Consider the following 105058-nt stretch of genomic DNA (forward strand, 5'->3'; position numbering starts at 1 on the left):
TGTAAAACCTGCTCCCAGCCCCTCTTATCCTCACTCGTTTGAGTGAACGCAGCTGTCTGTCTTGTCTAATTCAGGGGTACAAAGCTGTGGCTGGAAGTGCTAGACGTGGCCATGGCAGTCTTATTAAAAACAACATGTAATAAATTGCCAAATGCCATTTACCCTGGATAACCTCCTCAGCTGAAACTCTCCGTATCTACTGGGGCTGCTTTGATGTGTCCTCCCGCTCTTTCAGCCCAGATGTTGCCATAGATTTGCTGACGATGACTGCAAACTGGCTTTGAAACGCGCTCTGGCAAGAAATCCCTTCCCATCCTGTCCCAGATGGGGTCTGCTTTTTTTCCCGCTTCACATTTTTCTTATGGAGGCCATTGGGATGAACAAAGGCTCTTTGTTCATTTAGCCGTTTCTCTGCTTGCCGATGCTTTTTTTTTTTTTTAATTTTTTAATAACTAAGTTGAAATGACAGCAGTTCAATAGATGAAATAGTTCTTAAATTCCACAGTGACGGGCAGCGCTTGGGCACCACTTCCAGCCGTACACACTGACCGTGGAAGGCCGCGGGAGCCTTAACTGCCCCAGCAATACTTTCTCCCTGTCCCTCAAGCCCCAGGAAAAAAGAAAATTCGACTGAGTGATGACATTGTCAGATTTTCTTTTGAATTTTATGGTGAGCCAGCACCTGCTATAGGGTCAGGCCCCTTGCCCTAGGGATGAGGGCAAACGGCCTCAAGCTGCGCCAAGGGAAGGTTGGGAAAAACCTCATGGAAAAGGTGGTCGAGCTGGAGGCCAGGCTGGAGGTGTGTACGAGACGTGTGGATGTGGCACCTGGGGACACCGGGCTGGCGGCGGGCAGGGCAGCGCAGGGTTAGCGGCTGGCCTCCATGATCTTCAAGGCCTGTTCCGACCTGAACGAGCCGATAGGGCCCACGAGCCCCTCAGGGCACTTCTTCTGGGCCTGGAAGCAACCCGCCCGCCGGATGGCGGGGGCCAGACGTGATCTGTGTTCTCGTTGTGCCAGGGGTGGGCGGGCAGAGCAGCGAGCCCCCGTCCCACAGCCCCTCCGCCGCGCCCGCCCGCCCGCGGCCCCTTTAGCGCGCCTGCGCACGGCCCTGCAGGGGGCGCCCCTCCCCGCCGCACCGCGCACGCGCGCAGCCCTTCCCGCCTCCCAGCCTTGGCAGCCGCCGCGGGGGGGCGCCCGAGCGGGGCGGCGGGGGAGCGCGCGGCCGTGACGCGGTACGGCGGCCGGGCGGGGCGGCGGCGATGGAGCGGCTGGAGCGGTGCGGCCGCTGGCTGCGGGCCGGGCTGGCCGCCGGGCAGGTGCGCCGCCGGCTGCCCTGGGTGCTGCTCGCCATCGTCCTCCTCGGGTCCGCCCTCAAGGACGGTGACCTGGTCCCCGAGACGCCCATGCGGAACAAGCGCAACCCGCTCAACGTGTGAGGAGAGCCGGGGGGGCGGCGGGCGGGGGGAACGCGGGCCCTGCGGGGCGGGCGGCCCTGGCGGGGTGCGGGCTGCCGTGGGCCTGCGCCCCTCCTGGGGCGGGGGGCGGCCTCGGGGGGCGCAGCAGCCCGGTTTGAGCCGGGGGATGGGGGCTGCCGTGGGCCTGCGCCCCTCCTGGGGCGGGGGGCGGCCTCTGCCGGGCGGGGGGGGGCGCACCCGGCTGTGGGGCCCGGTGTGAGCCGAGGGGCTGTGAGGCTGCAGGGCGGGGGGGCGTCACAGCACCTGCAGCTTCTCCGACAGCTTTTACTGGAAGAGGGAAAGAAGGAATTTTTTTCCTTCTTTAGCTCCCAGAGACTTCCTAATACTCGTACCTGATAGTTACTGAGCTGACCTAAAAGCAAGCTGAGGAAAATAAGTCGTCCAGCGTCGTTTGTGAAAGCGGGGTTACTGCCACCCTAGTCTGCTGCTTGGGCAGTGATTTCACCGCCTTAGTCATTCCTTCAGCCTGCCTTCGGACATTTGGAAGGGCGTGAGGAGGTCCGGCGGTGGGCCGGCCGCCTGCTCTGCCTGCTGCAGGTCAGCAAGTGAAGCAGAAATTGCCGGTTTCCCCCGTGCCTCGGGAGTTTTGTACTTCATTGATTCAGGTTTGTCGTTTGGTGACGTGGGAGCTGCTTTTAGCGTGATTGAAAAGAAGGATTGGCAGGAGCAGTCAGAGAGTGGAATTGAAGTTACAGTAAAAACATACTATGGTTCCATTCCCCCTTTTGAAATAGAGGAAGGTTATCTGTGCTGACAGTTCCTGAGGCAGGTTTTTTCCCTGCAAATTACTTGCCGGCAGCAGTTATGTTAGCAGCCTTCTTCGCTTCTAACTGTCTCGATAAAATGAGGATTTTATTTTCAATTACTATTCCACGTGTAGTTGCCACACAGATGCCACTGTAAAATTAAGAGAAAAGGAGGTGCTCCTCAAAATCCTGGGCAAGGCCCTGACTAGTTTTGTTACGTTCTTAATGAAGGTGCAGAACTTCCTTCTTACTTGTTTCTGTCTTCAGTACCGAGGCGTCGATTAAATGGTGACTGCGTGTGTCTGACTGTAGCTCAGCCACAGACCAGAATTCTGCTGTCCCCGTTTTTCACACCAGGATGTGGGTAACGAAGGGGGCTGCACAGTGCCCCTCTCCCACCAGCTGATAGGAAGCTGCATTGGAAGGTGCTGATGGGAGAAAGGAGGTTGTAGTCTGTCATCTCCTTAACTTGTTAGTTAATTCACCTGCATGTGCTCCATTTTAAGATCTCAGAAGAGGACTAGCTACACAACACTGTCTTCTGCTAAACAAGTTATCAGCCCATCATCAGCTTGTTTTCAAGATTTTGTAGGCATCACAGCAAAAGTTTTCAACGCAGAGAGCAAACTTTGATATGGAGCCATTTGTGTATGCTAAAGGAAAGCTTTCATCAGCTGGAGGGACACCAAAGGAACAAACACATTGTGCATCTTCATTTATTTTATAAGGTGATGATGGAGGAAAAGCTCCATGGGCTGATTAGGAAAAAGTCAACTCTTCTGGCTGTCTTACTGAATATCGCGAGGTTGAGGTTGTGAAGGTCTTTGAAAGCAAAGGTAATTGAGATGAAGAAAGAGAGTCTAAAGGGTTACTGTGAGCAGGGTGGCAAGCTAAAAATACATTCTTGCAGCTGCATTTTGAGTAGGGCAGAGTTGAGCAGGCTTGTAGGGTAAAAGGAATTGCAAAACTGAACTGCAAGTCTGAACAAAGGCTCTAGGTCCAAGGAAATGCAACTGGGAACAACAGTTTAAGTACCTGGTTGAGGAAGTATTCAGGTGTTGGGCCTGAAAGGAATAGTGGGGAGAGGGTTAAGATTTTATTTTAGCCAAGCTTTACTTTAAGGGGAGGGCACAGGTGTCTAGATGGTTCTGAACACTGACTTTGAACACCTGCTTCTTCAAGCACCACCCCTTACCCCAGCTCCTGTGAAGTTTAACACATGCATGTTTTTCTTTTGGCTTTTCTCTGGCAGATATTTTGTGAAGGTGGCTTGGGCATGGACACTCTGGCTTCTGCTGCCCTTCATCACAGTCACCACCTACCAGTTTGCCAAGAACAAGTTCCTCTATGGTCCCACGAAGAGCATTTTGATTGTGTTGCGGCGTCTCAGTGCACTGCTGGTGGGCAGTGCCGTCTGGTATGTCTGCACTGGACTCTTCATCTATATTGAGAATCTCACTGGCACGTGCTCTACCCCGGGTAAACTCAGCGAGCCTCACCGCCTCTATGCCACCAAGCAGGAATGCCACCAGGACAACGGGATATGGAATGGTTTTGATATCTCAGGGCACTGCTTTCTGCTCTCGTACTGTGCTCTGATGATTGTGGAGGAAGTGGCTGTGCTGGAAGGCTTGTCCATAGACCATAACTCTAAGCTGCGTGTTGTGATCAACATTCTGTTTGTTTCCTTGTGTTTCCTCACCATGATTTGGGTGTTCATGTTTCTCTGTACTGCCGTGTATTTCCATGACTTCAGTCAAAAGCTTCTCGGTGTGCTGATAGGTCTGTCAGCTTGGTACGGGACATACAGATTTTGGTACTTGAAACCCTTTTCTCCTGGACTACCTCTTCCAAATATACCTTTGAGTTCAAAGAAATACAGTTATAGCAGATAAAATAAGTTTTAAGATGTTTGGATTTTGCTTTCAGTGCTGGAGTAGTTGAATGTAGGAACGGTTACTGTATTTCCACTGTAAGGAACAAGGTGATGGCTTGAAGGAAACCAAATCTGTACTAGCCAGTGGCTGGCAGGTGGTAATGAGCTTCTTCCTCAGGAGAAAAAAAAAAAAAACGGTATTGGAAGAGGTCTGCTCTTGTTTAGGAGCTGCTGACTGACATTCTCAGCAAAGAAATTGAAGTTGGATCTGTTTCTGTTACTAATAAATGGAGAAGCAGATCCAAGGCTGACAGAGGCCTTTGCTCTTCAAGAGCTTGACTGATCACAGTTAATTCTCCCTCTTCCTTTTTGATTTGTTTATGTCAAAACTTTTTACACTCCTATGTGTATTGCCTTACAGGAAAGCTCTAATAATGACAGTGCTGCTAAGTGCTGCAAAAATACCAGTACTCATTAAAGCAGTATATAGCTCTGTTGTGAAACCAGAACATCTCATGTTATCAAGGGTTAAATATGTTAGCGCCACAAATGCTGCTTCTTAGCTGTCTGCACCTTCTGCAACAAAGAGAGTAACTTTGAGATGTAATGTCTTAAGCAGGCTGTGACTTTAAATTCGTACCTGCCTTTGAAAAGAAAACTCTTGAAAAACAGGCCTTAACTTAGGTGAAGAATAATATTTTATTGTTTTATTCTTGACAGAAAAAATGAACTCCGTAATGTTGCTAAAAAGTCTGAGAATTGGAGTTTTAATTATTTTTTTAAATCTTATGACTAGCACACTTTGCAATGAGTACTTTGTGGTATGTTTCTTCTAGAAGAACAAATTCTGTTGTTACAAGTTAGCTTAACCTGCTGTTTCTCAAATAGTCTGCTTGGTAATGAATGAAATGTTTATCCTAAGAGCTGCAAAGCAGTATGCTTGGAGCAATGTTTATTCTTGCTTATCCAGCCATGTCAATAAGCTACTTAATTTTGATTGCACATAAAGCTGTGGCCACTTTTGATGTGGCTGGAAACCCACTACTGAATAAAACACTACTGTTATGTAATGAATAGGTATGAGGTAGGATGGGCTTACTTATCATATCAATCAGACATTTAGCATAGTCTTTTATCTTGAAAAGTTTTTCATTATTTCGTAAAGGCTCATTTGTAGCACAGTTGCACAAAATTTGTTTGACAGTTGTAGTGATGAGGAAGACTTCCAAAAAGGTCTCTGGGCAAGACTGTGGATAATGCCTGCTAATCCGAGAGTGGGCTTGATCTGGCTGTAGCATTTGACTTCAAAGTGATTATTTTACTGAATATAGGTTATGATGCACTCACTGTAGTCTAATCTTGGCACATTTCTTTTTGCCATATCAACAACTGTCTTCCAGCAAGTGAGCTGCGTTTGCAATAACTACCACAGTGTTAATTCCACGCTTATGGTCTGCCTTTGAGGAGAGCTGAATTCACCTGAATTTCCACTGAATTCAGTGGCGGTTGTTGTCTACCCTTATAAAGTACAAATAGCCTCTCAGAAAGAAGCTGTTTCAGGAGGTTATGTATTTTCTGTCAAGCTCTTCCTTTTGTTTTTGTACTAAATTGCCTTTTAAGCTGTCTGTTTGGAAAATTTGCACTGATTAACTCATATTGGGTTTAACTAAATTTGTTTAAACAATGCAGATTCATTTGCAGACATTCTTTTGATGTAATGTAAGTTTGCTCCCAATAGATTTAAGCTAGACCGCAAGCCACTTTCACCATGAAAAAGGATTATGTACCCAGAAGGTTTTCTGATTAATTTCATTAAATTTAAGTTTCTATTTTAGGTTATCTTTATGTAACTTTGCTATATAGATGAGGCCTCGGAACAGGAAATGCTGTTTATGTAAACCAACTGACTTGCTGAAATTATGTTCAGTTTCACAAATGTTTTATGCAGTCACTACAGGGATATTCTGGTCCCCTTCTAACCAGTGTCAATCAAACTTTTTATTATGGATATACTGTGGGATACAGTAAATAATATTTTTATTTAAACAATGAAAGAAAAACACTTGAAAACTTTGTCAGTGTTTATGTCTGAGAATCTGTTTCTGGTGTCTGTAAAGATACTGCTGCTGCTCTTCACTTCCCTGAATGATCCAGACTCTTGGTATTTTTGTGACTACCGAGATGCATGGTCAAACTGACATTGATAATTCTGCTGTATTTGAGTGGGTTAATATAGCACAGGTTCTCAAAAGTACAGGGTATAAAAAGAAGCAAGACAAAAAAATAAAGCCATGCTTGATGCAAGCAGGTTTCCTGATGTGGGCCTGTTAACACCAGGCGGTTCATTTTGTAGACCTGGACAGTTGCTTATTGTAGCAATATGAAAGCCTAATCCAGTGAAATATATGGGAAAATTCCCATGGGCTGTAGTACTGCTTACGAGTTTGGAAATCTTGGCGTATGTGTCTGTCTCAGTACCTGGAGACCATGTGCCAACTGTTGGCTTAGAAAGTTCCCTTGTGCTCCAGACCTTTATTTTGTGCTTTTTTACTCAATTTCAGGATAAGCCTTTGCTTCCTTGCACTTTAACTGGAAAGTAAATGTTGCAAATTTTCTGTTCGTGTGTGTGCCATCACCTTTATCTGACTTCCTTCCCTCTCCCAAATACACTTCTATCATTAAAATAAAAATATAGTTTCTCTATGACATATTTGCAGCCAAAGGGAAGCATTGCTGTGAGTAGCTGGGTTTCAGGTCCTGTGCCAAAGGCACAAATCAGCCATCAACAGGTATTACTGTTTCAAGATTTTTAAAGTGTTACCTTTTAAAGGAAAATTTTCATATTTTGTAGTGAATTCAAAAAGACAGCAACTTGAATCACAAGAAACACGAGTTTTCTTTTTTCTTTTTTTTTTTTTTTCTTTTCTGCGTTAAAGTATTCCTCTTGTTCCTGCAGAACTGTCTTTGTGTCTGTAAAATTATCTAGGGAATTGTCTCCAATATCTTACTAGCATATTACTTTTTTCAGCATATGTTTGCTAATTTTTCATTGCCTGTGTCTGTCTAGCCAATTTGGTGGGCTCTGTTTCACGGTACTTTCACAGATGCAGCATTTGGCCTCACTGATGTGGCTGAGGCAGTTCTTGGTCTCGGTGCTTTAAACATTTTCCTCTGCTGGGGTCAGCAAGGAAGAGAGTCTCAGCTAAAACACAGTGGGAAGATTAACTGGATTAGGATTCATTTCAGTCTTCACTTACCTGGTACTCTTTCAAATGTTTGCGTCACTGGAGGCAAGATCAGGCAAACGGGAAAGGTTAGATCTTTTGCAAGAGCCACCTGAACAGTTCAGACTAAATATATCTGAAGCTGGGGTTTGATTCTTCCTCAGAGTCTTTGTTCAAAACAGATTTCTTCCATGAATGCTTCACTGGTGCTAAATGGTGTTCTTGGTTTGCCAGAATATTTGTGTGTACTGAAACTCAGGTTGTGGAGCGGCTGCAAAAGGAGAATCCTGTGTTCTGGTTTGATGCATGGCAATTCATGACAAAGTGAGAAACACCTAGTTATGCCCTGTGGTGCACTTTAATGGAAAAAACTGTAGGGGCTGCTGTGATATATTAAATGTTTTGGAAGAATGCAGGTTTAGTTGTGAACACAAGTCTATGGTCACTTTTCTTAGTGAAATAATACTTGGGTTTTTCCACTGTAGCTTAAAGTAGCTCCCTGCAGCTTCTCCGCAATCAGCCTTTTCCAGCCCTTTGCCTTTGATCAGCCTGTGTTTATCTCTGTTCGCTCAGAAACCTGTTTCTTGGGATTATTTCTTTTCATAGCTTCGTCTCGCCTCCTGGAGTGCAGATTAGTAATAAATGCTCTTCACCTCTGCTAGATGTGTGCTTTCTCTCTATATATTTTGTGTTCCCTGCCTTTAAGTATTTTGCCAAAGCTTAAGATGAAAGTAATTCATGCTAGCAAAAAAGGCTGTTGTGGTTATGAACTCATAATTAGCCATTATTAAAAGGAGCGGGTCTGTCACTGTAATGGTGTTTACCTGGAAAAAAAGTACCTGTTTAATTTATTGAAGCAGAACTACACCTGAGGTGCTTGAACTCAGGGAAGGAAGAAGCTAATGTGACAGTGGTGCTTGCTGTGTTAGTAGAGTCAGCTTTGTCCTTTTCTTGGGGAGCAAGCACTGCATTTCTGTAAATGTTTCACCCAGATGTTTAGTAGGAGATCAACTATTTGAAACGCGGGAAGGGTACCTTAGTGCTTAAACAAAGAATACATTGAGAACATAAAGGTTACAGGCTGGAAAAGCAGAAATGGAAATGCCTGTCGGGATTGAGTGCAGTCCCTGGAATTTCAGGTGATTATGTAGTAATATTTAGACTGAAAGATGATTTAAATGACCCTCTGTCCATCACAAAACACAGGCAATGCCATGTGCCTTGTACCAAGCTGAGTAATTTCTCTGTAAAGTTTTGGAGCTATAATATGGTATAGAAAATACACAGTAGGTGAAGAGCTTTACCAGCCTTTCTGCGGAGTTGAACTTCAAGGGAAAGCAGTACTCGGACAAATGCCCTTTCTGTCACGCTTTTCCTGACAATGTGTCTGACGGTAGGAGACCTGCAGTTGTACTGTGTGTCTCCCCACTGGTGTATGGCTGAAGAAAGGTAAGTGTGGAACAGAAGTAAATACAAATGATGACTATTTTTTTCTCTCGCATTTCTGAAGCCTTTTTCCACGTCCAGTCTGGGTTCATTTTGCAGTTTTAGGTCACGTATTCCCTCATGATGTAATGTAATGCGTTTAATCAGTGGGAAAGGCAGTTGATGGGAGAGCAATAAATAGGTGTATCCTTCAATGTAAATGTCAGCTCCCTTCCAAAATGCATTCCCTGAATCCTGTGCTGCCTGTGTTCTGCAGAGCATTCCCTGTCTCGTGGGGGCTTGGGAGAAGAGCAGTGCAGAGGGGTTACACACATGGTGACTGTCAGCGACAGGCTTCATCATGGCTCGTTGCTGGAGACAATTCAGCTAAATAAGTCGTGGCTCAAAATAGCAGACTGTGATGGAGAAAGCTGTGCAAAATTGATTGAAAATAAAGATGCTAAGCCCACAAAGCCTGTTAGTCTTATATCCAACTGTGTGAATTGTCGCACCCAAACCCAGCAGGATTGTGCTGATTCGGAATGGCACTCAGGGTCTGCCTTCTGTGTTTTGCAGGTGATGGAAGCGAGCGTGGATTTAATATGGCCTTGGTATGGTATCATTCCAGACCACAGCTCTTCCCAGCACGGTGCACTGTTGCTCCAGCTTTGCCATAGCCTGACCTGACTGATCTGGTTTTTAGAAAAATAGGAATGATAGAGGTTTGTGCTTTTTAAGAATTTTTTTTTCCCCTGTTGATTGCCATGATTTGGAAGTTAAGAGAAAAAATTATGCCAGGGTGGGGTTTTTTTTGCTTTATTTTGTTTTCTGAGGATTTTTGTTTGTTTGTTTTGGGGCTGAGGTTTTTTGCTTGTGGTCAAGAATCCTCCATGTTGCTGTTCTGTAGTGGCTGGCTCCAAGGGCATGGAATGGAAAGAAACTGCTTTTGGTAAGCAAAAATAGAAGAGTGTTCCAGGAGGCTTGCAGTGCAGTGCCATGACCTTGTGATGTAAAGAGCCTGTGCAAAACAGCACTTAACTATGCAGAATACTTACTTCTATGTCAAGAAGTGCCTGCAGCATTATAAAGCACCCTGAAACCTGGTTACGCTCTGTTCTGATTGCAAAGTAGCTTTATTTGGATAACTCTCCTGCAGCTAAAAAGGATTTAGGTCATAGGAGGGATGAGGTACTGGTAGGAAAGGGCTGAGACAGGAGGCAGTGAAGGTAGGGGAATGGATGGTGTTATTTTTTGCTCTGAAGAGCTTTTTAGCTAGAGTGTACCTCCTTCATCTCTTAGCAGTTCTTTCCCAGAAGGTGGAAGTGGGAGGTGCTGTGTCCACTGATGCAGAGCTTCCCGACCTGTGGGCTCCTAACCACAGAAATGTCTCTGAGAATGGTCATGCACCCTGGCTGTCTGCAGCAGGGGAGTGAAATCTGGGATGTCCAGGAGAGAGGAAAGGGGTAGGATGGCAGAGAGGGGTAAGGAAAGAAGGAGCTGAAAGTAGATCATTGTGCAGAGGAGAAAGACAAAAGGAAGACAAAGGGTACTGTGAGCTCCCGGGGTGGGAGTGGGTGGAGGTTGACACTTGGCTCATGGATGCTCCTCAGCATCAAAGTGGCATGGAAATAGAAATGATCTGCTCTGGCAAGGGCAACTGCTGCCCGCAGCCTCTGCTCGCCTTCGCTGCAGCTGCAGTGATGGACATCTGTGTTCTGACAAAGCAATTTTCATCTAAATTATTGATGGCTTATGTGGTACTCTTTCTTCCACTGGGAGGTGTTTAAAGCAGATTGTTTTCTCTCTGTTTCATCCTTCAGAGGGAAGTGTGTAAAATGGAGAATGAAACACGGTGACAGTAAATGCGTCATTTGGGCACATTTGGAAATCAGCATGAGGTGGAAAAAATAGGAAATTTGTTTGTCACGAATGTGCTTCATCTAGGAATACGAGTTCCTGGGTGTTTGCACTACTGCTTAAAACCTTAGATTCAGTGCTAGAAACAGCTTGGTCTGGAAACCTCTACAATGCGATCATGAGGCCATGCTTTAGGAGCTCCTTCAGGGGTATGAAACCTGTGCCAGTTCACAACATGCTTCAGCAGATGGTTTCATTCCCCTTCATACCTGTGGGTTTGAACTTTTCTCTGGGTGCGGGCTGCTGAACACGGATTGGGGGCTTCATTCTGCCCCGCCAAGGCAACAAGAGCTTTTCTACAGACTTGTGTAAGAAGAGTAGCTTTGGTGATGGCCTGAACCCTCTGCTATGCCACAAATAACTGCAGGTGTGGAGTTACAGTAGCTGGCTCTAGGGTTGTGTGTTATTTTTTGGTTCTTTGATTGTGTAGTTTTTAATCCCATATTGTTGTATTTTATATTATCCCTGGCCATCTCAATATTCTATTATCATATTATCCTGTATTATTTTAATCCCACATATCTCTCCAGAAACTGAGAGATTTAGCTGCTGTCATTGCCTGCATTGTGGATCTAGTCTGGGGGGCGGTTTGGCTTTGATCTTAGTGATGGCACTGAATGCCATCAAACGCAACCTGATGATAAATATTTTTACAAGCTTTAATGTTTGCTGTTCTCATGTGGAGAAGTCTGCATGTATTTTCCTAGCAGGAAGAAAGTTTCCCTTTGCTTGAAGTAGCAGCTCTTACACCATCCCTCCGTCCTCCTTAGCCAGGATACTGAGATGGCAGTTGGCTAGTAAGGATGTTTTTTCATTCAGAAAAGGAGGAAGACTTGGCAATTAATTTCTGAGAGATGGTCACTGGGTATTCTTAGGCAGCCCTTGATCTTGATTTCTTTGACAACTTGTGACAGGCTTTGTCGTGTGTTCTCTGTGCTCTGGCAAGCTTGGTTTTGAAACCCTTTATTCTGCATGGAGGGGTTGCATGACAAGCAAAGGAGAAGGCTGCCAGCCTGCTGCAACGCTGACACGTAATTTTTCAGTTTTCGTAACAGTCTCTTGAGCAAAACCCATAGGAGTAAAAAGATTTCAGCAGATGTATTTCTATAAGTCTGACCATTGGGAGTCTTGGGAGGGAGGAGGAGGAGTGACCGCTCCTTGTGAGCCTGCTCAGCATCGGGGGTGCTTAGAAGGGCTTTCACTTCACAAGTAGCCCCTGATTTTCTTCCCTCTGGTAACTAAAATTTCCACATTTGAGCACAGATACAGATTTTGAGGACCTGAGGTGCCTAAAAGCATATTTGCCTCTAAAACACAGGAACTTTGAAGGATAAAAATGCGCTCGGGTAAATAAGTACGTGGAGGGTGTAAAGCCTAAGAAGGACCCTAAGTGGGGCCGGCTCAGGTACACGGAGGTATTTGGTGCGAGATACAGCCCGAGTCATTCCCTCTGCTGTCTGGTGCAGCCGAGCCAGTGCTCCAGTGACAGCGGTGGCTATGGAATTAACTGCTCAGTTGCAAATGTGAAGGTGTCCAGATGTTTGCTCCAAATAGTATCTCTGAGGTGCCTCACTTTCCAGCCTTACCCCCTGGGCCCTGCGGTTCCTCCACACCTTGCTGAGAGCAAAGCATGGAGTCCTCAAGCGAGAAGACAGAATTTTGCCATCATTTTCATATTTCTGTGTACAGAAAATGCCTTGGGCAGAAAACATCGGGCCAGTGCCTGGCTTATGGCCACATAGGGCAGTGGTCTCCCCTTTTAGGTGGAAATAGAGCAGAAAAAGTCTGATTAGGCTCTGATCAGCGAGAGTGAAAGCAACTTTTAATGGTGACAGCCTGTAATCGCCACAGGGCTGCTAACAGTAACTCGCTAATCTGGATCGATCGGGGTGGTGACATTCATCTCCGGGTTCGTTTCAGCATGGTCTCAAACATCCGTCCAGCCTCTGCCTGTCACAGTAATTGTCTTCTATCGCTATCCCAGATTGCTTTTCCCTGGAGCAAAGTCCTGGTGTTTTTTCATTACCGCGGCAGGGAAACGAGGCTCAGCAATGGGGAGTGGCACTTTTTTTCAATTTGGTTCAAAACAAAAGCTTGTTAGTGAATATTCCTAGCCGAGAACCTGTACAGAGCTCATCACTACAACATCTGTGGCATCCCAGCAGCCCAAGCAGCGACATTGTGATAGCTTCCACGTGCTGGCCCGAGCCGACCTGTGCCTTGTTCCAGCTGCTGGCTCAGACTGGTTTCCATATAATAGTTGCATTTTAACAGTGTGCTCCAAAACAGAACAAACACCTATTTTTTTCCAGCGTTTAGAGTTCTGATTTGCTCCATGATTTAAAAATTATTCTTAGGTGTGTTTTTTTAAAAAAAGAAACACAACAAAACAAGGAGCCAAGTAACCACCAGCAGTCTTGCTAAGCAGCTTCCTTCTGCCCCATTCTTGGGCTGAAATCCTGGGAACTGAGCAAGTATTTGCTCTTGTTCCCCTCTGGGTTTCTTGGCCTTGTACCCCCATTAACACTCCTTTCTTCACCTGACATGTGCATTTCATCAGCTTCTGGAGATCACCAGGGAGTGTGTATAGGACAGTGGGCAAAGGTAAAAGGGTGAAATCTTGGTAAGGGTCTCATGTCAGTGTATCTCTATAAATTATTGTGAGGAGGTTAGTATCAGCTAGTGGACCAGATGAGCTGTGGGTGATCATGTACAATCTTACATCTTTCAGATCAAGCAAAAGGGATGTCAGAGGTGACCTCAGGGGACCCTCTTGGCTCCCTCTTCAAAAAGACGCAAAGTAACTTATTTCTTCCAAAGTCATTGATACCACGAAGCAAACATATATGGAACTATACTTAGGAGAACGTGCATCTGTAATGTTTTAATCGGCAGCCTTGGCTGCAGGTGCCCAGGCTGTGTGGGCAGGTGATGGGTTTGGGTTCTGACACACCGATTTTAAGTGCGACCCTAATCACTGGGTGGTATCAGGGATAACACAGCACCTTTGCAGTTACACAGGTCATCGTATTCCAGAAGTATGTCAGGCCAGCTTACACGATCATGACAAGCACAGTATAAATTTGTGCATTTTGCACCATCTGATTGCTGCGTGCTCATCCCTTGTAATTCCTGCTAAATATTCACAATTCTGTGGCTGCCAGGTTGTATCAAGAACCAAAGCTCCCGGGAAATCCTGCTACTTTCAAATACATAAAGATAATTTTTGGGTTGGAGGCAAATGCGATTTGTATTACTCCAGCCACGTTTGGCATACGTTCCCAAGCCTAGAGATGCAGCATGACTCACTAGGGATCATCGGAGCACTTGGAAAACCAGCCAGAAGAGATCCTAACAGGCTGAGTGCTTACAGAAATGACTGCCTTGAAATAGGAATACATATTGTTTCCGTGCGAGTTTTATACCAATGCAGTACATGAGAAGGCACAAACCACATGCCCATCCCTCTGCCCATGGGCATGCTTTGCAATAAGACTAGAAGGATGTTGAACACAATTTAGAAATGTGAAGCCGTTACTCCTCCCATATGGTTTATTGAGGATCTCAGTTTTCAAAGCATGAGTAGCAGTGAGGCCCGTTATTCTTTCCAGCATGCAAAAGGCACAAGAAAGTCATCAATGTGATTCTGTGCAAAGTGTCCCTAAGAAAACACATAGCGAGGAAATGACAGAAAAGAGCCCCCGATGGAACAGAAAGACAAAGCGCCTTCAGGAAAGTGCTGCAAAGTTCTGAAAATGGTTGTACTTTTTCAGAGTCCAGATATGCTCAGTTGGTGAAAGATGTTTTGCAAATCCGTGAAGGAAAACTCAAAAGACAGAGCCAAAAGGCTTAAAACAATAATCTCCTTCGTGTGCCAAAATTCAGGATGGAAGTCAAAATGATTTATCTCAGGAAAAAAGTGTGGCAGTTAAAGACAGACTTTAAATTCTTTTAAAAAAAAGCCCACCAAAACCAGACGTAGAAAGTGGATACATTCTAAGAGCAGCTCAATAAAAAATATTCTTTTTAATGAAAATAATTTAAAAAATGGATACTTGAAGAACGCAAATCCACCTTGACTGTGACCTGCTACCGCACCTTGCTCCCAGGAAAGCCTCTGAGCACAACACAACACCTTCTAGAAGAAGAAAGTCCCCACTACCTGCATGTGTGAAATGTGGCCGGTGAATAATTGGAAACACAAACGTACAAGTCCCATTAGTTAACTTGGGTGTTGGGAAACTTCCCGGGATTCCTGTCTTTCCCAGTGGAGCCGGCTGGTGCTGGAGGTGGTGGTGCTTCCCGGTGGGCACGGCTGAGCCCATGAACCCCTGAGCCTCTCACTGGAGTTCAATACTTAAACCTAAAAAAAGGCATTTACAAGTTGACGCTTTTTTTGTTGTTGTTGTCTTATTTCCTTGCAGTATACATTTCTACTTCTAGATTATGGAATGTTACATTAAACAATATAATTATTCATTACCTTGCTTCAAATTTCATTACAGTTACTGAGGCTTCATCATAATTTCACACAGCACAGAGACACCAAACTAAACACCAAGCAGCCAGCACTAGATGTATTTTTTCTTTAAGTACCAATAAGCAAAATATCCCATTCCTCCCAGAGATCCCATCAGGAAGGAGGCTCCAAAGAAGGAGGGAGGTTTCCGCTTGACCAGCCTGAAGGCGTTGGGTACCACTGCGGAGAGGAGCGTGGTATGTATATCTCCCAAAACTTTCCGGAAGGCGAAGCGTTTTTGTATCCTGTCGAAGAAGGACTGTAGGTTGGGTCTGCTGCCATCTTCCCAGTATTTCTTAGAGAGTCCCAGAAACTTGAGGCGGTGCAGGGTGGCTCCTAACAAGACATCGGCCAAAGTAAAGACGCATCCACAGAGCCAAAGTTCACACTTCTGCCCTGGAGAGAGAAGCGACAGAGCAGGTAGGGTGAGAAACCCTTGCGTGGGCACCTAAAGGGTTGCTCAAAAGATACACAGAGGCAGGAGCATTTGTGTTAGACCTGGGGTGTTTTTTCTCAGCTCTCTGATGTCCCAAGAGATCAGATCCCATCTACCAAGCTATGTGATGGAGGATTTGCGGGTCCAAAAAGCTGGGAATATGAGATAATAATTTATAGCCTGTGTGAGGATACAGGTCACTGTCTGCAAAACGGTCCTGCTGCCTCTCTCCCAAGTCAAGACCAGTAGGAGATGGCATCCTCCTGTACCCAGGAGGTCCCTGGAAAAGGGCCCTTGGCCCCCCTTGGAGGCAGATGCGGTGCAGTCACCCCTTCTGCTGTGTTAGCGCCCGGGGAGGGCAGCAGCGTTTGTCCTTCGCTGCACCGGGAGCTGTTTCAGGAGTGTCATGTTAACTTGTCCTATTTTAGGGATGTGAGAAATCCTCAGGAATCAAAACCATTTGCTGGCCCGGCCTGGCTTCTCTCCCTGTGCACTGTCAGGGAGGTCCTGCCTCTGTCCCCTCTCCTGCACCAGGGACCCTGCCCCAAGTCCCCAGCACTGGCAGCACGTCTGTGCCGAGCGCCAGGTTTGCAGGGGAGGCAGAGCTCAGCGCGGATGCTGGGCATGAAGAAAGACACCAAAGTGGTGATGGCCCCTGATAATGGGTGACAGTGGAAATAGCCCCACCAGAGAGACATCCAGAAATAAACCAAGCTGTTGCTAGTCTGGAAGAAGCAGACTCAGGCCAGGATAGTGTTAAGCACTCACCTGATGCCTTTTCAATTCTGAGGAGCAAGCAGGGCTCGGATGGAGCTGAGAGAAGGGATGGGAGGTGCAGGTAAGGAAGAACAGCAGAAGGGGCACAAAACCTGGCCCCATCCAGCCTCAGCCCCTGGCTTTGCACCAAATCCTTAATTCTGGGGTTCTTCCACTGTCCTGTAGCTCTCAGGGAAGGAGAGAGGCACCTTTATTGCACCCCTGTGCAGGCACTGCTGCTGCAGGGCTGTCTGCAGGGCCAGGCTGGGGAGTTACTGGTAATTAGCAGCCCTCATTTGTAGCTGCTTGGCAGCCTGCCTAATCCTGCTAGAGGCACAGCCCAAATGGACAGATTGCCTGTGCCTAATTAGTCAATAAATGTTTTCAGTGACTAATGAATTGTGGGGGTGCTTCAGCCAGAGCCTCCTGGGTGCTGTGGGGACCCTGAGGATGCTTTGGCTGAGAGCAGGGGAAGTGGGGCTGAGGTGGCTGCTTTGCTCCCAGGCACTGCTGCAGGCAAAGGAGAAAAAGCACACGGGAGGATGGCAACTTCGGGAGAGAGCCAGGATCCAGCCCTGTCCCTCCTGACTCTGGGCTTGCACCCGCTGCTGAGCTCTGGACCCTACTGTGGGGTGCCCCAGCCCCTTGCAGCCCTTCCCATCACCAAGGTGGGGCAGAAGTGTGGGCGAAGGCAACTTGTCCCCTTTGCATCCACAGCGGCCCCAGCTCAGACCAGCTGTCCCAGCTGAGCCGGGTGCCTGTGGCAGCGGGTCGCCCTATGCTCCTGCAGCATCTCCCACCCTGCTCCTGCCTGCCCTGCCCTGCCTGCATCGCTGCGCCTCGGCCGGCAGCCTGGGCTGCGTGGGAGGAGAGCTGCTGCACTGCGGCTCCTGGGAAGTTGCCAAAGGGCTGGTGCTTGTGGCCACTGCTGAGATCCTGACCTGGCTGTAGGCACAGCAGTGGGAGCTGGGGGACCCGGAGCAGAGGGCAGAAGTGGCACGCAAGGACCGAAGGCAGTGGGATGCCCAGGTGCCAGCAGCAGCAGCAGCAGCCACCCCTCTGCTCCAGGCACCCAGGACATCTGCCGAGGGCACCTCATTAGGCTGAATTCTGCAGTGCTATCCCAGCTCTCTGATCAGTTAATGAGGGTGTTCATTGGAGGCAATTAGGGCGATGCAGGGTGCCGCTGTGAATGCATTAGGGCCTTGCAGAACCTGACCTTGGCACCTCTGAGGGCCCTTCCGGGCAGCCCCGTGTGACGCACAGCTCCCTGCAGCCGGGGCTGGTGCGGAGGGCGGGGGGGCTGTGGGGCTGTCCCCTGATTAACTGCATCCGTGCTCTGCTCCGGACCTGGCACCATGGCGCTGGCAGCTGCCAGCCCTCCTGGGGCTGGGGTTTCAAGCCCTGCCAGCAGCGGGGACAGGAGGATGATGGCATCATCCTGAGGCGATGGCAGGACAAGTGATGCCCAGCTGTGCCCTGCATCCCTGTCTGCCAGGACGCCAGGGCGGCTCTCGGCAGGCACCCAGCAGCATGTGTTTGATGTCAGGGATGGCTGGTGTTGCTCCCTCCCACCCGCTGGCGTTTGACGCAGGTCCTGTAAAGGCTCTCACCTCTCCAGGGCCCCTCAGATTCCCATTGGGCTTCTGCTCCACTGGGATGTGTCACAGCCTCGTGGCCGGAGGGGGCTCGGGCTGTGCTCCTCCTGGTGCAGGAGCCTGGGGCCAGCCTGCCTCTCCCTGAACCAGCCAGAGCACCAGTCCGTGGCAGCCCCTTGCTGGGTCGGAGGAGACCTGCCACCACCTTTCAACGACTTTGGAGCTTCCACGGAGCAGCTGCGAGGACAGAGATCCTGCTGTCCCCTGTGGCAAGGGGTGGTTTGCTGGAGGTGAGACCATGGCTGTAACTATATCAGTGCACCCAGAAACCAGAGAGCCCAGCAACAGCCTCAGCCCCACCAGTGGTGGCCCCGTGGGGAAAGCTCAGCAGGTGCAAAGCCATCAGCTGTTCCTGGTGTTGCACCTCAGCCTTGCGTGGAAAAGCATCCCATAAATGCAGCCCGGCGCTTACCTTGGTACTCCAGTTTCCGCTTCTCCAGCTCAGCCTCAATCTGGTCTAACACCATCCCCAGTTCACCAAGGATCTTCTTCAAGTAGTTCACGTTGTCATGCTCCAGAATCTTGGCCTGGGTGGAGAGCAAGGTGAGGATGGGGGATGGATGGATGGACAGACACGTGTCCCTGCAACTGTGCGGGGACACAAGAAACCAGGTGTCCGTCGCAGGTCCATGGGTCATGTCCCCCCACCACCAGAGGTTTGTGTGGCTTTCACCCATTTACCATGAGCTTCTTCTGCTTGGAGAGGTAGGGCTCCGACAGCTGTGGCTCCTCTTCGTGGTCCAGCTTCATCAGCTCCGTGCTGGCGTTAGCTAAATGTCCTGGGGGCAGAAAGACAGTGGCACTGGGGGGCTGTGTTTGGCAGGGGTTGGGATGATACGTAAGTCTGGTAGCAAAGCACCTTGTCCTGCCTGTGAAATAGTGTAGTAGCAACAAGAAAAACACCCCAGAGAGCTAAAATTGACCAAACTCATGGCTCGCTACTGCTGTGCTGCCATACAAGCAGGTGGCTGGCTGGGGCATTGCACACTCTCCCAAGGACACGTGGCTTCTTCAGCCCCTCATCCACTCATGGCAGGGCAGCACCGGCTGTGGGGTACAGCAGATCCCCCTCCCTGGCTGTGGTGAGTCCCACTCTGTGGGTTTCAGCTCTTCCTTTCCTCTGCTGGATTCATATTAGAGCTGCTAGCAGGATCTCTATCTCTTTCTGTTTTAAGAACGTTCCTGAGCCTCCCCATAACCTGGTTCCTGCAGCTACATCCCAGCAGGTTGTTCCTTTGGGATGTCCGAGCCGGCTGCCCATGTGTGGGTGTGCGTGCAGAGCAGCACGGCAGGGAGCAGCGGGATGCTCCCTCCCAGATGAAGCTGTCCCACCCTGGCTCGGTGTACAGGGATGCAATTCAGTAGCATGGAGCCCATCATGAGCACGGGAGAGATGCCCACTACCCTCCTCCCTCGCAGGGCACGGGGAGGATGCAAAGGCCTTTGTGCAAGGGAGCTAACGGAGGGAAATGAGCAGAGTAAATAGAAGAAGAGAATACGAGATGCAGAGTAACACCTTAGGGACAACAAAAATTACCCAAAGCTGGGCTAATCCCTTCCTGCCAGGGACCATCTGTCTCTCCTTCCTTGTTGCCTCCAGCAAGAGCTTGGCTCTGCCGATGGGTGGGTGCAGGAGGTGCCAGGGCTGGCCAGGGCAGCAGCCAGCAGCGGGCTGTATGCTGCCACAAAATGGTGAAACTCCCTGTTTCCCATCACAAGCCTTGAAGCCTGCGCTCGCTAAGGCTTCCAGCTGGTTCTCCTGGGGCTGCAGCTCAGAGGGAAACCTCGATATCACCCTGGGTTCATTCCCCTGTTTCCGTTGGGACAGCCTGGACCTTGGTTCACCCTCTTCTTAGGACACAACTACATGGATTTGCCTCAGCGCCCACTGCAACAGGGCAGCTGAGACATTGCTGGGGCACAGGGGATGTGCTGGGGGGGAAGGGTGCCACCAGCACTGGGGCATCCCACGGGCCTGCTCACAGCCCCTCCGTTGCAGTGGCTTGGGAAAAATGCCACCAGAAAAGAGGTTTGGGTGGGGAGATGTTTTTAAGGACCTCGGTGGGGTGCTGGGGAGGTGATGCGAGGCAGGCGGTGGCTGATGCCATCACAGCAGTGCTCTTTGGGGAGGGGCTGGGCTCAGCACCCTGCATCTGCCTGAGGTCTGAGGGTGGAGGTGACTCCTGGTGACATGGGGAAAGCCGCCTGCGCAGGGTGCCCACAGAGGCAGGGCAGATCACAAGATACACCTCAGGGACAGCCTTTTTCTCTTTGGGCATGAGTGCAACCCATCTCAGAGGGACCATCCATGACCCAGGCAGCTGAAGGGACTGTGAAGGGGGGTTGCTACAGGCGCTGCTTGGGGCAGGAGCCTAAAGGAGGGAAGAAAAGTTTGGCATAATGGTGCCCTCCCAACAAGGTCACTTTTCTGGCAAGGGAACTCTTTCCAGGAGAAATCCTTGCTGTTGAGTTATATTAAGCATCGTCAATGTTTCATGAGCGCTTGAAGGTCAGGTACATAGTCTTATGCCGATTCATCCACTATCTGCAACTCAATCTGGCTGTACTCTCCCACCTTTTTCCTTAGAGCTCTTGGAAGGAAAGGGGACGTGTGGGAGAAGGAGCAAATTCATGTGCCCCAGAAAGAGCTGAGCAAGAACTGTGCATGGCCATGGGAGTCCAGTCACCTCCAGGGCTGGGAAGCCTCTACAGAGTGCCTGCAGCTCCCAGATCAGCTGTGCTTTGCTATTTTGCAGCTCGGTCCCTGCCTGCATTGGTGGAAAAGGGAGACGAGCAGGGTGGCCGGCCGGGCTGCGGAGCCAAACCAAGCCTAGAGGAAGGGCTGGAGGAGCTGGCCCACTGGCACTGGCCGCAGGCAGCCCTGCCGGAGAGGCAACTTACTGCGGATCTCAGCGGTCGCGTACTTTGGGATCATGGAATCGGTGGTGAGCTCGGGGTGCAGGATGCAGCCGTGCGTGTAGGCGTCCATGGGCAGCGAGTCCAGCAGCTCCCGGTACTGCAGCACCCGCGAGTGCAGCAGGCTGCCCGGCTCGGGGATCAGCTGGGTGACGTTTTCTGTGAGGGCAAAGGGAAAGCTGTTAGCAGGACCCAGGGGGGCTCAGGCACTCATTAGTGGCTCATTAGCCTGCACTGGACTCCAGTGTGTTATCCTGCTTGAGCTACCTCCGAGCAGGCTGGCTGTGGCAGTGCTTTAACCCAAAACTGTACCCCGTGCCTCTCCCCACAGCCCATGCCGGCCAGGCACACATCCAGACCGTGCCCAGCGATGGGAAAACCCACAGGACCACAGGGATGTGTACGTGTGTTGTTACCCAGCCCCGCAGCCCCTGCATCTCCAGGAGCTCAGTGCAGCAAGCCCTTCATCTCTGCAGCCCCCAAATTGTGTGCTGTGGTTTTACATCTCTTAGAAGAACAAAATCTTCTTGCTCTGCAGAAAACAGCTAAAACAAAACACAGCGATTTCAGTCTGGGATCTTCTGAGTTATGCACTTGTTACGGCAGTGGCAATGAGGTACCTAATTGCCTTGTGCTTTCTTGAAAATGCCATTCAGAATGGGTAATCGGGGCGTAGATGATCAAGGAAGGAGCCCAGCACACCTCCCCACCGTGCTCAGCTGGTGCCTCAGCGGCAGGAGCATCCCTCGTCCTGGACGGCTCCGCTTCTCTGCACCTTGGGGTTTATTCATCTGCGGATGGCAGTTTGCATCATGCTCTTTTTATCACACTTTCTGTTCAAAATACATGGCAGACGACACCACAAGGAGCGAAATGTTGCTCTTTTCTCCCCCAGGAATATCAGGTCCTTTATTTTATGGGATCATAAATGTGTACGGTGTTTGCAGATAGCAGGTTGTGAGTAAACTTACCACTGGGACTTGGCGAAGCCAGTTGCCCACATGCTGCCCGCAGTGTGGGGCTCACTGGGCGCCTGCGCCTTGGGCTGCCCATCGGCAGAAGAACTTTGCCAGACATGGGCAACGCGGCCCCTTAATTAAGAGCCTGAAATGACGGCCCTGCCCAGCTCCATTGCCAGTGGCAGGAGCAAGGCTGCGTGGCGATGCCCACCTGGCAGAGATGCACAGCTCCCCCTGCCCCGGGCCAGGCAGCATCACACCTGCCCGCGCCTCTGGCTGGACAGGGGCCAGGGAAATTTCGGTGGCTCCTGTATTGCAAACATCCCAGCAGCTCTGATGTGGGACTGTCTCTGCTGGTAGGCTCCCCAGAGTTCTTCTGACCGATGGGCATCAGTATTACTGTCCCCTGCGGGAGGGGAGCCCTGCCCATGGGCTGCTTGCTGCCTGGGCTCCAGCTCTCCAAGCGAGGATTTTCCATCGGAGAAAAGTGACCAGCTGAATGAAATAATCATTGACCTACAGCCTGCGTGCGCCTTCCACAGGGCTCCCGGCCAGCACTCGATGGGCTAGGGCTGAGGCTGGAAACCAGCACATCCAGAGTGACCACCCCATTCGGCAGCCAGACGGAGTGACCACAATGAAATAGCGGTGTTCTGGCTGCCGGCCCGTGTCCTTCAACACGTCCCAGGGAGGTTTTTTGGTGGGATGGTGCTTGCCCTGTCTTTGCACGCCATGGCAGACCTGTATGTATGGGCTGTTGTTGCACATAGTCAGCAGACGATGGGCTGTGCAGGGGTGGGGGGATGCTCTGAAGGACAGGGCTGGCAATGCAGAACTTGGAGGAGCCCCTCACCCATGCTCTGAGCTGTGCTGCCACCAGCCAACTCATCAGTGGTTTCTTGGCACTGCTGGGCAGTGCCCTCATGAGAAGCGCCCTCAAAGGTGACTTATCAGCACTATTCACTGCTTTTCTGGGGAAAGAAAAGCATTGCTCATCACACCCCCCTTTACTGATGGCTGACCCTCAATGTGTGTGTACGCAGCTGAAACAGACCATGCTCCCAGCCAGGGGAAAACTCAATGATTACACCTTCTTATAAAGGCATTTTCAAGCTCTGCATGTTCCTGCACGGTGGGTGATTCCCCCTCAGACCAACACCGTGTCATCCTGACAATGCTTTTGCCAGCTAGCATTGGTGGGTGAGGGCTCGGAGCAGAGCACACACCAGGGACTGATGCCCTGGACCCTATTCCCTGGAGCTTCCCCTCTCCATTTCTCAGCAAAGAGGTAAGAAATTGCACCTGGCTGGAAAATCTCAGTGACAGGAGTTTTCCAGTGCACGGGCAGCACTGTGTCCCCCTCCTGCTGGGGACAGCCTGTTGTCACATATGCTGGTACACCTGCCCTTTGCAGAGACAAGGCGAAGCGGTGCAGGAACCACAGCCCCATGGACTGACGCTCCCTGCTGCTCCTTGGCCCTGGGGCTGCCTCTGGGCCCATTCCCTGGGAGCTGCTGCCAGCACGGGCTGCTCCTGGCTGTTCCCATCCCTGCTGCCCTGCCAGTGAGCGAGCATCGAGCATCGTGCCTCCACTGAGCAGCACCACCGTGGCGGGGCTGGGAGAGGACAGCAGCTGAGCTGGCAAGATGCCCTTGCTTTGGGAGCTATTTTGAGATGGTTTTGATGTCTCTGTTGCAAGAGGGATGGATGCTGGGGTGATGGCACAGCCCAAGCTCCCTGCTCAGCTTTGAAGCCTCCCTGGCAGGGCGTCCCAGCCCGACAGCCGCAGGTTTGGGGAAATGAGGGCAAAGGGATGTGAGATGCCGACAAGAGGCTGCTTGCCGCAGTGCCCGTGCAAACAGCCGCCTTCCAGCGCTGTTTCAGCATCCTGGTGTGCCGGGCTGAGCCGGCCACTGACTGCAGCCCTGCTCCAGGGGGAATACAAGCTTCCCTCTCCTGGCTGTCCCTGCCTCTGGGTTTGTGTCACATCATCCTCCCATGGTCCCCAGCACTTCTGGCTTTGACTTTAAAGAGGCAGTTGTCTCTGAGGTGCAGAGGCACCAGGGATGGCAGGGTCCCCTGCCCACGGCTGGTGGCACAGGGCTCCTCATGGAAGAGGAGAGGGACAGCAGCACCCGGCTCAAAGCCACCTTCTCTCAGTGGGGCTAATTATGGCAGGTTTTACACCCTTACCCGATGCCAAAGTACAAAGGTGGCTGAACCCAGGAACATTCCCATGGGCCGTGCCAGCTGTGGCTCTGGTGAGATGCCACCACACACCACAGGGACGGGGAGAAATGGTCCAGTTTGGGACCATGGCCTCCAAGGCAGACAAAGGGGACACCCAGCTACGCCTCCTCCCAGAGCCCTCCAGCAGCACTTCCAAGGGATTATTTGGGGATTTCTGCTGGAGATCCTTAATTTTCATGAGAAAAAAGAAGTTTGAGGAGGGTTGGTGGCTTGCTGCTCTTCTAGGATAAAGACGAAACTTCAAAGGAAAAAGTGGTTGCATTTGGCAAACATCTGGATTAGACCTGAGATTCCCCCAAGATGCAGTCTACCTCCCTCACTTACCTCCTGTGAAGTTCTTCTCCATGTAGTCAATGATCTGGTTGTAGTCGCTGATGATGTTGTCCCTGTGGATGATGACAGGCACCTCCTCCCCCAGGTTGAGCCGCATGAACCAGGGCTCCTTGTGCTCCATCAGGGGCATGCTGACGTCCCGCTCCTCGCAGGGCAGCCCCTTCTCTGCAATGACCAGCCGCACCTGGGGCAAGAGGCCAGGGAGAAAGGGCTCAGCGCTGTGCACCAAGCTGGTCCCCAGAGCCCTCAAAGCAAACCAACCCCACCGCCACCCCATCGCACCTCCCTGGCCCTCCCCTCCCACTCAAGCACAGCAATGTGCCAGGACACGTGCTCATCCTGCAAGAAGCCAAGCAGCTCTTGGCATGGGGCAGCTGCAAAATCCAGGCAGCCAAGCAAGGATTTGCTTTTCCAGTAAAGAAGGGAGACCCAAACCCATCCTAAAATTGGGGGATCATGGACCGTCCTCTCGCTGGTTGCTCGTGGCCTATGCAACAGGTGGAGGGGCTGGTGGGCTGAGACCCCACCCCTCGGCACTGGGCAGAGGCAGGTGGCAGCTCCCCAGCTGGGGGCAATCAGTGATGCTGCTGTGGGTCCCAGCATAACCCAGCACACACCCAGGGAGGATGAGGAGGAAGCAGAGGCTGCAGCAGTGCTATGCCTTGCACTTGTACCCAGTGGGTCCTACCACCCAGCTGAAGGAGACCTGGAGGCTAAGTCAGGTATGTCCCACTCCCAGGGGTGGGCCCTGGCTTCCCCAGGCACGTTTTGAGTAGGGAGGAGGCTCCGTTTTGTGGAGGGTTTCAAGCAGCCCCTGTGACCCTGCACAGCACCCCTCCTCCTCTGCGCTGCTGCTGGCCTGAGGACATCACCCATCAGCTTTGCACCCCTTGTGCCAAACCCACTGCTGTCCCCTGCCCTCCTCCATCCCCGGGCCAGCGAGTGGCACCGTGGGGGTGGCACCCACCGGTCTCATGGGTGGGAAAGCCGGATCCCGTGGTGCGGAGGGGCAGGAGGAGGCAGGAGTGGGGCTGGATGTGGGGCACCTACAGCTGGCTCTCAGGGCTGATCCTGCTGCTTTGAGATGGTGTTGGATATGTGCTTAGGAGTGGCATTTTAGGCTTCTGGGTTATAAAAACCTGACCATTATGAACTAAGTATGTGAAACATGCAAAAAAAACAACCTTGGAGGATGTGAGACAGCCACAATATGCAGAACCACTGAATGAGGGAAAAGTGCTGTTTTTCTCCAACTAGCAGCAGCTAAAAATACAACTTAACAAATATAAGCATTTCTATGAGTACTTCAGTGTTCCTGGGGAGTTAGTCATTAATTATTTACGGGGCTGGCAAATTCATTTTTTCTTTTAAAGTCAAACAAGAAAACGCCCGGGTCCCTCAGCTGCAACTTGCCCTTGGCCTTTTCCTCCTGGCTGATGGCTAAACCCTGGCCAGGACCACCCGGGTCACCCCGCCCCGAGCTCCCTGTGCCCCCCTGTTCTGCTCTCAGGAGCCGAGGCTGAAGGCCTGGCTGGGGCAGCTGCCAGGCAGGAGGCAGTGCAGGCAGCAGGGCTCAGCTCCGGGGGTAACCCCAGTGCCTGCGGGCGAGAGGACCCCCTGCCAGCGCCCCAAGGAGGGGTCCCAGGCCAAGGGTGATGACACCTGCCCAGACCCCCCAGATGGCCCCCACAGTGCCAGCACGGCTGCAATGAGGCATCTTGTATAAAAATCCAAAGCTGGCTGTAAACTCAAAAAGCCCTTAGCAGGCAAGGCCAGATCCTGGTGGTGCTCAGGATCCCTCCCACAAACAGCCCGGTGCCCATGGGGGGTGGTTCCGAGCAGCTCCTGGGGCAGAGCAGGAAAAGCTGCACCTGCAGCCGGCTCCGAGCAAAACTCCTCTACTGGGGGGTCCCATGCAGCCCCTGCCACTCCTTGTCCTGCAATGTTCATCACACTGGCTTGTGCTCGACTGCCTTCCAGCAAACACCCTTTCCTTGCAAGTGACCTCAAAAGCAAAGCTTGGAGCCAACGTGCCAGCCGGTGCCATGGCTCTAGGTGTGCTCTGCCCTGTTCCCAGCCCCACAGAGCTGAAGCCGGTTGTAGGAACCCCCGGACAAGAAGCGCCTTCACCGCTGCCTCCCTGTCGCTGGCAGCCAAACGAGCAAGACAAAAAACAACAGCAAGCCCAGCACGAGGTGGGGGAGCAGGGCACGAGCATCCCTCACCGGTGCGGCTCAGAGGCCCATTAGTCACCCGCTGCCAGCCGCGGTGAAGCCGACCATGTGCAGCCACCCTGCTGCATCGGGCATCCTCCCCTTCCTTTGTGCCTGCAACAGCAACGGGCGTCTCTGCCCCCGGCCCCCCGGCCTCCCCGCCAGGCTGCGGGGCTCCAGGGGCCCTGGCACTGGGGGAACTTTGTGTTCCCCCCCTCTGAACAGCCGGTTCCCCTTATAATAATAACGGCGCGGGAATGACGGGGGGCTTGGGGCCAGGGGAGGAGGTCGGCTTTGCTACACAGCTGGCGTGCTGCAAAATGAGCATTTACTATTGCCTAGAAAATGTGATTTCTCGCTGGGGCGCCTCGGGAATAGGATTTCCAGGGCGCTGCTGCAATGTCAGGGGTAAATATTGTCGCTGCGTGCTGGGATCCGCTCCCGGGAAGGAGCCCGGCTCGGGGGCTGCCTCCCCCTCTCCCAGCAGCAGGGTGGTCCCAGGGCCTGGCTCAGCCTTTGTCTGTGCTCCTGGCCATGCCACAGCGGGGCTGTGAGCGAGCACAAAGCTGAGGCAGCTCCGGTGCGAGCCTGCAAGCCGCGATCCCAAAGCAAAAGCAGGATTTGGGAGGGCCCCCCCCGCGCCATCCCCTCCCCAGGCAGCCGCTGTTCAAACACAGCACCGCAGGTACAAAAGAGCTGCCTGGCCACACTCTGTTGCCCTCGCCAGCCCTGGGGGTGAGCCCCTCGCTCTCCCCTTGAGTGCATCCATCCTTCCAAGGCAAGGGGATGCCCTGGGGGCTGGAGGCGATTCTTCCCCAGGAACCTGGCCGAGCGATTATATTTTTACCTTTTGCGAGCTGAAGGACTGGGTCCAGTGGTACAAAACCAGTCTGTCCTGGGATTTGAGAGCGGGGTCTGTCGGGTCCTGATTTTCCTCCCCCTCCGTGGATTTCCCTGCGTCGTTCTCCAGCGCCGAGATGGGCCACCAGCTGCAGTTGGTGGGAGTAACATTATTGGGAGTCGCCATGACAGCCTGCGAGCGAGCGGGAGAGGGACGAGGGGGCGAGCGGCGCTAGCCCAGCATCACATGGGCTCCTGCCAGCAGCATCACTCCTGGGGCAGCTCCATCTCCCCGGCTGGGGTGGGCAGCGCAGGGCAGTGGGCACTGGGGGTCACAGGAGAGGATGGCGGCGGTGGCGGCGGTGGCGCGGGAGCGATCGCAGCCCATCCCCACTCGTGGCGGGGCTCCCACGGAAACGTGCAGGCATCGCTTCAATAGACGAGTCAGCAGCGGAGGCTCCTGCTGCCTGCCTGCCTGCCAGCTCGGCAATCCGGGGCAGCTCCAGCCCCTGCGGCTCCTTAGGAATATTTTGCGGCAGAGATTAGGATTTTTTTGACTGTTTTAGATATGGCAGATATGTAATAAATAGCTACGTTGATGGATACTGGCTTTAAAATGTCTAGCAAGTGTCTTCCCTGCCTTGCAACCTTCATGGAAAGAAGCAGCAATGGCTTTTTAAAGGTACTGGATGATTTTTGGAGAGCGGAGATTAATTACTGCCTAATGGGTGTTATGTAGCCTGTACTGGGGTAGAGCCCAAGAGCCCTCGCGATGTACCTGAGCCCCAGGGTGGCCAGCCAAACCAGCTGGCACCCTGCACCAAAGCAGGCACTGTTAGGGGTCATTTCCAGAATTAGCAAGGTGCGTCGCAATTGCAAACCAGCCGGGTTCCCTCTGCCCAGAGAGCACAGGGGCTCCTGGGGCTGCTGCTCTCCGGGCACTATGAGCATCCCCCAGAGGTTTGCAGGCAAATGTGTGTAGGCAGCTGACACCTTTCTGGACACGGTGACCTGGACATCTAGGCCTGTGCCTTATGCCACGTGGCTTTGTCACGCTCCATCTTCAGCAACCTGGCAGCCTGGAGATAATTTCCCAGACATGGGACTAGCTGCTGGTGCTGGGCAGCAAAACCAGCCCAGTTATGGGGGCTGTAGGGGCAGGTTCTGGGGAGGATGGAGGAGACGGCCATGCAGGTGCAGGGAGCCAGCCCGTATCTCGGGGCTGCAAGGGGGGCAAATGAACCTCCTCAGTGTCTTGCTCCCATCTCCACCCATGCTGGACTGGTGAGGTTTGCCACAGAGGAGGGTTTGGGAGAGCTGGTTCGAACGCAGAAACTTAGGCACACTTTGCCCAAGAGCACTGGGAGGGAGTGGGGCCAAATTGGTACTCAGCTGCATGAACATAGTGAAAGGAGCAATAATCTGGGGACTCTGAGGTGAGAATGAATCCTTCGGTGTCGTGATGTCTGTTCTCAAGGGGATGCAGGAGGGTGATGGTGGAGGGGTGAGACTGGCAAGTGCTATGCCCTGCCCTGCCTTCTGCCCCACAGGCAGCAGCCCCCAAAACCATCCTCCCTCCCCAGCCCAGGGCTTCCCAAGTGCTGCCAGAGATCCTGCACTGGCCTCGGGGACACCCACAGGGAAAAGTCCTTGCTTGGCCTCTGCTTTGGGGCTGCCAGGTCGGGGCAGTGACGTGCCTGCTGCAAACCTGGAGAAAAATGAGCTTTAAAGAGCTGGCCCCAAGGCACAGTGCCATCCTGCCTTCTGGTCCGCAGCTTCCCCTCCCCTGCAGGAGACCCCTCGCTGCCCACGAAGCATCTTTTGGGGCACCTTTTACTGGAAGGGGACACTTTTGGGTTCAGGAAAGGAAAGGAGCCGCTTGACCAAGCAGAAGCGGTTCTCTCCTGCGGATGGCTGTCCAGAAAGCCCCATCTAGTGGCATTTTTTTGTGATGAATTATGGTCGCGCCGTTGGGAATAAAAAATGACAAGTCACTTCATCCCTGTGGGTGCTGCAAGTAGACGGTGCCTCTGGAGGTGCTTCTTTATTTAGCTGGGATTGGGCTTGCTAAACTGAGCAAGGTTTGAGGGGGCAGGATGGGTGCAAGTGCCCTTTAGAGGTGCCCTGTCCTTGCGTGACCTTGAGATCATCCCCAGCTCTTGTCCACAGCCTTCCTGCCTGCAGAAGGGGTTGATGCTGGGCTGCCCTGCGGGATGCTGTCCAGCCGGACCTGGTGGCACTGGCAGAGCCCGGGAAGAAGGTGCCATGGGGCAGGACTGTGGGTGCTGCCAGCTTGGGAATGTACAATCCGGGGGGGTGTCTCATCTCAGAGCTGATGCCCTGAGAAAGCAGCTGGCCAGAGTCCATCACAGGACTTTGCCAGCACAGAAGCACCTTCCCTGGTTTAGAAGGAGAGGGTGGAAATCAGGATGTAGAATCAGCTCCATTGATTTATTTTTTTTTTTCTTTTCCCAGTGGCCTGATTCAGCATCTGCCAGTGTAAAGCTTAGCGAGGATTCGGTTTGGCTTCTGTAAGGTGAGAAATACATTTCATCTATGCAAGGTGCCTTTCTGCATCCTGCTTTGGCTGAACTAGTCCTGAAAATAGACAGGCAAGTAACTTGTACAGTGCTGGAGGTGGGGAGAAGCCACTGAAAAAAAACCCAGCCTGCACGTGCCAAGAAAGGATGTGGGATCAGAGGAAAGTCCTGGGAGCCCTGCAAGCCCACCAATGCTTTCTCAGAATATTTTAGACATATTCTTCCATAGATTGACTGAGGACACATCCTAGAGCATCTGTGGGCAGAAAAAATTCCCCAGGCTTGTTGGGCAGGTGCAGCAGCGAGCTGGGAGCAGTAAGGCTGGCAAGGCTGCACTCAGTGCTGCTTGTACCAGGCAGCCTCGGAGGCCAAGTGCTGACGCTCATCAATCAAGGTAATTGCACTGTGCAGGCATTCCCAGAGAAGATGCTCTTTGCTGGTACAGCTTGAGCTTTCAGGCAGGCAGCAAGCAGGAGTGACTGAGTTATCAGAGGAGTGAAGTGCATGAGCTGAACTGGGAGGGCTTTGAAGGAAACAGAAAGTTTGTGTTTGGGACCTCTCTTAGAGCTCGTTGTGTCACCCAGAGATGGTTTGAGCAATGGAAATGTCAGCAGTGATGTTTCCGTGTGTTTGCTACAAGCCTGACGGTTGCAGGCAAGAACCTGAAGTATCTGCCCTTCCTCTGCCGCAGGCAGCACTAGACCTGCTTAAACACCAGCACAAACAGTAATTCAGGCAGAATACAAAACCACTGTGTTCTTTCTTTTCTCCTTTCCCTCCCTGCTCACTACTCGTTACTTCTGTCCTGCGTAGGGCACTATGGAAATGTGCCCGAAGAAAGTGCCCTCAGACTTCCCTCCCATCCAACCTTCTGGAGTGAATCTGAACTCACTTCTCAGCCCCAAACTTCAGGCTTCAGGCTGTACCTCGGACTGCTTTAACCTCCATGATTTCCTCGCTTCCCTCACTCTGCTGCACGTTGTCCTGCTCCACAGCTGAAACCAGCCTCGTGCCCTCCCCACATCGCCGATCACTGCTGGGTTTCTGTAACACCTGCTTGAAGGTCTAGACACCTCCAGGGGTTTGTGCGTGCTTTATTCAAGAGAAGCAGGACTGTGCTCCGCTGCAGAAACAACTGCATGAGGCGACCTTGATCCAGGCTGCCACTCCACGTTTCTGGGGAAAAGAGCCTTGCTGTGCCCCTTCATAGGGCTCCAGCTGCAGAGGGGAGTGAGCACAACCAGTACCTGCTATAAACCACTGCATTTGTGCATGGTGAAGATCTGTGCCCCGGCTTCACATGTGTGGGCACCAGCTCGATGCTCGCCAAGAGTACGGGTAATTGTTAAGAGTGTCTAAAAGGGAGAAATACTGCACCTAGCAACAATACCTTCAAACGACTTCAAAGAGGGCACAAAACCAACACATGAACACAAACACAAGCTGACACCCTCTGCTGAAGCAGAAATAGCCTTTAGAAAACAGCAGCAGCAAAGAGAACTAGTACTAAATATTTAATTTTAAAAGCAAAGTACATACTATATCGGATTTGCTGTAGGGAGAAAGAAGGGGAAGTGAAGAAACCCAAAGTTCTGTGTGTGGATAGGCAGGACAGTGCTGGAAAAGGAAGGTAAAGGGGACAGTAAAATCCCCCAAGAAAATTTATAAATCATTTAAATTTGAGAGTACAAGCCAATATTGCATACTAAATAACTGCATGACACTTAAGAACAAAATAATAGTTTTAGTTGTATACTTACGTTAATTTATTTGGATTTATTTAAACTCTAAATCTGAACTTCCTGGATTCATAGTGTAAGTTTTAGGGATGATTAGAATAAAATCTACAGGCAGCAATTATAATCTAGAATGTCTGAGTCTTCTCTAGCACAGAGTACAGAGCCAACTCTCTACATCTGCTGTCATCTATTTTTATACAACTGCTTGTGACTCCTTGGCTTGCTGACCACTAATTTTTAAGCACGTAAATGAAAATTGCAGTATTTTACCTCAAACATGGTTGTTTAGCATGTGTGTACAGCTGCCACTGAAAGTACTTTTGGGGTTTTATTTAAAAAAAAAATATGTTGAGGGGAGATGAGCATAAGTCAAATTATTCAGTCTTTAATTTGCTGGATTTTGACAAACATTTATTAATCCAGGTCTCAGCAACAAACTTTATTTCAGTATTTTCAACCAGAAGGAACGTTATAGCTCTACACCACACAGCCTGTATGATACACACTTCTTGTTTACTCTATTTCCACACCACTTTGTGTATCAAACATACTCAGACACAACCTGTATAGATGGCTCCACCACCTCCACTTCTAAGACAGCACGGCCCAAAAAAACTGTTAGCCTGCTTCACTTCCCCCTAAATTATTCCATCTGTAAAGCACAAATAACAAAATATATTTTTTCTTCTAAGAGCTTCACTTATCTGCAAAAAAATAGAACTGCTTAAGAGTGAGCTAGTTAGATTACAAAAAAGGTCCAAGCACATACCCGCACATTCTGGGCCTCCCAACAAACTTGTGAGGAGGAAGCACTCATAATTTGATCCAACTAAAAAAGGAGCCAGATAGTGTTCAATGAAAGGAGACTCATCCTATCCAAAATAGCAAATGCCTTCTCATTCTCCTCTCTAGAGCAGGATGAGGAAGATAAGAGCTATAGCTATGAAACATTTTTCTAAGTACTGGGACATACTAAGACTGAACCTTCTGAATACTGCAAAACTTCAGAAAAAAAAAACCTAAAAGGCTCCCCCCTGCCCCCAAAACATAGTGAAAACAGCATACAGAGCTTGAATATCCACAGCACAAACCGAAAAACAAAGGGAGTTCATTTGATCTACAGTGCTTTTGTTAAGGTATTCAGACTTTAGTGCATTCTTTTTAGAACTAGCTTGGAAACTACATTCCATTTTTCATTTTATTAGAAAACTAAACTGTATGAGGCAAAGAAACATTTGATCAAACACACAACAGTGAAAACATGGCACTGACAAGGCATTTAATCCAACCATTATCACAAACTCTGATGCAGGATGCTCTATTGCTTTCAGTCAAGTATACATCATTTCTGCCATGTGAGACATTTTCTTGGGAATATATAAGTAGTATTCCATGTATCCCGAAAGATCTTCAATGGTCACGTCATCCACAAAGGCTCGAGCTTGCTCGGAACAGGACCTAGGAGAACTTGACGAGGCTGTCCCACAAGGGGACCTATTTTGAAGAGACTGGGCATGGACACCCAGCACTGCCTTTTCGCATTCCGACAGGACGCTCCGTAAGCCAGAGAAAGAGTACACTTCCATGGTTCGCCACTGCTTGCACTGGCATTTCTTGTCCGTACAAGGGCACTGCTTGCCATTGCTAAGCATGGATAAGGACTGGAAATCTGAGGTTTGGCTAGAATGCAAGCTAGTTTCAAAGGATGAGGAGAGAGTAGAGCAATTCCCTCCCAGCTTCTCCAAAGGCTCTTCGGTGGTCAAAGCTTCCAAAGGTTCAGTTCTGTCATCACTGGCCTCAAAGTGAGAATCGTGCCTGTCCTTCGTACCGTATTCTGCTGTAACAAAAATGTCTGAACTGATACTACCCTTGGACGTGTCGGCCTGGGTTTTGTGTTTCAGCTGGTTACTGGCTTTCGTATTGCAGTATGTAAACTTGGGAGGATGCAGGACAGGGGACTTGGAGCGTCTGCGACGTGGTACTCTTGCCGATCCTCTAGAAGGCTTTCTCACACACCTGCAGGGTTGTAACGGGTGAGCAGGTAGGTAACTCCAAAATCCACACCATAGCTCAATAAGCTCTAAAATGTGGCTAAAAACCTTGTAGAAATTGGGGGTTTTTTCTGCTTAGAAAAATCAGGTGACTGTCACTTACAGTCTCTGACAGGTAAACTGGAGGAGTCTGAAGAAACCAGGCCCCCCCCCAAAGTAAAGACACATACAAACCACCCTTATTTAAAGGTACTTCCACCCAAATCTCCTGTGTTAAGCAAATGATACTTTGTCATCCTAAATTGAACTGTAGTGCAGAACCTGGACACCCGTTGGAGCTGCTGACAGAACTGCACTAAATATCCCGGTATATCAACACAGAAATAAAATAACCCAAGAAAGAGGTGAGAGGGGGTTGCAAAGGTGTAAGACTTGAAAAAAATGGATTTCTGAGGAAATCAGTGGAAAAGGAAGTTTTGGGTACCCTCTCTATGAGACATTTTTTTTTTAAAAGACTTCGATGAAATCCCCTTTAAAAACATCATTATCAAACAGTTATGGTAAAGTTTTTTAATAGAAAGACAAGAAAAGATATGTTGAAGCAACTAATTAACAGCAACCTGCATTGGAAAGTGGCAGTGTTAAATGCACGTGTTAAATGTCTCAAACCAGAAACACGTTCATGGTGCTGTGAATGGTATGCTTTACCCATGCCACGCTTCCTTTGAGCAGACCGTCTGTTGCTTGCCTCCATCCATGGCTGCTCTTGTTGGTGTTCTAAGAATCATCCCATCGCCCACAGACAGAGCTGCAATACATCTGAGCAAAAAAGGGAAATGCCACATTACGGTAATGCCTGAGCATACTGCTTCATTTGTACATTGAACATCCAGCCTATCTACTTTAGATGCTTAGCTAAGACATTTTAAGTTCACAGCCTTGACTTCCTCTACAGTCAGTGGTTAGAAACAGGATTATTACAGAGATTTATCTAACCACTCTTACTATATTGACCTCAGTCAAGTGTCTAAAGATAGGTGAGATGAAATGAAAGGAGGCCAAAATGCCCAGAGGCTGATGTCATACCCTGTTTGTACCAAAATGACACATTAAAGAATGTAAATTCAGGTTCCAAATGTTCTTGTCAGACAATAGTTGTTAAAGATAGGCTCTTACTCATCTGAACTGCAAAGTCAGGAACGTATAGCAGCAGCCTGAGGAGGAGTCAGTGGAGAAGTGGATGCACAATGCACAATGACGGATTACTAATTTATTTCTCATTAAATTTCCCAGATAAACAGGGAATGAAAAAAAACATCTGGCCCTGGAGGTCCAGACAACAAACAGAAACGCCTTAGCACGCAGATCTGTATTTATGATGGCTCTATGTGTGATTTGGAACACGGGATAGGAAATTGCAAGAAACAAGGCTGAAATTCTAGCAGAAGAGCCCAAGTACACTGCCCAAAATTGATCTTAATGCATTAGTCACAAGACTTGAGCTGTTCAAAACATGTGCCAGCAAAACAGGATCTTTGTATGCCTAAGAAGATATCATCAGGAATCAACCAGAATTCCACACATCAAAAGCACAATGCTTAATAGGCACAGTTCCTTGTTAGAGAACAGCTATATTTTTCCACATTTAACAGAAGACCTCCTGAAGTAGAGGGAACGAGTATCAAAGCAAAATATAATTTAACATGCAGAGGAAGTCATGATAGCAGTATTGATGGCTATGGAGGTGAATTCATAATGTAACATTAATTATCAATACAAAGTTGCCTCTTGACAATTCCTTGTGAATTCCTAAAAGATTAAAAGTGAACTACCTCACAAAGCGTTAAGACTGCATAATTTTCTTAACTCCTGCTTTTAAGGAAGATGCTTATACTACATATTATCAGTATACCCATGTGTTATGGAATAAGTTTTTAGTATAAAAATGTCTGTGGACATTTTACTCTACAAAATCGCCTAAAATCAGAAACGATCAGTGCTCTTATTTAGCCTGATGACTTCCAGCAAGGCTGGGCTCTCCAGCACGCTATGGATTGTTGGTGCTGTCTATCAGATGCTCTCCAAGCAAATTTTTGTGCACCACAGTAAAGGCCGATAATGTGGCTGAAGACACCAGCATTTACATGAATGGACAAACAAGTTCTGTATCACACACGGTGACTACAGCTCAGTTAAGAGTGGGTTCACTGCTTTGGGCGAGTCATTTCATGTTTTTGTACAGTCACCATCTAATTTCAGTTGGATACTGTGTCAAAATTAGTCAGTAATAAAGTACTGCTTTGCCCGTTAGTTATAACAACTGCATTTCATGTTAAGTGATGTAGTTTTCTCCCCTTGGAGAGAAAGGAACCTTTCACCAACTGACATTTGTTTTGAGATGCAAAATAATAGAAAGCAAATATAAGTATGTATCGAAAAACCTGAGAAGTGCCATGGTCCTTTTCGTTGTTCACTCACCCTGCTGCATCCACTCTCAGCTTCTTGAAAGCTGTTTGCAGACTCTCCTCCTCTTCATCTTTAGCTTCCAAGTCCATTGATGGCTCTCAGCGTGTAACCGACTGTGCCATACAGAATAAACTGAAATACAAAAATTCGACACTGAGCTCTAAACACGCACGGTCTCTACAAAACCGAGATGACATGTGCGACGGATGCCCGTTCTTCTGCGGGCAATCACGCTGCCGTCTGACCAGACTCGTCCAGTATTTTTTACCGTGAACTCTAAACTCTGGGTTTCTCAGAACAGGCGCAGCCGATGTTAAAAATAACCCAGTGTCTTTTTCTTACTGGGTAAGCAGGTATGCGTGCTGGCAGCAGGCACGAGTGCAGCCCTGCGACGCGCCGGACGCCGCCACAAGAGCCGGAGCCAGGGAGAGCTGGCGCTGGCGCTGCCGCCGCGGCGGGACAGCCCCTGCCGACGGCCGGCCCGCGGGCAGACCGGGGCAGAGCCCCGCCGCCCCGCACCCCCCGGCCGCTCCCCAGCCCCGGCAGCGCAGCGCTGGGTCCTCCCGGGCCGCGGCCTGACCCGCCCGCGCCCCGTCACCGCGCCGCCCGCGCCCCCGGGGCCTCCCCTTACCGCCCAGCCCCCTCTCCCCCGCGCCCCCCGCTCCCTGGGGCCGCGGCCGTCCCGGCACGGCGGACGCCACTCACCGCCGCCCCCAGCCCCGCGCCCGCCGGGCCCCGAGCACAACAGGAAGTGAGGTCACCGCCCCCGGGGGCGCGCATGCGCGGGCGCGCTGCCCGCCGCGCCCCGGCTCCCCCGCTCTGCCGCCGGCCCGCCCCCGCCCGGCCGCCATCGCTTCCGGCGGAAGGGGCGGGGCAGCCCCGCGCAGCCCGGCGGGAGGCGGCGGAGACGGCGGGGCCGGGCCGGGCCCTCGGGCGAGCGCGGTAAGTGCGGGCGGCGGGGCGCTGCTGCCGGCGGGTTCCTGCTCCCCCGCGGCGGGCAGAGCCGGCCGGGCCCCCGCGGCGGGGCCCCCTGTCCCTCGCGGGTTGCCAGAGGCGCAGCCGGTCCCTTGGCGGGGCTGGAGGGCGCGGGGCGAGCCCCGGCGGGGCGCGGGGGCCGTGCTGAGTCACCGCGGTGGAGTCGGGCCTCGCCTCAGCTCCGGGGGTAACGAGCAGGTGCCGTCGGGGCTGGGGGCGGCAGCGGCCGGAGGGCGGCCAGGGAACGGCCGCGACCGGCTGTACCGGGGGGGCTGCTGGGGGCCTCGGCCGCGGGTGCCTTCGAGCTTTCGGTCCCTCTACGTGCCCGTCTTGAATCCAGCTGGACGCGCTTGTGCGTTGTGCCCTGGTGGGGGGCGGGCGGTGGGTCAGCAGGCCTGTGTTGCTGGGAAATGGCTGAAAATTAACGGGGAGAGGATGGGTGTGTGTTTAGGAGATAAAGAACACAACTGTCAATGTGGGGCTTTGACACAGCATTAAGCTCTGATTGATTTTCACAGTAATTTGCTTTTTCTTGATATCTATGTTAGTTGGCTGGTGCGTCTGAAATGCTTAAGTTTATGCGTAGTTACCACTGAGTGGGGTTTTATCTGAGTAAATTCTGTATCTCTGAGGATTTACCGAGTCAGTGAGGAAGGGCAGAGTGATAAAATATGTGGTCTAATTCTGGTAGTATGTTTTGAATAACACGCCGTGATTTAAAAACTTTTTACTCTCATCTTCTTGCTGCAGTTATATAATACAGGGTGGTGGTATTAAAAAAAAAAAAAAAACAACAATAAATTTTGCAGGCTGACCTTTTTCTTTTAAGGAATCTTCTTTTTAAGCCGGGGAAAAAGCTTACTGAAGCAAGGACCAGATATTTCACTGGAACAGTAGTATTTAGCTAAAAAGGTATATAGAATAATAACTTGCTGAGACGAGCCTCGTGTTGTCAATCTCTGTGTTAGTTTTCTTTTCTCCTGTTTACTTGCTCTCTGACGCACTGGACAATGTGCACCTTGAAGTTGTTATGATACATTATCCCTCTGCGTGTGTCATAACAGCTGTCTGCAACGCAGGGCGTCCAGGTGAAATCATAGCAGAGCCAGCAGCTGGAACAACAGTGGGGAGAGCTGCCACCTCCGACTGGAATGAGGTTGTGAGGGAACAGAAATTACTACTCTGTATCTGAATAAGCAACCGAGCAGCAGAGGTTCAGATTACTCCTCTCGCTTCACTGAGACCTTTTCCATGCTACAAAAAAGCCGGTGCTTAGTTGGTAAAAGTTGTACTAACTTAGGCGTTATTAGTATATTATTAGGCAGGGTTAGTGCTCTGTCTAAGTGTGTTCTCCTTACAGGAGCTGTTATCGTGTGCTGGGTTTGGGTAGTTGCCTTTGTAATGGATTCTTAGGGTTTGGGGAAGATAAAGAATTACAGAACTGTTGAGGTTGGCAGGGACGCCTGCAGGGCCACCCCAAGCCGGTGTCCCAGGGCCATGTCCAGGTAGCTTTCAAGTATCTCCAAGGAGAGAGGCCCCACAGCCTCCCTGGGCAGCGGCTCAATCGCCCTCGTGGCAGAGGAGCGTTTCCTTATGCTCAGACAGCACCTCCTGCATTTCAGTGTGTGCCCACAGCCTCTGGTCCTGTCACTGCGCACCACTGAGAAGAGCCTGGCTCTGTCGTCTTTGTACCCACCCTTCAGGTATTTACATACATTGGTGAGATCCCTTCTGAGCCTTTTCTTCTGTTGACTGAATGGTCCTAGCTCTCCGAGCCTCGTAGGAGAGATGTTCCAGTCCCTTCATCGTCTTCGTGGCCCTTCACAGGATTCTCTCTAGCATGTCGGTGTCTCTCTGTAGTGGGGAGGCCAGCGCTGGACACAGCACTTCAGCTGTGGTCTCACCAGTGCTGAATAGAAGGAAGGATCAGCTCCCTCAACTTGCAGCCCAGGACACGGTTAGTCCCTTTGCACATTGCTGGCTCCTCTCCATCCCGGTGTCCACCTGGACCCCTAGAGCCTTTTCTACAAGACTGTGCTGCACGTGGGCTTGTTCCTCCCCAGGGGCAGGGCTTTGTGCCTCCCCTTGTTGAAGTTCATGAGGTTTGTGTCGGACCCTTTCTCCAGCCTGTTGAGGTGCCTCAGGTGTACCAGCCACTCACCCCAGTTTGGTGTCAACGGCAAACCTGCTGAAGGTACGCTGTCCCGCATGATCCACGTCACTAATTAAGATGTTAAACAGGACTGGACACAGTATTGACCCCTGGCATACAGTGCTGGTTGCTGCCCTCCAACTAGACTTTGTGCCACTGATCACCATCCTCTGGGCTCAGCTGTTCAGCTGCTTTTTAGTCCACCTCGCTGACTGATGGCCCAGCCTAGAGGGTCTTGGGGGAGACAGTGTCAAAAGCCTTTCTGAAATCCAGGTAGAAAATAGCTGCTGCTCTCCCCTTGCCTACCAAACCAGTCTCATTGTAGAATGTTGTCAAGTGTGACAACCTTGTAATTTAAAAAAAGTCTGAGAAGATGATCTCCTCATACCCCATACAGTGTGGCCAAAGACTCTCCTGGTGATGGCACCCACACCAAGCAGCCCTGCTTTTCCAGAAGTAGTCAAGTCCAAAGCATTAAATGAAGCAGGCTAATCAGCCAAGTAAACTTCAACAAATGCTGGGCTTGAGGTAGTCTGGTGTAGAACTGGGACTGGCTGCTGGCAGTGGTTTCTGCCCAGCAAAAGCAAAGGCAGTGCTAAGAAACATTTATTGATTATTTCTTTAGCAGAAGCGTGGCTGGTGTAGGACGTGCACGTGACTGAAGGAATGTAAGGCACTGAAGAGCATCAAATTTAGAAAGATTTGAGATTCCTTTGAAGCTGGATTAAGTGATGGCCAGGGTAGATTTAAAAAAAACACACCACATATCAGCCAGTTTTTATCAATTCTTTTTTTAATTAAAACAAGGCTTATTTTTGCTCTTTGTACTTGTATTTGCATTTGTACTTGTTCAAGACCTGATATGAGAACATTTTAATGTCTATTTGCAATCAAAACAGCATGTTCTGATAAGATTGTGTAATTATTGCTGGGATCTAGACATAAGATCAAAAAAATTGTTTAGCTTAACATTTTATACTGTTCTAAGAAAAATCTGTTGGTTTCGTTTTTTTTAATTATATATGCAACATCAAATCCCAAAGTTGGAAACAGCAGTTGTGGGAAGTTCACTGTTTCTAATGGTGGTGTTTCTTGTCACCTTTCACCTCTTCCGAAATTACTCTGGTAACACTGCAGGACAGTCATCTGTCTAGACTGCAACGGATGTGCAGGATGCTCTTGACACTAAATTTTACTTTAAGTTGTTCATTCACTTATGTGGTTGTACAAGAGACTGTTCCATTCTTGGGTATCGTAAAGCTTGTTCTGAATTTCTGAATCAACTTTCAAAAATGTTCTACTAGAATTACCTCAGCTTTGTGTGTTCAGTGTGCTATTTTGAGTTTATTTTCATGTATTATGATGCTGCTGGGCAACTAATGTTTTTAGCAAGGCATTGGGCCTTATTTTCTTATGTCTTTTTTTCTGATTGTAGCTGTACATGGTAACTGTCACTTTCTGGCCATTCCAATAATGAAAACAGAAGCTAAGGATGGAGAAGAGGAAAGCCTGCAGACAGCATTCAAAAAGCTAAGAGTTGACACAGCTGGGTGAGTAACACCACAGGGAGGTACAGAGTTAGCATATTACAAATGGACTTGAAGGGAACACCCTTGCTGTTAAATTTGAGGGAATGAGGTAATTGTAAAAGGTTAGACACTGAAAGCCTTCATTTTAGTTAAACTGAAATAAATTTGCTAGCTGTAGGGGGCACTTCTCAAGGAATTGTAATTTGTTTGATCGCTGTTAGCTCCCAACAGGCTTGAAACAAACCTAACAACAGTCAGCAGTTGACAACATGCTTGGCATAAATTTTGGTATGAATCTGGCTGCCAGGGATTGTCCATAGCGCTAGAACTCTACTAGTAGTTAGCGTATTGTCATGGCTCTGAAGCCCTGTCGTGAGAATAAACTCCCATCTTTTCCCAGGAGAGAAATGTTGTTTCCATGTCAGTAAAGGAGGGCATTAGATTCAGTGCATGATTCCCACACAGACTGTTTTCCTTGCTGTCACTTACAAATTTCCTATTTATAACCAAAATCAGTAAATGGGAAAGAATGTTTTTTGTGTTGTCTGGTTTTGTGGGAGATCTGACACATGGCACTTAGCCTGCCTGTCCCAGGTAGCAGAACACAAGCAGCATGTCTTCTGTTGGCGATGACAATTTCTATCTAAAATGGAGAAGGGGGGGGAAAGGCTTTTATGTAATGTTTTCTGCTGACAAAGATGCCCCATTATGTGTTATTTGTATAGTACTGTGTTTCAGTAAGCTATTGTCAGTGATGCAATTATGCCAGTAACTGAAATGAAGATGTAAGTAAGGCGGGATGTAAATACCAAGGTGGTAACTAGAATTGCCATAGAGTTTAGATCGTGAGTAGATGGACTTCTAAAGTTATCTTTCCCTTAAGTAACTAAACTCATTAGAAATGAATCACCACACAAATGCCTCTTCTTCAGTATCTCTAGTCCCACCCCCTAGTCAGGCATACTTAGTTACTTTGGAGTTTTTACTGTTGGCCTTCAATTTTCTGCATTGTATTCATTTTCCTTTAAATGGAAAATAGATGTTTGATAGTTTGGACTCTATTAGATATCAGTTAAGTCCCCACACACTGATCTAGGATAAGGTTATTTTCACTTTTCAGGGAATCCGCCCTGCTTACAAACTAATTTAATAAGGGATTTGGAAAATAATTTCCTTGTAAATTCCAGTGTAATATGTGAAGTCACAACTTGGAAAAATTGTTCTTGGGATTAGTACAGCTCCTTGAAGATGGGAGTTTGGGATGAAATTATAGCATCAGAAAAATTAGTAAATCTTTGAAGGTCCCTGGCTTGAATAGAAGTTGAAGATGTGATACAACTCCGTTGCTCAAGTGATTGAACTTGCAATAGTATCAAGAGTTGTAGCTTATGTTGTCCTAGACAGAGGCTTAAGTGTTCTTCAGTTAAACAAAGTCTATTTATGTACAAAGAACATTTATTTTTAGGAAAGAATGACTTACTTGTCTCTGGAAAAAGAGACGTGTTTCTTCAGTGATGGTGTTTTTCCCCTCCCCTCTCCCGGGAAACTGAAATTTAGTCGTTGTGTGTGCTTCGTCATTGACATGTGGAGCTTGGATTTGCAGTCTAGTTGCTGAATGGCATCACGTTTGGTGAAAGAGTCTGTTATACAAACTTTTGAGATAGGAATATGTAAACACTGTCTTTCTGATTTGGGTCTTTGTGGGCACGTCTTTTAAGGCATATTGTAAAAAAAAAAATTTGAAGCAATCTTTTCTGGGAAAGAAGATTCACAAGTTTTTTCATATTTGTAGTGCTAACCAGTCCAGGCTGTTAATTTTTCATTCTGTCTGTCACAGGTCTACTGCTTCTCTCTCTGTGGGTGAAGGGACAAGTCCAAGAGCACTAGTTAGAGCAGTGGCAGATGAAAGCAAACCGAAGAATGCGTGTACTTCTAAGGAAACCTGGCATGGGTAAGAGAAGCTTAGGATTATCAGGCTACTTCAGATGACACTGCACTGAAAGGGAATTTTAAAGGGACAAGGTTTCTAGTACCTACACCCTTGAACAAGGAACCCAAGTTTTCTTTATTAAAGAACTACTTTAAATATTCTGCACCACCTTTTTCTGTTCATATGTGACTACTATTCTTATTTACAGTTATGTGAAGGGAAAGGAAATACTGTTCAACTATAGGTTGCTAAACATTATAGATATTTCTTAATATAAATCTGAACTGCAGTTTCTGAGACAGTCAGTCATGAATGCATCTCTTTCAGTCATTGTTTGACATTGCAGAAGCTGTCGCTATGCCTTGGGAACTAGATTAAAAGAAAGAATTGGTGGCTGTAGTATCTGCACAGAACTTCACGCTCATTTCCTACTGAAACAAACCCACCTTTCGCCCTTGCTTCATTACTTTTGTGCTGTTGTCTTGTGCTTTGTCCTTCCCTTAGAGGTTATTTTGTCATGTCTCGCATGCTTTACTCATTTTCTAACCTTAAAAGCACGCACTTTTGGTTTCATTTCTCAGGTGTTCCTTTTGTATTTTGTACAGCTGCTTGACTAGAACAAAGTCAAATTCCAAGATAGCAGAATACCCTGAGCAAACATTCTGAGTTTAAAGCTCTTCCATGCAATATCAGTGCAGAAGAGATTTTGCCCAATAGTATTTATAATGCAGCAATAAGTCTTTTGGTGATTTTTCACTCCCTTTTTGTATCTTTTCCTGGTAGGTCTATGAAAAAGCCTTCAAGAGGAGTTGTGAGAACCCAGCGTCGCAGGCGTTCCAAGTCTCCAATTCTTCATCCTCCAAGGTTTATCCATTGCAGCACAAAATCACATTCCACGTGCAACCAGCTAGTCCACAAGAGCCAGGCTGATGCCCAGGATGAGAGCAGTGGGTTTGGGATGCCAGTCCCAAAGGAAGCTTGTGCACACGAACGATGCAGTATTGCTCCTGATATTGGCCAGAAGGGAGCTGATGCTGAGTCTTTGGGAGCTTCTGTTACACAGTTGGTGTCAGAGAACAGACAGGAGAACTCTCCAGCTGCTGTTTCCCTAGCATCCAAAGCAAGCCTAAAGACCACGGAGCTTTCTGACTTTCAGTCTGTGTCCAAGCTGAACATGAATAAGCCGTGTGCGTGTGCGGATAAAGCCTGTCAGTGTAAACGGTGGCAAGATATGGAAGTGTACAAATTCTCTGGCTTGCAGAACACTCTCCCATTGGCACCTGATAGAAGAACAGTTTCTGAGGATCACTCCCAGGTGTTGCCATCAAGAACTCCCTCAAGTTCTCCACGCTCTTGCTCTGAGCAAGCCAGGGCCTTTGTGGATGATGTGACTATTGAAGATCTTTCAGGATACGTGGAATATTACTTGTATATTCCAAAGAAGATGTCTCACATGGCAGAAATGATGTACACCTGACACCGATGAGCACTAAAAACAGAAGGGTGGGTGATTTAAGTCTGCCTTCAGTCACACTCATGTGAGATGCAACCCAACCTCTGCTCACTGTGCTTGCAATAAAAACACTTCTTTGCATCTTAGCTAATGTTCATTATTTAAGCTGGATAAATGGTTTAGCTTAAGCATTATAATTTGAGCTTGGAGTAGATAATGAAGTAAACACAGTGAACGTGTTTAGAGTGTACCTGCCTATAGTTAAGAGACCTGATACTTGGGGAAATTCTACTTTGTTTTCAAAAATCCTCTTGTTTTGGTTTGTTGGAGAAGAGTGCCTAGATTGCTTGGTGCTTAGAGCTCTTGCTGTGAGAAACCCGGTGTAATTAACCTTCTTTGAAATCACTTTGACCTCAGGTTGTAACACTTATTGCCTACATTTTTGGATGCTTGTGCCTCTGATTTTATTTCATAAAGGAGTGTGACCATCTCCTATGCTCCCTTTGGTACTGTTACCAATCTAGGAGAATTCAGGGGAGACAGTCATCTTTTCATGATGGAAACATTGTTATTTCTTTGTGCCTAAAGAGGCTTTATCTCGGATCAGCTGAACAGGCATCCTCCTTCCCTGTCTTTGGTAATGTTAATGTAGTCAGATGTTACTAGATTGACACAACATTTGCTTGGTAGGCTACTACCTGATGGCAAAAAGAAATGTGAACGATCAAAGCAAGATTGTTTCAAGAGGTTATTCTGGTCTCTGTAGTGTTGCTTAGAGGAAAATGTAAAGCAAGCATAACTTTTTATCCCATGTCTGATAGGCTTTAGAGACTTGTCTGCAGCAGGAGAAATACCCTGCTTTCTTCAGGGAGATTTTCTTCAGTTAACCAAAGGAAAAATGAGATGATGGACTGCGTTCAGTGTGTTTTTTATGAAGGCAGAAACAGCATTTGCTCACTTCAGTTGTCTTAATTCACGCACTCCGGTGTGTTGGGGTGTTGTGTTTTAGCTTTGTTCAGCCTGCTCTGTAACATCAAGTATAAGCCTTCAAGTATTAATACTCATAGACTTGAGTGAACAGCTGTCAGCTGCACAGTTGGGGAATCTTCAGCACTGTGTTTTTTCTCCTCCACTCCAGTCTTTTTACTAAACCATTGTCACTGTAGATGCCTTTTCCAGCTTTGCATTCTTCCTGAAATTTACTACTTCAGAAACAACCAGCTTGCCATCCTTTGTGTGCATCAGCACAATTTGTCTTTTATAAATATGCATGTAGCAAAGGAGTACCCCACCAAATAATAAGATTTCTTGAGGGAGAGGTGAGTTGTGTTAAGATTGTCTTTACTATTTGCAGTACTCGAACTTTTCTGGCTGTAAGATCTGGAGAAGAAATGGAGACAAACGTTTCCCAAAATCCTTTCATGTTACTGTCAGGGGTTTTTTTTTGTCATTTCTATGGCAGTACCTAGTATCTTTGAACAAGTGGCCATGCAAATGTACCTGTTTTGCCAATTCTGAAGTCTCATCTAATCCTTGCAGAGTGTACTTGGATCCCGTGTCTCCCTTCCATTTCCCTGCTCTTAAATAGCCATATTTCTGCCACCTGTGTTCTGAATTCAAGGCAATTGTTTGGTAACTATTTTCTGCAATACTGGATTTCAAAGTGCAAAATGACCTTACTTCTGAAATAAACACTCTTTACTGTTCCCAAACGCTTGCAGGCAGCAACCACAGCACAGTTGTGGGGCTGAGAATGCCTTCCAAGACCATGCTGCTTTTTAGCATTTCTTTCATTAGTCACCACAGACCTGTACCTGCAGGGTTTAGGATTGCAATGTCAAGCGCTTGGGACTGCTATATATAGAAAGTGGATCAAAATCCAGGAGGTAATATTAAAAAAATGGAGTAGAACGCATGAGCTGGTGCAGACTGGGAAGGGAGGCAAGCGGTGCTGGGCCACTAGAGGTCAGGCCCAGGCTGGGTGCCGGCTGGGTGCAGCGGGCTCCTTCCCGCTCAGCTTTCGGAGGAGAATGTGAATTTTTCTGCCAAGATGAAGAAATAAGACCAGCTCTGGGTGGTGCCTTAATGCGCACACGATGTTAGTGCTTTCTGAAGTTTGTGTAAGTTAGCAGTCAACAAAAGCTCTTTAAATGCTAACATCTGCATAAGTTACTAACATTTAAACAAAGTGTGCTATCAGTTCACAACTGTGCTATGTAATTAGGAAAAGTTGCTAAGTAAATAATTATGTGGTCCTGACCTTGGCATCATTTCAGGGCAGTTACAGTATCTTTGGGCTGGTAAGTGCTGGAACACCATGAAATAGAAGACCATGATTAGCTACAACTGTTGCCTTAATGCTTTCCCTTCTGTTACTACAAAGTGTTTTAAGATGCTTTGGTCTCCCCAGAAACCACAAAACAAAACCTTCCAGTTTTGCTTTGAGAAAATTTGAATTTCCAGCCCTTAATCATGCAGCAAGAACCTTGAAAGCGTGCCTGAGTAGTCTAAAAGCTTAGCTTAAAAAAAAAATCCAACTTGAGCCAATTTCACAATTTGACTTATTTTTTAAAGAAAGCTTTAGAGGGCCAGTTCTGCCAAGCAGCACTTTTGAGTTGTGTTGGAGTCCCTTCCCAAAGTGCACATTCCTTCTTGTGGCTAAGTAAAAGTGAAGCCTTTTATAATTAGCTTTATAGTGGGCAGCTGGCCGTCACCTGTGCCTGCAGGTATTTGTAGTTCGTGTGCTGTATATACATCCTTAGCTTTTTGTGCAGTTATATAGCGTATGTTTTTTTCTATACCTCTTCTTTCCTAGAAACACCGATGAGGAGGTTGGGCAAGTTGTAAACCTGTGTTATGCGAGTGTGAAACTCGCTGTTGCCTATGGCAGCTTTGTCCCCGTGCTCAGCCCACGTCTCGGAGCTGGCCTGGAAGGGCAGAGCTCTCCCCACAGCTCTTGCAGCTTCTCAGCATGTGGTGGTCAGTAAGGGGGGGATCAGCTCCATGCTCCTGCTGTGGCAGTGTCTGTAGGAGATGGGGCAGGTGCGGCTGGAAGAAGACAGGGCTTGGATTAGCCTGTTCCCTGGTGTTCCGTGCCTTGTGCTCTCTATCACCTGCGTCTGATGATGTGAATTGTTACAGGCATGGTGGGCTGCCACTACTCTTAATGCATCTGCAACTGTCCCAGGGGTATGGTCTCACCTTTCTTTTCCAAACGTTTCGAGACTAGACTGTGCTGTCAGCTGTTGGACAGGGGCATATTTGGGGGGTGGTTGTGTGGGGGAGAGAGGGGGATGACCGCTAGTGGTTTGGTTTTGGGGTTTTTTTGCACTACCTTAAGAGCAGCCCTGGAAATTCACTGTAGAAGTGGCGTGTACGCTGCAGCCCGGGCGGCGGCAGTGCTTTTACTCCTTGTTGTAAGGCTGCCCACCGGGGCCGGGCCGCCGCGGGCATCCCCGGGAGGGGGCCCGGCCCGGCCCGGCCGCGCTGCGGGGCGGGCGGCGGGGGAGCGACGCGCCCCTTCCCAGGCGCTATTTTAAGCAGACATTCACTTTCCCAGCCTCTTCTCCGCCTGGATCCCTGCCCGGGGCGGGGAGGAGTGGGGATGCGGCTCTTCCCTCCTTCATAAAAGGGCCCCGAGGCGGGGGCCGGGCTCCGGGGGGTTATTTTTGGGAGCAGCTCCCGGGATCCGATGGCCTTGTTAGGGCAGCGCTGACCTTTCCCGGCGGGGAGGAGAGCGGGCCGGGCAGCGGCGGGGCCGGGGGAGCGCGTTCGGCTCGGGACCCCCTTCCTCCTCCTCCTCCTCCTCCTCCTCCTCCTCCTGCTCCTCTTCCCCCGCCGCCGCGGGGCTCGGCTGCCCGGCGCGGCCCCATGCCCGCGGCGGGGGCGCGGCGGCGGGGCAGGTAGCGGGGGGGGCTCGGCTGCCCCTCCCGGGGGGCTCGGGCCCGGCCCGGCCCTCTCCCCTCCCTCCAATTCCTCCTTCCTCCCGTGCCCCGGCCCCTCCGGGCCAGGCGAGGCAGGAGCGGCCGCTCCCGGCGCCCGTCCCGGCTCCTCCGGGGATGCGGCAGCCGCCCCCGGCCCCTGGGATCGCTGCCGGGCACCGGGGGCACCATGAGCGGCGGCAGGTTTGATTTCGATGATGGAGGGGCCTATTGCGGGGGCTGGGAAGGGGGCAAAGCCCACGGGCATGGCATCTGCACCGGCCCCAAGGGCCAGGGCGAGTACTCGGGCTCCTGGAACTACGGCTTCGAAGTGGTGGGCATATACACGTGGCCCAGTGGCAACACCTATGAAGGCTACTGGTCCCAAGGCAAGAGGCATGGCCTCGGAATCGAGACCAAAGGACGCTGGGTTTACAGAGGCGAGTGGACCCATGGCTTTAAGGGACGGTATGGCGCCAGGCAGAGCATGAGCAGCGGAGCCAAGTACGAAGGTACCTGGAATAACGGCCTGCAGGACGGCTATGGCACCGAGACCTACGCTGACGGAGGTAAGGGTGACTCCAGGGTGGCTGGGAGGGCAATGAACAGCCTGGTACCCAGCCTGTGATGGCAGAGGCTGCGTGTCGTCCCCGCTGAAGGGGTGACCTGATCCTGCCCACAATAGTGGGATCCAGACAGGCACAGCGGTCTGCAGTGAGCCATTGGGGTGCTTCAGGCAAGAAGTGGGGCTCAGGGTGCAACCGCCCGCCTCGTAGCTCTGTGTGTGTGTGTGTGTACCTCGCTTCTCCCAGCCAGGTGCAGTGTGCACGGCTTGCAGTCTGCAGGCATGAGGGAGGAGCAGCAGGAGCATTGCCCCCACCATCCCTCCCTTGGGAACTGCTCTGGCGTGTCCATATTGATAGTTAACACCAGGCAGCTCAATTTGTGTAGTCTGTGACTCCTGGTTCCCCAGGGACTGATTATTGCAGTGCATTGCCAAACTAAACCAGAAACTCCTTGCCGGTGCGCGATGCAGCGAGCTGTTCGCTCGCTCGCTGGGCAGCAAGTTGTGAATGTTTTCAGGTCGGATATAAGCTGCCTATGGCATCACGGCACACTTTGCCTATGCATTAAACACCATTTGCATGCCTCTGACAGGCTGCCTGGACATCTGCTTTGCTCAACTGTTTTGGTTGAGTACATCTAAGCTGTTTCGAATACATAGTCACACGCCTTTCCCTAAAATAAATGCCTTCGATTACTTGGAAGCTCTCAACCTCTGCTAGTACAGAAATGTACTGCATAGTCAGATATTTGTTGTGCTCCGTAAATGTTCAGTCTAATTGTGTTCTTGCATTAGTGGCGATTTTGGGGTTAGAAACATTGCAAGAATCTCTGTGCCAGTAATTCTGTAGCTCTTCGCTGCTTTAATGTTCCAGGCTGCCATATTTAGGATAGCTAAATAGAGGGGGTGATTTGAAAGAAATACTCTTCAAAATATGGATCAGAATTGCATCTATATTTATCTAGGACAGGCAGTGGAGTTAGTTTGTAAAGAAAAATAACAGTAATGGTATAAAGCTTCAGAATGAAAAGCATCAGATTTATAGATGTTAGGAAAATGGACCAGCTCTCAGGGTTACGCTTTTACATACCTGCTTCTCAATAACTTGCCTAGGCACATGGCTAGTTGAGCCTGGGGATGTAGTCTTGAAGTTGACTCATTTTTCTTTGTGCCCCCTTAGAGGCTGTAGGTACTGCTACAAACCGATGTGTCCCTCCAGCTCCTTGAACTTTCTCCCTCCTCTGCCCCGTGGCCGTGGAACACAGCGCTGAGCTGTGCAGCTTGCACGGTGGCAGGGAGTGTTCAGGCTAACACACAGGGATGCACCTGTGCATTGCAGAACCTCAGTGTGTGGCCGTAAGACGTGTAGGTTACGTGTAAGGAGGGTTCTGACAGGTTACGAGCAGTGGCCAAGTAACTCTCAGCGGCGGCTGCTGTTGGGAATTTCATTCTGGCGATGGCAAGGTCTCCTCTGAATTTGCATGGCCGGTTCCTTGCTTCTTCCTAAAATACATCGTCTTCTAAGAGTGCAGCTACTGAACTTCAAGTTAATGTTGCGGAGGAGAGTTTTGAGAAGCAAAACTTGATGTAGGAGTCTAAATTTTATTAGATCTTGAACTAAAAGCTTGGGACAGAAGTGGGAGAAAGATGAGACAAGATTTTCTCCTGTAAGGATATGTAATATATTGCTTCTGTTAGCATAGTGCTCGCTGGGCTGTTGTCCCACACCCAAGAACATGCCATCTGCGTGGTCCCTGGTGCCCTGGTAGTTTAGCACTGATCTGTGAAGATGTGCCCTGCCAGAGCCACCCCGGGCAGCGCTGAGCTGAGCCCCCAGGGCCTGGATAGACCTGGCGCACGAGGGCTGTGCCGTGGTGCCCGGCGGCTGCTCCTTGCATTGTGCCATCATGGCCTGGCTGGTCCGAGCCATTCATTCAACATGTGAGCTTCTCTGATGGTACAGGAATGTGTAGAAAGCTGCATCTGAAGCCGAGGTGGGCATCACCAACCAGCATTACATTTGTAGGACAGGGGTGGAATGACTTACTGACTCGCAGGACCCGCTCCTGTTTTGCCTCCTCACCTGTGCGCTGTAACCATCTGCAAGATCCAGACGTGGCCAGGCTGCTAATTGGACCTGTTAATATTAGAATTTGAGATTGCCAAGTTACACATCTGGAAAGGCTTTGGAAATCTGCCATCCCTCAAGTAGGGGACGTGGTTCCCAAGCCCCCTGGAAGCCAGCCACATGAGGAAGAGGGCTCTGGGAACGTGCGGCTCTTGCCAGGTCATTAGAAGCTTTAGGTCATGGTTGGCCTGCCTGCAGATTTCAGGGAGATGTAGCTGATTCTAATGTTATAAAATAGACTTTAAATTAACTTTTTATATATACATATATGGAGACATGCACATAAAAACTTTATACTTCAAAATACACATAAAATATATTTACGGGATTGTCTGTGATTTGTATCTTGGCTGGCTGAGGCTGGTGGGTAATTAAGGCCCAAATCTGGAGTGAAGCTTTTTGAAATCTGATATAGATTTTTGGTGTCTAATAAGAAGTGGACTCATGGTATGGTTTAGCCCAGGCACTGCATGGGTCACTTGCTTTTTCTCTCCACTACCAAATACCCATTTCTGTTAAAGCTACGGGAGACCAGTGGCTTAAAGAGCTCGCCTTCTGTAATGTTGTTTGAAACCAGCCAAAGGGTTCAGAGCTCCTGGTGTGGCTGGACAGAGAGTAACATCACGATATATTGCCGTGGGTGTCCAAGCTGAATATACGTGTGTGCCTGCTGCTGTCACCAGGAAAGAGCTTAGAGCCCTTTACAGGGGCGGGATGTGGCAGCTACGGTGGGAAGTGACTGGGGTCGTGGAAGGCACCACATGAGGAAACTCAACATTTTGCAACATAAGCCATGAGTAAACACCTAGTTATTCGGTCTCCACCTGTAAGTTTTGTCTCTGCTATAAAGAAGGCCTCATTTGGGGGACACTTCCGTGCTTCTGACTCCAAGTGCTTGACCCAGTCAAGTCTTACTGTAGAAAAACACCATGCTTTTAACAGCGAATCATGCTGCATACCCAGGATCCGACCCAAAGCTAGCTTTGCTATACAAATAACTGTTTATGTATATCAGGGGGGTGGCAGGGGTACAGCACCACCTCACTTGCAGTCAAAGCAGCTGAAAACCAACTTATTTTTGATGCTGCAACTCCGTCTCTAGGGTGCTAAAAGAATTAACTGCATGTGGAAACAATTAGACCATTCGGTGATCACAAGACCACAAGAAAGGGGAAAGAAATGTGAAAGTGTGCTTTACTGGGAGAGAAGAAACGGGGTGATATGAAGCAGCACCAGCTCCTTGGGTGCCTGGGGCAGGGAAGGCGCAGTGGGAAGGGGCTGGGGCAGAAGCAGCAGCATGTTCCTGCTGTCAGGGAAGCAGGAACAGGCTCTGGATGAGCAGAGGTGGTGCTGGTTTGTGTCTGCTGCCTCTGTAGCAAAGCTGCTGCGTGGCTAAATTTGACCCGTGAATTAATGCTGTGACTTTCTTTACCCTTCTCTGTTTTGTTTTTTTCCCCTGCCTTTCTTTTCTAACAGAACCCACCAGATAGAACTTTTGGCATCAAAAAGAAACACCAGGTTTTCACTGGTCTGTCTCACATGTGGTACTGTGCATGGATTTAATGTCCCTGCCCTTTTACACTGAGTTCTTCGAACACATCTGTCATCACAGTATCTGGGTAACAGCAGGGGATCATAGAGCAATGATATGATTTGAGTTGTTTGCATTATTTACCTGGTTGTTTGTATTATTTACATTCATCACTAATTATACTAGAGCTTCGAGGCGTGTTGGGAAGGGGAGATGTAATGCTGCTGACAGCAGGCTGGGTGTGCACCAGGAGCTGAAGCTTTTGCCTTTGATGCATCCGGGCACCATCCCATGCTGCTGCCAGGGTGAAACGGAGTGCTACCACCCTGCTGGCGCGTTTGGAGGTGGAGGCTGCAGGGATACCACTTTCATTGATCCCACAATTTTATCCTTCCCATCCTATGACGATAGCCCAGCAGGGCCACCCCCCGGCTTTGGTCGGGGGACAGGCAAAGGTGATCAACCGCATGTCTGGGAGTTGCAGAGAAAGCAGTGCTTTTTGTCATTATGATAAGAAAAAACGCAGGATAAAGGATTGTTGGGGTCCTGTCCCCTGGTAATCACCCCGCGATGGGGTTAGGTGGCTCTGTCCCACCACCTTATTGAATCAGGCAGGCCTGGGGAGACAGGGAAGGGGGGTTCTGTCCCATTTTCATCCTAAATAGGGATTTTTAGTTTTGCTGTTTTTTCACATCCATTGCTTTTTTTAATTCTTTCTTACAGAATCTCAGACACGTGTGAGTGCCTGGCTGGCAGCTTTGTGTCCTGCCTGTTCCCCCTTGCCCAGGCTGCTCAGGGGGTAGCGGTGGCTCAGGGACGTGCAGCCCTGCTCAGTGACCGCCCATGGTACGGAGGGGGTTTGCACAGCCCTGTTCTCTCTTGAACTGGCTGCGCTGGGACGTGGTGGTGAGCTGGGGCTTGGCTCAACTCAAACCTTGCGTGCCCCAGTGCACGGCCGCCGGCGCCTCCAGCTGCTCTCAGCAGCTTCCGGCTCCGCTCCAGGGGTGGTTTATGGCTCTGCCCTGGCACGACGCCTCAGCCAGGCACTGAATCACAGCAGGACGGGCACGGCAGTGCCTGCTGACCCCCCCAGTGCTTGGGCAGCTGTGGCAGTGTGCTGTGTCGGTGCCCCCCGTCAAGCCAGGCAGAGCTGGCCGGTTTGGTCACACCACGTGCCGTAGGGACGATGTTGCCTGTGCTGTACAGGCTGAAATCAGGCGGCTGAGACCAGCCTGGAGAGCTCGTGTTGAGGGCAGCCATGGGTGTCGCCGGGAAGTGGCACCTCAGTCTTTGCTCCCAGAAGACCTGCTGTGCCACGTGGCTTCTCCCACCCAGGTGCCCCCAGTGCTCCTCAGGGGAGTGGAGGGGACGGGCACTTGCTGAGGGCAGCAGCTTCTTCAGCCTGGCCCCCGAGAAGCGGCCAAGTCCCCTAAACCTGCGAAGGTTTTCCAGAGTTCCTTTTCCAGGGTGTTAACGTGGCAGCACTACCAATGTCACCCCGATCGTGTGTCACCCCTGTTGTCTGGCTGGGGGCGGGGATGGAGCACTGACTTCAACAGCTCTCGCTGGGGAGGGATGTGGGGGCAGTATAGGGGTCTCCGTAACGTCACTTTGTGCTGGGAAGCCTCATCACCATTGTACAGAGAGGGATTTTGGGAGCGCAGTGAGGAACACAGCCAGATGCCTGGGCATCTTCAGCGACAGTCCTTGGCTCCCAGCTTACACCCAGCCCCCTGTGCTGCCCACCTTATTTTTCCTAATGGAGCTTCAAGCTCTGTCGAGAAACTGGGCAATGGCCCCTTGCTCTGGCAGACTGCTCCCCGTGGCTAGCCACAGCCTGCGGATGCTCCGCACTACCTGAACCCTTACTTTTTTTGGTAGAGGAGACCAACTGTTTGCAGGAGCCCAAAATCCCATGTGCCGCAGGGTGGGCAGGGGCTGGCGGGGGGCGGCTCACCCTGGGGCAGCAGCTGCTGCCTGCTCGGGCACTTCTTGTCTTTCCTGGCCCCCAGTGCTGTAAGTTAACACCCCACAGGCAGGTCCAAAGAGGATTTCAACGAAACCTGAAGCTTGGGAGGAGAGATTATGCTGCAGAAGTGGCCTGGGAGACCGTAAAATATGCACTCCCACAATTGCCAAAGAAGGAACTGGATTTGCTCCCTGGGGAGCAGGGTCATCCCTGGTCTCAGTGACGGTGTCTGAGGGGGCAGATGAATGCCTTGAAGATAGGTCACCCCTTCGGCCTCAGCCCAGCCCTGCTGAGCCTCCCCAGGACCCTGGGAGTGCTTGTTCTCCCCAAAATTTGTGCCTACTTGTAGGTCACTGCTTAGTGAAAACCAGGTTTAGGACAGATGCCCATGAAAATGCCCCCAGCATGGCTGGCCCTTCACTTCCATGAAGCAGCACGTGTCAGAGTAAAGGAGTGGGGTGGCCTTTCCAAGGGCGTTTGTGCTCCCACAGCACCCTCTGCCCATACTCCGGGATGGGGGGCTATTGTGGCATCTGCCCTGCAGGGTGCTGGTCTGGGGCAAGCTGGCCCGTTCCAAGTCCTGTAGTGCCAGGGGCAGAGCTGAATGTAGCTTTTGTTTTGGGTGGTTTTCTGGTTTCTGAGGCAACCGCATCTGCAGACTGAGGGGAGCCAGGCTGGGGAGATGGCTCATCTCATCCCATGCCATCCTGTCCTGTCCTGTCCTGTCCCATCCCACAGGGCTCAGCAGGGATGCTCTGACCCTTGCAGCCCACTGTGCTGGTGTGAGAGTGCAGGTGCTGTAGGCAAAGGCTGCCCTGCCAGCCCTCCTGCTCCTCCTAGGAGCACTTCTTGCAGGGGGCTTTGATGCTACTAATTTAAGTCTCTTGACATCCTGGTGAGAAAAATCAGAGCGGTGGTTTCCAGTTCCCTCTTCTGGAACCTGCAAATGTGCAGACCTGGAAAGGGCCTGAAGAGGAGTGGTGTGCTTTTCCCAGTTGCCCAAGGTGTCGCTGCCAAGGTCCTGCTGGCTATTAGCAGAGCCCCGTACCTGGGGTGCAGCCCTGGCCATGGTGAACATGATCCTCTCTATGTCCCCCATCATATGACGCTGTGATCATATGACACTGGAGCTGGGTCTGGAGGAGTATGGTAGGGCAGCATCTTTTGGGGCAGAGCTGGAGGAACCCTACACAGAGCTTCTCAGTTCTTCTCCTCTCTTCTTTTTTTGTCCCGCTCTTGCTTGGTGTAGTGTGGCACAAGCCTTGGTCTTGGGACCACAGAGAGCCTGTATGTCAGGGCCAAGCAGATATGTGGCTGCAGGCACCGGGACAACCTGTGATATGGCCAGGCACCCGACTTGGGGGTCTAGAGCCGGCTCTGGCAGCCTGTGAGTGACGAACTGCAGAATGGGCTGAAAGAGACTGTCACCAAGCCAAGGGGAGCTGTGCCACCACAGCTCACGTGTCCACCGGGGCTGCTGGCGCCATCGGCACAGCACAAACTCCACCCCTGCAGGGCTGCCTCCCTGCTCTGGATGCAAATCCAGACTCTGTCCCGTAAGCGGCTTTGGGTTTGCACCAGTGTCCCCTGGGTCCCCAGCCCCTTTCCAAGGAGCTATCACCTGCCAGCGGCAGCTCTCAGGCTTGTGTCCTCTGCTCCCTAGGGACTGCTGGTTTTGCATGGGGGTGAGCACTAGTGGAGCTGAGGCTCCTGCCTTGGAGGGAAGGCACGTGCGTCTGCTCTAGGGCAGCACTACCCTGCAGCCTACCTTCCTTTACTGGCTCACCCAGCAGCAAGCTGCCTTTTCACCCCGTCCCTCTTCTCTCCCGCAGGCACATACCAGGGCCAGTTCACCAACGGCATGCGGCATGGCTATGGCGTGCGGCAGAGCGTGCCCTACGGCATGGCCTCCGTGGTCCGCTCCCCACTGCGCACCTCCCTCTCCTCCCTGCGGAGCGAGCACAGCAATGGCACCCTGCCCCAGCAGGACTCCCCCGCCGGCAACCCCGAGAGCCTGCCTCTCTCACCCACCATCACCCGCGGGGGCTTCGCCCTCAGCCTCTACGCGGAGGCGGAGGCTGGCAAGCCCAAGAAGGGGGGGCTCTTCCGCAGGGGCTCCTTGCTGGGGAAGCTGAAGAAGTCCGAGTCCAAGTCATCCCTGGCCAGCCAGAAGAGCCGCGTCAGCTTCCTCAAGAGCGAGAGCGGGATCAGCTCGGCCGCCAGCGATGCCACCTCCACCGTCAGCCTGGGCGAAGGTGCCGAGGGTGAGGAGTACTCCCCCTTCGAGTCCGACATCGATGCCACCACCACTGAGACCTACATGGGTGAGTGGAAGAACGACAAGCGTGCTGGCTTTGGCGTCAGCGAGCGCTCCAGCGGGCTGAAGTACGAAGGTGAGTGGCTGGACAACCTGCGGCATGGCTACGGCTGCACCACGCTGCCCGACGGCAAGAAGGAGGAGGGCAAGTACCGCCACAACGTCCTTGTCAAGGGCATGAAGAAGCGCGTGATACCCCTCAAGAGCGCCAAGATCCGGCAGAAGGTGGACAGGAGTGTGGAGGGGGCTCAGAGGGCTGCGGCCATCGCCCGGCAGAAGTCAGAGATTGCAGCATCCAGGTGGGTGCTTGGGGCTCCAATGCGCAGGTCCCATGGTGGTGGTGGTTCTCCCCATCCCACGTGTCCCTCTGGAGCCATGCTGCATGCCTCCTCGCTGTGCAGTGGCGGTGGCATCTGGTGCCACTCTCCGCAATTTCTATTTACTTCTTTGTACTAAATGCTGGCAGAATGGGGCCCTCGTGGCAGGTCAGGAGCATTCAGGACCTGTCTTCTTTCTCACCCTCTCCCCTGCAGCCCTGGTCCAGGGGGGAGCTGCTGGGACTGGCCCTAGCAGGATGGGGAGCGTGAGCGTGAGCTGGTGGGATGGTGCTGTGCCAGGCTGCTGGAGTCACTGGGTCCTAGATGGGGCAGGATGAGAAACAGTGGGGTTTGACTGTGGTAAATCCAGCAGGCTTATGAGCAGCAAGCGAGATGAGTCCCAGATAAACTGGGTCTGCAGCAGAGCATAGCTTTAGCCCCAGAGCCCCTGGTGTGGCTCTGTGGGGAGTTTATGGGATGCATTAGGGTTGTTGCTTATTTTTAGTGGCTTGGTATAATGAGCTTTCTGGGACAAGCGCTGCTGTGCTGAGATGCTGTGAACTTGGAGGCAGGACCTGCAGTGGGTACCAAACAGTGGAGGAGGCTGCCCTGGGGAGCCCCATCTTCCCCCCACAACCCAGCTGCCCTCGGACAGGCTCTGACTGAGTGTTTCTGCCACGAAGGAGGCAGTAGCCAGAGCCAGGGTGGGTGGCTGAGCCCACACGGGAGCACCAAGCCCAAACCTGTGGCACACAGCCTGATTCTGTAGCCTGTGATGCTTTAGGATGTCAGGGAAGGAGGAAGCACGGGGGCCTCAGCTGGGTTTGCCCCCTTTTGTCCCCCGGCCAGACCTCAGCAGTGGGAAGGGGGCTGACAGCGTGCCTGGGGATGTGTGCCACAGGGGCATGTGAGGGAGGAGTGTGCAAGGGGCTGCTGCAAGCACGTGGCAGCCTCGTACTGCACTGGTGTCCCTTGCACCCACAGATCTGTGGGCACTGCCAGGCACCACATTGCCGCTGCACTGCCCGGTGCGTTGGGATCAGACAAGTAGGCTCTGCTCAGAATCAGCCATGTTAGAAATTTGTGGGAAAGGAAAGTGCTAATTGCTCCATCTTCCCGCCTGGGATAGAAGAGGGAAGAGATAAAGAGTGGCTCTAGGGTCTGCTGGGAAGGGCAGGGAATAAACTCCTTCTCGTGCTCGCATCCCTGCCTGTGTCCAAGCTGCGCAGGCAGCACGCTTCTCGTCCCACAGCATTTCTGCCAGTCTTGGACCCAGCCCAGCAGAGACCAGGATCGTCAGGCAGGGTCAGAGCCTTTGCTCCTCTCCTCTTCCTGGGGGAAGTGTGGTTGTGACACACCTCGAGGTTTCACCTTGCCTCTCTATCAAAACCTTGCCTTGTTCAGGCTATGCCCAGCTGCTGGGCAGTGGCTGCAACTCCATGGCTGTCCTGCCGTGTTCTATTCAAATGCTTTTTAATTATCAGTTACTTCATTAAGGCAGAGATGGGTGATAATGGCAGCAGGGAGGGTGCCTGCTCCCGAACCCCATCTTTCTGCTCTGAGAAACACTGTCTCTACTCTCTCAGCATCCATTTATGCTCTAAAGTTTTCTGGGAAGTGTGATTGTTATTTTAGCAAAACCCAGTTGCCTCAGAGACCAGCAGAGGAAAAATGGCAGAACTGCAAGTGGAACAGTGTGCAGGGCCAGCTAGGATATAAATAATAGGCTGGGGCAGCATGGGGTCTGCTGGATCCTCCCGGTAGGGCAGGCTTAGCCCGTCACCAGCTTTATTGTGTCCAGGAAAAGTGTACAGCCCTGGCACTGGGCACCTGTAGATAAGGAGGCTGGAGCTGCAAAAGCTGCTCCCCAAGAGCTCGGCCGGTTTACACAAACCTCTTTTTATTATACACTATTTACACTTTGGATCAAAGGCGGCTCTGCAGTGTTTTCCGTCAGGGGCTGGAATGCGCCTGCTGCCCTGGCAGGAGACTGCATCCCTCCCCAGCGCAGCTGGGGAATAATTTCCTATTAAGGAATCTTTGGAGCTGGAGGAAATAAGACGTTAAAGCTGGTTTCCTCCAGGGAGTCCTCCGCTAGCAGACCCTGCGAGTGCGGCTGTGGTGGTGGGGGGACAGAATGCTGCTTTCCACTGCGGTGCGGTGCCCCGGTCCTGTCCCTGCGGTGCTGCCTGCGCTGAGCTGGCCCCGCTGCAAAAGGAGCATTCGGGCTCCTCCGTCCCGTAAACTACAACTCACCATTTCCATCTGTGTTTATTCCTGGTGTATGTTGCTCTGGGCAGAGCCACTCTCTCTATGTGCTGCCTTGTGAAAATCGTTCTCATGCTTTCCTTCCTCCTCCTTTCAGCTCAGATTTGGGGCTGAGAGTACATATAGATAATTTTGCATTGAGAGGGTCCTTAAGTTAAACCCTATCTCTGCCACAGACTTTCTTTTCAGCCTTGAACCTTGCCTCAGTTTCCACACTCAGAACAGAGAGTAATTGCAGACAGATTGTGAAAATCAATTATTACGGTTTATAAAAAGGCTGTACTATCATTAGCACAGCCCTAGCACATAACTACAGGGTGGAGTTTTCTAGACAGAGCGTTTATATTTCTCCTTGGATGGCAGTGTGTACCTTACCCAAAGAAATGTCTTTGAGGCTACACAAATCCTTTTTTGGGGGAAGATGTGATGGATCTGTGTGTAATATTATTGCTAGGAGCTGAGTAGCAGGACACAGCAGCCGGGCCGTGCAGACGCCCGACTGCCTCCGCGTACCTGTGCTGTTGTATCTGGATGTTTGGGTTCCGTTTGCTCCTGGCACTCAGGGTAGCCCCTTGCAGAGCTAAACTAACCGTAACATACAGCCTTCCGCTCTCTGGGGGGAAATGTCAGGAGAAGACCAGATTTCACTCTTTTGCACCATAAAAGGCACTTTAGAGATAGAAATCCTGAGGAAAACAAGCCCAAGTGCTGGAAGCTGCCTCGGCCTGTTGCACCGTAGGAATGCCAGGCGCGTGCCCGGGCAGGCGGCTACCGGCAGCGCTGCTGGGTGCCCTGCTGTGAGCTGCCGGGCAGAGACGGGCGGGAGAGCCGCGATGGCCGAGGGTGATGGTCAGCCACGGTCAGCAAACCTCCCTCATCCCACGCTCTGCTCCGCGGGCGTCTGAGGCACCGGGCTGCTTTGCAGCTCCTGTCCTGCCTGCCTGCTTGGTTTGGGCATTCCAGCCGGTGCCGTGGGCACTGCCAGCTATTGCCTGCCCTGCGGCACTGCCTGGCCTCCTCAGCTCCATCCCGAATCCCCCCGGGTCAGCAATCCAGCCGCTTTCCCCATTGTGCAAGAAGCTGAGGACAGAGCTGGCATCGCCTTGCTGCTGGCAGAGTGAACAGTGATTTTTTTTTTTTTTCATTATTTTTTCATTGTTTTAGTAAAAATCATTTGGCATGGGGGCATTCTGTCCAGAACAGAGTCAGCCGGCTGCCCCCTCACCCCAGGCAAAGCTCCTTGGCGCTGCTCCGATGTCAGGCAGAAACACCGGGGGCATGTCTGTTGGCAACGCTGGGATCAGCTGGTGGGATGGAGCTAATGGAAGTCAAAGCGCGATGAATCCTCACCCCGGCTGCTGTCACTCGGGAGAAAAGTCATCTTGGAGCATCTCTGTGGCAGCCAGTGAACATGGCTTTACTCCTGCCCAGGGGTAACTACAGTTGGGGGGGGTGGGTTAACACAGCCCGTACGGTGGTGGCTAGCTGTGCCCTGTGCTGCTGGGGCCCTGGGACTTGTCTTGCTGTGATCCCGAGGGATTCCCATAAGAGCAGGAATGCGGCTGTTCCCACAGTGCCAGGTGAAGGCGCTCGCCCCAGCCCTCCCCCTTTCCCTCCCTCTGCCCTGTCTGGGGGCTCCTTTGAAAAAATGTTAGGCTGGGTGGGAAAGACAGTGAGGTCCTGGGATTGCAGCTGGGACACCATCTCCCCAGTGCTTAAGTAGACGAGCTGGCTGGAGGACAAGCCAGCAGGTCTGTCCCCTGCCAGCCCCCGCAAGGAGGGGACAGCCACCTCCAAGCCATCAGCAAGCCGGTTAAAAGCCACCCTGAGGTGTGCAATGGCTGCCCTGGAGTTTTTGGGGCATATGGGTTGGTGCCAAACGGGGTGCTCTGCACCCCTGGGTGCTTGGGGAGCGGCAGCACCTTCCTGCACAGTATGTGTTTGCCTGTCACGTGGGGAGGATTGTCCCACTGAAAGCAGGCAGCAGGAGCATGGAAATGGTCAGCTTTCATGTCTTCAGAACAGATTAAAATAAAATAAATGAGAGGAAGGGCAGGACCAGCTCCAGGGGGAACCTTTGATTTTATTGAAAGCTGTACTGAGCCAGGCAGCTCATACAGGGGGTTTCCTCCACACTGTCGCTTTTGGGGGACAAAATGAGTGTAAATACTGCAAATCCCGCCTCCGTCCCACTGCAGTAGTGTCTGCCACCATCTGCCTCTGCAGGCAGTTGTGCTTCCCAGTGACTTGGATCAAAATCAACAGAGGGACTTGGCCACGCATCCTGCAGGGCATGGGTCTGGCCATGCTCTGAGATTGTTTGATGGGTGTATGTCCTGGTAATAACACCTCAGATATAGCTGCCAGGTGTCGTGGGATTGATAGGAAAGCAAGATAATAGAAGTAATAATGGCTGCTGTCCTTCACCTGTTTGTCTTCAGACACTGGCCCTGAAGCCCCTGTGCAGCTGGGTGTTTCATGCCTGGAGAGTACAACTAAAAGTGAATGCATTTTGGATTTATCTTTGGGTTTAATGTAGTATCTATAGAGGTCCTGCAATACTCCTGCTTGCATAGATAACTGCAATAATTTCTGAACTGCATTCTGAAATGTGAGGCATTAATTCCTGTTAAAGTAGGGTTTAGTCACCGTGCTGAGCCTGGGCTGTGTTAAAGTGATGCCGAGCTACGGTGGGTGCTTGGTGTCAGAACTCACATCGGTGCAGCTTCCCTGGCAGCAACACGTGGGCATCACTCATAGTGTGAGCTGTCCATGCCCACGTCTTTGGGGCACATCTTAGCTCTCCCTTCAAATAACAAGAGTGCTTAACGGCTCCCGTATCGCTTTCCAAACCTCCCCTGCCCAGCCACATTCCCGGCAGTGCTGCCGCTGTCTCCCTGTGCTCAGCATTTCCAGCCTGCGTGGCCAGGCGACAGCGAGCATCTCCTCAGGGAATGCGGGTGTGTGGTGCAAATGACGTCCCAAAATTGCTGGAGTCAGCAGAGCCTCCTGACTAAATAAGGGCAGGCAGAGCAGGGTTTTATCAGCGCTGCCCAGCACGACAGCTGAGAGCCAAGGCCCGTGGCAGCCCACGCCGCTGGAGCTGGGTTGTGCACTTCTACCGATAAGGTGCTTTATTTGGCACGGCTCTGCCCTGGCAAGCTCCTGCCCTCCTCCTGGGTGCTCCTGGGGGTTTATCGTGCTGGTGGGGAAGGTGGGCAGCAAAAGTGATGGCTTCCTGATGCACCTGGCTGGGGAGGCACAGTGTGTGGCCAGGGCTGGGTTGGTGGCTGCAGTGGCCACAACCATCCTGGGGCTAATGGTGCAGCTCAGCTTTCCCAGGGCCAGAGAGTTTGGAGCTGGGGTTTTCAGGTCTGGTTGAATCAGACTCAGGGTTTGCTTTGAAAGATTTTTAGGATTATTTTTTTTTTTTTTTTTTTTTTAGCATTTTTTGATTTCTGCATTCCTCAGGCTTTTAGCCAGAGGCATGGATGGGAGTCCCGTGCATTCCCAGAGCTTTTGGTGTGAGGCTGTAGGGCAGGATGCTCATGGCCACCCTGCAAGAGTGGACAGCAGTGGTGGTTCAAGGCAGTCCCTGCCGGGTGGACTCCCTGCTTAGGAGAGCAGCTGCTCCTCCTCTGCTGTCCCAGCTTCACAATCTCTCTGCTCCAGGACTGCACACCCCCATGTAATGGGGTGTGAATGGGGTGTGTAACAAGGAGGTACCAGCAGGCGGGAGATGGGAGAGTTTGTCCTGGCCCCGGGTGGGGTGTTGTGATTTGCTTCCAAGCAGGAGCTGCCAGGGAGAGACACAGGACTTGGGAGCAGCATTTCTGCAGCTGTATGATCAGACACCAAAGATGCTGCAGCCTGACCTCTCAGGGGACTTAAAAGGTAGGTGAGTGCAGAAGGGGGCGACAGGACTACCCCAGCTTCATTAAAATCCCCCCACCCTGCAACTCCCTGTGGGGGCAGGGGGGGCTCAGACCGAGCAAGGTGCAGCCACACCTGGAGGCGGTCGAGTGGCAGGAGCCGAGGGCAGGTCCTGGACAGCTGGGTGTTCTGGCTGCCCCACAGCCCCCGTAGTGGGAACGAGCATCTCTGCTTCCACAGGCAGGGCTCGGAGAGAGCCAGCGCACGCGTGGCAGGGAGAAATGAGGGCAGCTGTGCGGCTCCTGCCATAGCTGGGGCCAACACAGAGCGGTGAGGGGACGTTCCTTGGTCCTGTTCTCCCAGCAAAGACATTTCTTACAGAGCTCAGTGTGTTTATAAAGAGAATAATCTTGTTTCATTCACTTTTGGTTAATAGAAATCCAGTTGCTGGCATCTTTTTCCACACCAACCAAAGCTCAGGGCTGGGACTCTCCTGCTTCCCACGAGGTTCTGGTGCCAGCAGTGCTCCCTCCTTCCCATGAAACCGGGTGAATAAAGACCTTTTCCCTTTGCAGCTCCTGAGCAGGCGTGACCTCCTCTGTGTGGCTTATCAGCACAAACCGAGGTCAGTGTCCAGGGACAGTGAGGGGAAACCTGCCTGGTCCATGCCACTGCAGCCAGGACCACTTCAGCTTGGGATTCCCTCAAAGCTCTTGAAGCAAGAACGCCCCTGGCTGCCTTCTGCCGTGGCGTCACGTTGTCACCGCGCATGGTTTGGTTAGGAGTAATGCTTCCACCCAAGCCTCCCTGCACCCTGGATCAGGAGCTCAGGGACTTTGTGTCACTTGCATCCTGGAGATGGGGATGCTTAGCTCCTGTCCCAGAGCCAGGGCTTGGTCTTTACAGCCTTGTGATCAAGACTGAGCAGGGCTGGTTTGGGCTTGGGTGAGCTGGGATTTTGTGGTTTTGCTGCCCCAGAGCACCATTCTCCAGCTCTGCAGAAGTATTGCCTGTTTCCCACTGCTGCCTGACCCTCGTCCCACCCCAAATGGCCCCTGGGCTCACCCCTCCTTCTACCTCACCCTTGCAGTCCTGGCTGCTGGAGCCGGGCAGGGAGCAGGCTGCAGGGGCTGGCTGAGTCCCTCTCCATTCCTGCTCCTGTGAGGCCATGGGGACAGTGAGCCCCAGGGTTAGGGCCCAGTACCAGGATCAGACACCTGCCCCAGCTGCAGGACTGCCCCTGATATGTGGGCCCTTGTGGGCTGGAGGGGTTCAGTGCCGTGGAACGAGTGATGGCGTGATGCCTTCACCCCTTTCTTGTAGCCCTTCCCCAGGATGGCCTCGTCCCCAGCCCAGGCTGGCTGCGGCTCCAGCACTGACACATTTTTGGCCCACCGTGCTCATTACGCTGAGATGTGTTTTGACTCCAGAGGAGGGTGCACACAGCTTTATCTATTTTCCATCCGCCTCACATTAATTTCCTTAGGCGCTTCATGCCCTATAAGGGCAAGAGGGAGCATGTGCTTTCAGTAACTCCATGGAGAAAGCATCTGTTGGGCAGCAAACTGCCTTCTCCAGGGCTTTCTGGGTCTTTGGGGCTGAAGCAAGTGGGGCTGTGGCTTGCAGGGATCCCCTCAAGAGGAGTAGAGTTTGAATAGCAGGATGTCAGCCCCAGGCATGGGTATGACTCAGAGCCAGCCATGCAGGGAAAGTGGAATTAATGGGCTGTTCATTCTGACCTTGTGGGAAACCCTTATCTCAACAGCTTACAAACACAGAAAGGGAAAAACGAAGTGTGACTTTAATCTGCAAAAACAACTGTGGAAAATGGTAGCTTCTCGTTCAATTGATCTGCTGCTGCATGGAGCAGGAAGACTTTGACTCCCATCCGAACGCTTGAAATCAGCCAGCAGGGAGCTGAGCTTTCAAATCATCAGATTCAATCAGGCTTTGGTTGGAGGTTATCATCATTTCAGTGGAATGTGAAATAAGCATATCTTGAAAAATAAAATGCATTTAAGTAAAAAGTCCAATTTAAACATAAAGCCTGAGATACAGAAAACCTCCCTCCTCCTGGAGGAGGTGCATTTTTTTCAGCTTATCCTGGTGCTGAGTCAGAGCCCTTTGGCTTTCTGAGTCTTAGTTTTAGTCGTTTTGCTCCTGCAAGGCCTTCTGAGCCTTCGGTGAGTGCCAGGAGGGACCTGGTGTCCCATCTGGCTGGGTTGGGTGCAGATGCACAGGGGATGCGGGTGCTGCTGCCTGGGCAGTGGGCTGGCAGCCCTCACAGCTCCCTGCTCCCTTTTATTTCTCCTGGACCTTGGATCTGTGAATGTCAACTTGAGAGACCTAGAGGACTGGGACAAAAAGACTTCTGTCTTAAATTTTGATGAATAATTTGGCTTCTGACCAAATACAATATTTTAAGGAATCTGCCTGTTTAATTTCCTTTTTTTTTAAAAAAAAAATCCTTCTTTTCCTTTTTAACTGGGAAAAAGATCATAAACAGATACTGCAGTTCCTCACTTTTGGTTTGGATTGCTGAAATCTTGAAAAGTGAAGTTAGAAGTTGCTAAAACTTTTCACTGAAAAAGCCAACAATCTTAGAGGGAAGACACACATTTCGACCCGTTTTAGACTGATGGAGGTGGCAGTTGGGTAAAACACACTCGATCTGTGGATGCTATCCATTTGACAGAGCTTGGGACTGGGCAGGAGCTCCTGGATCAGGCAGGGCTCCTTCACAACAAAAGAATGCTGCAGCCCTGGTGTCTTCTTGGAAGTGGGAATTCCTTCCCCTGGGCAGGGTGGGAAGCAGTCCCTGCCTGCTCAGTGCAGCTACAGGCAGGGAGGCAGGAGCACGTGGGGGAAGAAAAGCTGGAAGACCCCGATTGCTTATGTGCTGTAAAGATGTTTTGATGCCCTTATCGGTGGGATAACCCAGCTGCTTTGATCTCGCAGTGGTAGCTAATTAAACAAGGGTCCCCAGAGTATTAGTTGAACCTCTTTGGTAATGGTGTGGTGGAAGCTGGAAGGTGGAAGGTGGTGTTTGTGCGTAGTCCCAAGGCTGTGCTGCTCTGGGAGACTGGCTCCGCTTCATCCGCACGCAGGGCAGCATGGAGGACAGCGGACCTGAAAACCAGGGGAAGGAGGAAGGAGTCCAGTTGGCAGCTGCAAATCCCCTTTTTTTTCTCCCCAAGATATCTCTGTGGATGCTCTTACAAGCTGCTCCCAGCCCGACTGTGCAGGCAGAGCAGGCTCCGGCAGGGAGAGGAGCTGCCTGTCCTGCCCATCTGGGGCCAGGGCAGTGGTCTCAGGGCCATGCTACTGGACCAGTGGGTCTGGGGCCAGTGCAGTGGCCTCAGGGCCATGCTACCAGACGAGTGGCCAGCAGCTCTGGGAGCCAGGAGGCTCTGGCTTGTGCTGCTCCATTTAGAGCCGGCTCCAGGCAGCTGCCGGTTGGCATCCAAGGGCTGCGGGGGAAACAGAGAGCAGCTGCGGTCTCTGCTAGCCCAGCCAGCTCATCGCAGCCCATGGGCTGCTGTGCGGGCTGGCACAGTCCAGCCCTGGCGGCGAGCTGCCCACCCAGTCCCACTCAGCTCACAGGGCCATCAGGCCGGTGGAGTTTAATTGAGCAAATCTCCCATACACAGAGCCGGGGTGCGTAGGTTGTCGTCTTATTGAAGACAGCTGCAGATCTGTCTGCTGTAAGATTAATATCACTTTAACTGTTCCAAGGGGAAGTATCCCTTGGTGAAAGATGCAAGTGGCTCTGAGCTATTTAGGGCTGAGGATAACATTTCGGTATTTAAAAAATTCACCAAGTAATCATAAAGGCTAATGCTTGCTGAGCTCGTTAGGTGGCAGGGAGCTCTGCCAGGCCTGTGCTCCTGAAGTACTGCACAGAAAAGGATGCTTTTCTCCTGGCTGAATGGCCTGTTCATGCCTTTTTTATGGAAGGATAGAGAAAAGGTCTGATTGATCCAGCTAAGTAGCCTGGGCATGTACAGAGTGCTACCACTTCTGTGTAAGTGCTGGTACCATGAGTGAAAAGCCTGGGGCATCTCATAAGCCATCTGCCACAGAAAGGAGGCTGAAGGGCAGAGCTGCCCTGCAAGGTCAGGATTGCTTCTCATTTTGGATTTCTTTTATGGTGGTGTGGAAGTGTTTCCTTTAGGAGGCAGTTTGTGTTGGTTTATGCTTAATTCACAATTTAGATCACACCTGGCAGGTACAGAGTCCATAAGATAAACCAGGAGCCTCATGCACCCCAACAATGTCAGAGTCTAAATTGCGTGGGTACATGCACATGAGTGATGGAGCAAGAGGAGGATGAATGGTACAGCTGGCTCTTGGGGCAGGATGCCTGTGGGGCAGGACACACAGATGGGTTTGGCTGTGGGCAGGAAAAGTGGCACGAAAGATGGACTGAAAAAGGATATTCAGTCCGATGGGCTGGTCACCAGCTAATGAGGGTAGCAGAGCTTTGCTGTTATCTGCATGCACATGGAAGCAGAGGGAGAGGCACAAAGGAGATGGATTGGGACTGAGCCGGAAGAAAAGGATGCTTCTGCTGTAGAAGTGACACAAGTCCAAAGGCAGCATGGAAAACAGAGAAGTCAGAAAGTGTCTGTCCTGATCAGGTCATAGAATCATAGAATGGTTTGGGTTGGCAGGGACCTTTAAAGGTCATCTAGTCCAGCCACCAACACAGACTTGTGTTGGTCAGGTCTGTGTGTCCTTGCCCTTTGCAATGTGAATGCAGAAAGGACCATGTTGCCATCAACAAAAGGACTTCTGCAGCTTTCTCTCTATCCCGTCTGAGTGCTGCAGACAAACTGTTATCTTATGCTTCTTCAGAAGGACGAAATTATTCCTGCTGGATGCTGGAACAGGGACTTGGCTGGGGCTGGAAAAGCCAGTTTCCAGGAGAGGGGAGTTTAGCAGAAGTCTCCATTCCTAGAGCTGACTGATGAATTACATTTGCTTAATTGGCCTTTTAGGCAGCTGATGATATCAAGAATGGCAAGAAAAAAGTGTTCAGCTGGTCTTTGCTCAGGGTTTGCTGAATCAATGGGAGGAAGGAGATCCTGGAGAAGGAAGGACAGCACTGGACAAGTCTGTCTTTCCCTTAATAAACAAATGTGCAATAGCTTGGGCTGAGAGCTAAGTTCTTCCCCTATTTCTAGCCGCAAGGTCATTGCTGCACCTGCAGGCACCCCAGCCCCATCTGGAATTTGCAGTATTCTCTGCTAATTCCAATCTCATTTACAGTCTAATCCAACATAGATGTGCAAAACCACATAAACTGTCCAAAGAGACAGGCATGTTGGCTTGGCTTTGGGTCTCACCTGTTATCATGGTGTTCAGCTGCGGCTTGTGTGTCTGCAGGGGATTTTAGTAGCAGTCAGAGGAATGATTTGGGCAGCATTTCTGGGAGATGGCCAGGACTGGTGCTCTGTCCTGCACTAGTAAAAAAGCAATTAGAGCATTAGAGCCGTGGCAGAGAAGCAAACAAAACAGCAGATGCATTTAACTGTCCCTCTCCCACCCATTCAGCCGGGGTGTGAAGCTTCCCTGCCCGGCATGGCCCTGGAGGAGCCACCGTGACCCAGCCGGTGCTGCTGGGAGGCAGCGGCAGCAAGGCTGGGATGGGGCTGCAGGCATTGCCTACATGACTCCCCTCGGCTCGGGCACAGGGCTGCTGCTCCTCCTTGCAAAGAATTCACTGGAGCTATTTTTAACGGTGCTGCCTGGGGAGATGGCTCAGGGTGAAACTAGGAAGCGCTGTCCCGGGCGGTACTGCCTCTCCTGGGATGGAGAGCACCAGCGTCGGTTTGTAAAGGCCCCTCTTTCTGTTTATTGCCCCTGGTTAGATGTGTTTAACATTTGTGGCTCGTTGTCCAGCACTGCCCTTGAAAAGGGGATTTTGAGTTCTGCTGCTGAGTGCTGTAAAATCCATGGGCCTCTGTTTCAGTTTCACCCTGACCTCTTCTATCTCCAGACATTCTCCTCTGCTGTTTTTTGCACAGGCTGCTTTCTGCAGGGGCACTGGGAGCTGACAGCACAACCAGTAGTAAATAAAAAAGTGTGGCCCTGATTCAAGTGCTGCCTGGAAAGTGTTGACTTTATATGCATATAAGAAAAGACCAGCATTTTCCTTTTGCAAAAGGATTCTCTTTTTTGAACAGATCTTAGCCTTGGAAGAAATTTTTCCTCTCATATGTTTCATGTCTAAAGTGCAGAGATCACCTTCCTGCCTCCCTCAAACCTGCCTGACCTTTTTTTTTTTTTTTAACTGCTGAGCTTGGCAGACCCCAGGCTGTGGGCTGGGAGAGACTTTGGTGTTGTGGGTTGCATGCGCTGGCTCTCCCAAGGCGGCTGGTATTTGTCTCCTGCTTTGCAGCCAGGGCCAACTTTTCCTCTGTGTTGAGCTCCCAGCACATGCCAGCCATGTGGATAAATGATAAATTCAGAAATACTCTAGGCAAAGTTAGATGTTATTGTTGTGGCTGGGCCCTTTCCTCCAGGCTGTGCTTTGTCATGGTGTTACTAAACCCTCAGCGTGACTTTGTGGAGGGCTGCGAGCAGCAGTGCCTTCCCTTCGTGTCCTGGGGACGTGCGTGTGCTGGGGGAGATGTATTTAAAACACCTGCCGTGTCTGTAAGCCACATGTTCATCACCTGGCTGCTGCTGTAATAAGTGATCTCAGTGATGGAGGGACCCAGCGCAGGGCATCAGCATCCCTGCTGCAGCCAGGCTGCTGGCCAGGCAGAGCAGCCCTCTGTCTTGCACCACAGCCGCCCCGGGATGCCAACAAGGCCAACACGTGGTGTGCTGGAGGTGCCAGATTTGAAACTGCAGCTGTGTTGATCATAGTCTCCCCAAATGAAACACTTCTGGACAACTTTGCAAGCAGGGGGACAGGAGCAGAGGTCAGGCATGTCCTGCAGAGCGAGGGAGCTGGGCAAAGCTGCCATGCAGCTTGCATCCCCAGGGCAGTCGGGGGTCCCTGAGTTGTGCTGCTCAGCCTGCTGTCACAGCTCCATGTGTGGAGCTCGGGGGCTGCCCCATGGCCTCCCTGGCCTCACTCCTCTCTGTGCCCAGGAGGGCTGGTGGTAGAGCCCTGCTAGCCTTGGGGCTGCAGTGGCTGGCAGCGGTGGCCCAGCCTAGCTGGCTCAGCTCCCCACCACCCACAGCATCCTCAGCCCAGCCTCTGCAACCCAGATGAGGGTCTTCCTGGCCTCACCATCCCTTTACCTGCAGGAATCGCAGTACTCAAGCCCTACACAGTAACCATATAGCAGCCAGCAGCTTCTCTGGAGGGCAGGAGAAGAGCAAAACTGGGAGATGCCTTGTCACCTCTAACGCCCCCAGGCTGTTCCCTTGTGTCGGCCCCAGGTGCTGGGGGAGAGCTGAGCATGCAGGAGCCATCCGTACCTGTTTGGTAACACATTGGTGTGCATCCAGCTCTGTTCTTCCTTACTAGTGGAGGGAGCAGACCCCCACATTCAGTCCACTTCCAGATTACTTTTTTACCTTTAAGAAAGCATCCACCCATTGCCAGGAGCTGCCTGCTGCTCCCCCAGCTGATTACCTGGCTGGGAAGTGGCCAGGATAGCCTCTGCCTGGCTCAGCGAGCAGCCGAAAAGGAGGATTTTATCTCTGTATGGTGAATCCTGTCCTCCGAGAGCAGCAAGACAAAGTCAGGGGTCAGAGCACGTCCTGCCGGCGTGAAGAGCTGGATCCTCACTTTGCAAGCTTCTTCCCAGGGCCGGCGCCAGGCAGGCTGTGTGCCCCACACGCAGCGCGCCCAGCCCGCTCTGATCCCCCAGGCATGGAAAGCACAGAAACATCCCCCTTGGCCCCTGACAGATTATAGTGGAATTTATCACGTTGATTATATGCTACCAAAAAAGGAGGTGCTTTCTCTAGTCAGAGCTGCCTCAGACCTCCTGCTTGTGAGCAACAGCTTAAAATTGCTGTTTTCTGCCTCATCGTGTCTTGTTTCTGGGTTTTCCAGGAGCTATAATAATTTTGGATAAGAAGACCAAGAATGACAGCAATCCCAGGCAGCTCAGCCTGCAGAGAAAGTGGGGAGATAACATGTGAGTGTGGGCAGGGGGTGAATCATGGCTCCAGTGGAGCAGGGTGTCATCCCAGGGAGAGACAGGCTGAGCTGCAGCAGCTCCACACCCTCTTCTCTATCGCAGGGCCCTGAACAGCGTTTTCCACTCCCCATCAAGCCACACTGCTGCCTGTATCAGTTGGGATTAATGCCCTGCATTTAGTTCTTTCCCTGCAGCTACTCAAAAGAGTGTCTGTGTGTGTGTGTGTATGTGTATGTATGTATGTGTATATATAGATCTTCTACTTTCCAAGTGTCTCAGAACAGCATTTCTATCACCTTTTCGTTGCACCTGTCAAGTATTCAGACTAAAGCTAGTCTCGTCTGTCTACTGCATCTCGGCTTAATGCTAAAGAATTAATCCTGATTTCACAACTGACAGTCCAAAAATTCCTCTGGAGCATTTTCACTGCAAGGATGAGAACTGCATCTTTCCTCATTTTTTGTCCTAAAACATGACCAGATACCAACCTGAGTCTGAAAAGGGCTCATCAGGCATGGGAAGACCATATTAGAGGTTATAATTCATAGTGAATTGGTGTTTGAGGACTGCTAACTGCTTATCTAATTGTCCACAGAAAAATACGTGGGTTTGCATGTACAGCTGATGTATGCTCCATTATGTGCAGCAAGGGAAATACGGGAAGCCTCAGCAAACATGATAGTAAGAGCGTGGGGAAAGCAGCTCTCTGTAAGCCCCGGGGGGAACAAAGCAGCTGAATATATGGTGCTTCACTCTCCCTTATTTTTAAGGTGTGATTTTGCTGTTTGAAGTCAGCTCCTTCCCAGACCATGAGCAGCTGGGCTGTAAAGCCAACCCTGCTTTTAGCATGAAGATCACAGGGCCCCGAGTGCAAGGCACGTGAGGAATACGACAGCTGGCCAGCAAAATAACTCTAATAGCCCTATAGCCCGATGGAACAAGGAAATACTCTGGGAAGGAGCGGAGAGAACTTGGGCAGCCAAGCTGAGGAGGTGGCAATAGCTCTGCCTTGCCTAGCACAGGGGAGAGCAGCCCCCCAAGCTGCAGTGAGTAAAGGAGCCCCTTGGACAATGTGTGTTGTTTGCTGGCAAGTTACGGGAGAGACATTTGGGGTAAAACATGTCTGGTGTGCTGGGCAGGGGCACGCTGCCTCTGGCAAGGTGCAGCAACTCAAGGCTGGTCACAGCACAGCGGTGTCCAGCCATCATGTTATTGTTGCCTTATGCTCCAAAGATGCCCACAGCGATGCTTCAGGCATTCCTCTGAGCTAGGTTTTCAGTGCTTCACAGCACAGCAGCAAGTCTGTTTTGCAGCAGCAGCTGCCTCGCTGCAACACATGAGCATGCTTGTGTTTGCAAATATCCCTGCCTGGTTCGCTTGCGTGGCTACGTGCAGCCTTCCCACCTGAACCTGAAGCATCTGTGACCCTTGTTGAAAATCTGGTCTTTCCTCCTCGAGTGCGGGGGTTTGGGGTCAAGTGGGCGAGCGCTGAGTGCTGTTATGCCAGATGGGCTGATTTGGTTTTGTTGCTGGACGGGGTCTGCTGCTCGAGCTGGGGCAATCTTGGTTCAGATGTTGCTCACTGTTGTCCTCTCTTCTCTCCACAGGACGGCTCATGCCAAAGCCAAGGCTGAAGGGTCTGAGCAGGCAGCTCAAGCAGCTAACAGTGAATCGGGCATAGCCAGAATGATGGCCAGGGAGCTCTCCCCGGACTTCTACCAGCCAGGTAGGACCAGAGGCATCTTCTAAGAGGCATTTTGCAGTTTCCTTGCAGCATCTGTTCAAATACTTCACCTGCTTTATAACAAGTTGCCCTTCTGTCTATCCTAAATCCTCTTTTGTACAAGTTCAGCTAGCGCCCTGCCCTGGATGATTTGCTGTCCTCCTTACACCACTGTTTAACCTGCTGGAAAAACCCAGAGTCCCTCAGCTTCCCCTCGTGTTTCTCCACATGCTGAAGCCCTCCCAGCACCAGGCAGGGCAGGCAGTGAGCTCGGGTCTATTTGCAATGCTCCTGTAGATATATCCCTCCTGGCTTTTTCTTGGAACAGCTTTGCACATTGACTCACAAGCCCGTACTCTGCGGGGCCCCACACCGCACCAGGGTATGATCAGACTCAGCTAATTAGAGGCTGTAATATCCTACAAGAAAGTTGCTAATGCAAAATACTACTTCCCTGGTTACCTATTTATTTGTTAGCATCACTGCTGATTATTTGGCTGGAAAAACACTTGGGAGGTTCCTTCTGTGAGACCAAGCACTGAGGATTAGTAGATAGGAGGTATAATGTTATAGACAGCATTGTGAATGCCATTACCTTTTCCTAGACCAAGTTAGCTAGGGTTATGTTCTTCCTGGAAAGCTTTCCTTTCTGGAGAGGGAACATAATAACAAAGCAGAAAAGGATTCAAGTGCCTATTTTTACCTTCTCTTTCTTATTATGTGGCTTTGTTACCTGGAACAAGTGCCCTGTGGCTGCTGAGGCAGGATCACAGCAGCAAAACTGGGGCTAAAAGCCAGAGGTTTACTCCTGCTGAGCAAAACCTGCTGCCTGCTCCTGCTCTGATTTCGGTGCCCCCAGGTCTCTGGTACTGCACCCCGGTCCAGGGTGTGCAGTGGGAAAGGGGAACACCTCACACCTGATGCTTGGCCAGGGGGAGTCATGCTGACAAATTTGCCTAAATTCCCTGTACTCCCATCTTGACGTGCACCTACTAGGTGGGGAGACACTGTGCTGGAGGGCTGCCTGTTCCTCCCCACCGCCCAGCAAGGCCCATTGGAGCTGGCTTTGAGTGGGGAAACACCACAGTGCCCAGGCATGGGCATGAGCCAGCATGTGGCACTTCATTTAACAATAGCTAAACGTTGCTTGATCCTGACATAAGCCCCTCAGCTGCCACTCACAGCTCCACATTCACCCTTTGCACACTGGGGTATTTATAGCACAGAGGCAAAGGAAACTGGAATTCCTGATGGAAGGTTTTTGATGTCTAGCTAGATTATTTTTTCCACCCATGGCAATTGAATGAGACAATTGAAATGGTCTCTACAAAATGCTTGAAGCATCCTGGCCTCTGTTGCTGGCTCTTCCAGTGCTGAGTCCTCTCACTGCTTTTATGTAGGGCTTCACTTGGGTCCTGGCCCCTCTCAGTGGCCTTGTAAGCTGCTGATGTGTGTTTGTGTTTTTCTTTTAAATCGTCTTATTTCTTTAAAACCTCTGAATTCCCCAAGTGCACAACAAGGGGAAACATCTCTTGTATGTCTGCACCATCCAGGAGCAAACAAAGTCCACCCTTGGATTTTGCTGGGACTCGAAGCTGCTCGTCACACAGCCAGGAGAGCCTGGTAGTGTTCGGCCGCTGAGTTTCCTCCCCCCCCCCCGCTGTCCTGGCAGATAGACCTGCTATGTCTGGCACGGGCCAATCCTGCTCAGCAAGCCTCATATCTCTAATAAATATCCAGCCCTGGATATCAACCCTAATAGCTTAGAGCAGAGGGATGTATGCCAAAGCCCTTGCTGCAATGTCATGCCGGGAGGTGAGGGTGGGGAGGTGAGGAGGATCAGAGCTGTGCAGTGCCCTCCAGGCAGCTGGGGGCTTTTTGGTATGAATTATTCAGGAGGAGAAGAAAGCAGCAGGAGAGCGTAAGGAGTCTGGAGCTGCAGGCAGCCTTTTTTGAGGAGTCTGAACAACTGTTGAAACGGCTTCCAAATAATCCACTTGCAGCCAGAAATAAATGGCCCTGAATGGGTTGCCAGCTGATTGACAGGAGTGTGCAGGCAGGGCACAGCAGCTAAAATCAGTGCTCTCTTTCTCCCCACTGCCCCTTCCAAGCGGAGGCATTGCCTGCATGGGCAGAAGGTAGCAGCATGCAAATCACACCCCTGATTTATTAGAGGGAAAGGAGCACCAATCCCAGTCTCCTGACTGGGCTCGAGTCTGCGTCTGCTTGGGGTGGAGGAGACAAGGGGAGGAACTTCAAGGCAGCTGGGGCCAGAGCGGCTCCAGGATCTGTGCTGTTCAGGAGCACAGAGTAAGCCCTGTATGTCTGCACCCCTCAGCATCACTTGGATTCAGCTGAATGAGGCCACAGCCACTTTCAAAAGCAGGTGCTTTGCTTCCAAACAAGCTGTTTTGTGATGTCACGCTGCCCATAAGTAGCATGCTCTTCACGTTCGCACTTGCTATGAGCATCCCAGTGACATGTGGGGACCCCTGTCCCAGCATGGGTCCCAGCATGTAGAGCACCGTGCAGGGTGGTTATTTCAAAAGATATTCCCAGTTGTTCAGTGGTGGATTTTGCTTAGCCAGCCACCCAGCACAACAGATACCTTTGGTGTCAGGCTCTGGCTGACTTCCCCAGACTCCAGCTGGTCTGCAGTTTGCTTTGCAGACACAGCCTAGGGTTAACAAGAAGTAAAGATTTAATGATAGATGTACAATTGAACTGAGGGCAATGTGGCTAAGAGCTGACAAATCAGTGTTGGAGTTGAGGCCAGAGCAAAGCCAAAGCTCTGCATCACCTGGTGTGATGGTGCCAGGTAATTATGCTGCTGTTGCAGGGCTCAGTGCAGAGAGGAGGGCTGTGAAATTGCCAGCCCTGCTCCATGCATGAGAAATGGGGTTTTTTCCCCATCGTGAGGGATGACAGGTGGATCATCTGGGCATACCTGCCTTTCCCGAGGAGGCTGGACATCCCCTGTATCACTTGTGAAGTTGCCATGGTATTAAACATCAAAGAAGCCACATGGAAGAGTTTCCCAGCCATTAAAAAAAAATAAAAAAAAAACAAAAAAACCCCAAAACCAAACCAAAACTTTGATGGGAGCTGGATCCTCTTTAGCCCCAGGATAGCCCATCTGTGTGGCTGCAAAAAGCTGGGCTGCAGATTTTCACTGTTTCTTTACCCTTACCTGGAGCTCCACACCTGCTCTGTTGGCTCTTTCCAGCTGGACTTCACGTGGTGGGGCTCAGAGCCTCCAGCTGCTCCTGGAGGAAATCTCTCCAGGAAGCAGCTTCTGCTTTGGGAGCAGCTTCTGTGTTGGGAGCAGGCTCTGGTTTGGGAGCAGCTTGGTTTGGGAGCAGCTTGGTTTGGGAGCAGGCTCTGGTTTGGGAGCAGCTTGGTTTGGGAGCAGCTTGGTTTGGGAGCAGGCTCTGGTTTGGGAGCACCTCCTCTCCCAGCCTCCAGCCTGGACCCTCTCGCAGTCGTCCTCAAACCCACGAGGGCGTAATGGTGGCACAGAGCCCGAGCGGCCCGCTGTCCCTCGGGCCCCCTGGGCGGTGCCTCACACCATCCCCTCTCTTCGCAGGCCCCGAGTACCAGAAGCGGAAGCTGCTGCAGGAGATCATGGAGAACGCGGAGCACGCCGTCAACATGGAGGAGGAGGCGCCACGGCCCGAAGGCGCCCCGCCGCCCCCCACGCCCCCCGAGAGCCCCCAGCTCCACGAGCAGGACGAGGCCCGCCGCCGCGCCAGCCCGGCCCCCAGCCCTGCCGCCACCCCTCCCGAGGCCAAGCGGGCCAAAGCGGCCCCCCGCCAGGACGGTGCCCTCCGTCCGGGCAGCTGGGCCGGGGCGGGCAGCCCGGCGGGCGGCGGGAGCCCCGTGCCCCTCGAGGGTGAGGGCCGTCCGGCCTCGCGGGGCTGGGGGCACCCCACCGAGCAGATGGAGATCGGGCCGCTGCAGAGGATGGCGCACGAGCCCGACGTCGAGCTCGTCAAGGGCTACCACAGCTACGCTGTGCGCACCTCCCCGGTCTCCCCCGCCGCGGACTATGAGGAGGAGCTGCCCCCCGAGCCCGAGCCGCAGCCCCCGCCGCCACGGGGGGACCCCCAGCGCCGGGGGGGCACCTCCACCCCACCGCAGGAGCCGGAGGAGAAGGCAGCGGCCAGCGCGGAGGCCAGGCCGGAGCCGCCGCAGCCCAAGGAGCCAAAGCAGCGCCCCAGCCCCGAGCGCAGGGCTGCGGGCCGGGCCGAGCCCACCGCTGGCAGCAAGACTGAGGGCAGGGCACCGGGGCGGACGGAGCCCAAGGCGGGGGCCAAGCGGGGCCCGGCCCCGCCAGCGGCGGTGGTGGCAGCGCAGGAGGAGGAGGAGTGTGAAGAGGTGACGTGGAGGCAGCCCAGGAGGCACCCCTGGGAGCCATCTCTGCCTTTTTATTTTTTGTTTATTTTTCCCAGGAGGTCCAAAAGGGCCCAGAGGGATGCAGAGCCCAGGGCCGGGGGGCTGCAGCGGGCCCCCAGCAGCATCCAGAGGCTCTTTTCGGCATCCCAACGCCCGCTGACCTCCCCGTCCTGCCGCCTTCCCAGCCTGCCCTGCCCCGGCGCTGGCGCTGGTGCTCACAACCCTCTTATTTTAACTGCCTCTCTGCACCAGGGCAGTTCGGCTTCCCGACACATCCCTATTTCAAAATTTGAGGAAAACAGGCATCTTCGGATTCATTTTTTACATTTGTCTCCCCCTCTTTTCGCACCCTTTTTACCAGCTAACATGGATGTGGAAAACTGAGGGGAAAATGTAGCACGGGAATGAAAAAGCAAAGCGGGGTTGTTTTTTTTACCTGTTTTTACTTTTTTGCAGTAGGGGCACCTCATGAGCTGGCATGTGGTTTCGAATCACCAGCTGATTTCCCAGGTTTAAAATATAGTCACTGAAATTAGTTTTGCTGGGAGCAAATACAGCTGTAAATCCAGACATTTTATTAGCCCGCTGCTTCTCATCTTGCAACCCTTTAGACGTGAATGGTTCTGATGCGACTTTAGAAAAGCACAGCTTGGAAATATTTTGGTCTGAAATTAGAGCAGTGTCATGTGGGTGCATTTATTTATCTTAAAAATGGCAACTTTGCAAACACGGCAATGTAGGTGGAGAAAGGAGTTGGGAGGAGCAGCCTGACATGGACTTAGCACTTCATGTGCCTGTGGTCAGGGTCTCCCTTCATCTGACTTGGCCTCAGAAGAAGCGTGATTTAGCCTCCTTAGAAGGAGTTTGCAAGGGAGACATAGGAATAGGGATTGACAGATATATTGAACTAGTTCAAAATTCAGGCTGGCTGTTAAGAGCCAGATATCTGTGCATCGGGAGTGGGTAATTCTGGTATTTTTGAATAGCAGAATCAAGCTGCATCTGTCTCCTCACCTGGAGCTCTGGTGTATAATTCTCTGTTTTGGGTTTTTCCTTCAGGGACCTAACACAATCGTGATCTGCATGGTCATCTTACTGAACATTGGTCTGGCCATCCTATTTGTACATTTTTTGACATGATGTACCCCTCAGACAAGGTAAGAAGAGCAATAAGATTTTACCCTCAATTTATAGATGTCACTGTGGATGTTTTAGGGTTAACTAGCTTTACTGCCAATGCAAATCATTCATTGATGGGTGCCCTGGTGATGAAAATGCATGGGTATTTATTCAATAGATGCAATTACCTTGCATTGAGCATTGAGAATTCTCAGTTATCCCTTGCCTGTCCCAAGAGTGATTTGTGGAGTAATTTCAGTGGATGGTTCTCAAGTTTTTTCATAAAATTATTTCCTCAAAGTTAAAAAATTGAACTGTGTTGATCAGATACAATCTCACAGTATAGTTTCGCCTTCCCAGCTGCATGGGCATGATTCACGGAGTGAGACTTCCAGTGCAAGAATGCATGACATTAAATTTGAAATTTGTTTTCTGCGAACATGTTTTGAGAAACACTTTCAAATTGTTGTTCTGTGCCAGCTGCTGCCAGGTAACTCATACATTGCAATATTTTTTGCACTCAGCCCAGCAAGAGGCAAGAACACAAAAAAAAATATGACACTCTGAAATCTGCAGCTCCAATTGCCCCAGTGCTAGTTCTGTAGCTGTTGTTTCTAGTCATTTTACTAAAGGTAAATATAATCTGAGATGTGTATCTGACTAAGGTTAAACGGGAGCTCACTCAGGCCTTCCACTTGAGTTGGGACGAGGGTTTGCATTTGGATTCGGTGGCAATAAAATCTTGTGAGGTGTCTTGTGCCTGTGGGATTCCTACACACAGGAATATGTCATGGGTTTCCACAAGGTTTTTGTCACCTTGGGCTCAAATATTGCAGAAATAACCCCTGTCAAGGCTGAAACTGATCCTTGGGCCTCATGTGACCATAATGCGAGAGGTACCTCCTAAGCTGCCATGAGGGTGTTGGGCTGCCTTCCCACAGCCTCCTGCAGGATAAAACTGCTCTGCTGGGCACTGCTTTCTGTTGTCATCTTAGTCCTCACTCTGTCTGCACAGGTGAAAGGCTTGCAGACAGCCACAATTACGTTTTGGGTGTGTTTTTTCTCCCTCTTTACTCTTCACTCTTCTGTTCATCTCTGTCTGGGACAGGCATTGCTGCTGATGGAGACCACAGACCTTGGCGGGGATTAAAACTCAGCCACCTGGAAACACCTAAAAGGACTTGCGATCTCAAGGTTGCACTGCAAACATCAACCTTAAATGAAAGCACCTGAAGATCAATTTAGTCTCCCTGCTCCCAGGCTGTGGCTGGCCTCTGCAATCTACCAAGGAAAAGCCAGGGTTTCTGCAATTCAGTCTCCTTCTCTTCTTTGTATAAAGTAACAGTTGCCTTAAATTGTTCTCACCAAAGCCATCAACTGTCCTGTCATGCCAGAGATGAGGGATTTATCTGTAGCTGTAGGAAAACGAGTGAGAAGGTCTCCTGCGTGCACACTGATGTGTTTTGTAACTCCCTTGGTTGACTCGGTGTCAGAGATTTCCCAAAAAACAGCATCCATGGTGTGGAGATGAAGCAATACACAGCAACCAAAATGACTCATGAGAGCCACGCCACAGCTAGGGGTGGACAACGTCACCCTCTGTGCTTGGAAGTCATCCAAAGGGATGAATAAAAAGTCTTTCCCCATCGCCTGGAGTAGTTTTCCTCATATAGAGGACTGAGAGGGGGAGCAAGTTGGAAATTGGACTTGTTGAAGTGTAACCAGAGTCCTGCCCACGCCTGCTGACACACGACAGACAGGGGCTGCGGGGTGGGGTGCGAGGGACTGGCTGATCCAAGGCTGTTTGTGCATGTGGGGGATGCTGCAGGTGGAGATGGTGCCTGTTGCGGGATCAGGTGCCATTGGAGTGCTGTCCTGCCACCAGCAATGCTCTGTACAGAAGCATCTTGCAGTGGGAGACTTCCCACCATATCGGGAAAGGAAATAGGTGTGCTGAATTTGTCCCTTTACCCCTTTTTTCTATGAAAATGTTGTGAGTTACGATGAAAAGGAGGTACTTACTGAAAAATACCTCCGTACACCTGCAGGTTCCTCCCCTTGGCATGCTGGGCTGCAGGGGGGCTCCTGGGCTCTCCCATTGCAACAGAGTGAACAGACTTTCCAGCCAGAGGATGCAGGGTGGCTGTCATGGGAGAGGTTACATTATTCCTGAAAGAAAAAAAGGTGCAGAGACCCGAGTGACTCCAGTGTATTTGGGTGTTAGGCTCAAAAATACACAGCAACCAGACTTTCAGCAGTGGTAGAGTACAGTGGGGCAATTCTAGCTTGTTGTTCTTGCGTGCGAGGCTTAGAAGCCTGAGCGATTTGCACTGATTCTTCCCAAAGCTGCGACAGGGAGTGACCTTTGGAAGATGTTTCCACCATGATCTGCTCTGATCCTTAGCAGTGTGAGCTTTGAAGGTCGGCACAGATGAAGTTACAGTTTAGTGTGAGGCTGAGTGCTTGGACATGTTTCTTCTTTCTTTTTAAGAGCAATATGTATTTTCTATCCCTTTTCAAGATAATTGGAAATGTTATTTATAGTCAGTTGTGCACCTCTGTGTATCTTGAGGTCCCACAGCACAGGACTGGGTGGGAAAACCTGAGGGACTGGAAAGAATGGGGAAATGATAGTTGGGAAAAACCCAGGTGCCCAGTCTGCTCCAAAGATCAATCTGAAAGGATTTCAGAGACAGGGTAGCAGACACACAGGGGTTTACACTGACTGGAGAGATGGGGGAGAACCTGCCTAATTTATCTGCTCTAATTATGGCATAAGAGAGTGAGAATAATTCAGTACTTTTCTTTGTGAACCAAGTTTATTTTTTAACCTTATTCAGCTCAGGAACGTTGCCACAGTAGCAAATATGTGGTGTTAACTGTGGGAGAAGTGAATGTGATCCCTTTCTAAAAGCCACGTGGCTGTACCAGTCCTGAGAAAGCTATGCAGCAGCATCTACAGAGCATAGTCTAGTAGCAATTTGCTTCTTTTCTTTTTTTCTTAAGTATAAATGTATTGCAAACCCCAGGCTCTGATGCCTTTGACGTTTTATCTCTGTTTGCTGGCACTCACTTGCCAGCTCTGCAGTTCAGTATGCCAACTGCATTTATTAACCACCAAGACAATTTCCGTTGAGAGACCTGAGGGGCTTTTATTTATCACTGAGCACAAAAATGGATCTTTTTCAACAGAGCTAAGGTAATTTCTGCCCCTACCCCCACCCCACTTTTTTATGCATGTGATATGCACTCGGTAATGTGCTTTCCTCCTAGGAACTTTCTGAGAAAAGTAGGTAGATTTGCTTTTATGTGACGTATAAATATATCCATATTGCACTGAGATATGGATATATACATATATATAGCCCCTTAGGGATTTCGTTTTCTTAGATGCAAAATAACAGATTTACCTCAAACTGCATGCTTTCAAAACTGACTAGGATATTGTGTTATACTTTTCAGGTCTTACAAAGATGCAGATACATTTCACTCTTCACACAAAAATACCTTCATCACAGATTTTGCAAGCTGTTTACTACAATCTGTGTACTACTGTCCGGAGTTTTCTGTCGGTTGTTCTGCTGGATTATGTGCAATAATAAACAGTTATCTGCTCACTGTATCCATGTGGATCTTTGCAGGTCAATCTTCAGCTTTCTTTCAAGGTTGACACATTCACTCCAGTCTTAAATGGGAGTTCATCAACACGTGGTACAGAATTTCGTAGATGGCATCTGGATAGTCTTCAGCTTTTTCCCAGTATCTATTTAAAAATCTTGCATTTGTTGTTGATGGGGGAAACTTTGCAAAGATAATTTTTTTCACTTACTGCTTTTTAGAAGTTTGGTGCCAGATGTTTGAGGACACTTCCTGCTTTCTGAACAAGCTCTGTGTGCTACCATCATGCTGGCCCCCACCAGAGGTTGCACAGGCCCAGGAGGAAGGGCAGCTTGCTGGCCCGAAGTCTGCCCAGGTGATGCTGACAGGTCCCTTCCCTGCCTCCCAACCCAGGGCTGCTGCCAAGTTGCTGCCAAGTTGCTTCCAAGGTGTGCATCACTGCCTGTTCCTCTAGTGCCACAGCCCTCCTGGTTTGGAAAGGAGTGATTCTCCCCTGCCTGCGGTCAGTCCTCTCAACCTCTTCAAACAGCCAAAGTGAGAGGAAAGCCAGGCACAGTGGGCAGGGAAATGGCAGCTGGGGGAAGAGTGATTTATGAGGGAGGACGGGAGAGCAGAGCCCAGCGCCAGCCAGGGGCAGTGGGGCCCAGGGGCCCAAGGAATCCAGAGTAGCCAAAACCTTCAATCCCTTTTCTATTTCTGGAGTACCTCACATGAGCAAAGCCAGCCTGTGCAGAGAGGCTGGCAGGATGCAGGCTCAGCTTCTGTGGGCAGCGGAGTCTCCCCCAGCTTCTGTGGGTATAAGGGGTCTCATGGCAGAAGATTTCGTGCTCTGGTAGAGGCTTAAGGAGCTGAGTTTGATGTAATGGTGGCTTTACTCTCCTCTGAGCTTATTTTGCTTCTGCTATGTGAGTAACCAGCAGCATCTCATTCATCCAGTCACTGGGAGGAGGCTGGGGACAGCAGGGTAACTGGAGCCCTTTGCACCTCATAAATCTCAGGCTGATGAATGGAGCATATCTTTGGCCCATGTGCGGCAGAGGCAGCAGGGAGGTAGGTGGGTCTGCTGCTAAAGCGATGACATATTGCTTCAAAAATATTAATAAAGGCAGAACAAAAAGCTTGCCCCTTCCTCAGGGGAGGGGGAACAGCGCTGGGTCTCTGCCTCAGAAGCTGCTGGTTTCAGGGGTAACGTCCCCACCCTGCTTCTGGCCAGGCGTCCCTGGGCAGGCAGGGAGGTGTCCGATACGTGAGAACCAGGATAAAGGCACTAGCCTGATCCTGTGTCCGAAGGGCAGCAGCCTCAGCCTCACCGGTGGGAGGGAAGGTGCAATCTGAGCCCCGGTGTCCTTTGAGAGTGACCTGCCCAGGCGTCCTGGAGACCGGCACGCTGCCCTCCACCGCCCTTGCAGGGCGTCGGGGCTCTCGGGAGCAAGCCCTGCTCTTGGCCTGCATCTTCCAACAAGAGGAATGGCCAGAGCTTGGGTGAAGGTGGCCCTGGCAGTGAGTAGGTGCCGGGAAGCTCAGCGGGGTGGCTGTGCTCCTTTCTGGCCCAGGAGCCAGGAACGGGGCTGGCTCTCCACCACCGCCTTTGCTCCAGAACCCTTCCTAGAGGAAGCCAATGTGATGCTGGGAGCATTAATGCACTGGGGAACAGCCACTGTTAGCAGCTCCAGCGAAACACTGTCACATGCCTGGCCATGGCTTAGTCCCCAGACCTGGCTCTGCAAATTCTGGCTTTCCCCTCCCACCTGGCCAAGCCAAGGGCACACCATGCCCAGCTCTGGGCTGGCAAGGGGCCCTGCAGTGGCCACCCTCTCCTCTCCTCTTCTGCCAGAAACGCTGTCACTGCATGGCTGGAAAAAGTTGCTTTTACTTTATTTCCTCCAAGCAGCCACCCACGCCGTGCCTGTGAGGACAGACAGGATCGGCCAGCACGGGAGAACAAGGGGCTTTCACTGGCCATCTCAAAATCATATTAGCACTGGGATCACCCCAGGACCTTCTCCATGAGAGGGGAAAGCTTAAAGGCTTCCCGGCTTGTGCCTTCAGGCATTCCCTTTCGGAGGAGCAGTGAGTGGCCGCCAGTGCACTGGCAGCATCCCCTGTCTCTATAGAAACAGCACACTGAGCCCAATTCACAAGGTGGTCATAAGAAAAGTCAGCAATTATAAAACACAGACTGTCCTTAATACTTCTGGCCATCACCCATGGCACAGGGGACCTGTGGTGTTAGAGTCACGTCCCCTCCCTCAGTTGATAGCTGGGGAGGTCCCCCTGGTTTGGGGCACAGGCAATGCCAGTGATGTCCTCCCATTGGGGTCTGCATTTAGACCCCGGCAGGGCAGAAATATGCAGAGCTGGCTAACTGCTAACTGAAGGTATTTCCATAAACCAGCACCAGTCCTCCAGGACTGGCAAGCTTGGATCTGCTGTGCATCACAGCATGCTCCCCAGAATGGATGCCTTGGTTTGAAGAGTGCTGAGGAGCAACCTCAGAGAGGAGGCAGGTTGGGGGCAGCACTAGCCAGAGACCCTTCCGGAGGCCTTAGGGAACATGAATTGCAACATAAACAAGTAACTGCTGAGTGATTACATTAACACTGCTGTAGGACTATCCCCCAGGCTTTATTAGCAGCTCCTTAATTGGGGCCTGCTTGAACTAATGAGTTCAAAGCAGCAGCCAGGGGCCAGACCAGACTGAAAGAGACTGTATCTAATTTGTCCCCTAGTGTGTAGTCCACCCTCTTTTGTGGTTCTGAAGTCAGTTGCTCAGCATCTTCTTCAGTGACCAGAGCATTACTAATTTAAAGGTACCACTATTTTAATCCTTGTAATGTGCTCTTTGCAGGATTGTGCTGCAGAGCAGAAGCCAAGCTCTAACAGCCTGCTCTGGTTCCAGGAGGTGCTGGGTGCCCTTGTAGTCTTGTTGTCCTTTTTCCTTTTTTTTTTTTTTTTTTTTTTTAGAGAGAGCTGCAGGTGTTTAGTGGGTTACTCCCTAACGTGGCTTTGGGGCAGGCTGGTTCCTGGGGTGTTGGCCAGGACTGCAGGGGAGATGCTCTCACAAAGAGCTATCAGCATGGCCACACTCTCCTATGGCACAGGCTGGTGTGGATGCCCAGTTTCCCCCACGAAAGTACATTTTCCACCACCCAAATCTAGAGAAAAGGTAAGAAAACAACCTGACTGGGACTTAAACTGAAGATTTGTGGAAGTTTATTTAAAATTCTGAGTTTTGTAGGAGTAAATAATCCTTGCTGGGTACACATCTGTGCACTGCATAGAGGCAATTATGCTGTGGCCTCTGTCACCAATGCACCAGGGCCAGCCAGATCCAGGTAAATATACTGAATGTTCTATCTCCTAAAATGCAAGTCTGAATGCTGTGAGCTTCAGCCAGCCTGTGGTTCTTCAGGCCCATAAAGCTTGCTCACCCTGCTTGCACCAGCGCTTCCCCAAGCTGCTGCCACCTCTGTGCAGTGCTCACAAATCCATCCCCTCCCCGCAGGGCTCTGCAGTGGTGCCAGGGTCCCCCTTTCCTGCCAGGGGACTTGTTTGCTTGTAATTGAAGAAAGCAGATGGCATTTTACCAGGTTAACAGGCACTGGAAGGGCAGGGGTTAGAAATAATGAGCTTTAATTAAGAAAGTAACAGGCTAGAACAAAATTCAGGAGTGGTTTCGATGTGGTAGATTATTTAGGAGTGATAGATTCTCTGTTTAGTGGCATATTTATAAACTTGCAGCCTACACTTATGCTGTTGAGACTAAATAAATGCTGAGGGTAAAATGCAGCTTCAGATTTTATGAGCAAAGTGGGGTGTTTCAGGGTACCATGTAATCCAGGCTGAAGACTGAAGGGCACCCTTTCATTTCATCTAAGGAAATAAGGTTTTTATTCAGACTCTGGATATCCAGAGGAAGTTACAGGGATGAGTTATTTCTTTTAATTCCTTTCTGCTAGTGATTTATTTCCTGACAGCACACAGCTGCCTGTCTTTTCAACCAGCTTCTCCTTGGCAAGCTGAGAGCTGACCTTCTGCCTCCACTTCCACCTAAAACCCTCTCGACTCATCCTCATACGTGCTGGGGGAGGGAGCAGGAGCTCATTCCTCATCTACGGAGTTTAATGCTCTGGTGCGTTTGCCAGAGATCTTGTGGTACTGGGGGAATTTATCTGCCAATTACTTCTCAAAAAAATAACAAGAGTCATGCAGTACTTGGCAGATAAGGGGAGAAGAGGACTGGGTTTTAATTGAATCCCAAGTATGTTGAACAAAAAGTTCAGAACTATCAATTAGCTGTTGGCTATAAATAAGAGAATAGCGCTTTTAAGATGTCTCTGTCTGGGGGGAGAAAAGCATGAAGGGGAACAGTGAAGGCTGGAAAAGTGATGGGGAGGTGGAAAAGATCCTGATGGAGATGTTTCAGAGTTGAGCTACTACTTGGGTTTGCAGAGATCGAGGTCGTCTGTCGAACTGCACGTCCCATGCCTGGGAAATGTTTTAGGTCATGCAGGTGGGTTTTAGGGCTCAGACAGTAAATCCTCTTCCCACGTGGCCTCAGGGCAAAGTGGGTTTCCCTGTGTTCTCTGCACCTGCATCCCCAGGGGGAAGGGCTGGGTGACACAGGACAGCCTGCTCCCGAGGAGATGCTCCTGTGCTGGAGGCCCTGGGGAGACACCATCCTGCATAGCCCCAGGGGCAGCTGGGCTGTGCTGCCGTGATCTAGCTACTGTACCAAAGCAAACAGCACCGGGATGCAGAGTCCAGCTCTTCCTCCTCTCCAACCCCACTGTCCTTGCAGGGTGTTACCAATTTACTGTGCTGCTAAGAAAGGTTAATTTTCTCCTCCCTCCCTTGCCATCACCCATTCCTTTATAGCAGTTGGCTGGAGTGCAGGGAGTGAAAGGATGGGATGGAATGGGATGCGATGCGATGCTGCTCACTGTATGTCTCTGGCTCTTGGGGCTGGTGGGGGTGTGTGCACCCGAAGGTGCCTGCGTGCTCAGGACCTTGTGCCCCAGGCAGCTGCAAGCCACAGTTGTCTGTGAAGATGAAGAAAATTAATTCCTGTGCTGGCTAGACAGGGCATGGAGTGGCTTAAGGGGAAGAAGCTGTTATGTTCTGAGTAGGTAAATCTGATGCACTGGAAGAAGGACTCATTAGCACAGGAGCCCAGCTTAGCTCTGGACTATGCAGTGAGTTGTTGCTGTTAGCCTCAACCCAGCCCATGTAGGGATTGACACATCCAGACCTCAGCCCTAGATTTTGCTACGCTCAGGGGAGCAGCAGCCGCCCCAGGGCTCCCTTTCCCCCTCCTATGCCTTACCCGTGTGTTACTTTGAGGCACCCTGATCCTTACTGCTCTGGTTTGTCTGCAGATGCTTTTATCAATGGCTTGTTCCGAGCTGCTAAGGAAAAATCCATTCTAAGGGAAGTTGGGGGCGGGGGGGGTGGGGGGGGTGGTGGTGGGTGGGTGAGAGTTCTGTGCTAGAGAAAAGATTATTACAAGCAAATTGTTTCATTTCCTAGTTTCTTTTGCTAAGTGGAACAATTTTCTCACATCACAACAAAAAACGCTTCCATTTTCTTCAAGAAGCAAATCCCAAATTTCAGTGCAGAACTTCCTTAATAATGATAAAGAACTTAGTTCCTAAATTACCAGTATACATATTCATGACACAAAAGTGGCATGAACCATTAAATTCCAAACACAAGCTCTTCAAATAATTGCTAAAACCAGTATTCTCTCCCCTCATCCTTAGGTTATTTTGGGGTCAAAGTAGATAGTTTTTTTAACTTATAATATAATAATCATACCTGCAAAGCCACCCTGTACCACAATGAAATAGGTCCTGGAAAGTTCCTGGCACATCAGTGGGAGAGGAGGTTGTGTTCTGACTGCCCAGGGAACTGATTTCCCATAGATGCAGAACATCTTGTGCTCTTAAAAATATCACATGGATATTTCTCGAGTGGATGCAAAATTCTAGGATCATTAAACAGTATAGCTGGGGAAAAACAGTGCTGACCAGTGAGGCCATATTGGCTGTTCAAAGAATTTTTTAGTCACTTGAGGGTTACTGGTGGCTGACACTTGTTTTATTTGGGAAGAGCCTTAGTGTTTGGCTTGTGTAATCTTTTTTTATTTTACTCCTAGACCAGATAGTCTCTTCCAAGTCTGTAGCAAGTGTCCTTGGGCTGGTTTCTTGGATGTCACAAGTTATCAATATCCTCTTTGCTCACAAGATGATAGCAGCGATGAGCATTGTTATTATCTTTGTATCATTAATATCAATGTGTTGCTTACCACAAAGCATGTGATGCACTTTCACAAATTATTCTCAGGAAATACAAGAATTGCTTCACCTGCCATTGAAGTGCCATTGTCACTGGGATGGAGAGCAACGCTGCTCGATGGCATGCAGCTACATCACACCGGGACTTACAGGACAAGGCTATGGTATCCAGCTGAAGCAACTAGAGGAATCTGGACAGAAAAGGTACAGTTATCCAGAAGAAGCTTAAACCACAGCGTGGAAAGTTATACTGTTACCATAGGGAACAGTCATTATTAGTTTGTTCATTTTTCTGTAACAAACTCAACTGGTCTGGACCTTGGGTTTATGTGCCACCAGCATTGCAATATTTCCAGAAGTGAGAGGTGAGGTTGGTGACACCCAGCTTCAGTTATTCCTAACATAGGAGTCTCCACCTGAAAGAGTCCATTTACAGTCAAAGGACAGAAATAGTCACATCTCAGGAGGTCTCCTCAGTAGATGTGTGCATTCCTCAGAGGACTGTGCTGAGATGAGAGATGCTCTTCCTCAAAGTGCCTAGTTGTCCCCTTGAACTCTGAAGGGACTCTAGAGGAGCAGCTCACATAGGGTGTCTGTTATAGGCATGTAAGTTTGGGTAGGTGAATCTCACCCTATAAGAAAACTGGTCCAGCAGAAAGAGGGTTTTTTTCCCTAAATGCCCTTCCTTTCAGTGCTCTGGCCCAACTCAACAGACAGTTGCACTGGCACGTAACACAGAACGGCATTGCATTGCTGTATTTAAGTACAGATTCTTTAAAGATGCTAAACATTAACTTGTAACTAACATTTCACCAAACAAGAATAAATTAGAGCTAAGGAAAAGCAAATTAATTTGCCTGTAAGAATCTGTTTTGTTAAATGCCCTGGAGAGGTATTAAATTAAGCTTGCTGCAATGCCAAAGCAATTTCTGTTGGCTGTTTCCCAGCACAGTGCATGCAGCCACATAGCTCGCACTGCCTGCACTTTTTTCAGGGTCCCAGGATTTATTTGGCAGGCTTGTTCTTCTTTACAGGCACAGGGAGACTGTTCAGTACTTCTTGTTTGGTGAGGTTGTGACTGGAGCTGTCATGGGAATAGTCCTTCACAATGCTGTAGTACACCGGGACGGTGTACAGTGCAGGGTTCTCAGCACTATTCTCTTTGCACTTGCATAACTTCCTAAAGGCAGCCCTGAACTTCTGTGACATGAGGTTGTAGATGGTGGGGTTGATGGCACTGTTCAGGTAGATGCACATGCGGCAGAAGAGAAGGAACCAGATGTTCAGATACGGAGGGTCCACGAAGGAGTTCACCACCACCAGTGTGCAATAAGGCATCCACAGAAGGGCGAAGAGGACCACCACGACAGCCAGCATTTTGGTCACCTTGTCGGTGGTGATATGCAAAAAAAGAAATAGTCAGATGATGTTAAATTTCCAGTAGGGGTTTCCTACCTGGAAAAATGGTGCAGACAGCTAATTTAGTCTACATATCACTTCTATCTCTCTTTAAGCATTTAAAATAGGCACCCAAACCATGAGGCTATTCCTCTCCAAATCTGTTTTGTTCATTAAATAATCTTGCATAAATAAAACCCTTAAATGAGAGGTTTTCACCTAGCATTGAAAAAAGCCTTTAAAACTCTTTAGGACAAGCATCCACCAACCTGGAAATGGTCTGGGATAATCATGGGAATTTCTGTGCCAGAAAGAAAATTTGAAAATTGTACATAGCAATAAATTAATGGGAAAACAACGTGCAAAAGCAGGGACCTAAGTTTTGGGGGTGCCATGGAATATAGCTCAGCTCCTTGTCTGGGATGTCCTGGTTACCTACTTCAGCTATATTGTTCCAGGGAATAGGCTCCACGTATAGAGCAGCACTGGGAGCAGAGGAGACTGTCTGAAGTCTTACACAAAGTCCTGCTTATGCTGATATGGGAGTTACTTGGCTAATTGGTATAGGTTATTTTAATTTGCAGCACACTAGGGAAGTACTGCATTAACATATTAGGAAGAAGAAGTTATTGAGAATTCAGAAGTGAGCAGTAATTGCCCTCAGCGTGACTCAAGCTTGTTTAAGAAAATGGTTTTTTGTACTGAAACTCTAGTGATCTTAGTAATTTCAACAGCTATTTCTGGTAGGTGACAATCATCCTCCAGTTAATATTTACAGAATACATATGTCCCCAAGGAGGAAAGTATGAGTAAACACTGATGCCACACGCATATTAAGGCAGTGGCATTTCAAATGCCAGAAGGGGAGTTGTGCAATGGCTCCAGTTCTCAATATGGAAATAAGCACTTAGATCACATTTACAGTCTCTCAGCTTTTCTTGGAGTGGGTTTTTTTGGGTTTTTTTTGTTTATTTTTTACTTTGTCACAAGCAACTGTGCCTTCCTGTAATGCTGTGAGTAGAAATCAGGGGTGGTTGGTAGTGGCAACAAAAGTTGCCATACAAGTAAGGCACTATTATCAAGCTGAGGCCGAAATAGAAGTGTTTTGCTGTGTGTGGTTTAATGAGAATGTGAGGACACTTCCCAGAATAAGATCTTGCAGTGATACGGTGAGTGCTGAGGCTGTTGCTAAGACTGCAGCATGTTTGCTGCAGCAGTTTGTTGCCCTTTGGGAAAGATAGGAGAGAGTGTACAAGTTGTGTCCATAAGATGTAGTTTTTCAATGCCTTTTACAAGGGCTGGCTGGGAAGAGCAAGAGCCATCTCACAAGCTTTTGGTTTCAAGCCACTATATCTAGTAATGTGTGCAACTGCTAGGGCGATAATCTGGTTTATAGAAATATTCCTGAACAGATAGGCTGGGAGTAGACAGCAGTTGCTTGGCACATAGCTGACGATGATCAAAATCTCTGTGTACCAGCATGGTTGTGGCTGCTGCTGAGGCTGGCAGGGCAAGCCAGGCTCGGCCACCCCTTGCCGAGGGAAGGAGCATCCCGACAGCAGTGGTGAGACCATATTGCTGTGGTCTGCACTGCAAGACCTGGGAACAGAGAGCTCCCAATACCAGATCGGCCCACGAAGGAACAGATTTTACTTCAACACCGTATGCCACGTGAGCAGTGCCTGCAGACGAGATCCTGCTCTCTACTGTTCTAAGCATCTTCACAGCAAATGGACATGGCAGCTGTGGAGTGTTCAGCCTGCCTGCTGCCTTCCACAGGCCCAAATCTTTTTCTTCCTTTTTTTTTTTGAAGGGTTGCTTTTGCCATATTTTTGATTTATCTGAGGTTTTATTTTTTGAGAACCTGAATGAAGTTGATCTGCACAAAACTGTGCTAATAGCTGAAACCCCACAGCAAAATGCAACCAGCTCCTCAGTTTAAGTGATCCTAAGGACAATTTCAGTCAGAATTTAATTCCACTCTACTAAGCAGTTTATTCCTCCTGAGAGAAGAGGGCAGGCTCTATGCATTTCCATCCCATGCAGAGACTGAACATGTCCCTGTCCTGCCTGGAAGGGTCCATGTTAAAGAGCTCTTTTGGGAGTAAGGTTGTGGGGGAGTCTTTCCATCGGCTTCAGCAGTCCTAGGCAGGCAAAATATGTCCTGGGAAAGTGAAATAGCACACCTCTTCACATCCTCACTGAGACACAAGCACTCCTGCTCAGCAGTTGTCTCAGTTAAACCCCTTGGGGCCAGGGAGAATAAATCCCTGAGGTTATATACCCTCAGCTCTGCTCTCTGGCAGGTGTCTCTTCTGGCAGGGAGGTTTCTGTATCTCTGAAATCTCCTTTAAAGCTAACGCATTAATTAATACTGCTCATGTGCTGTCTCCTGAGTCTGAAACATCTTTGGCTTTTCAACTGTTGTAACTCTGTGCCTTGCTCTACTGTTCAGGAACCCAAGATGTTTGTGAAGAGTGATCTGAACTCTGCACCGGAGTGACAACATGGGGGGAGTGTATCCTAATAAGGCTGAAAATTAAGTTCCTTCCAGTCCTTTCTGAGACTGAAAGAAATGTAGTCTGGAAAAGAACCAGTGATTCATCTGCTTTTTAACCATAACTGCCCCTGCTTTTTGGCTGGTTATTGTGGAAATGCCGGCAGTGCCAGTGAGTGCTCGCTCAGCTCCCAACACCTCCCTCCAGACTACAGAAGACCACAAGGTGCTGTCATCCAAAGAGCTCTTCCTGCTACATGCCCTACAGCCCTGCAAAAAAGCTGCCTTTGTCCTGGGAGAGGAAACCGGCTGGAAACAGCACCACGAGGATTTATTACCTCCGCCTCACTGAACGCCTTCAGTGCTCCCCAAGGATGCTGCATCCAGACCACAAGCTGGGACAAGGCAGCCCTGCCCTGAGCTCACTGGAAGACTGAGACTTGCCTTTTAAAGCCAACCGTCCGTACAGACCATGTTCTCCTGGGTACGACTTTAACAACGTTGTGTCAACACAGGATGTCTCCTTTGGATGAAACCTAACAATCTATCCCAAACTCACTCTCCTATCTCCATTGTGGGGAAAGAAATCTCTGGTGTTGTCTGCAAGCATGGCTGAAACCTGTCTCCATGTCTTTCTGCATTCTGCCTGGCTGAGGTGAGTTACTGTAGCCCACTTGAGGTGCTCTGAACTTACTTCTGGTGCTCATGTGAAAAATGAATCGGCACTGAGGAGAATTTGGGACTTGTATCCCTAACTGGAGTAGTCCTGAATTATGGCCTCCTGGAAAAAAAAAAAAAAAAAAAAAAACAACAAAACCAAAACCAAAACAACAACAACAACAACAACACCCCCAACAAAACCACCTGTATGAAAAAAAGCACTGGAGCTTTGCTGTAGCCTCAAAGCATCCCTTGGGGAAGCACCAGCTCGGGGACAATAATTTTTCCAGCAAGTGTTTTGCAACAACTCTATTGTACATAGTGTGTGCACACAACAGCTGTAAAGGAGCAAGATGAGTTTGTAGACAGAAGGGGATTTTCTACCGGAACAGCTGATATTTAGTTGAAAACCACTTTTGAGCATGTAAAGTCAGTGTTGTTGCTGGATACCTAAGGATATCTGCTGTACAGGCTGCTGACTACATCCCAGGTCCCTGTGCCAAAGCTAAGGGGCAGCTCATCTTCCACCTCCACAGGCCAAGCCCAGTGTAACTCAGAGCAAACCCACTGTGAGCATCCCTCTTGCTCCATACAAGACGATCGGCATCCTGCATCCCCGCGCAGCTCTTCCAACCCACCGGCTCTCGCAGCGCTGTGTCCAGGACGCTTCTCCCCAGCTGGTCACACCCCCCCCCCCCTTATACCAGTACCCCCGCCCTGAGCTGCAGCATCCTCTTGTAGGAATCCCACTCCCTCTAGTGGTCCCTCTCCCGCTGGTGAAATACGTGCATGGAGGCGGCTGGTGGTATCTGTGGCCTTTTCTTCTATAGGTGATAAATACAGCAACACTCACGCCTTGGGTCGTCCTGCTCTGGACTGACGTGTTTTAAAGGCACCAGTGAGGAACAGCAGCATCTTCATACTCCGAAAAGCAAGCAGTGCAGTGCTGGGGCTGTGCAGGAGCACATCCACAGCAGAACACACCCAGCCATCCAGGCTTTTTGGAGTCAAGGCAGAAAAATGGGCATTTCTGGGGTAGCTCCTTTGGACATCTCCCAGGGGACTCTGGGCGCAGGACCTGGAAGGGCCAGTTCCTCTACAAAGAGAGGCCAGAGGAGAAATGCTGACATGGGTGCCTGTAGCCTGGGCAGAGAAATGTCCTGACTTACACACAAGCCTGTCCTCCCACCCTGCTCTGCTCTCCAGGCTGACAGATCCTCCAGGAGCCAAACCACCCTCTCCTACCAATGGTCTGTGATGGGAATCTGGCAAATTGTGCGTTATCACCCAGCAAACCCAAAGGTATTTGCAGGGTTGGGGGTCCCACTTCACCACATGGCTGGGACACAACCTGCTGTCTGCAGGCTCTCGTGGAGCTCTTGCTGCACATGTGAAGCCTGTCAGACAGCAACACTATTGCTGTTTTGGACCAGAATTGCAAGCATGATTTCTAATGGTGTCTTTAATAGTTTAGTCTACATGGCAATTACACTTTAAAGAAGATGCACCCTTGCGTCAGTCTTCCTCCCTGATAGCACACACATCAGCTTCACAGCCTCCTCACCACCCTGTCAGTTTGGAGACCACCAGCATTCGTTATTAGAGCAGTTGCCAATGCTGTGTCATCACTTCTGATGCCAAAGGCCCCATGGAGACTCCTGGTGACATTTTCAAGGTCTGTCAGCACTTCTCAGGAGGCATTACCTGTCAGACTGCCCTTTCCACCCTGGCCACAGGTGATTAATGAACAAGGAAACCTGCTTATGAGCTCTTCAGCCAGCATCAGGTATGACAAAGCAGTGTCCACTGCTCTGAGTTGAGCTTCATCTGTGTTTCTTCTTTTTTTTAAGTTTCCTCTGGTTTTGAGAACAGTGATGCCATGGCTATCAGAAAATCAGAGAGGAAACTTGTCTTCTGGCAAAGACAACACAGGACACCAGTGTCCAGGCTGCTCCCTTTTAGGGCTCATACCTGTCAACTGCACAGGGGCCTTTTGCCATTGATTTTCTTGGAGGAGAAACTTACCTGGAGAAGACCACCTGGGTGCCTTCTGTGCCTCTCTCCCAACTTTGCTAAAACCAAACTGGTGGGGTGTCCCTAACCAGCTTGGGATCTGGGTGCTGGGGGACCATAGCCCCCCCAGGCTCTGCTTTACCCCTTCACATGGGCACATGCACCTCTGTCTCCATCGCCCACATGTCCCACGGTGGGGTCCCACTGGCCATGGTAATGCTCTCCTCCACACTCACTTTTAAGCTCCTTCCTCTATGCAGCACCTCCACCTGCCAGCTCTGCTGGCATGAATGGATTCAGCTACCTTCTATCTCACATTAAAATCCCTTTCTTAATGATCTGCCAGTTCCCCAGCGCTCGATCCACACTTCTCCTTGGCTCTCACTTCACTGTCGCCCTGGGGTCCTGCACGCTGCAGCATCTCCCTGAAAATATCATTCTTGTGGCCCTGGCTGCCCATGCTTAGGGAGACAAACCGAAGGCAGACAAACCGAAGGCAGAATCCAGTGCTGAGCCCTTGGGCCTCAGGGAGGCCTCTTTCCTCCCTGGGTCGTTGAGGTCTTGGATTTCCTCATAACTAGATGCAGAATCATGACTCACTGCAGCTTCTGCTCCTCAATCCATTGCACCACCAGTAAAAACTTCTGGCTGCATTCCAGGGAGTGCTCAGGTGGATTCTCTGACAAGACCTGCATTTGTTATGCTCCAAGCACTCCTGTTCATGCTGCCTGAAATTCTTGTCAACATAGCTGTATGGTTTTACTTGCCTTTGGTGCACAGATAACTTATTTCTGCACTGAGCATCCAGCAGATCAACCCTTCAGCAATGAATCAAAGTTGAACATATAGATCCTGGGGGTTCCCCCTCTGACTCTATAGACAGCTGTATAAAATCCCTTATGACTACATGCAAAATGAAGCAATCATGTCCTGTGTCATATCCAACCTGTGAAAGACATTTACGGAAAAACCTGGACTGCAGCAACCTCTGGGGCACAGCACTGCGTCCCTTTGCCAGCCACCCACCCCTGTGCCAGCTACCGAGCCCACATGCCACTGGTGGCACAGCTGGGGTTCCTTCATCACTCGCAGCACAGCTTGCTTTGAAGAGCTGCCGGTAGACAATCAGAAGGAAGCATTCAACAAACCATAGCTGGAAGCCCTGCAAAACTGCTTTACAGTTTAAAACCTCTGTGCCATCTTTATTCCTTATGATGGCAGCTCTGTGATGTCAGGCCAGCCAGGGGATGGCTGGTGTAACAGAAAAGAGAGCACAAGATGTTTCCAGGAGCTGGAGCACCCTTCATCCAGCCCCATCAGCCACTTGTCCTAATGATGCTGGAGCACACTGTGTGCGGCACGGCCACTCCATGGCACAGTGCCATGGGGGGAGCTGCACAGCCACCACAGCAGCTGCTCTGGATGGAAGGAAAGGTCCATCAACCTGCACCTTCAGATACTGCCTTGTAGTATCTAGAGACCTAACTGCTGAAACCCCTGCCCAAGGCTCCTGCAGCAGCCAGCGGCCCTGGGAGAATAGACAAGTACTTTTACAGAACTCAGGACTTGCTTTAAACCTTTCTGTGCTGGAGCAAAGGGTAGAAAAAGCTGAACTGGAATTGGTTCATGAAGAAATACACGTTCTCTGGGCTGTTCACTTCCCCTCTGTGACTCTGAATCATCTCTCCTGGGGAATGGAGATTCCTGTGCAAGTCAGGCAACGAGATATTAACTTGGAAACACAAGGACTTTAGGACAGGCTGTCTGGAAATCACAACAAAAGTGGTTTCAAGAGCTCAAGCCAAACTCTCAGATTCAGTCCTTTTCTTTAAAATAGCCCATGCCTCCACTTATTCGAAGTTTGAATCTGGAATGGGATGGTCCCCTGCAAACAGCCAGCTAGCATGCAAGTGTCCCATGTCTAGATACTGACCTGTCCAAACAGAAGGGGCAAGAGACAATGATTGTCCACGTGGACAGAGAAAGAGGAGGAATGAGGATCGAAGGAGGTGGGAGGAGAAGGAGGTGGGGAGCGAGCAGGCAGCAGAATGACAGAGGAATCACTGAGAGGCAAACACCCTGCTGTGACAGCGAGGTGCCTTCCCCAGCTGCAGAGACCGGGGGTCTGCAGCTGGGGCTGGGCTCAGAGGGCAGGTGTCATGCCCACTCTCCTTTCCCTTTGCTCCTCTAAATCTGAGGTCACCTCCCCAGGACCCTGTCTGGGAGGCAAGTTCCGCTGGCATAATGTGACCCAGCACTCGCCTCCTTGGGGAGGCAATCAGTAATTAATTAGCCGGCAAACATCTCTCCTCTCTTGCCTCTCCCAATTGATCCTGGAGCCCTGTCCTCCTCTGCCAAGCCCAGCCAAAGCAGAGGGGAGCCCATCTGTACTGCCAGACCCCAGCCACGCTTAGGGGGGCTTCTGTGCAGCACCCCAACTCCCTCCACTCCCCTCACTAAGGGAAGAAAACTAGTGGGGCACTCCATCCCCTGCCAGATTGCCCCTCAAAGCACTGAGCCCCTGACAGCGCTGCCTGCAGCCCAGCATGCCCCAGTCCAGTGGGGACCCCCTACCTGCTTGCGGGAACTCAGGGCCCCCTTGTTGCCCCGGCAGGAGAGCTTGAGGGAGATGCCCTGGTGCATGGAGCCCAGGCAGGAGTGCTGTGGGGTGGCAGGCAGGGGGCTCATGAAGAGGATGCGGGCAATGGGGCAGTAGAGGATAGTTGCCAATCCCAATGGGATGATGTAGAAGACAGCAAAATCCAAGAAGTAAATGGGCACGTAAAGGCTTCTGGAGACCCTGTAGCCACAGCTGACCTGTGCCCCGTCCAAGAAGTTGACCTGGGTCATATCCACCAGGAAGAACCACATAAGGCAATAGAGGGAGGTGAAGAGCCACAGCGAGGAGATGATGCGCTTGGCACGGGACACGGTGCACAGGAGCTGCGCTTTGGTGGCGTGACAGATCACGATGTAGCGCTCCACCGTGAAGGCAGCGATGGACCAGGCGGAGGTGTTGATGCCCAGGTACTGCAAATAGGTGATGCAGAGGCAGCCGGCGTAGCCGTACATCCAAGAAGCCACCACTTCCGAGATGTTGGGCAGCCCGGCCGCCAGCAGCAGCGAGGTCGGCCACCGCCAGGCTCACCAGGTGGCAGTTGGTGGGGGTCACCATGTGCTTGGTGCACAGCACCACCAGCACCATCATGACGTTGCCCGCGACGCCCACCCCACAGATGAGCAGCACCAGCAGGATGGTGACCACCTGCAGCTCCAGGGGCTGCCGGGGCATCCTGCCCAGGCTCTGGTTGCCGCTGCCGCCCAGCGCGGCTCCCGGGCTGACCGAGCCGTTCTCCATCGCCCCCCCCCCCCCCCCCCCCCCTTCCTTTCCCGGCGGAGCTCCGCGCTCCCTGCTGCGGGGAGCGGAGGGGCCGCCAGCCAGGAGCCGCCCCCTGCCCCCGGCGCCCCCGCCCCGCCTCCTCCCTCCCCTTTTTTGCCGTGATTCACCCCAAGTCCTGCAGCCGCCCGGCTCCTTGCACACACACCCCCGCAGCCGCCCCCGCCCAGCAGCCGCCGAGAGGGGCGGGAGCGGCCGGGACCACCCCAGTCCCCGGGACCCCCAGGACCCCCCAGCCGCAGGAACGACCCGGGACCGCCTAGGATCCCCAGCTCCGGGGACTCTCCAGGACCTCCCGCAGCCGCCGGGACCCTCGGAAAACACCAGGACCTCCCGCGACCCCCTCAGGGCTATCCCAGCCGCCGGGACCCCCCCAGCCGCCTCCCGCCGGCATCCCCCACCTGCGCCCGCCGGGTCCTAGCGCACCGCTGAGCTGAAGGGGAGGAGGAGGAGGAGGAGGAGGCGGCCATGCAGGAAGCGGAGGTAGCAGGTTGGAGACCCCGGCTGGAGAGGCGCAGGGGCTGGGAGCACCCTAGCAGCGAGGGGGTCCGTCCCGGGACACGGGGCTGCGGGTGCTTTGTGGCCCCAGCCGAGCCACCGGCCGCACCGTGCCCCCGGGCAGGGAGAGCTGGGGATGAGGGATCCTTCCCTCCTCATCCTCAGGAGGATGGAGCAGGGCGATGCCACTGACACCCATGGTCTTTCCTGCTTCCCTTGGCTGGGGCAGAGGGGTGCCTGTCCTGGGGGTCGATAAACACGGGGTAGTGACCCCCTCGTGCTGTCTTTCCTGCAGCCACCCCATCCCAAACAAGCACCTCGCTGCGCTTCTTGGGGCAAAGGCTTACCCAGACCTGGGCTGGGAGATCCCGTGGCTTCCCAAGGACGAGGCTGGGATATCTGGTATCTCCCGGCGGGTCAGGCTGGCAGGGCCAGTATCTCCCTGATGGGTCAGCAGTAGCCAGGATCTGCTGCCAGCTCCGTGCTTGCTCCTGATGACTCCACAGTCTGTCGGAAAATGCATTTTGAAATTGAAAGCAATGGTGCTCGCAGAGATAAAATGCTAAGGGTCCCCTAACCTGCGGAGAGAGGATGAAAGGACAATGGTAAAGCTTTATGATTAATTAGATTTCAATTAAAGGCAGAGGCATCCCATTAATCCCAGACACTAAGGTGCATATCCAAAATGTGAAGGATCATCCTGATGCTGGGTGGTCCAAGCCTAGTCTAGCTCCACAGGCAAATTTCTCAGCCTGGGCCGTACAAACCTGGGTGGATAAAATGCCTTTTGCCTCAGCCCATGGAGCAGCAGCGTGTCCTCAGGCTCTGCCTTGCTGTGGCAAACAGTATTTTCCCCTGTTCTCTGGGAAACCATACAACTCTGTTTGGCTCCACAGAGGACAATTGCTCTAGTATTTAACTCCCTCCCACGACTTTTCATTCACCTGTGGGTCAGTTATAGAGGACAAATATTCTCTTCTTCTCTTTCCAGTTGCTTTCCTTAGGGCTCCACTGGCAGCCTGCACCTCAGCCCAGCAGCAGAGCCGCTGTTCCAGGCAGGCAAAGACCTTATTCCTGGCACATCCCTGGCTGCAAAACACGGGTGGGTGAGCTGCCAGTGGGGGGGCACCGTGTGTGGGAGGGGAGAAGGCACAAACCCTGTGTAAACATCCTGAGGGGGAACTTAGGGTTCATCTGCTTCCTCAAACCCATTCCAGGAACAAGCTTTGTGGGACCAGGAAACAAAACTAAAACCAGCTCCCACAGAGGCTGGAAAAAGTTTTGGTTTGGTTTAAACCTGCAACATTGTGTAGGATTGCTGTGGACAATTATTTCCCTCAACATTTTGTTTTGCGGCACTGACAGTCCAGTAGTTATTAGCACAGAGGTAACAACAGCATTAAATCGCCTGGCTGAAGCAGCTCCTCCTGCCCCAGTCCCCAAGGTAACCAGCCTGTCCATCGCAAGGCTGGGGCTGGGGGGGGCTTTATGTGCCCAGCACATACACCTGGGTGAGATTTCCTACCTGTCGTCCCAACAGTAAGGTTTGCTGTGTCGAGTGATTAATATTTCCCATTATAGACTCCTTCAACAGCTACAATGTTCAGGATGTGACTGAGGCATGGATTTAAGATGAGAACAACCAGCTTGACACATATAAAATATTTTCTTCCAGCTTGACTTAAATCCAAATACTCTGATGGCCAGAAACATTGATTGTTTTAACTAACATTTCATGTTAGGTTCTTTTAATATACTTCTGCATTTCCTTCTCTGCTGGCATCACTTCAAGCCACTGTCCTCACAGCCACCTAGTTCCTGAGAAGTCAGGAAAGAGAGGTCTTTATATTCCTGAGGGTCCCCCAACATGAGTGGTGGTGTCCCTGGGTGCTGGCTATGATGGAGCTGTTTCTGGAAGGGGTGGCTGTGCAGCCCCGTGGCTGGGTTAACAGCACTGCACCCAGTCTGGGTGCTTGGGAAGTTCAGCGCCAGCTTCAGCATCTCCCCACGCTCCTCGCTCAGCCTTGCTGGGCAGCTTATTTAGTCCTATGGGCAGAAAAGACCTCTGAGGCTTCACATATTTAGCAAATATATATATTTGTTATTATACAAATATATAACAAAAGCTGGGAGAAAATGATCCTCTTACCCAAGATAAACACCTCTCCATTTTCTGGTGCTTCATAACCTACAAATACTAAACCCATAAAAGTTCTGCTGTTAGAGTTGAGACACAGAGAGTGTTGGTGAACGTGGAGAAGCTGAATCACAGAAGCCACATGTGGTTTTGAAAGGGTGGGTTCAGGATTTGGGGCCCCAGAAGACTGCCAAATTTTGAATTTTGAGTGATCATGGAGAAGCGATTCCCACCTCTGCACCCCTGCAGCTCAGCATGGAGTGGGCAGGAAGGTGCTCAGCAGCTCTGCAAAGCAGCCTGAGGGCTGCAAAGTGCTACTAGAGATGGAGTATGAGTCAGTCTGTTAAAAGCAGCAGTTACTGCTTGCTCAGAAAAACAAAGGAGGGAGAAGTTCTGTCAAAATTGCCTTCACCTTTCCAGAGTCACAGCCTAGAAGCAAATTGCTTTTTGGGTTAATACCCTCAGAGATCAAACCTGAGCATGAAGGCAGAAATATGCAAAATAGGCCTGAGTATGTGCTACATGCGCATAAAAATGAACTAGCTGGTGGTGTTCTAATGACCCCTGTAAGCAGGGAAGCATCCCTGTAGGGATGTAGCTCCTGGAGACCCCCACAAGGACCTGGGCTGCATCACATTTTTTTTTTTTTTACAAAGCCTCTGAAAACAAACATTGTCAGCCTTGCATGCCAAGGGGTTCCCTACCCTGCCCCACATCACCAGCAGCGCTGGCTCCGGGCTAGCTTCGGGTGCTTGGAGGCATTCAGCCACAGCAGAAGGAACCCATCCCTTCCCCTCCCGCCAAGCCCAGCACCCATGGTATCACCTGCACACTCCGCGGCCCTTCCACTGCATCCAGTTGGAGTTCACAACTCTTGATGCTGCCGATAAGCTCTGCCACCGCTCCAGCATGCCCCGTCCACCAGGGATTCTGCCTGGGTGAGCAAAAAGCCAGAGGAGCAGGTGGGGGCATTGGCTTTCAGGGCAGCACAATGAAGAGGAAGCCCAGAGAGTCCATCTTTTCCAAGTCTCCCACTTTCTAGTGTGGAAACTGATGGCTGTAAAAGGAAATTGCGGTTTGGGTAACCAAAGCTGAGCCTTTGCCAAAACCAGCAAGGCTTAAAGCTGTGCTGAGTGTGACAAAGGACACATCTTCCAATGTGCCTTTTGGGCACCGGCTGCATCACATCTAACCTGAAACACCCACCCCAGTGCCCATCCCAAGGACAACACGCAGGGTGGGATATGCCTGGGGTAGGGACAGAAACAGGCAGTTCCCAAAAGTACTTATCAGGGCAGATGAGATACATCCTGGAGGGGCATCCTGGGGGGATAACAACAGTGATAACACTGAGGGGAGACAAAAGCACTGCATGCAATATGATGAAAAAAGAAAACCCTGGCAGAATAATTAGTCTGTAATTAGGGTTGTTTTGAGATATCTGAATGTCACCCCCATAACACAGTAACAACAAGCACTTGGTACAGCACCGTACTGCGTGCCTGCTGAGCACAGCAGCCTTTAGCTTGGCTCCCGCTCCTCTCCCACCCCGCACGCAGAGCCCCGACATGTGTCAGGAGATGCCAGGCTGCCCTCACTTGGCATCCAGGTCTGGGGGGCTCACAGCGTGACTGTGGGGTGACACTGAAAAGTGTGTCCTTTGCTTTTCCCAGCAGAAATGCCCAGGCAATGACAGTATATCCACCACCATTGTGGCAAAACACTCTGAGTCCTTAGTCAGCACTGATGCAGATATCCAGGATCCCACTTGAGCTGGTGTTCATGAAGTTCTCCATCACTGAACTCCATCACTGTGCCCTGCCTAACTGGTTAGGGCATTAAAGTACAGAAGAACATCTGGCTGAAACTCACATCTCTGGTCCTCCTGTCACAGATTCTCCCCCAAAACCAGTCTCTCATCTACCCACCTTTGCGCCTCGGTGCTGCACGGATCATGCCTTACCCACCAAGCATGGGGCACACGGAGCAATTTTTTCCTCTCCCATGGTAAGAGGAAAAGGTGACTCGGCCCAGCCCAGCCAAGTCCTTGGCTACAGCCTGCTCCTTCCTGTAATTTGCAAACTTCCCACTTTATTGTCTCAACAGCCACAGCATATTTCCAACTAAGACAAGAGGAAGCTTTCAGCCTTTCAATTTGGCCATCTCAGTTTCTCATCCTATTTCAAAGGAAAGCCTCCTGTCCAAGCCATGGATCACCCCAGACTAGTCAAACAGCTGTGCTTCTGGTTTTTAAGTCTCTTGGGAAATAAACTCACAGAATTGGCATCTCTCCCTTCTCAGATATGAAAGCATCTCCCCAGCTATTCCCGGCTAGGATGAGGAATTACAGAAGGTTTGCCTGGAACAATATATGAGTAAGAAACATGGGGAAACTTGGTACTTCTTTCCATCTTATGTTTGCATGTCAAAAACATCTCCTCTGGTGATTTCATTTCCTCAGTTGTTCATTTGCAAAGAAACCTGCAACTCCTTCTGCCCTGGTCCTTGGGAAGGGCTGTGAAGTGATGGAGGCAAACCTCTGACTCACTTGACTTCCTCAGCATTTCCTCAACGTGCCAGGACATCTCAAGCCCCACTGGAGCTGCTGGCTGAAATCACACATCCCGAGGCTTCTCTGAGCACCCGAAGAGTGAACTGGTGCCAAAACCTCCCCTCACCATCAGTGATGTGCATAGAGTCCTGGAAATCAGGAGGCTGAGAAAGGTGCCTGGAGAGCTGGCTTCTGTATCAACAGCCCAGCTTTTAGCAGCCTTCTGGGATAACCAGTGTTGCTTCTTCCTCATTTCCACTCCTTTTCTTGAAGGCTGAAGGCCTGTTACAGCTAATCTGGAAACCTCCTGTTGCAAAACACGAGGCACCGAGTTCAGAGTGAAACCCTGACACAATCTGCATTCAAAAGAGGCAGAACCAGGGAAACTCTCCCCATGAATTACAAACCTCTCCCCTTCTCTCTGCAGCTGTCACATATCTTCAAGTGGTTTTGACACATTCCGGGTCCTCCTTGAAAACAAACAAACAAACAAAAACCAAAAGGTGGTCTCTAAGAAAATCTGCTCAAAAGAACAAGAACAAGCTGTGGTACCAGCTCCCAATTCCTCTGACATCTCCTGGCCGTTGATTCAAGATAATTATCGGGTATCATTTCAGAAGCGATGGGATGCCTGGTCACCAGCTACTGATCCTGATAGTCCTGAATTGCCTCTGCCAGCCCGGCACAGGTGCCAGACACTGCAGGAGCACAGCTGTCCTGGAGGTTTATGAATTTGTGCTTCCAGCCCCAAGTCAGGAAACAGCCGCTTCTCACCAGTACTGGGCATCAGTTCAGGGTAATGTGGCGCTGACATCTCTTTACTGCTTCAAATCAGGCTCTGGAAACGTTTGCACTTAGGGAGCCGTTTGTGTATCACCTCTTACCTCGACAGTTAATCTTGTCTCTTTTCCCTACCTCTTGTTTTGGCACCAGCATCTCACAGCCAGGGCCCTGGAGCAGGCTGTCCTTACAGGAAAGACAAGGAAAACCCTGTCCAAAAGAGGCTTTCCCATCACCAACTGTCTTTGAGGAATTTCCTCATCTCTCCCATCCTTGTCTAAAAGATAAATGCCGTGGGCCAGAGCTGCCCTTGCTGGGTGACCATGCAGTGCTCGGCACGGTGGTGCTGCCTTCGGACGGGGCTTCTCCTGCACACAGCACCCTCAGATAAGTGCTATCTCCACCGCTCCCCACCTGTGCCAGGCATAGCACGCTGGAGGCTCAGGCTGGACCCCCTCTGCAGTAATCAGAGATGCAGACTCACAGAGACCATCACTACTGAATCAGTGCTGGGAGGTTCTATGGAAGTTGCCGATGGGATTAACCATCTGGGACATCTGCCGCTAGGCGCCAGCGCTGCTGGCAGCACCCTGTGGGTGCACAGTGCCAGCTGGCCCTGTGCCACCAGCTCTACCTCAACGAGCGGTTCTGGTGACAT

At 50.9% G+C, this 105058-nt stretch overlaps 6 protein-coding genes and 1 long non-coding RNA gene across 9 annotated transcripts; 3 read left to right on the plus strand and 4 right to left on the minus strand.

Annotated features, from left to right (window-relative positions):
• The first annotated feature begins 1201 nt into the window (after nt 1-1201).
• Nucleotides 1202-7988, plus strand: FITM2 (fat storage inducing transmembrane protein 2). Its single transcript, XM_080405004.1, has 2 exons — nt 1202-1436; nt 3478-7988. The coding sequence occupies exons 1-2, from the start codon at nt 1264-1266 to the stop codon at nt 4118-4120; spliced, it is 816 nt and encodes a 271-aa protein (XP_080261130.1). The 5' UTR covers nt 1202-1263; the 3' UTR covers nt 4121-7988.
• Nucleotides 7989-13956: 5968 nt separating this feature from the next.
• Nucleotides 13957-32047, minus strand: GDAP1L1 (ganglioside induced differentiation associated protein 1 like 1). The gene is made up of 6 exons (XM_080404993.1): nt 27555-32047; nt 24486-24678; nt 20938-21111; nt 18718-18815; nt 18449-18563; nt 13957-15582 (listed from the first exon to the last, which is right to left on the minus strand). Exons 1-6 carry the CDS (start codon nt 27732-27734, stop codon nt 15239-15241), a joined length of 1104 nt encoding a protein of 367 aa, XP_080261119.1. The 5' UTR covers nt 27735-32047; the 3' UTR covers nt 13957-15238.
• A 203-nt stretch (nt 32048-32250) lies between these two features.
• LOC308070655 (oxidative stress-responsive serine-rich protein 1-like) lies at nt 32251-37107 on the minus strand. The gene is made up of 4 exons (XM_080405003.1): nt 36989-37107; nt 36296-36415; nt 34526-34636; nt 32251-33842 (listed from the first exon to the last, which is right to left on the minus strand). Exons 2-4 carry the CDS (start codon nt 36370-36372, stop codon nt 33158-33160), a joined length of 873 nt encoding a protein of 290 aa, XP_080261129.1. The 5' UTR covers nt 36373-36415; nt 36989-37107; the 3' UTR covers nt 32251-33157.
• Nucleotides 37108-37118: 11 nt separating this feature from the next.
• On the plus strand, nt 37119-44468 carry LOC308070652 (oxidative stress-responsive serine-rich protein 1-like). 3 transcript variants are annotated; one of them, XM_080404995.1, is made up of 4 exons: nt 37119-37225; nt 40846-40960; nt 42777-42890; nt 43653-44468. In XM_080404995.1, the coding sequence occupies exons 2-4, from the start codon at nt 40884-40886 to the stop codon at nt 44344-44346; spliced, it is 885 nt and encodes a 294-aa protein (XP_080261121.1). In that variant the 5' UTR covers nt 37119-37225; nt 40846-40883; the 3' UTR covers nt 44347-44468. The 3 variants fall into 3 exon arrangements, with proteins under 3 accessions (XP_080261121.1, XP_080261122.1, XP_080261120.1); XM_080404996.1 differs by lacking the exon at nt 37119-37225 and adding an exon at nt 38425-38961; XM_080404994.1 differs by lacking the exon at nt 37119-37225 and adding an exon at nt 38977-39452.
• Nucleotides 44469-44596: 128 nt separating this feature from the next.
• JPH2 (junctophilin 2) lies at nt 44597-82177 on the plus strand. The gene is made up of 6 exons (XM_080404962.1): nt 44597-48811; nt 56268-57051; nt 72926-73044; nt 76628-77418; nt 78496-78593; nt 79664-82177. Exons 1-5 carry the CDS (start codon nt 48433-48435, stop codon nt 78574-78576), a joined length of 2154 nt encoding a protein of 717 aa, XP_080261088.1. The 5' UTR covers nt 44597-48432; the 3' UTR covers nt 78577-78593; nt 79664-82177.
• LOC308070660 lies at nt 64994-72916 on the minus strand. Its single transcript, XR_013930799.1, has 2 exons — nt 70648-72916; nt 64994-68675 (listed from the first exon to the last, which is right to left on the minus strand). It is a non-coding gene; the product is annotated as an uncharacterized lncRNA (long non-coding RNA).
• A 2928-nt stretch (nt 82178-85105) lies between the features above and the next one.
• On the minus strand, nt 85106-98399 carry LOC308070657 (thyrotropin-releasing hormone receptor-like). Its single transcript, XM_080405005.1, is given in 3 exon segments — nt 85106-89855; nt 97612-98161; nt 98163-98399. Coding segments are annotated over 3 exon segments (1164 nt in total). The 5' UTR covers nt 98396-98399; the 3' UTR covers nt 85106-89474.
• Nucleotides 98400-105058: the final 6659 nt, after the last annotated feature.

This window comes from Falco punctatus (assembly GCF_963210335.1).
Source record: "Falco punctatus genome assembly, chromosome: 10".
NCBI lineage: Eukaryota > Metazoa > Chordata > Aves > Falconiformes > Falconidae > Falco > Falco punctatus.

Excerpts from the sequence above, each read along its gene's own strand:
- FITM2 (XM_080405004.1), top strand. The coding sequence starts at position 1,264 with ATGGAGCGGCTGGAGCGGTGCGGCCGCTGGCTGCGGGCCGGGCTGGCC. Across the intron at positions 1,437-3,477 it reads AAGCGCAACCCGCTCAACGT|ATATTTTGTGAAGGTGGCTT; the intron begins GTGAGGAGAGCC and ends TTTCTCTGGCAG.
- GDAP1L1 (XM_080404993.1), bottom strand. The coding sequence starts at position 27,734 with ATGGCGACTCCCAATAATGTTACTCCCACCAACTGCAGCTGGTGGCCC. Across the intron at positions 18,564-18,717 it reads CCAAGCAGAAGAAGCTCATG|GCCAAGATTCTGGAGCATGA; the intron begins GTAAATGGGTGA and ends CTCTCCACCCAG. Across the intron at positions 15,583-18,448 it reads GCGGAAACTGGAGTACCAAG|GGCAGAAGTGTGAACTTTGG; the intron begins GTAAGCGCCGGG and ends TTCTCTCTCCAG.
- LOC308070655 (XM_080405003.1), bottom strand. The coding sequence starts at position 36,372 with ATGGACTTGGAAGCTAAAGATGAAGAGGAGGAGAGTCTGCAAACAGCT. Across the intron at positions 34,637-36,295 it reads CTGAGAGTGGATGCAGCAGG|ATGTATTGCAGCTCTGTCTG; the intron begins GTGAGTGAACAA and ends TTTTTTGCTCAG. Across the intron at positions 33,843-34,525 it reads TCAAAGGAAGCGTGGCATGG|GTGTGTGAGAAAGCCTTCTA; the intron begins GTAAAGCATACC and ends ACAACCCTGCAG.
- LOC308070652 (XM_080404994.1), top strand. The coding sequence starts at position 39,356 with ATGAGGTTTGTGTCGGACCCTTTCTCCAGCCTGTTGAGGTGCCTCAGG. Across the intron at positions 40,961-42,776 it reads CTAAGAGTTGACACAGCTGG|GTCTACTGCTTCTCTCTCTG; the intron begins GTGAGTAACACC and ends TGTCTGTCACAG. Across the intron at positions 42,891-43,652 it reads TCTAAGGAAACCTGGCATGG|GTCTATGAAAAAGCCTTCAA; the intron begins GTAAGAGAAGCT and ends TTTTCCTGGTAG.
- JPH2 (XM_080404962.1), top strand. The coding sequence starts at position 48,433 with ATGAGCGGCGGCAGGTTTGATTTCGATGATGGAGGGGCCTATTGCGGG. Across the intron at positions 48,812-56,267 it reads CGAGACCTACGCTGACGGAG|GCACATACCAGGGCCAGTTC; the intron begins GTAAGGGTGACT and ends TCTCTCCCGCAG. Across the intron at positions 77,419-78,495 it reads AGGAGGAGGAGTGTGAAGAG|GGACCTAACACAATCGTGAT; the intron begins GTGACGTGGAGG and ends TTTTTCCTTCAG.